General features: G+C 39.3%; 7 protein-coding genes across 20 annotated transcripts in view; 3 read left to right on the plus strand and 4 right to left on the minus strand.

Moving 5' to 3' along the window:
• Positions 1-16,440: 16,440 nt before the first annotated feature.
• LOC129716832 (uncharacterized) lies at positions 16,441-17,876 on the plus strand. Its single transcript, XM_055666670.1, has 3 exons — positions 16,441-16,741; positions 16,826-17,055; positions 17,118-17,876. Exons 1-3 carry the CDS (start codon positions 16,687-16,689, stop codon positions 17,874-17,876), a joined length of 1,044 nt encoding a protein of 347 aa, XP_055522645.1. The 5' UTR covers positions 16,441-16,686.
• A 1,032-nt stretch (positions 17,877-18,908) lies between these two features.
• Positions 18,909-20,345, minus strand: LOC129716833 (uncharacterized protein K02A2.6-like). The gene has a single exon (XM_055666671.1). The coding sequence runs from the start codon at positions 20,343-20,345 to the stop codon at positions 18,909-18,911; it is 1,437 nt and encodes a 478-aa protein (XP_055522646.1).
• Positions 20,346-20,407: 62 nt separating this feature from the next.
• On the minus strand, positions 20,408-22,329 carry LOC129716834 (uncharacterized protein K02A2.6-like). The gene is made up of 2 exons (XM_055666672.1): positions 21,122-22,329; positions 20,408-21,041 (listed from the first exon to the last, which is right to left on the minus strand). The coding sequence occupies exons 1-2, from the start codon at positions 22,327-22,329 to the stop codon at positions 20,408-20,410; spliced, it is 1,842 nt and encodes a 613-aa protein (XP_055522647.1).
• Positions 22,330-22,396: 67 nt separating this feature from the next.
• On the minus strand, positions 22,397-23,110 carry LOC129716835 (uncharacterized protein K02A2.6-like). The gene has a single exon (XM_055666673.1). It carries the CDS (start codon positions 23,108-23,110, stop codon positions 22,397-22,399), a length of 714 nt encoding a protein of 237 aa, XP_055522648.1.
• A 4,573-nt stretch (positions 23,111-27,683) lies between these two features.
• LOC129717964 (transcription factor kayak) lies at positions 27,684-81,309 on the plus strand. Of its 5 annotated transcripts, none has more exons than XM_055668279.1 (4): positions 78,068-78,384; positions 78,819-79,008; positions 79,108-79,958; positions 80,074-81,309. In XM_055668279.1, the coding sequence occupies exons 2-4, from the start codon at positions 78,955-78,957 to the stop codon at positions 80,468-80,470; spliced, it is 1,302 nt and encodes a 433-aa protein (XP_055524254.1). In that variant the 5' UTR covers positions 78,068-78,384; positions 78,819-78,954; the 3' UTR covers positions 80,471-81,309. The 5 variants fall into 5 exon arrangements, with proteins under 5 accessions (XP_055524251.1, XP_055524252.1, XP_055524254.1 ...); XM_055668280.1 differs by having other exon boundaries at positions 78,079-78,225; XM_055668276.1 differs by lacking the exons at positions 78,068-78,384; positions 78,819-79,008 and adding an exon at positions 27,684-28,401.
• Positions 81,310-107,827: 26,518 nt separating this feature from the next.
• Positions 107,828-125,960, minus strand: LOC129717961 (N-terminal kinase-like protein). Of its 4 annotated transcripts, XR_008726778.1 has the most exons (13): positions 125,411-125,960; positions 117,600-118,150; positions 117,458-117,536; positions 117,112-117,333; positions 116,900-117,055; positions 116,562-116,826; positions 116,333-116,497; positions 116,017-116,162; positions 115,657-115,791; positions 115,265-115,601; positions 114,851-114,935; positions 114,704-114,740; positions 111,559-111,678 (listed from the first exon to the last, which is right to left on the minus strand). XR_008726778.1 is itself a non-coding variant. In XM_055668269.1 (12 exons), the coding sequence occupies exons 1-11, from the start codon at positions 125,789-125,791 to the stop codon at positions 114,877-114,879; spliced, it is 2,496 nt and encodes an 831-aa protein (XP_055524244.1). In that variant the 5' UTR covers positions 125,792-125,960; the 3' UTR covers positions 111,538-111,678; positions 114,851-114,876. The 4 variants fall into 4 exon arrangements, 3 of the variants coding, with proteins under 3 accessions (XP_055524243.1, XP_055524242.1, XP_055524244.1); XM_055668269.1 differs by lacking the exon at positions 114,704-114,740 and having other exon boundaries at positions 111,538-111,678; XM_055668268.1 differs by lacking the exons at positions 114,704-114,740; positions 114,851-114,935 and having other exon boundaries at positions 107,828-111,678; positions 116,363-116,497.
• Positions 125,961-142,864: 16,904 nt separating this feature from the next.
• Positions 142,865-144,179, plus strand: part of LOC129717965 (uncharacterized protein CG5902) — a 7,136-nt gene continuing 5,821 nt past the window's right edge. For 2 of the 7 annotated variants that reach the window (XM_055668287.1, XM_055668288.1), the window contains exons 1-3: positions 142,921-143,384; positions 143,447-143,636; positions 143,753-143,826. The gene's annotated coding sequence lies outside the window, so the exon portion shown is untranslated. Of the gene's footprint in view, positions 143,385-143,446 lie in introns of all 7 variants that reach the window. The other 5 variants (XM_055668284.1, XM_055668285.1, XM_055668283.1 and 2 more) reach the window with 4 other exon arrangements.

The raw sequence follows: 144,179 nt of genomic DNA on the forward strand, positions 1-144,179 counted from the left end.
TTTTAATAACATTCTAACAGCAGAACGTAAAACTGTCTAATAGTGAAGGTGATTACAAACTTTCCGAAAAAGCTTCACCTTCAAGAAATCAATTCAGTCTAAGCTCATGGAAGCGAACATTAGTTGACCTATTGGGACGGGGAGATTCTGTCAATTTTTAGCCACTGCTATACAGGATATTACAGCAGGCAGTTGGTGTCTACTCATGAAGTCTGTGCCAGGCGTACTCGCATGTGATTGGTACATTGTTCGTTAAAATTTGACTATGAAACTTTTATGAAATTTTCACTGTTTAACAATGGAATGATAATGATAACTGAGGAATCACAAAATTGTTCATCATTTTATCAATCCAACGACATATTGATTATTGTAATCCATCATGTGGCTACATCAGTATCACCGTTTGAAATCTTTCATTTCAACGTTACACCTTGGTTTTAGTTTCCGCAGAATGTACCTCGATATAGTGCGGTTAGACGTAGTCCTACGTCAAAAATATCAAAATATAAATATAATCTTTTTTATTTTCAATGACTATAATGCAAGTCAAGCGATTTTTATTTACCTTTCAAGCAGTAAATGTGGAGCTGACGATTTTAAAATGTACTAACTGGGGAAGTAGTTAATTAGAAATTTACGAAAAATGTATTCCTGCAGGGTTGGCGAATGACTGGTCCAAAGGCGCAATATAATTTCCACATGCGAACCTAAGGGGAGACAACTGGGTATAGATTTTCATCCACTTTGGGAACCACTCGCTGATTGGCTGAAATTGAAAACCTCGAGTGCGTTAAAATTTATCATCAGGCTTGCTGGCAGTGTTGCTGAGCAACATTGTTCGTTGTTTTGATTTTTTTTTAATGATGTCATCTGTTACAATCTAAAATAATTTCAAGTGAACATTAAAAAAGTACAAAGCGTACATAACGGGCGTAGTAAGAGATCCGACTTGGATCATCGCTAATATCAATTACCAAAAGATCCGAAAGTGCGCAAGGAGTTATTACGGTTTTGCGTGAGGCATAAGAACAGCATACCGCTGCTCAATGTCGGGAGTAAATAGTGTAGTGTGAGCTTATTTCTACTTTTGAATCCGTTCTGGATTAAGTTCGGAACATACCTGTTAAGGCATATTGCTTGTGCGGAGAGTACAATTCAGATGGGTGATTGAATGAATCATAATCATTGATGGATGACACGTTCGATTTTAAGTATATTAAAGATGCAGATTCTCCGATAATCCTCAGACGGTAAAACTATCGCCTACAGGAGGATAGGGATGGGCGATACTGTCTGAAGTATCGATACCTGAGTACTCGAATACTTTTGCACGAAACGACACCAAGTATCGTGGTATCGGTATAAAAAGTATCGATGCCAAAATACTCGATGCTTTTGGCCGATGTATCGATACCGTTGGTACCGATACTGGTATCGCCTATCCCCAATAGAAGGCATCGGTGGTATCGGTATCGTTTCAAAGTATCGTTGGCAAAGTATCGATACCGCTACTCATCGCTGGCAACGAGTATCGATGCCGAAATACTCGATACTTCGGCTCCATGTATCGATACCAGTATCGCCCATCCCTACAGGAGGAATTGTGCATAATTGTGAAAAAAGCATTAAAATATTCAAGTATTTTCCGAGTGAATGGCATCACTTACGAAAAATACAACAGGGATCATCAAGGTGGATGAGAAAGAATAGTAAGAAGCCAGATGTCGCCCCTTAGAGAACCATTAGCCTTCCAGCTACCGAACCCCTACCTCCTCGTTGGTGCCAACCTGGATACGAGTAACTAGTAAGAAGATCGGGTAACCAACCCCGGTGGGACTACCGGTCGTATGCTGACAGGGGAAGCGGACTTACTTCCTCGGAGGGAAGTTTCTTGGACAGGTAACGCCACCACAAGCGCCCTAAGTGACGCACCCACAAGCGTTATGTCTAAGCCCTGGTTGTGTTTGGGACTCAAAACAGTAGCATTACGTCAGTCCTCTTGCGAGAAAGTGGGGTTGTTCGTGGGACTTGCAAGCCCCCACCGCGAAAAACAAAAGCAACGAACGCTATAACAGAAAATTCGAAAATTCCGAATCGGGATGTAGCACCAAGGCTTTGCTTTGCTTCACTAGAAAGGCGACAAGCTAGATTGTGAAAACTACCAAGCGATCACTATCCTGAATGTCGCCTACAAAGTGATATCCCAAATAATTTTACGGCGGCTGTCACCACTAACCAACATTCGTGGGAAGTTACCAGGCTGGCTTCATGGAGAGTCGGTCCACAACGGACCAGATCTTCACTCTGCGGCAGATCCTCCAAAAATGCTGCGAATACAGAGTATCTACGCATCATCTCTTCATCGACTTCCAAACCGCTTATGACACGATTAATCGTGAAGAGCTATGGAAAATTCTCGACGAAAACGGCTTCCCCGGGAAGCTTACCACACTGAAAATAAATCGCACGCTAATCCCTAATGCTCTTCACATATGAATGTCAATAAACGAACCTAATCATTCTATTGCAGCGGTCTTCAACCGGGGGGAATTTGACCGTTGCAGGGGGGGAATCGCGAGTGGAAAAATTTCACATGTAATGCGATTTTATGATTGACGGTGGTGCGACATTTTTTTTAGTGTCCAATGAATTCGCTCGCGAAAAACCCATGCACCGGTTTTTGCGCATTATTTTGCTCTATAGGCATACGACAAATAGACCTTTCTATCTGCGCTAGTATTAGTGGTCGATTTCACTAATACAAGTTTTATTTTTGGGCGCAAATAATCAACACGCTGGTGATAACAAAAAATTTCCTCATGCACCGAACTTTTATTCAAGTTGTAGGCCGATTTTTAGTTTTATTTCATTTATGTTTCCACTAAAACACAGTTTGTTGAAATATGTAACACGAATGAACTAGGATTCATAAGTGAAATATTTTTCGAAATTGAATATCAGCTAATTTTTTGGTTGAAAACAAATCGATTTTATAAGGATACACGACTAAGCCTGTATTGGTGAGATCTGGCTTAGAAAGCTCTATATGCTTGTTGACGATAAATCGTAACACACACCTTCACAAGTGATGCTGAAAATGCCCGTGTATTGGTGTTTTCCTGCTCCTGCTTGAAACCTGTATAAAATTGAAGTTTCAAAAGCCTTATATTTTTTAATTACTACAGCTTTTCTTTCATGGTTCCGATAGGGGGGAAAAGCTTGTGTAAATTATCAAAAGGGGGTGCATGAACTGAAAAAAGTTGAAAACCACTGTTCTATTATGTCGACCCATATCGATTTTTATTGGAATCCACAGTATTTTAACGTGTTTTGGAATATGACGTGTGTAAGCATTAAAATCCGAGTGTAAAATGATCGATTTTGGTATGCATGACATTGAAAACCGAAGTGTAAGACACTTGGTTTCGTACTGTGAACTGGAACGCAAGTGTATTCCACGTAGATATGAAATGTTTCATCTATTAGCACAGAAGTAAGTGGAATCCACTTGGCAGTAACGTGTCGATTTTTTACAGTGTACGGTGGATCATACCTTCGAATCTCGAAATACTTTGGGCTTGGCTAATCTATTTCATTGGTGATATTTAGTGAAATACTGTACGGTGGATCATGATGAGTAGAACATGGTGTAACGGTTTGATCAAAAAGTAGGCGCGGGGTGAGGTAGCGGGTTTTGCTTAGCGAGGTTGGAGACGAAGTGTCTTGTTAAAAATTGCGTTTCAAGAATAAACCAAAAGATTACAGTAACGAATTCGCACAGGTGGAAAGTTTTCCCATCTTTTTCGTACTCGTATCATTCGTTTTCACTCCTATCACTAAACAGTGAATGGAAAAAAATTTAACCCCTTGTAAACAAACCCGTGGGAAGTGTCAGTGAGGTTATTTTTCGTGTGCAATGATCTATACAACAGTAAGAAATTTTTTCTTTTTTATTTATGTTTCCTTGCTCACTTAAAAAAGAAACCTTCCAGTTTTCAATGTTTAGCTTGTGAGTTGGACATGGGATCTCGTCCTGTCGATGGGCAATGTATAGCCCGAAACCGGTAGACGAAAGGTAATTTTAATATTATCCTTTTATATCTGTAAGAGCAATAAGTGTCTTGTCTAATCACTCGTCGTGTTCCGTCTGTGTTCGCGATTACAGGGTATGTAGCATTGTTATATTTACAATATAAATGCATTAAAATGATATATTCAACGATGCGAACAAAAATTTTCCCAGAGGCTGTTTATAAACAAACTTCACAAACCGGTCGAGACTTCTCAATCTAGTGAAGATACTAGATGTTTTTTGAAAAAAACTTTAGATCCTAAAATCCACATAATCAGGAACTTTAGAAACGGTAAGAATGGCTCGATAATTGCAGAGTGTGCAGTAGGGGATAATTTTGAGGTTGTTAAAAAAGACATTGAAAGCAACCTGGGTGAACGATATGATGCTGTTATTCCCACAATCGCGAAGCCTAAGTTGAAGATTGTGGGAATGAGTGATCGATATTCCTCCGATGAGTTCATAGACTTGTTGAAAAGTCAGAATGATAGCATCGGCTTTAAAGAAGTAAAGGTTATTGCCGAGTGTGAAAATTCACGCTTCAAATATAACAAGTTTAACGTGATAATCGAAGTTGATCAGGACACTTACAACTGCCTAATGAATGCTGGAAAAGTAAGCATTGGGTGGGACAAGTGTTTTGTACGAGAGGCCATAAATGTATTGCGTTGCTTTAAATGTGGCGAATTTGGTCATAAAAACACAAAGTGTGTTAATCCTGAGACATGCTCTAAATGCAGCGAAAAGCACAAAACATCGGAATGTGCTTCTACTGATTATAAATGCGTAAATTGTTTAAAACATAATAATGAGTTAAAAACGAATTTAGACGCGAAACATCCAGCATCAAGTTCGCAGTGTCCAGTTTTTCGGAGACTGTTTGAAAAAAGAAAAAGCAACATGTTGTCAAGTAAATAGTAGCTGAAGAAAATGCAATGTGAGAGGAAATTAGAATTAGTTTATCTTAATATTGCTGGTTTATCCACAAATTATGTTGCTTTACGGCATCTTGTGGAAAAAAACGACCAATGTTAGTATTGCTGGCTGAAACTCACATAGTGGAAGCTGATGCATTTGATCAATATAGTATTCCGGGTTATAAAGTTGCTTTTTGCCTTTCACATTCCAGACATACTGGTGGGGTTGCTATTTACGCCAAGGAATCAGTCAAGTTCAACATTCTATCAAACGAATCTGTTGAAAACAATTGGTTCCTGGGAATATCAGTTCAGAGAGGCATGACGATGGGAAATTTTGGAATAGTCTACCATTCCCCTAGTTCAAGTGACCAGCGTTTTTTAGAAATTTTAGATAACTGGAGGGAAAATTTTGTTGATTTGAATAAATTAAACGTAATTGCTGGTGATTCCAATATTGATTGGCTTGGTGGATCGAACTCGAATCAATTAAAGCAATTAGTCGGTTTTTTCAATCTAAGACAAACAGTTTTTCAATTTACAAGAATTTCCAGACACTCTCGTACCTTGATTGATCATGTGTTCTCCAATTTTGATAATGTTAATTCCTTCACAGAGGCCGACTATAAAATAACAGACCATGAGACAATTTGTATTTCAATTGAAAACGATCAAAACCGAGAGGATAAAGTAAAAATAAAGTGCTGGAATAGTTACTCGAAACAAGCAATGTCTCAGCTTGTTTCAAGAAGTTTGAATTTTCATCCAATAACTGGAGATTTGGACAATAAAGCAGCTGTTCTAACCGATACGTTGGAAGACTGTACCAAGAATCTAATTTCTGAAAAATTTGTTGAGTTACAAAATTCGAACAGCTGGTACTCTTTAGATCTTGTGCGTTTAAAACGTAAAAAAAAATAAATGTTATAAAAATTTTTGTAGAAGTAATGATAACGATGATTGGAACAGGTACACCGCGGCGCGAAACATATATTCACGCACCTTGAAAAAGGTTAGATGTGCATATATACAACGGAAGATCGAACAACATCAAAATAACAGCAAAGAGTTATGGAAAACTTTAAAAAAATTATTGAAAAGTAATAATACATTATCACAGTCCATAACTTCTAATGGTATTGAGGAAAACTCCGCGCGAGTTATTGCAAATAAATTTAACAGTTATTTCGTTGAAAGTGTTCAATCGATCAATCAAAGTATTGATGTGGTCAATGAACCTGACGAGATAATACAGCCGATCCATAACAACTGTAGATTTGATGGTTTTCATCCTATTACTTTTGCAGAGTTGAAAGATATTTGTTTCTCTTTGAAGAGATCGGCTGGTATCGACAATGTCAACGCAAAAGTAATACAAGATTGCTTTCATGTAATTGGACACGACCTGCTGGACCTTGTTAACGAATCTTTACAAACAGGGCACGTGCCTGAAGTTTGGAAGGAATCTCTTGTGGTTCCTATCCCCAAAGTTACTGGGACGGATAAAGCCGAAGAGTTCCGCCCCATTAATATACTGCACACTTTAGAGAAAATTTTGGAGCTAATTGTTAAAGGCCAGCTAATGCATTATTTAAACAGTAATGATTTGCTGATCCCAGAACAATCAGGTTATCGAGAGGGACACTCTTGTGAGTCTGCATTGAATTTGGTGTTAGCAAAATGGAAAGAGAAAATCGAAACTAAAGAAACTATTTTTGCGGTGTTTCTGGATCTAAAACGCGCTTTTGAAACAATTTCTAGGCCCTTATTGTTGCAAACATTAAAGCGCTTTGGTATCGTAGGGACAGCATATAAATGGTTTGAAAGCTATTTGAGTGCTAGAACGAAGAAGACTCGTTTTTATGATTCTGAATCAGTTTCCATTGCTAATACACTGGGTGTACCGCAAGGAAGTGTTTTAGGGCCCATTTTGTTTATAATTTATATTAATGACATGAAGCGAGTTTTACGGTTTTGTGATGTAAATTTATTTGCCGACGACACTGTTCTGTTCATTGCGGCTAAAAATCCAAATGATGTTGAAACACTTTTAAACCAAGATTTACATTATCTGGCGAATTGGTTAAATTTTAAACAACTTAAGCTAAACATTAGCAAAACTAAATATTTGATGATTTCTTCGGCCAACTCCAGACCAGACGTAAATATTGCAATTAATGGTGAGACGATTGATCGCGTGAATGAGTTAAAATATCTTGGAGTAATCATTGATGACAAGTTAACTTTCAAGTCTCACATTGACAACGTCATCAGAAAAATGGCTAAAAAATACGGTATTCTGTGCCGTTTAAAAATGAATTGACTGTTAGTAGTAAAATTTTGTTGTATAAGTCAATCATTTCACCACATATAGACTTTTGCTCATCCATCTTATTCCTTGCAAATAATACACAAATATTGAGATTACAGCGGTTACAAAATAAAGTAATGCGATTAATATTAAGATGTAATAGATACACTTCCTCGAGTTTCATGCTGGACGCGTTGCAATGGCTTTCTGTGAAGCAACGAGTATATTTTTTGACAATGGTGTTCCTTTATAAAATTTTTAATAATATGCTGCCTCGATATTTGTGTGATCGAATTGATAGGGGAAGTGATTTTCATAGGTACAACACTAGAAACGCGGAAGACGCTAGAACACCACACTTTTTATTTAGTAGATCACAGAACTCTCTGTTGTACAAAGGAATTAACTTTTTCAATTCGATGCCCAGACAAGTGAAACGGGCAGCAACAATGGCGAAGTTTAAAAGGCTTTGTATTTCACACATAAAAGCTGTTTTGTAGACAGATTTCAACGAATTTTTTGTAAATTAATAAAGAAGATTGTAATATTTAAGCATTTATTTTTCAAATTTATCTGGTACACTAAGTTATTATGTTCATTGATGATGATGGATTTTTGTTTGAATATAGCTAATAATATTAAATAGTAGAGTTAAAAAAAAATGAGTTGACTACACATGTTTGAGCCACGCGCGCGTAGACTGACATAGACAGTCTGGATACTGAGTACATCAGGGTTTAACTCCTGAAATTGAAACAAAAGGCATATCGGGTTGATAAGTTGCTTTTTTGGTTTGTAATATTATATATATTTTCATTAAGATTTTTAATATTTATCTGTTTTCACGATTTAGAACAAGGGGTTGGGAGAAAAAACTGAAAAGGCTTGGGTTTGCCTGTGAACTGTAAAGCTCGTTATCGAGAACTATAGTATCATAGGATCTCTCTCGTAGTTTTGGATCGTTATCCAGAACCACTTCTGATTAGTTAAAGCTCCTGAATGTTAGGTTCGATTCCTAATCAAATCCAGATAATTTTCGGGTTGGAAACGTTTTGGATGAGCCTTGGATCAATGAAGTTATTGGAAAATCGTTTTTTTTTTAATTTTCAAATTATTGGTATTCTTTTGAAAGGTTACTATGTCTGTATTAATAACCAGTCCGTTATTTGTTTGCCTACTGGTTACATTGTATGTCTTTAAATAATATCTTTCTTACATAAATCGACCAGCTCAAACCGATGTAGGGGTATGAGGTGGGACCATCATCATCATCATCATCATCATCATTCTTCGCAATCGAATCTGTTTCCAATATGGCCGATTCTGCATTTGACATAACGTTAGGCCTTTGTCATGCTGAATGCCGACGCGAGCGATCGGGCGAGAAACTTGCCGTGGGTTAATGGACAGCTCTGCCTACGGCTGTTCATGAACCTACGGCAAGTTTCTCGCCCGATCGCTCGCGTTGGCGTTCAGCATGACAAAGGCCTTACACCATGTCTCAATTAGCAATACTCAGAGGGAGAGATATGCGAAGAAAATGTTGTGAGCCAAACGAACATGTCTACCCGAAAAAAATATCAAAAAAACCTTGAAAGTTGCTGTAATTATACATAGTTTTACCACGATTTAACTATGATTTTCATTGTAAATACATCAATTTTACATTAAATATCATTGTTCAGAATAATAGAAAACATTGTTTTTGTCATTTTCACCATGAAAAAGGGGTTTGTTATGTATATTAACAGCATTTTTTCAGGCACTTTTCCCATACATTTAGAAGTCACTGACAATGTTTTTCATGGTAAAATTATTGTCGGCGGTAGATTCAACAACAAAAAACGTTGTAAAAACATGGTAATAACAAAAAACGTGTGCAAGCTTACAGTAAAAATACCATGTTTTTTCTGGTTACAATAAAAAACATTGTGCATTTACTGTTCTCACCGCAAAATACATCGTAAATTTTTTTTCGGATAATTCCGAGCCAAACGAACAAGAAAGCTAACACATTGAGAGGTAATGCAATCAGGTTCAATAAAGAATATATTTATTTTCACACGTTTTGAATGTTCTATTTTTAAACAATGAATTGAGGATGCTCCTAAATTATTTTATCACAGTGATTTTTAACTGATGGTCCACAAACTATATCGCCAACAAAATAGTGTTCAATTATGGTGAAAATATATAAAATTACACTTTAACATAAAATTTAGACATCTTCACGGTTTTTCTTTTTTTTTTTTTTTATTTGACACGGCACGATACATTTTCTGTTTTACTGAGCCAAGTACAATTCGTATTAATTCTACGTTAGCAGGGAAAAGAGGGAGGCCTTTTATTTATTCTCGCGGCCGACTACGAGCTAGTGGGGATTTAAGGTGAGAGGAGGGAAATACAATTCTTGCTTAAAACTAATTAAGATATACGATCTATTTGTGTTTCGACTGGTGTTCTTTTTTGTTTTTTAAACATAGATTTAGGCTCTTCGTGTTCGTGTCTCCAGCGTCGTATACGGGTATTCTGACAAATAGACAAAAGAATATTAAATTTTAATGTCATTTTTTTTCAAATAACAGTACAGTTGTGTCATGTACTGGAGATCACCGCTTCCCAGAATGTCTCTAACGGGTACGTTCGGTTGTTTTCCTCGGGCCCGGAGGGAATCTATAAGCTCGGACCTAACATCACAGAATTCGGCACACGACCAAACAACATGCTCGATGTCATGGTAGCCATCGCCACAAACGCAGTGATTACTGTCTACAAGCCCTATACGAAAGAGATGCGTGTTTAACGTGTAGTGATTGGACATAAGTCTGGACATCACGCGAATGAAGTCCCGACCTACATCCAACCCCTTGAACCATGCTTTCGTCGATACCTTAGGAAAAATGGAATGTAGCCACCGTCCCAGTTCATCTGAGTTCCATGATGATTGCCAACTGTTGAGTGTTCTCTGACGCAAAATGCTATAAAATTCATCATAAGTAATTGGTCTTTCATAAATATCGCCATCAATAGCACCCACCTTAGCTAAAGAGTCAGCCTTTTCATTACCCGGAATCGAGCAATGAGAAGGGACCCACGCTAAGGTAACCCGGTAATTTTTATCTGTTAAAGCACTTAAAAACCGCCGTATTTTCCCCAGGAAATACGGGGTGTGCTTCACAGGCTTCATCGATCGCAGAGCCTCAATGGCACTGAGACTATCTGTGAAGATGAAGTAGTGGTCTATGGGTAGGGTTTCGATGATTCCAAGAGAGTACTGAATAGCAGCAAGTTCTGCGACGTACACGGAAGCAGGAGCATCGAGTTTGTAGGAGGCGGTAAAATTTTCGTGGAAAACACCGAAGCCAGTGGACTCATCTAGATTAGATCCGTCAGTGTAAAACCTTTTATCATAACTAACATGTTTAAACTTATTGGAAAAAATCTTAGGGATCTCTTGGGCAATTGTTAGGGATCTCTCGCAATTGATCCGGGATACCAGAAATGTCTTGTTTCATGGTGGTGTCGAAGAATATAGCATTATTAGAAGTATCTAAAAGTGCAACATTGGAGGATTCGTATGAAGAAGGATTAATATCTTGAGCCATATAGTCAAAATATAAAGTCATAAATCTGGATTGAGATTGAAGGTCGACCAACCTCTCGAAATTTTCAATTACTAATGGGTTCATAACTGTGCATCGAATTAGCAACCGGTAAGAGAGATTCCAAAAACGATGTTTCAACGGAAGAATACCCGCTAACACTTCAAGACTCATCGTATGGGTCGACTGCATGCAACCCAAGGCAATACGCAAACAACGATATTGTATTCTTTCTAGTTTCAAAATATGCGTGTTCGCAGCGGAGCGAAAGCAGAAACAACCGTACTCAAGAACTGACAGTATTGTTGTTTGGTATAACCTCAGAAGGTCTCCTGGGTGGGCTCCCCACCAGGTTCCGGTAATCGTACGAAGAAAATTAATCCTCTGTTGGCATTTTCGTGTCAGATACCTAATATGACAAGCCCAGGTGCATTTAGAGTCGAACCAGACCCCGAGATATTAAGCGACTAAAACCTGAGAGATCGTTTTACCCGTTAGTACGAGCTGCAGCTGAGCTGGGTTATGCTTCCTAGAAAAAACGACCAACTCAGTTTTCTCCGGAGAGAATTCGATACCCAGCTTAAGAGCCCATTCAGACAAATTGTCTAAGGTATCTTGCAATGGTCCTTGCAGATCGCTAGCCTCGCTACCAGTAATGGATACAACGCTATCGTCTGCAAGTTGCCTTAGCGTGCATGAATTTGCAAGACATTCATCGATGTCATTGACGTAAAAATTATATAAGAGAGGACTTAAACATGAGCCCTGGGGAAGGCCCATGTAACTAATTCGGGAAGTTGTCGAATCGCCATGTGAGAAATACATATGCTTTTCTGACAACAAGTTGAGCAAAAAGTTATTCAAATTGGTGAAAGTCCCTGCGAATGAAGTTTCGCGCTTAAAACTTCTACAGAGACAGAGTCAAAAGCCCCCTTAATATCCAAGAACGCAGAAGCCATTTGCTCTTTCCGAGCAAATGCGACTTGAATTTCAGTAGAAAGCAACGCTAGGCAATCGTTCGTCCCTTTGCCCCGGCGAAAGCCAAATTGAGTATCTGAAAGTAAACCGTTTGTTTCGACCCATTTGTCTAACCGTAAGAGGATCATTTTCTCCATTAATTTCCGGAGGCAAGAGAGCATCGCAATCGGCCTATATGAATTGTGATCAGAGGCAGGTTTCCCGGGTTTCCCAATAGCAATGACTTTTACCTCCCTCCAGTCATGCGGAACAATATTTAGCTCAAGAAACTTGTTGAACAAATTCAACAAGCGTCTTTTTGCAGAGTCGGGTAGATTCTTCAACAGGTTGAGTTCCGTAGTTACTATAAACGCGTCGCGAAAGGTTTTCTGTTCCGGTACAGAGTCCGGACAGACCTTTTTGGCAAAATCGAGTATCCAGCGATCTGAATACTCCTCACTCTCATTCGAAACGTCACGGTTCCGCATGCGCCTGGCGGTATCCCAAAGAGTGCTCATCGCTGTTTCCCTCGACAACGCGTTTACGAACCGCCGCCAGTACCCGCGTTTTCTCGCCTTTACTAAGCTCTTCATCTGCCTGCCCAGTGCCTCGTACTTTCGAAGCAGGTTGACAGTGCCGTACTCCCGGTAGTCCTTATACGCCGCGGACCTTCGCACGTACAGCTCAAAGCACTCTATGTCCCACCATTTGTTGGGAGGGCGCTGTCTAATCGTTACCCCGGGTATCGGTTTCGTCTGAGCTTGAGTCGCGGCGTCGATTATCAAGCCAGACAAGAACGCGTATTCTTCCTCCGGAGGAAGTTCCTCGTGAGTCTCGATAGATTCCGCTATAATAGACTCATAACGCTTCCAATCAATATTACGTGTAAGGCCGTAGGAAATATTGATTGGGTTCGGGGCAGTTGAACCATTAGCAATTGATATAACGATTGGAAGATGATCACTACCGTGGGTATCGTTGATTACTTTCCACTGGCAATCTAACGCTAGTGATGTCGAGCAGAGGGATAGGTCAAGCACGCTTTCACGTGCTGGAGGATTAGGTACACGTGTCGCTTCCCCAGTATTTAAAAGTGTCATATTGAAGTCGTCGATCAAGTTACAAATTAAAGAAGATCGGTTGTCGTCGTACAGCGACCCCCATAGCGAACAGTGAGAGTTAAAATCTCCCAAAATCATAAAAGGTGCGGGAAGCAATTCTGCTATATCAAGGAGTTGCTTCTGTTCAATCCGCGCGGATGGGGGAATATATAACGAAACAAGGCAAAGGTCTTTTCCATTCAAATTCGTTTGAATGGCAACAACTTCAATATTCGAGATCGAGGGGAGGTCGATTCTGAAAAAAGAATAGCACTTTTTGATCCCTAAAAGTACCCCTCCACCGTGTGAGTCTCGATCTCGACGAATAATGTTAAAATCGTGGAAATTGAGTTGATCGTTCGAATTGAGAAAGGTTTCACAGAGCGCGAATGCGTCACAATTGTATGTATTCATCAAATGAGAAAATAAATCGAATTTGGGGATGATACTTCTGCAATTCCACTGTAATACAGTGAAAAAATTCCTAACCTCTTTCGCCGTATTAGTCATCGAAAGATATAATAGCTGAAATGAGGGGCCAAGTTGCTGCTAGTTGCTTCAAAAAGGTTTTCACTGGAGGAAGAAGGGCAAGAAGAATATTTTGTAGGGGATCTGGTATGTTGAATGTTTTAAATATCCAGTCCACAATATCAGAAAATTTTATGAGCCCTGTTTCTTTTTTATCTTCTGATCGAGGAATGGGTGCACGAGGGGTTTTTGGTGCCCCAGGAAGCGGAGGGTACTCCTGGTTTGATTTGAAATTAAAACCGGGGGGTACTTGCTTCGGTTTTTCTTCACCGCTTCCTTTTTGTGTTGTCTTATTGGTCATTCCGCTAGGGGTTATCTTACGACCTTTGCGAGAAAGATTAGGAGAGTTGAGCATTCTCCTCTTCCTAGATCCCTCTGGCAAGGCATAGGAACACCCTTCGACGGGATCGTCAGATGTACCCTCATCAGTTGGCAAGAAGGAAAAGATGTTTCTTGTCAAGGGTGGCTCAGCCCTCTTAAGCATTTCTGCAAAAGAGCGCTTTGATCGTTCCTTAAGGGAACGCTTAATTTTTTCCTCGCGCTGTTTGTACGCGGGACATGCCGGAAGGTCATGCCGAGTTCCCTCGCAATAAAGACACTTTTCAGTATCCCCACTGCAAGCGTTCTCAGCATGATTGCCTCCGCACTTGCTACAGCGTGCCTTGTTGCAGCAGTAGGTGGCTGTGTGACCTAACTGCTTACAGTTTTGGCAATGCATGACCCGCGGTACGAACAGGCGTACAGGTAGACGAACCCTGTCCAAGCGGACGTAGTTCGGCAGCGCGGATCCGGCGAATGTTACTCGGAAGGAATCCGAAGGGAGGAATTTCTTCTTCCCTTCTTCGATGGATACTGAATGCAATTGCTTGCAATCCAGTATCTTTACATTTTGCATCAAGGGGTTTTTAAAACAGCCAACTCCATGACGCAAAATGTCATCGACAGTGAGATTCCCCTCGGTAACCACACCGTCGATTTATACATCCTTGGCAGGGATGTACACGCGATACTCTCTCGTGAAGAGCTCGTAGCCAGCAATTTCGTTTGCTTGCTTCAAGCTACTCACGACAACTCGCAGTTTGTTCGGCCTCACCTTCGTAATCTCGGTTAGGGCCGAAAAATGTTTTGCCAGGTCTTTGCCAATTTGAATAATATTCAATGGCTTCTTTATGGGCCGGAAAAAAACAACGTGGGGACCGCGAGCGGCATCTGGGTAAGCTTTTACCCGTACTTCCGGTACTCTTGGTACAGGACTTGGCAAAGGGGAGGGCACAGGGGAAGGTAGAGGTGAGCTGATGGGAGAAATTTCAATTTCTTCCCCGTTTGTTTCCACCTCCAGGAAAAGTTGCACCTGCATGTCGTCCATTTTGCGGGAGCGTTACGCTCTACCGCACACAAACGATAAATATTCGAATATGGGGGGGGGGGGATCAGGTAGTTGATATTAAATTTTAACAACAATTTTTCAATCTACAATGGATCAAATAAAAAAAAAGACAGTAATACTAATACTAATAACAATAGTAATAATAATAATAATAATAATTGTAGAAATAATAATTATAATAACAATAATAATAATATCAATAATAATATGAATAATAATATTATAACATAGTAATAATATTGATAATTATAGTAAAAATTCTAAATGTAATACTTCACCGAACGTCTAAGTCACGACCTCACGGCTGATAGTTGGATTAATCGAGTGTCTCCACAGAACAAACAATGACGATCCAGCTTCGTGTTGTGACACAGTGGCCGTATCTTACACGCGACCTTGTAGATGCCACTTGTAGTTGACTTCCACTCGCTCGATCGTATGGTGGTCCGTGCTGCTAGCGGGGTAACAGCGGTGCGGGAGAATTATTCTTGCTGATATATCAGCTGCGTATCGAATCACTGGCGGGGTAGCCTGCCCCTACCAGTGTGCAGATGTTTCTGCCGATAAACAACAGGCTATTGTTATCGCGCAACACAAGAACTAATCGACAAAAAAACACCCGTACGATAACTCGTGTATTGTTATTTTGCGAACTCAAACGGAGATAAACAATTTGCGTCTAATCGAGACGAAAGCAAAACAACGAATGTTCACGGTTTTTCTGATGCACTTTATCATTCCCCAGGACTCCCATCGTCACCACCGGTTATACGAGTCGAATGAAAAAGTTAGTTAACTGGCGATTTGAGAAGAGATCTGGCCCCTCTGACATGTGAAACCTAGTTGCCAAATTGGCGATTTTTTTATCTCTCTCTCTCTCTCTTTCTCTCTCTCTCATGAAAAATATTTCGAATATATTACTCGATATCGATAGATATATTTTGATATTTATCATTTATCCGTCAATTGACAACCCTCTAACGATAATATAACTTCAATGAGCTATGATATAAATAGAGGAGTGCCCGAAAATGCAACGATAAATGCTTCGTAATATTAAATATTGGAAGTATTTCGCAGTATATCAATAGTGTCTTGCCCCAAGGATGACATCATTAAAAAACATAAATCAAAACAACGAACAATGTTGCTCAGCAACACTGCCAGCAAGCCTGATGAAAAATTTTAACGCACTCGGGGTTTTCAATTTCAGCCAATCAGCGAGTGGCTCCCAAAGCGGATGCAAATCTATACCCATTTGTATTGCTCATTTCATTGAAGCTTGGACTTTCGATACACTTCAAGGATCACACTTTTTATGAGTAAGAATGGTTGCCAGGATTTGACGGTATAAAAAATGTTACTTGATTATCAATGATTTATTTTTTAATAATTCGATTGTATACTTTCATGCTTACAGATGTTGATCATAAACACAAGTATTGATATAGACTATATTATAACTTAATAAGAAGCCAAAGCTCGCCTTAATTGGCAGTTTGAGGTTAAAATATAACACTTGAAAATTTACATTGTAATGTACCGCTCTTCTGGCACCACTGCCAACTGCAATGGCGAGCCTAGCGCTAGCTCATCCGATCGATAGATAAAAACTTACAAAAACAGAACGAAATGCAAACACTCTCGGTTCAGTGCACGATAGATTCCATTTCTGCTGCATTTCAACCACTCTGTTACGCTTTTGATTATTCAGTGTGCGAAGTAAACGGTGTCCCCTACGTTTCAGCAATCGATTCCAGGTTAATAATGATCTATATTGAGAATTAGTTGTTTTTGTTTCTTTTGAAGATGAACAGCACCATGGGAGACAGTGAAAAAAATGACTCGGCGGACGATTTTAGATGTAAGTTGAAGAGGAAATGGAAAAGACGCGACTCGGTTACAGAGATTGAAACGGAAAACTCACAAGACATCGATTACGACCCAGATCTAGATTCCGACAGTTTTTTCATCGAAGCCCCTGATGAAGAGATCGGAGATGCGGAAGATCTTTTGTGCAAATCTTTGGGCGTGGATGACCGAGCTGATGATTCGTTGAATGAAGCAAAAGGTGTGAATGCAGTAAGGAATGGAATCTCTCGCTGCGTGCCACTTTTTTCAAGCGCAAGTTCGTTGGAGAAACTTCCGGAGGACAGTTTGCGTCAGAAGTGTTGCATGGTAATATCGTGCGAGAAATTTTGCAAGAAATATGGAAAGTTATTAAACCTGTTATCCGTCAGGAGGTCGTTTTTGAAGAAAAGAATGGCCATCTAGTTCTAACTTGGTCAAACACCGAACCGACATTCGAAGACCTGGGGAAATTTGTGTACCTTCAAAATCAAGCGAACCGAAGACGTATCGATATTGACAAAGTGGGCAGCAAGCAGCTGATCAGCTGGTGTTTTAAGGACAAGGACATTCGTGTGCATGTTCATATCTACTCGACAGCAGTTTCGTCTAAACAGCTGTGGGAGTTAGTTGAAAAGCAGTTGATACGACACCAGGACTGTGATAGAGCAGGAGCCCCTAACAATCAATCCTTAACAGCTCTGGCGAATCAGCTGCGGGACATATATGGTACGCACTTAACCGGACATGCAAGTTCCTGGAAAATCTGGGCCAACTACATACATTCTACTCCTGCACATGAACGTGAACGTCGGAAGAATGAATTGCCCCCTCAATCAATCATCAAGTTTTTCCGCTCTGTCCCCATTTCGGAAGCGGTTCAACTCGAAAGCACTCGGATTGGCCTGACGGTTGCCTCAACAATCAATCAAGGATATTCATCGGACTTAGCGATTCTGGAAGATGAGGTGAACGAAATGATCGCCTTGGGAGAACGCATTAAGCACAGGCTTGGAGCGATTCGAGCCAGGTGTTTCATAAACTCCGGCATTGTCACCGCATTGCAGGATTCTGTGCGGCCAGCAGAGGACAACATAAGTCGGTTTCTAGCAGAGAATGTGACGGATATGAATGATGTAGATCATTTGTGAAGCTTTAAGACTGATTCTATTTCCAATAAAAGAACTGCTGCTTTTCTTATTGTAGTCAATATTTATTTATTAAATCAAGGAGAAAATTTAGAATATTAAATTGATGGATAGACGTTAGATAGTTTCATATTTATCTAACAAATTGCCCGACATGCCTTTTGAAGGATGAAATGTTCCGCCAGCTGAATAACCGCAATGATAAAATATCTTCGTGCAATCGTAATTCTCTAGTCCCATGAATGTTTCCAATGCAACATGAGTCATGTTTGCTTTGGTGTTTTCTGGATAAGCTCTTCTGATACGTGATTTAGCTGTTCCGAATACCAACTCCAGCAGATTGTAAAAAGGGCAGTAGGGTGGTAAAAATACAGGGATAATGCCTATAGAGCCCAAATATAAAATAATGTTTGGGTCACAATGAATCTTCGCTCCATCCATGACCCAAATAGAGTTCGGTCCAGGATAGCGATGCACCTTATCGGCAGCTTTCGAAAAATTTAATTCGTGTGAATGTCCCTTCCGTTTCAAAACTGTCCAGTACACCGTTTAATCCCAGTAAGCACAAAAATGAAGCCCTTGCGCGTCGCACAAATTCCCCTCGAAAAACTAACCGCTTCCCTTTTGCACCATATCCGCGAAACCGTAAAACTCCTTTATAATCTACTGATATCTCATCCAGAAACACGAGGTTATAAATGTCCCAATCGAAAGAATTCATTTCAGTGCAAAAACGTAATATTTCATTTTCTTAATCTGGATCGCTCTGCGTTCTAACGCTTTCCAGGTCAACCCTTCGGCGTGGAGGATCCTGCAAACCGTTGCTCCGCTTAAATTCTTGCTGAACTGACGATGAAACAGATCTCGGCATTCATCTAGATAAATGTAGTGTATTCCAAAAATACTCGTAGTGAAAACTTGAGAGTTTATTGAGTTGCTTTATTCTAGTTTGACGGTTACAATTGGAATGAATAATTTTTCTATCAACCACAGTTAGTGATTGCTGCGATTGATTGGAATGGAACATCTCCCCCCTTAAGCCATCCAGTACGGCCGGAACCTTGCTGGCAACTGAATGTTTCGCTTGGGTCTTACAGGCGTTAAAACCGGAATTGAAACTGGATCTGGCTGCGGTGGATCATCTTCTTCATTGCTGTCATCTGAGAAGTAATGTGACCCATCAGTTTCCGTTTCCTCTTCAGGTGCTAAATTTGGTTCCACAGCTTGAACAGCTGGTATGTCTAATCGGTCTAATCCAAATCCATCGACGAATATGGACAATGGATCATAACTTGTAGTTGCATTTGAAACCACCTCCACGGAACGTGGTTTCAATTGATCAATGTGCGAACGTATTAGTCGTTGTCGATCTTGCAGAAGTACGTTGTAATTAACTCTTCCGATTCGTTCAATGACTGTGGCGGCTCCCCAATGCCAAGAGTTGCCTTGATGGACTTGAGCATACACTAAGTCACCGGGAACGAACTGTTTCTTGTTGAATTGTTCATTTTGTTGTGCTGCTTTCGCTTGTGCTGTTGAAATGGTTTGATCAGGTGGTAGCAACATCGATGAAACAGTCCGGATTGGTCGTTCTAACATTATTTCTGCTGGAGACTTGTTACCAAAGTCAACTGTTGGTGTTGTTCGGTAGACTTGTAGAAATGTTTGTAATGCTTCCTCTAAAGTCTCTCCTCCCGATCGAATTTTTCGCAGGGTACGCTTCAAAGTATCCACAAACCTTTCCGCCAATCCGTTTGACTGGGGATGGTATGGTGCAGTGAGAATGTGACGAATACCTTGTTTTTCGCAGAAAACTTGGAACTCGTGGCTAGTGAATTGGGTACCGTTATCCGAGACGATGGTTTCTGGCACACCAAACGTTGCGAACGCTTGCGATAGCATCTTCGTTGTAGCTCTGCTGGTTGTAGATTTATTCGCGTACACTTCTGGCCACTTGGTGTATGGATCAACTACCACCAAAAAGTAAATGCCATCCACAGGTCCAGCATAGTCCACATGAATGCGTGACCACGGCTTGTCAGGAATGGGCCAAGATTCCAGAGTTGTTTTGACAGGTGCTTTCCCAGCAGTGCAGCATGGAGTACAGTTCCGGACGAATTCTTCGATGTCATTATCGATTCCTGGCCAGAAAACAAAACCTCGTGCAATGGACTTCATGCGAACCATGCCAGGATGTCCGCGATGAAACTGCTTAAGGATTTGCCTGCGGAACTTTCTCGGAACGACAACTCTGTCGTGAAACAGGATACAACAATTGACATGAGTAAGGGATTCTCGTCTGCTGAAGTAGGTACGAACGTCTGGAGCCGTGATTGACCGTGTATCTGTTGGCCAGCCTTCACGAATGTACTGCAGCACAATTTGCAGCGCCTTGTCAGTCTTCGTTGCAGCTTGGATAGCTGCGAAAGAAACTGGTATTTGTTCAATCGCATCACGAACAATGCTCACCATGTCATCTTCTAGACAAATCGCTGCTACGACGTAATTTTCCTCGGGCTGTTTGGTACGGTCGATCAGTCTAGACAGCATATCGGCGCAACCGAAGTCGTTGGTGAAACGTGACGGATGTCGAAGTCGTAGTTGAGTAGCATCAACGCCCACCGCTGGAGTCGATTCGCGGTATGTAATGGAATACCCTTCTTTGACCCAAAGATTGATAGCAATGGCTTGTGCTCAGTGAGAAGAGTGAATCGTCGACCCAACAAGTACTTGTGGAACTTTGTTACGCCATAGGTTAGCGCGGGCTGTCCATAAGCTTGCTCTGCCTGGGTGAGGGATCTCGATGCGTGCTGAATTGCCTTCAAGTGTCCATTGGGAAATTCGTGGAAGATCACTGCACCGATGCCCGTGTTGGAAGCGTCCGCCGCTACGATGATTGGTAATTTGGGATCGTAATGCGTCAGCAACAGTTCGGACTGCAGAACTTGTTTGAATTGCTCAAAAGACCTTTGACAATCGGTATTCCACTGCCACTTCGTATCCTTCTTGAGTAGTTTGTCGAGAGGATGGCGAAGCTCATGGATGTTACGAACAAACCGGCCGTAGAAGTTAACGGCTCCCAGGAAGGAACGGAGCACGGAAACGTTGGTTTGTGCCGGGATAGAAGCGATGACTTGGAGCTTTTCTGGATCAGGACGAATGCCTTTGCTGTCGATAATGTGCCCCAAGTACTTGATTTCGGTTTGAAAAAAAAATGGCATTTCTCCAGTTTGACGTGAAACCCATACTCCTCCAAACGTCGAAGAAGCATGTCTAATGAGGCCTTGTGTGCCTCCCAGGTTGGTCCAAAGATGATAGCATCGTCGAGAAACGAACGTACCCCAGGAAAATCAGCAATCATAGTGTCAACAAGCCGTTGGAAAGCCCCAGGCGCTGATTCTACCCCTGGTGCAAGCCAGTTGACTATGAAGAGACCCCGGTGCGTATTTATGGTGAGAAGTTTCTTCGCTTCATCATCTACTTCCAGCTGAAGATACGCATCGGAGAGGTCTATAATGCTGAAGACGGCACTTCCATTGAGCTGCGCGAAAATTTCTTCTGGAGTTGGAAGAGGATAGTGATTGGCTTCCAGTGCATCGTTGAGGCCAGTGGAATAGTCCGCACAAATGCGAACTTTACCGTTCAGCTTGCGCACTGCGACTATCGGAGCAGCCCACTCGGAGAAATCGATCGGTGTGATGATTCCCAGCGACTGAAGACGTGTCAATTCTTCATCGATCAGCGAAATGGTGTTGAACGGAACTGGGCGCTTCGAACAAAAAACGGGTTTGGCGTTAGGCTTGAGAAATAGTTTAACCATTGTCTTTGTGCAGTGTCCCAGTGAATTATCGAAGACCGCCGGATGGTTAGCTTGAAGTTGCGCTATGATTTCCTTAGAACACGACCCAGTAACTGTTGCGACCTTACTGCAAAGTGTATCGAATGGAACTGACCATAGGTTGAACATATCGATCCAATCTATTCCGAGCACGTTGAGATCCGGTGATGACGTCACGAAACAATAGCCACGCTTGACCATGCCGTTGAGGGTCACTTCGCAATGAAATTCGCCGATGAGGGCGAGGAGTCCACCGGATGCGTTGGATGCTTCAATCGATGATGGTGTCAGCTTCGGCCGTCCCAATTGTTGCCACATTGATTCGGAAATTACTGTGATATCGCTTGCAGAGTCCAGTTGTAGCGAGACAGCGACATTGTTGATGGTGATTGTCACATATTTTCGTTTTCTGGAGCTGTTAGCGATATGGTTCAAGAAAATTTCTTTGGTGTCGGGTCTGAAACTGGCTTTCTTTTTGAATTGCTTCTTCTCTCGGGATTGAGTGGAAGGATTGTTTGAAGATTTGTTTGCACAGCCGCAGTAGTTTTCCTTATTACCAGTGCGGTTGCATACTTTGCATAGGTGATCAGAAAATGGACAGTCGCGAACATAGTGCATTTGTCCACACTGCCAACAGGGAGTACGAGGGATGGACTTACTTTCCGTTTTCGGTGGACGTTGTTGATTACTGGGTTTTTTCTCTGAGATGCTTCGAGCTAGAGGGTTGCTCGATCATTGTGGTGTCCGACTTGAGATTGACGAGCCGCTGAAACTCGTCGATCAGAGTTTGAATGGTCACTGGTGCTTCTGCTGTCTCACCTTCGATGCGGGAAAGAAGTCTCGCTCTGATGTCCGCGTAGCGTGTTGCCTTAAGACCGCAAACAAACAGCAAGCACTTGAATTGCTCGATTTTCAAATCTTTGAATTCGAATTCTTCACACGCCCTGTTGACCTTGCCACCGTAGGTGATGATGTCATCCGCCTCCGATTTCACGAGTTGTAGGCATTGATGGCGCTTGTGGAAAACGGAGGTTTGCCTGCCGAAAATTTTGACCAACGTCTTAACGGTTTCGGCGAACGTGACTTCCTTTGGCAGCTTCGGAAGAATGTAATTTACGTACCGACTGTGAGAAGACGTGTCCAACTTCCGGAGCAGGAGTCGAACCTTGGCTGCATCATCCAGACTATGTGCGTTGCTTTCAAAAAGATCCGTATACCGAGCGAACCACTTTTCAAATGTGGTGCCGTTCTCCGGATCAAAGCAGAACTCGCTGATGTTGGTCGACAATGACTCCAACACTTGCTCTGGGTTGATTGTCTGCGGAATGGCCAATCGCTGTAGAAGCTGAGTCATCTGCAAGATTGCTGCTTGGAGTTCTTGATTTGTCGCTGTTGCCATTTTACTTTGGGTTCAATTCTGGAGCTTTTGAATCTTCCAGAACAATCCTCGTCGCCAAATGTAGTGTATTCCAAAAATACTCGTAGTGAAAACTTGAGAGTTTATTGAGTTTTATTCTAGTTTGACGGTTACAATTGGAATGAATAATTTTTCTATCAACCACAGTTGGTGCGATTGATTGGAGTGGAACAATAAAGAACCGGATTCCTGTGATAGAGTTCCACAATCCAGCGTCTCTGTGATGCCGAAAACTTCCAGTTTATCTGTTGTCGCTGCTTGGTGGCAATAATTCCATTTTCTTCATACGAACAAATCCAATTGCAGATGGTAGATTTGCTTTTCTGATAAATGATTGAAAGTCTCACTCTTGTCAGTCCAAGAAAGTAATAGCCGTAAAGCAAATATATTAAATACCAATATAGTTCACTTACGTGAAATTATGAAGACAAATTGTAAATGACAGAAGCGTTAGTCACCTTTTCGACCGCTAGGTGCGCCACTTCTGTTTTTGTTCTACACGACATGCGAAATAGAGTAACTTTTGACAATAATATTACCCTAATGGGTACACTGAAAAAAATTCACATTTTATTGTGAAGTGAACTCGGCCGAATATTTTATAATAATAAAGTTCACCTATGCATAAGGCAATCCATGGGTGGTGTTCCACGGTTTGTACGTTTGTCGACCTCCGACAATATTTTGAGTTGTGAAATGGCGACTTCCGGTGACTGGGAAACTGCCGAAAATGACCAAATACCACCTAATATGGGTGTTTCTTTAACCAGAATGATGCTCAGAGGCCAGAAATTGTCTCCAAATGCCATTTTGAAATCAAAGATGGCGACTTCCGGTTTCAAAGAAACAGCGAGATATGACCAAATACCATCCAATATGGGTATTTCCGAAATCGTGATGATGCACTGAAACCACAAATCGACCTCAGACAACATTTTGAGTAGTAAAATGGCGACTTTTGGTGACTGGAAAACTGCCGAAAATGACCCAAATACAACCAAATATGGGTGTTTCTTTAACCAGAATGATGCTCAGAGGCCAGAAATTGTCTCCAAATGCCATTTTGAAATCCAATATGGCGACTTCCGGTTCCTAAAAAGTGGCAAAAGACCAAATAACACTCATTATGGGTATTTCCGGGATTGTTATGATGCACTGAAGCTACAAATCGACCTCAGATAACATTATGAATTGTAAAATGACGACTTCCGGTGAAGGGGAAACTGCCGAAAATAACCAAATAACACCCAAAATGGGTATTTCTTCAACCGGCCGATTTCCATCCAATATGAGATGTTTCGATACCAGAATGATACACAGGAGCTAGAATCGACCACAGACAACATTTTGAATTCTAAGATGGTGACTTCCGGTTTCTGTAGAACAGCCGAAAATGACTAAATAACACCTATTATTGGTGTTTCTTTAACCAGAATGACGCTCAGGGGCCAGAAATTGTCTCCAAAAAAAATAGCCTAAAGGGACCAAATACTACCCAATATGAGAGTTACTTCAACCAGAATGATGCATGGAGCTAAAAATTTACCTCAGACACCATTTTGAATTGTAAGATGGCAACTTCTGGGAAACAGCCGAATACTACTGCATATGAATATTTCCGTAATCGAAATAATGTAAAGAAGCCAAGCATTGACCCTGGACACCATATTGAATTCGAAGATGACCACTTTCAGTTTCTGGAAAACAACGAAAATAACTGAATACCACCCAATATGAGTGTTTTCGGAATAGAGGTGATGTACTAAAGGCAAAAGTCGAGGATGTTGTCATTCCGATAAAACCAATAATTTCAAACGATATAAACAAATCTCAAGAAATCAATGAATTTGGAATGTTGAAAATTATTGAATTAAACACAAAAATAGGCGGGACGAAGTTTGCCGGGTCAGCTAGTAAATACATAAATATGCTGGTTAAAGCAAAGCTGCAAGTGATGAATACGAAGATTAAAACTCGAGAGCAAAAAATTCGGAGGGATAAAAAAAACAAAACTACTTTCAAAACGAAGAAAACTAAACATTAAATAATAGTTTTTGCATAACAGTTGTTATCACTAATTATGTTTGTTTTGTTGAATATCTTTTATATATAATATAATAAAGCTTTTAAACCAATTACACCATGATATGTATCCATACTTAAATTGTTAAATTGATAGAACATTCAAGTGTTATCTAAGCTAAAAGTTGCACAACAACCATATACGACTATTGACAACCATTGTGCGGTTTCTCCTTTTATCTTTTTCACGAGGTAATTGAAATATTCATTTAATTGTACACTTCGTGGCCTGATTATTGAGCTTGAGCTTGACGGCCGCACATTTCGTAGTTGCTTCCCGTGATGGATCTGAGCTAGTGAAGTTACACAGGGAACCACGTATATAGCAACTTGGGATTAGTTTACCATTTACACGTCGTGGCCTGATTATTTGAATATTTCTTCTTCGTGCCTCGATAAGCTACATCTATTATATTATCAATATTTAACTCCCGGAATGGCATTAGTTTTACATACAAACAATATACGCACGAAATCTGCAACATATTTTTTTCTGTGAAAGTATGAAATTGTGTCAACTAAATCTAAAATTGAGTAAATTCAGTTTCGTGTGTGAGAATGTCACACGCTCACAGAAATTCAACAACAATGCACAGTGGTACAGTAAGGCAATGTAGGCGGACACGAGTTTTTCGATGCGATTTTGTGGTTTTAGAGTAAAATTTTTTTCTAAGAACTTGTTTCTTATATTTAGTCTATTTTTTATGTGCAAATGAAAATTAGGGTGGTCCTGAAATCGACTAAATGAAAAAACTAACTTTTTATTTGCATAAATAAATGTATACATTCATCGGAACAGTTGTAGATCAACTAATTTTAAGCAACTTTCGGTATTTCTTCACAATATTTATACAATATTTGTTCTATCAAATGATACCAAAAATATTATTTATGTTTGCCTTAAACGGAGACATCAATCTATCAAAAGGGCCTATTTTTAAAATAGAAATAGTGGAAACTCTTCATCTGTATAATATATCGACTATGTTTTTTCGTCAAAATTGGCGTATTTTTGATAAAGTTACCGAAGAAAACTTTGTTTTTAATTTGAATTGAAAAAATAGAGCGAAAAGACTGTTTTTGGAAACCAAATTTCATGTCTACAAAAAAGTTTTTTACAAAGTTACTTAGAATTAGTTGGTCTACAAGTTTGCCAAAGAATGTTTTATTTCGTTGATTTTAGGACCACCCTAATTTTCATTCGCACATGAATCGAGGACTATGTATAAGAAACAACTTTTTACAAAAACTATGGCTTTAAACCGCAAACCAAAATCGCAACGAAAAGCCTATGTCCGCCTAAATTGCCTTACTGTACCACTGTGCAATGAGTTTAGTTACCTTTTTCACCACAAGAGGGGGTGTTCCCTGTCTGTCTTCACCGGAATATATGGGAAATCCGAGAGTGAACTATATTGTTATTTTAAGATATTTGCGTAAAGGCAATGATACTTGGTGTTGCTCGAGGCTCTTTTTCGCTGCACATTCCGTAAAATATCGTTGTTGTTGGCCATTACGAGGATTCAAAAAAAAAAAAAAACAAACTGAGATAAAACAAAAACGATCAGTTTAGGGTGATGGCTGTTGGATTTGCCAAAAAAGTGTCAAATATTGACAGATCACACTTCTTCGTCACAGTTTTTCAAGTTGCACTTTGTAACTGTGTAGTCCAATTGGGTGCGAAGAGCGCAATATCTCTTTAGCAGTGCTGATAAAAGTCATTTTCCCCAGCAAAATTCTTCGAAAATTACAGCCAATCTTTTTCAATTTTCACTTCCAATGATCGCAGCACTCTTTCAGATACACTAGATTTTCGTCCTAGTAACGTGCTGTTATACTCAGATGAAATAGATCGCGCGCATCGTTCACGGTTACCGTATAAAATTTGACGACAAATCCAACCAAATGATCTTCACTTCAAAGCGAAAAAGAAAAACAAACAGTCCACTCAATCAAAATGAACTCACCGAAAGACTTTTTCACTGACACTGACCGATGCCTTGACAATCTTCCTTAACTGATAAACTGCTTTTGTTGTCTTGCTTCCATCGCATGAAATACAATGAGGTGTTTTGACAGTTCACTTCCATGCAAAAAGCGGGAAGGGAGAACTCTGAAAGGATTGTAAAAAATAACGTTTATGGATGCTTTTTTCACTTTCACTCAAGAGTGTCAACAAACATCAACCCTGCTCTTTAGGTCTCTATATGCGGTGGATCATATCATACCTTCTAATTTCAAAATACTTTGCACGAAAGCTCGTAGAGAAACGTCAAACTTGATTGAAAAAAAAAAAAGCAGTACTAGCATGTATTTGTTTAGTTCTTATTGGATTGGATTTTGTTGAATCAAAAAATGCCTGTATATGTCAATACATACTCTGCTAAAAAATGAGCATTTGTGTGCGTTTCAATTGCTCAGGCTTAGCAATATTTATTTTTCATGTGGAAATCCGATGACTCATAGCATTCATATAGCAGCCATAGCAGCATATCTTTTACTAGTGTTCGGTAATCGTTTGAGGTTCGATAATTTCCTATTATTTTTCAACGGATTAGTGAAGTAGCATTGCTATTTTATGCTTTTCTGAAAAATTTCATTTGTGTATTTCTTGTTCTCAAAATATTAATTTTATTTAAAGTTTGAACGGAGTATCATCTGCCATTAATAAAAATAGTGAAAGCAAAGTTGAAAACATACACAACAAGAAGGATTGCGTGACAGTTCCAACATGGACGTGTAACATCAATGTGAATTTACGTTTGAATGCCCTTCTACCTAGATGATACACTAATTTTCAAAATATAAAAAAATAGCATCGTTCTGTAGTTACTATATTTTAGATCACATTTTACTACAGTAAAAAGTAAATATACCTCTGTGTTTCTTGAGATATAAAAGTATTGGAAAAAATCGCCATCATGAAGACGAACTCAAATAACATTTTAGTACCTAGAACAACAACAGACGATAACTCGGTATCGTCTGCTTCTAGCAATGGCTCAAATGGAAGCAATTATTGTGTGACTGAAGATGATTCTAGTCTTAGTAACGTTGTAAGCAGCGGTAGTGGAAACAGCCTACAACGGATGTCTACCGGCGGGGGTTTACCACCATACGACAGTACCGGTGTTGTTCTTGGCCTCCCAAAACCAGCACATCAAGCTAGTAATATTGTTATAACGCGGGCGGTAAGTACGAGCATACATATTGAAACTATATTCTCTTGCATGTGATTTAAATTTAGGTCTGCAATTATGCCTAGATTCCTCAAGACATTTCACAAATCCGGAGATAACGGAGTTGGAATTTTTCTGCGTCATGCTATTTAGTTTTTTTACATTGGGTTACAAAGCATTTCTAGAGGAAACATTGATCACATGAGGCATTCATTTTTCATCATTTCTTGGAGCACTTTATAGTTTTCATCAACAGTTAACAGTTACACGGCATATTCTGATTAATCAACAAACACTAAATGACCAAGATCGGTTATACATGAACAATGTTTGCATTTTTTCACCAGTAATCCCATTATCTTTTGCAACAGTTTTTGTATAATTTGTACTACGCGTAATGCAAACTTTAAATCTAGGATTGTTACAAAACAGGTTCATGAAATATAGGCAATATTTCCAATGAGGTTCAATCAAAGTCAAATATTGCGACTAAAGGTTTCCATTGCCAAAACATGCTATGGCTAACAGCGTGATGAGTGTCCCATAATGAAAAGTTATCCCCGATCTTTTCAAAACAAATAGAAGAACTTGAAATAAATACCACGTTCTCAGATGTGGATAGTTTTTACTTACAAACAGCCAGAACATCCTAATAAAAATCATTTGGTGTCTGTAAAAAAGTATCACTCGGGACCGGAACAACGGATTATAATAATTTTCTTGTGTTCGTTTTTGACGTGGGACTACGTCTTTGTTTTCTATACTGAGATGCATTCTGTAAAATAGCAAGCGAAACTGGCAAATGTTACGTCAGATTTCAAACGATAATAACAGCATAACCACATGATGGATAACAATAACCAATGCATTGTTGGATAGATAAAACGTGTAACAATTTTATAATACGCTAGTCATCATTATTATTTCACTGCTCAACGGTGAAAATTGATAAAAAATTACAAGGAAGTTTACGCGAACAATGAACCAATCCCACGCGAGCATTCCTAGCACAGACGATGTGAATGGACACCAACCATTCCCTGTGATATTCTCTGTTTCAATATAAAAAAAATGGACAGAGTCTCCCCGTCCCAACAGGTCGATTTTTTTTTTTTATTCTCGCTTATTTTCCGTCGGTCTAGTTCCGCCACTGTTGTGGCCAATCACCGACGCCCAGGGAGGCGACTCCACACCCAGGACCCTAACTCACGACCCGTTTATTAACGGACCGGCGCCAACGGCTTTACATCCTCATGCGATGGAAGGCGTGATCCCAGAGATTTTTCGCCTCAGAGAGTCTCCCGGTGTCGGCTAGGATTGAATCTAGTCCAGTTGGGTTGGTTGTGAGTGGATCACGCCACCTCACAACCATCGACACCTATGTCGGCGGTGGGATTCGAACCCAGGCGTCGAGCGTGGTTGGCGGAGACGTTACCAACCACACTAGGCCCCCGCTCAACAGGTCGATTTACGTTTGCTTTCATGAACTTAGACTAATCTGAAGTCTCGAAGGTAAAAATCTTTCGAAAAGTTTTGAAACAAGCCTTTTACTTGAACAATTTCTAAACCTACTGTCAGAGCATAGTTAAAACTGATATCTTGAAAGAAAACATGCTGGTGAAAGCAACAATACCGTACAGTATAATATACATATTATGTGGAGCAGAGCGCCGTTGGTCTCTCGTCGTCTGCAGTGGTACTCGACTTCTATTTCCGTGAAATCAAGGAAAAACTGCAATGCTGCTGCATTGATAGTTATTAAAAGTTTATCTCTTGAATATGGTTACCTTAAAAAAACATAAACTACTCAACAAGAATTGAGCATTTTTGCAATGGTCATAAGATTTTTTTTGCATTTTATCTTCGATATTCACTAAATGATCGTGATCGAAAGAGTAGATTTATGAAAATACAAATTTATAGAAGCTTAAGAGCCAGCGAATGCTTCTGAATATTTTGTCGATTCACTAGGATCTATTCAGAATCGTTGTTACACATTTCAACATTGTTAGATGATATATTTTTGTTCTCAACTTAACAAATAATATTCTTACGTATATTAGCTGTCTTCGTAATACAGTGAATGTAATTGTTGGCAAATGAAAAAAACTTGTCAAACAAAAAACAGAAATTAATCATTTAGAACTTGTAATTGTTGATTGTTATGATTTTTCGCTGGAACTTGTTGATAATTTTGTTCAACATATTTTTATGTTTTCCTATGAGTGAACCTATGTAACGGCTTCGAAATTATTTTCATAATAAGATTTATGTAATAAATTTAATTTGATCAGAGTTAAATAAAACAAAATCATATATTATGAAAACGTAGGTACTGTTGAATTTGGTTTGTGAGGAAATAGAGTTAATTCTGATTCAGACGCATTGCGAGAAATTCTTGGTGCTTCTACAATAACTACGACACGCTTGTGCATTGTTAAATAGATGTTGTTCGCACAAAAAAAAAAACACTACACAATATCGTTAAGTGTAATCGAAGTTCTTTCGAGTGTTGTTCAATATATTTCTGAAAAGAAAATTTTTTATGCGTATAAAAAAATACTTAAACCACAGAACAAACGAATTGTTGCTGTCCGCAGATTCTGTAACCTTTGTAACTAAAAATCCTTCTAATAACAGTGTTTAGTCCCGCGTCACCGTTTCATACAACCCTAGGGCTGTATACCTTGTAGTATTTCGGTTTTGCGCCAGGTCACTACACTGTTAAAAAAACGAAAATCAAATAAAAAAGTTAAAAAAATATTTGAAATAAATTTTCATCTTTTTACATCCTTCACTGTAAGAACCTATGGCTACTGATATTTTAGGTTTTCTTTTTCTCATGAAAAATCACTATTCAACAAATTAAACCGCATTGAAAAATTCAGATATCAAAAAACGGCTATGAAAAAGTTGAAGAGGTTGTTTATATGATACAACCGCAGAGTTAACGTAGAACTACGACAGCCTGTCTTATATCGATATTTTTTTGCAATATCCGTTGGAAACTGACTGATTTTAAAACATTTGAAAGTGGGCAATATTCGTGACGCTCTCGATGTTTTCGGTTTTACTCGATGTTTTCGGTTTTACATTTGTATATGTTGCCGTAAGACGTAATTCCACGTCGAAAGCGCACGAATTGATGTACTCAAGTTGATTCTGTTGAAAGAAAAATGAAAAATGAAAAGAAATCGTATTAACTATTTCATAAATGTTTCAAATCAGTTGTATTTACCAGGCAATTGAAGTGTGCAGTAACAGTTAACGATTTCAGCCTTGTTGAATGTTTAAGACAAAGCAGAAAGAATTTTCATTTTGCGAACGTATCGTCGGAATCCTCGGTCAAATACATGAATACGAAGATTGTTTGTATTTCACCGGAGGAAGGCCGCAACCCTCAACCGGCAAAGATGCCGCTTCTGCAGATTGTTATGAACCATGCGTATGATCGAGATTCTGTAAGAAGTGACTGGTTTGTAATGGTGAAAACTTAGTAAATTGACTTTCACTTACAATTTTTACAACTTAAGCACAGGAAAACAGGATGGTATAGTGTAGAATCGTACGAGCATTGAACATGTTATTACTTTCACCAAACTATATTACTTTCACCAAACAGATCCTGAACACTATCGAAAATTCTATTTCGTATGTCGTAATACTAATGTGCGAAAGTTACATCTCATTCATTCTGGCTTAAAGCAATCTTTTGATAAGCCCCTATATGCCATATATATCTGCGCAAAAATATGTCTGCAACGCAACTACAGACATGCGAAACTCGGTATATTCTCGGACAGTCAAGCAGCACTACTAGCACTTAAGTCCGTCAAATGCGCTTCCAAACTTGTTTGGGAATGCATTGAAATTCTACGGGAACTTTCCCGACAGAAGTCAGTTTTTCTGTTTTGGGTACCCGGACACTGCGGAGTCGAGGGTAATGAACACGCTGACTACCTAGCAAGACAGGGACCAGCTCAGCTGCAAATCTGAACCAGAGAGCTCAGAGCATTTGCTTTGCTCTTGCTTCCTCTAGGTACAACTTCTTAGGAAGCTACCTTTTAACTCCATACCAAGTGTGGAGCTCTAATCCCAAACAGGTAATTAGTTTCATCAACTATGTTGTACCTAATTGGGGTACAGGTTTACAACAAAACAGTTCACTCCATCAATGAGTACGAGCAATCCGTAACCTGTGCACAGCAATCGAGGCCCGCCACAAAAGACAATCAGCAAGAATGTCGCAGTGGCATTTCAGTACCCAGTGCCCCTCAGGCATACAGAGAAAAAAAAGCCCCGCCTTTATTTTCAGTTCCTACAGTTTGTCTTAGTTTCGTAACACGGATGTATAAAAATGATTTCTTGTGGACATTCTGTCGAGCCGGACCGATAGAGCTCTCATAAAGGCAACAAAATAACATGTATTGTGCCGTGTCGTGAAGGTCGAAATTTGCTGCATTTTTGTTATCTGCTGCCATCCAGCACGAGAACAAATATAAATTACAACCGGCCCTTCTCAGGGTCACCAACACGTTCTTGAGGCATGTTGAATTTTTCTTGGCTTGCAAATGCTGAAATTTGCGGTTTGCCGTCTGTTACACATGATGAAAAATCTTAACTACTTCAATCACATAATTGTAGAGTACCAAAAGGTGTTCAATTATCATTTCGAATAACTATTCGCCAATGATTCTAGTTCTCCCGTTTTCTCTAGTAGAATTGCCTGCCATTTCCAATAATTCTGCAGCTACCGAAAACTCCATAACCGCCGCCAGATAGACAGGTGTTAAGTATCAACGCGCTCAGCGCGATCAGCCAGAAATTGAAACCCGGCTTTCTTTCTTCGTCACGATCAGCAACCAACGTCCGTGTGGTTTCAGTACAGTCATGGAATGAATTATACATAAAACGCAAAGCGCGCATTCCTAGTCAACTAAGTATATTTTGGGACCTTGTTAGGGAAAGAAGCATTGAGCGACCAATCAGAGGTCGACATTTGCGTTCTGACAAGGCCTGACAATTTCCAATAGTACAATAGTTCGAACAATCAGATTACACTTTTCTGCATTTGGACGGGTGCTTAGATGATTTTACAATCGATTGCTGCAAAAATGACGGAAATCGGTTGGAAACTGACTGAGTTTAAAAGGTTCGAAATTGTACAATTTTCGTGGCGCTCTCGATGTTTTTGGTTTTAGAAATTAGATCTCTGTATTGAAATTGGTCCCCTGTATGTATATATATATATATATATATATATATATATATATATATATATATATATATATATATATATATATATATATATATATATATATATATATATATATATATATATATATATATATATATATATATATATATATATATATATATATATATATATATATATATATATATATATATATATATATATATATATATATATATATATATTTTTTTTTTTTTTTTTTTTTTTTTTTTTTTTTTTCAGGTGAAGGGGAAATTTGCATCCAAACCCCTGAGGTGACCAACCTCAGGGAGTGTGGGGTTGGTTTGAATCAGTGACCGGACCCACTAAAACCCCTTCAGTCTCCAGCCCATAATACTCCCCGGGACCACCGCTAGGTATTGCTTCGGGGAGCGGCTTTTGTGCTCTGTGCACCCTCTTGGTTCTTTAGGTCTTTTTGCTAACTTAGCTAACTAACCTGGAGACTGGCCGTTAGCTAACACTGGCGTGTCGGTGGTCAACCTGTCGCCTGTTTTGCAATTCTAAAACTATTTGAGAGGCGGCTGTACAAACCGCCCTCCAAATGTTTGGGTCTTTACACATCCTCCGAACTAGGTTGTCCGGAGTGGTGTCTGGCCCGCTCACTACCATCATGTCGCTCCGCGCATGCACAAAACGAGGGCACACGAAGAAGACATGCTCAGCAGTCTCTTCCGCATCCGCGCACTCGGGACACATGGGGGACCCCGCATGCCCGAATCTGTGTAGATACTGCCTAAAGCAACCATGGCCTGACAGAATCTGTGTCAGATGGAAGTTCACTTCTCCATGGCGCCTCCCGACCCATCCGGATACATCCGGAATAAGTCGATGCGTCCATCTACCCTTCGCGGAATTGGACCACTCCTGCTGCCATCTGATCATCGAGAATGATCTTCTGGTACCTCGTATGCCCCTTGTGTCACGTTGATCGAAGCATTCTACGTCCTCCTTAATGGCTATGCTGATAGGCAACATGCCGGACAGGACGCAGATTGCGTCGTATGACACAGTTCGATACGCGCTCGCAACCCTCAGGCACATGAGCCTGTAGGTACTTTCCAACTTACTCCGATGTTTACTAGTACCTAGTGCTTTGGATATATATATATATATATATATATATATATATATATATATATATATATATATATATATATATATATATATATATATATATATATATATATATATATGTAGGGCAACTTTATTTTTATTTTCGTTACGTTATATCGAAGCAAAAAATTTTTCTTTTAATTTATGCAAGAATGTTAATGGTTACTCAAAAATGCGCGAAAACCTATTTTCCATAACCATAATTTTTTTAAGCAATTTATAGCCCAAAAACAGTTGCTGTATCATTTATTTTCAATTTCAATACATTTTCAAAAGTTACGTTATATCGAGGTAAAAGTTACGTTATATCGAGGTTGCCTTATATCGAGATGGATCACCCGCATTTTCAAATCAATGAACCTTCTGTAAAAGGTTCTACAGGACATGTTAGATTCTGACAACACGTCCAAATACAAATTTTTTTATGATGCGATGAAAAGATTCAATAGCCAATTATATAACCAATCCGAACATTGTTGTCCGATGCCTACCGCACTGAAGCGAAAATTCAATTCAACCTTTGGATGGTTGCTGGTGGCAACACGTCCAAAGTTTTTATGTTTGCAAAATTGAACCGTGCCAAAAACGAAACGTGCCACAATCGAACAAGGTCTGTATTTGCGACAACACAATAGCTGCTCACTCTCGACCTTGAAAAATTCGGCAGTGATGTTGTCCTTTCCAGCTGTTTTGTGGCTTTCAAATTCTTTACAAGCTTTCCTGACCCCATACAATCCTGACGGTCCACAGCTTTTCTTACTTACTTTACTTCAATGGTGACAGATCGTTGAGATCCTACGCCTAATCCAGAATACGCCTCCACAAAACTCGGTCTTGGGCTGCTTCTCTTTAGTTTCCCCTTACCCGCGCTGCTTGGGCATCCTTGTCGACAGCACACATCCAGCGCGTGCGAGGTCTGTCTCGAAGTCGTCGGCCTCTATCCGGTTCTCTGCTATATCGTTGCCGGTCGCTCATCCGCCACCCGTGCTACGTGGCAAACCCACTGTAACCTGCCGTGTTTCATCTGCTTGACAATATCAGCGTGTTTGTATACTTCGTATTGCTCATGATTCATGCGCCTGCGCCACACCCCATTTTCTAATTTGCCTCCGAGTATTGATCGCAGGATTCTACGCTCGAAGAGCCCAAGCGCTCGTCGATCGTCCTCCTTTCACGTTCACGATTCATGTCCGTATTGCGCCACCGAGAGGATCAGAGTCCTATAGAGCGCAAATGTCGTACGGATCTGTAGGCTACGGGACCTAAGCTGGCTACGCAATCCGTAATAAGTCCTATTCGCTGCCGCAATCCGTCTCTTCACCACGCGGCTCACATCTTTGTCACATGTCACGAGAGTACCAAGATAAACTAATTCGTCGACCACTTCAATCCCGGGGAGATCCCGACAACTATACACAAGAAATATTTTGAACAGTTTACAATGTATCGATAAATTAAAAACATGCAAAAAAGTGTCCATTGCTCTTTACAGGCCATGTTCGATTTTGGCAGCTCGTCCAAATTTAATTTTTTAAGATGCCCACCGGACTAGAGGAAATTCAATAGCCAATCCGAATAGTGTTGTCCGATGCCTACCGGGCTGAAGCGAAAATTCAATTCAACACTTCGATGGTTGCTGGTGGCAACACGTCCAAAGTTTTTATGTTGCCAACATCGTGTGTGTGTTGTGTGTGTTTTGTGTGTATTGTGTGTGTTTTGTGTGTATTGTGTGTGTTTTGTGTGTATTGTGTGTGTTTTGTGTGTATTGTGTGTGTTTTGTGTGTATTGTGTGTGTTTTGTGTGTATTGTGTGTGTTTTGTGTGTATTGTGTGTGTTTTGTGTGTGTTGTGTGTGTGTTGTGTGTGTTTTGTGTGATTTGTGTGTTGTGTGTGTTGTGTGTGTGTTTGGTGTGTGTTGTGTGTGTGTGTTTTGTGTGTGTGTGTTTTGTGTGTGCTGTGTGTGTGTTTTGTGTGTGTGTGTGTGTGTGTGTGTGTGTGTGTGTGTCTGTGTGTGTGTTGTGTGTGTGTTGTGTGTGTGTGTTGTATGTGTGTTGTGTGCAGACTTCCTGAAATCTCGCTCGTACAAAAAAGAGACAATGCGCTTTGAGCTACAAGTCTCGTTTCTCATTCAGTCGTTTTGTGCTGTGCGCCACATGCGAGCGAGAGAACTTGCAATACGTACGAGCCATGTCTCGTCGCATGGAATTTCTTTTGCGACGTACACGAAGATATCTCGTCTCTCAACGTAACGAGCGCGGTGCATGGGCGTTGCGCACACGAGACAGCTTGCGCGCAAATTCTCGTGAGCTCGTCTCGCGAGCTAGTTTCACATATTGTTTTGAGCTGATGGCGCAAGGAAGAAATTGATTTTGCCCAGAGGGATGAAGACAGGAGATTTTATGTGATTTATTATTTACGGTGTTATAGGAGCTTCCGTCAGAGCACTGTTTGAATAATGAATGGTGTGTAAACTAATTCATTTGTTTATCAAATCATATGTTGATTAAACCGACTTTTGTTAACAATAATGAAGAACGTTTTGTTACCATATTTATATATTATTATTTTCTCTGCGAACGGTATAAAAATGCATGATATTTTTAACTGAAACAAATATATTAGATGCAGAGTGTTATGTTGGTTAACGTGGAGATGCTGTCAGTTTCTGTCGTCGTTTAAGATGTCATTGACTATTATATAATAGAAACCATTTCACAGAAAATCATATTCAGTTTTGTACTTATAAGATTAGATGTGATTTTTAATTCGAATACAAGCCTTTCGGGAGTTAAAAGTAACAGAACCACTAAACCAATAAAATCAATTTTATATTTTTCAATACATGTTGGGGGTAAAGGTGTTGGATAGAATTTTCAAATGAGGTATAGATATTGCAAATCAGATATATGATTCTAGAGTCACATTAACTCTAGTGCAACTATATATACTCGTATTAATAGTAATCTGATCTTTTTTTTGCTGTTAGGGGGATATTACCTTGTGCAACGATGTAAACTTTTGTAATAATCTTAGTTATATTGTTTTATGAAATTTCCCAACTAATGCACCTCCAGAAGGGTCTGAGGGCTCATACTATATCGAAGACACAAATCTTTGAGTAACTCTGGGAGACGCGTTGCTCGAATCATGTCGCTGATACATGATGCTTTCGATACCGGAGACGAAAATGCAATTCAATGCTACGGTGTTATATTATCTAGTAAATATATATTTTATAATGTGCAACATGGAATTTATGAATGAATTTCAACCATTTCAACGTTCGATTCGTCAAATGCGGAGTGTTAATCCTAGAAAGATAGTCTGCGTCAATTTGAGTCCTGAGTGTTATCATGCCAAAATGGCTGAATCTCAGCACACGTACCTGACTTAACAAACTGAATATTTTTCGCGGGCGGACAATTTTTTCAGACTCACGAGAATTTTTTTAAAAGAATATAAGTATTTTGGTATATGTTTGATTCAAAGCATTGTAGCTCAGAATCCTTCAGTTGTACAAAATAAACTGTCTGAGAATGAATTGCAGGGAACTAATAATGCTTATAAAAAAAATACACCCCAATAAAACCTTTTTTGGTCAAAATAAATTATAAACAAACACCTTATCTTAATTGACAAACAAAAATTAAGAGTTATTTTTTTTCTCATTTTCTTTTCGAAGAAATCCGAAGTTATAACAAAATTTCTGGTTTAAATTTCAGGATGGTGGAATGAAATGTAAATATTTTTATTGAAGGTAAACTTTTATAAAAAAAATCAAATTAAACATTTTGCAAAACATTCATGCTCTCATGATTTTGGGTAGAGGCGGGCATCGCACTTTTTGGACTAAAATGTCTATCTAAATAACTAATTTTGAGAAAAAAAGAACTGAGAAATCCGATTTTGTAACCCTTTCCCGTTCACATGATTTAAAAATACTTTCGGGTTAATTTAAGCAAAATACTTTGTAGACCAATTAAAGTGAGTGTAAAATATTGCATTTTGAAGAAAAAAGTTAAATTTGAAATGGTGCTTCAAAGCATCTTTAAGCACAGCAGGGACTTTTTTATTCATGACTCAAAATATTATCCCTAATATTTAACTATTTGAAGTATTTATTAAAAATGATTTAAAAGCGGAAGAAAACCAGATGTAATTTTCCAAGAAAAAAATAAAGTTTATGATTTTAAGAGGTTTTAGTAAACATTTTCAATCAAAAAGTTCGACTAGCTTTTGTTGTCAAAGCATTTGTTTATAAGGTTTAAAAACGTACAACTGAGTAAAACGCAGTAGACGCAGGTAAACCATAGCATTTTTTCCTTCCTATGGATTCAATCAAAGAAACAAAAATTTAAAATAAGCATTCATCCGAGGTAAATATATTTGTGCAGAATATTTTTATATGCAATGAGGTCATTGTTGTTCCGATCAGTACACTTTATTTAGTCTTTTAATGAAAGTTACCATGATTTTCTGCTAATTGGTTTTAGCTCTGAGCCGGTTATGCGTTTATTCGTAACGTGGGCCTGACCAGAATCAATATTTTTTTCATTATTTTAGCAACAAACCTAACTTTTGTTGTAAATTTTCGAGAGCACACGTAATGTAAAGAAGTTTCTAAGGTTTATCTCAAAAGTGATGAAAACTCACATGGGACTGTTATGCATTTATGGGCAGTTTAGCAGAATGAACAAAATCTTAGAACATCTTAGAATCGTCGAAACATTACAGAAAAAGTTATGGACAAAAAACTAATTTTGAGGGGTGTTTTCCTTTCATTCAGTACTCGGTTGGATACAACTAGAAACAGTTGAACTCTTATGAGTAATACATTTCTTTTGACAAACTTTCAAATGCATACAGTCTGGTTTGCTATTATTCGCAACCTTCGCAGAAATATGGACTCAGAATATGGTTATTTTCAGCAAAAAAACTAGAAATATCTTTACAACAGATGAAAATAGCAAACAAATATATTTTACAAAAATGCAAGGTTTAGCAGAATGAACAAAATCTTAGAACATTTTGAATTGTTTCGACGATTACAGAAAAAGTTATGGCCGAAAAATTAATTTTGAGGAGTGTTCCTCGTAAAACTCTGCTTCGTCATATCAGACGTACAGTTAGAAGATTACAGTGTTCAGCAATTCTTTTTCTTATATATTTTCCTACAACTTTGCTGAAGAAAGCAATCTGGTATTTTGAAAATTAGAAAAAATAGTTTTCATATCTAACTACTAGGAGGATTGATAAAAAAACCGAAAATGCCAAAAGAAAGGCCTTGTTATATGGAATAAACTTGCTGAAGACACTGGGTACATACAATCAATATTTCACAGTCGAATCTAAAACGATCACGGTTTTTCGAGTTTAGACCACTGTGGGTTGCTTTGAAAAAAATTTACTATTTTACTTTATTTTTTGCTAACCAAGATCAAGTGTTCATTAACAATTCACTCTGGCCCAAAAAGTTTAAAAAAATACATAGTTTGCCAAGTCAAACACGAGTGCAAAGTTCCATTTAAATCGAATAAAATTGACTTTACCTAACAGAACTGCACAAAATAAGTATTACTTTGAGCCTGGTACACGAGAAAGTCTCACGAGCTCTGGCGCACGAGCTGTATCATGTATGTACAGTACAGGCGTCTCGCTCAATTCGTAGTGCGACGGAACATCGCTTGCGCATCGCAATCCGAACCAAAAGAGAAGCGAAAGAGCAACCTGCAAAACGCATGTGACGTTGTCTCGTCTCGTCGCACGTACATGGAAATTCTACGAGCGAGAGAAAGATTTCTCTCGTCGCTTGAGAAAAAAGTACGTGCACAGGAAGTCTGGTTGTGTGTGTGTGTGTGCGTGTGTGTTGTGTGCGTGTGTTGTGTGTGTATGTGTGTCTGTGTACGTATGTGCAACTTTTCAATCTCACTCGATTTTCTCAGAGAGGGCTGGACCGATTTTCACAAAATTATTCTAAATTTTTTTTTCTTCACATATGATTATTCTCAAATGAAAGATCTAGTTGCCCCATAGACCCTATTAAATTTCATTGCAATCGGATTTTTAGTTTGCATGTTAATAAATAACATGGGAAAATCACGAAAGTTCATTATCTCAGATATTTCTCAACCGATTTGAACAAGATTGGTATAAATGAATGGGCTGCCTAAAAAACCCTTAACTTTCGGATTTTATAAAGATTGGGCATGTGGTTCAAAAGTTATGAAAAGAAACGTGTGCTGGAGACTATTTAATCTCACTCATGCTTCTCAGAGATGGCTGGACCGATATTCATAAAATCAGTGGCATATGGTGCAGTTACCCCATAAGACTCTATTGACTTGTTTTGCAATCGGACTATTACTGTGCCTGTTATGTTTAAAAATGTGAAGAAAGTTGTGAAGTTGTGAAAGTCATTTTTGAAATAGATAAAAAAATCCTGCTATAAATAATCGAATCTAAAATATTGGTGCTTATTACGGGAGTCACTTCATGGTGAAATATATTTCACTCTCACGCTCACTTCACTTTTGTAGACCTATTCCCGATTCCACCTCAAGTGAGGTGACAAAAATCATCTCCGTGGAGTGAGATTGACAGTGAAGTGAAATTGAGAATAGGACAAGTGAAATGAGATTGTTTCCCAGCTCAAAAATTTCTAAGTCCCAGAGAGTGTTTTTTTATAGATAACACCAGATCTTGACGTGTTCTGCATTTCTAAGACATTGGGCATAAAAAAAATGTTTTTTTCGGTATCGAAAATTTCCTGAACTAGTTTGCATTTTTTTAATCGGACAAAACATGAAAATTTTACCGCTTTAAGGCACGGATCAAATTCTGATTCGTTTCGTTACTGAAGAATATATCCAATATTTACCATTAGATCACAAATCAATCAACTTTAAGACTTATGGCATCTTCGTGGAAACATTTCAACGTTCAAAATGGTCGTCAAATAATTCCACGCGAAACGTCGCTTTTTCCGTTCTCACTTCACTGATATGACACCCATAATAACCCAGATTCCGCGGCAGATGTCACTTTGCGACGTTTTTCTCACTTACGTGAGTCCCGTTATAGGATTTTGTTCACTTCACTCTGATTTCACCGTGAAGTGACTCCCGTAATAAGCACCATTATTCAATCGAATATGTGGTCCCCGTGGTTCTGTGGTTAGCGATGTCGGTCGGCTAGCTCTCCCACACGGTTGTGACATCGGGTTCGATTCCCGATCAGGTCGAGGATCTTTTCGAGCTGGAAATTTTCTCGACTCAGCACTGGGGCACGGTGTATCGTTGTACTTATCCTACACATGCAAAATGTGCCGAAAAAACAATATCGATAACGAATTCTCTCAACTAATCTAGTTGATCGAGACCGCATAAGCCCCCCAGGCTTGCGTGCGATATTGTTATTGTTGTTATTTAATCGAATAATATATAGTCGAGTCCAACCTAAATATGAGTACAGTGACGTTTCGATTATATCACGATCAAAAATAAAATTCGCGTCATATATTTGAAACATATTTATTTCATGTTATTTGCATATGTTGATGTATGTTAATGTATGCTCATATGTGTTTGAATGTTATGTTTTAAATGTTCGATATAGTTTCACTGTTGGCTACAAAAAAAATTTATTGAGAGTGAAAAATAAATCCATTAAATATTATCAAAGTGTATTTATTCTGAAAATTGAAGTGTTCGTGTAAATCTAATCTAAAAATAATAAGGTTGAATGAGAAAGGCTGGGTCTGACCGCTAGGTGGATTAATTTGGGTTTTTTATATTTTTCGGTGTGGTACATCGGCTGTAGGTAGTAGGTCACAATGAAATTGAGCAGTAAATTTGATTTATATGTCTTTGAGAGTATTTCCAGAACCGACTGTCTTTTAATAATAACTAGACAGTGGTGATTCGCGGCAAAAAAGTTGCGAATTCGCGGGTGAGAAAATAGAAATTATTTGAAATTCGCGGTAATTTCGTGGCAACTGTTTTCTTCAAGAAATACTAAAAAGTGATTTTGCTTTTGATAAAAACGAGAAACAACTGTTTTATTTAATTTAATATACGGTAATTTAACGGTACGATTCATTTTTCTTTGCATTACTGACAAAAATTCATACTGTGTTAAATTGTTTCAAGTCAAATTTTGGTGATAAGCACCTATTGTTCAAGTCATACTGTTCAGTATCCAAGTTATGAAGTTCTGAAAAACGTCTGCGATCCGAGTACCTACCAAAACTACAATACCATACCAACTACACTGTTGAGTATTTTTTTTTAAATACTTGCATTATTTAGATCATCCTGCAACTCCGATTTTATGGCTGCACACTTTGGGATTCTATCATGCAGGTCACCAATTGCCAAAATCTTTGCTTATAGAGGATCTAGCAACCAAACCGCCAATTCAATCCAGGCTACCAAAATATTTTATTTTATTGGTTACATAGGAAAAGGCCTCCCGTTTCCATCGAGGTGCCTATTAATCTTTAGGTTTGTCCGTGTTGCTACGGTTTTTCATCACTTTCGCGTTTCGCGGGTTTTTGTAAATTTCGCGGCCAATGCAGGATTTCGCGGAATTCGCGGCTTCCGCGAAATCACGATTTACCACTGTCCCTAATAACAACCATATTTTAAGAGTTAGAACGGTTTGTTGGATCGGTTTATTAGATTGGTTTGATCGGTCTTCGGCAAAGTTGTAGATAGTAATCTCGCCCATGGAAATAAAAACTGTAGAAAAAAACTATAGAAAAATTGTCTTTTATTTATTTTAGTTTTTTGTGTTTTTGTTTTTTTTTAATAGGGGGGGGAATGTTTGTAATGATTTATTGATGTATTAATATCTATTCAGAACTAATATTGTGTGTTCTGCCACTAATGGTGACATATCAACACTAATATATATATATATATATATATATATATATATATATATATATATATATATATATATATATATATATATATATATATATATATATATATATATATATATATATATATATATATATATATATATATATATATATATATATATATATATATATATATATATATATATATATATATATATATATATATATATATATATATATATATATATATATATATATATATATATATATATATATATATATATATATATATATATATATATATATATATATATATATATATATATATATATATATATATATATATATTAATATATATGTATATATATATATATATATATATATATATATATATATATATATATATATATATATATTTTTTTTTTTTTTTTTTTTTTTTTGTTTCAGGCAGGTGGAGGGGAAATTTGCATCCAAACCCCTGAGGTGACCAACCTCAGGGAGTGTGGGGTTGGTTTGAATCAGTGACCGGACCCACTAAAACCCCTCCAGTCTCCAGCCCATAATACTCCCCGGGACCACCGCTAGGTATTGCTTCGGGGAGCGGCTTTTGTGCTCTGTGCACCCTCTTGGTTCTATAGATCTCTTTGCTAACTTAGCTAACTAACCTGGAGACTGGCCGTTAGCTAACACTGGCGTGTCGGTGGTCAACCTGTCGCCTGTTTTGCAATTCTAAAACTATTTGAGAGGCGGCTGTACAAACCGCCCTCCAAATGTTTGGGTCTTTGCACATCCTCCGAACTAGGTTGTCCGGAGTGGTGTCTGGCCCGCTCACTACCATCATGTCGCTCCGCGCATGCACAAAACGAGGGCACACGAAGAAGACGTGCTCAGCAGTTTCTTCCGCATCCGCACACTCGGGACACATGGGGGACCCCGCATGCCCGAATCTGTGTAGATACTGCCTGAAGCAACCATGACCTGACAGAATCTGTGTCAAGTGGAAGTTAACTTCTCCATGGTGCCTCCCGACCCATCCGGATACGTCCGGAATAAGTCGATGCGTCCATCTACCCTTTGCGGAATTGGACCATTCCTGCTGCCATCTGATCATCGAGAATGACCTTCTGGTGCCTCGTATACCCCTTGTGTCACGTTGATCGAAGCATTCTACGTCCTCCTTAATGGCTATGCTGATAGGCATCATGCCGGACAGGACGCAGATTGCGTCGTATGACACTGTACGGTACGCGCTCACAACCCTCAGGCACATGAGCCTGTAGGTACTTTCCAGTTTTCGACGATGACTGTTGGTACCTAACGCTTTGGACCACGCTGGCCCACCATACCTAAGTATGGACGAAACCACGCTGGCAAGAAGTTTACGCTTGCTGCCATATACCGCTGAGCTATTGGACATCATTCGAGATAGTCCTGCAGCGGCCGTTGAAGCCCTCTTACAGGCATAGTCGACGTGACTCTTAAATGTGAGCTTATCGTCAACCATAACCCCCAAGAGCTTCAAGGAACGCCTTGAGGTAATGGTGCAGTCACCGACTCTGACCACCGCCTGTTGCTCTAAATTGCGGTTGTTCACAACCGTAACCTCCGTTTTATGGTGCGCTAACTCCAGTTTCCTAGAGTGCATCCAGTCTTCGACCTTGAGTATGCAGTGCGCGGCCGTCAACTCGACCTCTTCGATCGACTCGCCGTAGACCTCTAGCGTGATGTCGTCTGCGAAACCGACGATCACAACCCCTACAGGGAACTTTAGTTTCAACACCCCGTCATACATGACATTCCACAACACCGGGCCCAGGATGGAACCTTGCGGTACCCCTGCGGTGATTGGGACGCACTTCTGACCCTCCTCCGTGTTGTAAACTAGTACCCGATTCTGGAAATAATTTTCCAAAATCTTGTACAGCGACACCGGTACGTGGATGCTCCTAAGCGCGAGCGCTATGGAGTCCCAACTGGCGCTATTGAATGCATTCTTCACGTCAAGCGTGACGATTGCGCAATAGCGAATGCCCCAACTCTTACGCTGGAGTGCTACCTCTGCCGTCTTGGTGACAGAGAGAATAGCATCCAGCGTGGATCTACCTTTCCGGAAGCCGAACTGGTTACTTGCCAGACCGTTTACACCCTCTGTGTACTTCACCAGTCTGTTGAGGATAATCCTCTCAAGCACCTTGCCCGTAGTGTCCAGCAGACAGATAGGTCTGTATGCCGATGGGTCCCCTGGCGGTTTCCCAGCCTTCGGCAACAGCACCAATCTCTGTCGCTTCCACCTGTCCGGAAAGAGGCAGTCATCCAGGCACTTCTGCATGACTGCTCGAAATAGATCAGGGGCCACTTTCATGGCCGTCCTGATGGCCAAGTTCGGGATTCCATCCGGTCCCGGTGCCTTGCTCACCTTTAGGGAGTTGGCGATCACGATGAGTTCCTCATTCGTAACCCTTACCTCCTCCACAACCTCTGCACGGCTGCCGTCTCTCACGGATTGGATGCCCGGCAGGTTGGCCGACCATCCCTGGTCTGTGTCTGAGATACTGGAACGTCGGACGTGAGACTCAGCAACCGGAGGCCAAGGATTTGGCTCGTGTCGTGGAAAGAGTCCCTCGATGATGCGCTCCAGCATCGCTGGTGATCGCTCTGCAGGCGCCAACACGCCTTTGGTCTTCGCCATTACGACTCTGTAGGCGTTGCCCCACGGATTCGTATTGGCACTCGCGCATAGCCTATCGAAGCAGGCCCTTTTGCTCGCCTTTATCGCACTTTTAAGCGCCGATCTTGCAGATCCGAATACTACACGGCGCTCTACCCTCTGTGCATCGGTACGTGCACGTTGCAACATCCGTCTTGCACGGAGGCACGCGCTACGGAGGTCCGCTATCGCGTCGGTCCACCAGTATACCGGTGACTTACCATTCCTAGGTTGGCGGGTCCTAGGCATGGTGGCGTCGCACGCCCGCGATAATGTGGCAACTAATTGGTCAGCACTCGGGCGGAGCCAACTGCCCCCCTCGCGCTCTCTTCTCATTGCTTCTGCAAATACCTCGGCATCGAAATGCGATGTCTTCCACCCGCGGACGGTCGGAGTATTGGCTCTACCCGTCGCCTGCCGCCTCACGTTCTGGACTACGCTATAGCAGACCGACTGGTGGTCACTATAGGTGTAGCCATCGTCTACCCTCCAGTTCACGATCAGTCCTGGGCTGGAGAACGTCACGTCGATGATCGACTCCGCACCATTTCTACTGAATGTACACTTGGTTCCAACGTTGGCCAGATCTAGGTTGAGCTTTGCCAAAGCTTCCAACAAGATCTGACCCCTCCGGTTCGTGCGGCGGCTTCCCCACTCAACAGCCCAAGCGTTGAAGTCGCCCGCCACTACTAAGGGTGTTAGTCCCGTCAGCTCCATAGATAACAGATCGACCATCTGGGTGAACCTTTCGATAGACCAACGCGGCGGAGCATAACAACTGCAGTAGAACACTCCGTCCACCTTGGCAACCGCGTATCCTTCATTTGAGGTTGACACAACCTCCTGAACCGGGAACTTGCTGGTCGTGCATATGGCCGCCGTACTGGACTTATCTGCAACCCAATTACCGTTTCCGGGAGGAATGCAGTAGGGGTCCGATACGATTGCGATGTCCGACCGCGACTCAGACGCTGCTTGGTATAGCAGCTGCTGTGCCGCATAGCAATGGTTCAGGTTCAATTGTGTCACCCTCACGCCCGTGGTTTCGTGGCCGCCTTACCGGCTGGGCACCGTGGGCCTCCCATAAAGTGCTTGGCGTCCCGTTTTCCAGTACATACCAAGCACTTGGGAGGCTCCCCGCATTCTTTAGCTTTATGGCCAGCACCACCACAACGCCTACATAACTGGCTCCTATCGGGCCCCTTGCAGGTCCAGGACTTGTGTCCTCCCTCGAAACACCTGAAGCAAACGTCCGGCTGCTGGAGTATGCTCAGGGGACATACTGACCAGCCAACCTTAAGTTTGGCTGTCTTCAGGGCCAGAGTTGCATCGGCCGATGCAAGCCGGAAAGTGGCCACCTGGGTCCCCGCTGGAACCTTTCTGAGGCGAATTACCTCAGTGGCTACTTCCACTCCGCACTTCTCCTTGAGGGCCAGTGCAATATCGCACCTCTCGGTGATTTCATCCAGGTTTTTGAGCTGGAGAGTCACCTCTGAGGTGAGTGCCCGAATTTGCACATCTTTCCCGAGGACCTGCTCGGCTACCGTCTTGTAGGCAGCGCCCTTGTTTTTAGCATCCTTACGGAGCTCAAGGATCATCTCGCCGGTGCGAGAACGACGGATGGTCCGCACATCCGCTCCCAGATCCTTGAGCTGGGTTTCGCCTCTCATTTTCTTCAAGACTTCGGAGTACTTGGACCCCTCCGTCTTGAGTATGAGGGCGTCGCCCCTGCTTCGCGCCTTCTTTCCCGTTTTTGGACGATTTGTCGCCTTCTCGTCGTTGCGCTTGCTGTCTTTTTGGCGCTTCCTTCCTCCCACGGTAACCCAAGGGTTTCCCGTAGCTGCCACTTCGGCAGACTTTTCGGCGGACTTGGAGGCCGTTGGTGTGCTATCTCGCGGGCTTAGCACAACCAACCGTTTCTTGCTGTTCTCGGGGGCTTCCCCCGGAGACTGCCTTGCTCTTTTTGCGGCTGACCCGGAGGCGCAAACCGCTGCAGACGTGCAGGTGTCCGTTTGGACCGACTTCGTCGCCCTTCCGGTCACCTCCGTTGCATTTTTCTCTGCAGCCACCGCTCTTGCCTTGAGCTCGGCGTGCTCCTTCTTCGCAGCATCGACGGAGGACCGAAGCATGTAGAGAGCCTGCTTCAGGTACTTCGTCGTGTTGGTGCGACTTTTCGCAAACTCGATTATGGCATCGAGCTGCTCCGACAGCGCTACTACCTTCGGTAGCGTGTCTCGCTGTCTTCCGACCGCCTTTATCAACAGTGGACCAGCCACTGCGATGTCCTGCATCGATCCGGTAGGCGTACTGCCTTTGCCGTCTTCGCAGGCGTCCTTTACTGCATCCATCTCCGCCTTTCTCGGCGGAGACCTCTGGATGCCTCCTCGTGCAAACGGGTTTTTCAACCCATCTGCGCCCAATTGTTGATCTTCATTTTTTTCAAAATTCATTCTTGTTAATTGGGTCCCCCTTCCAGCCGCTATCCTTATCCATACTGGAGTGGTCGCCTATCTGGTCCCATGGTAGTCTATGCCGAAGCAGTGAGGCCATGGCTAGGGGCGGCTGCCATAGCGCCTTATGAGCAACTATGACACCCCCGACCGGCGCAAGTCAGGAAAGGACATCTGATCCCACTCCTGCCCGGTTCCCACCGGGCAATGAATTTGGAACGTACTGGAAGGCCTGCCAGGTTTTACGGGACGGAGACCCCTGCACCGGTTGTTGTCTCGCCGTTTCAAGCCGTTGTCACACGACCTTACTAAGGGAGCTCGGCGCAGGTGCCAGCCCAGAATCGTGGTACGAAAACGAAATCCGACTCTTATCATATGGCGTTGCGACCAGTTACCGTAATTGGGAACTTACTGGCATCAATCCCAATGGGCGAATTAGTGCATTTGGGTGGTGGGAGCGGCACTATTCGCTCCGTCAGAGCTGCTTCCGGATAATGTGGCTTTTGTGAGAATTCGGCGGCCCAATGCCTGAGTCTCACCGCAACCTAGGCTAGCTCTCGCTGATGGTCCGGGACTGCGTTCTTGCAGTTAGCACTTCCGTGGCCTACGGTAATCGCCAAATACCGACCCGTGGTGGCATACAGCTCTGCCATATATATATATATATATATATATATATATATATATATATATATATATATATATATATATATATATATATATATATATATATATATATATATATATATATATATATATATATATATATATATATATATATATATATATATATATATATATATATATATATATATATATATTTTTTTTTTTTTTTTTATGCCTGAAGGGCATTGGGTAGAAAGCGCCACTGCGACAGGAATGTTTGTCTTTTGTGGCTGGTCCCGATTACTTTACACAGATTACAAGATGCTCGAACTCATTGATGGAGTTGAGCTATTTGGTTGTAAGCCTGTGCCCCAAATGCGCTGAGCTCTCAGGTTCAGCGTTGCAAAAGCGACAATTGTCGGTTAGGACTTTGCCGATTTTCTTTAAATGATAAAGAGCAGGACAGTGTCCAGTGAGAAGTCCCGTGATGATGCGTAGCTCACTACGAGTTAAACTAAGTAGCCGTTTGGTAACCGTAGGGTTAGGGTAGATAAACTGTTTAGCTTGCCTGCAACCCTGCGCATGTTGCCATTGAGATGCTATCTTTAGCTTTTCCCATGTACTTAGTTCGCCTTTAATGGCGGATGTGGAAGTACCCAAAAACGGTTCCGGTCCAATGAATTGCTGAGCAGATCCTTGTCTTGCGAGGCTGTCGGCATGTTCATTTCCCTCGATTTCGCAGTGACCGGGTACCCAGAGTAGCATAACTTTGTTGAGGCGGGAGAGTTCCCTGAGTGTCGCGATGCACTCCCACACTCCCAGACTAGTCTGGAGACACATGTAGCAGACTTTAATGCCTTTAGTGCCGCCTGACTGTCCGAAAAGATTCCGATTTTCGCATGTCTATATTTGCGATGTAGACATGTTATAGCACAGATATATATATATATATATATATATATATATATATATATATATATATATATATATATATATATATATATATATATATATATATATATATATATATATATATATATTGCGTATACCTCCGCCTGAAAGACGGTTGGCCACTTACCCATTGAGATAGTGGCCTTTATACCTGGTCCGTAGATCCCTGAACCAGTCTGGGGTCCGATTTTTGAGCCATCCGTGTAGAAGCGGATTAAGCCCGATGGAAGACTCGGCCCTCCATTGTTCCACATGGAGCGATCTGTGTCGATCACTATATATGGAACGTCCATGTTTGGCTTCGCTTCCATCCAGTCCGAGACTGTTGTTACTAAAGGTGTCAGCTTAAACTCCTTTAGTAAGTTTCGCCTGAGCTGTCTTTTCATTTACTTTAGGCCACCATGCGGGGGCTGCGTAGGTTATACGTGGCCGAGCAATGGTGATGTAAGACCAGAGCGCTAATTGTGGTTTTAGCCCCCAGGTCTTGCCAAACAGTGTACTGCAAGCCCAGATAGCTGAAGTTGCCTTCTTGATAGCGTAGTCTAGATGAGCAGTCCAGTTCAGCTTCTTATCCAGAATGATTCCAAGATATTTGGTCTCATTACTGAAACATAGTCTTACCCCATTCAGTAGCGGAGGAATGATTGTGTGCATTCTTCGCTTGGTAAATGGTATAATGACCGTTTTAGCGGGGTTAATGTTCAGCCCTTCTTCTGAGCACCACTGAGAGGTGGTGTTAAGTGCCGTTTGCATACGACTAGATAGAGTTGCATCACATTTTCCCCGAACAATAAGGACTATATCATCAGCATATCCAATGACTTCGAAGCCCAGCTGTGATAGCTTGGTTAGGAGAACGTCTACCACCAGTGACCATAGCAGTGGAGAGAGAACTCCTCCTTGAGGACACCCTTTCACTGCCCCTACTGTGACAGACGTATCCCCCAATGCAGCTGTGATCTTCCTGCTCGAAAGCATTGCTTGGATCCAGCTCATTGTAGTATCGTCGACTCTTTTATTTTGTAGAGCCGTGTAAATTGATGCAAAGGACGTGTTATCGGAAGCTCTCTCAATATCAAGAAAAGCGCAGACCGCTGTCTCTTTATATTTCAAGGACTTCTCGATCTTCGTCACTAGGCAATGCAAAGCGGTTTCAGTAGATTTACCCTGTTGATAAGCATATTGATGCTTGTGTAAGGGTAACTCCTTCAGAAACTCACTGCGGATGTAGTTGTCCGTAATTTTCTCCATCAACTTGAGAAGAGTTGACGTCAGACTTATAGGTCTGAAAGCTTTGGGCAATGTTTTGTCTTTTTTGCCCGGCTTTGGTATAAACACCACCTTAACGTTCCGCCAGTTGACCGGGATATGTCCCATAGTAAAGCTGGCTCGAAAGAGGCTGATGAGTTCGGACATAACGACTCCGTCCGATTTTTGTAGAAAGATTGGTAGAATGCCATCCGGTCCTGGTGACTTCATAGGCTCAAAAGAGCTTAGTGCCCAGTTGATAGAAGTCTCCGTGAAAATTCTACGAGCGAGCGCTGCGGAGTCACGTGACGTTATGCGTCTGGATTCGAGGCTCTGTAACTCTTCGACGTTCGAACCGGAGATTGCTGTCGATCCAGGAAAGTGAATGTTCATAAGAACATCCAGCGTTTCCTTGGTGGTGACAGTCAGACTACCATCTTCCTTTTTCAACTGCCCAAGACCGTTCGTGTGATCTTTGGACATCGCTTTTTGCAGTCGCGTTGCCTCAGGTAGAGTCTGAATGTCTTCACAGAATCGAATTCTAGACCTCCTTTTGGCTTTGCGTAGCTCAGCGTTGTATTTTGTAAGGGATGCTCTATAGGCTTCCCAGTTGGACGTGATTTTAGCCCTGTTGAACAAGCGTCTAGCTTCCCGACGAAGGTTGCTGAGAGTTTCATTCCACCAGGGCACATCACGGCAGACTGTTCGATTTGTTAACGGACAGTTTGACATAAAAGCTTCCGTGATCCTGTGCTGTAGGTCACTTGCTGCGATGTCCAGTTCACCTGGAGTTCGAATATTTTGGTGGCAGGATGTTCTCGAATTGACCAAATGTTCCTTAAAAGAGTTCCAGTTGGTTTTCTTAGGATTCCTGAAATGTTCTCTTCTCAGAGGAGTAGCCTCGACGTCAAATCTGATGTGTCTATGGTCTGATAAACTGGGTTCATCAGAGTCATGCCAGTTCTTGACTTTCTCCGTTATCGAGGCGCTACATAGAGTGAGATCTAGGACCTCTTGTCTAATAGCATTACTGAAAGTTGGCTCGTTTCCCACATTGCATACATTAACATTGTTAGAAGTAAGGTATTCAAGTAGGTACTCACCTCGAGTGTTGACATCCGAGCTGCCCCAGACTGTGTGATGCGCGTTGGCATCGCAGCCGACGATGAGTGGCTTGTTGATGCTTCGGCAGTATCGCACAAGTGCTGCGACTTCGGATGGCGGTATATCGTCCTCGTCCCCCGGGAAGTAAGCGGAGGCAACAACTACTTCTTGAGTGCCGTTGGTTGTCGGGACTTCCACCGCAATGGCAACCAAATCCCGTTGGATGAACTCTGTAATGGGAACAAATTTAATGTTTCTGTTCAGCAGAATTGCAGTCCTGGGATTTGACTGTTGATTACAATAGACCAACTTACTGTTTGTGTTGGCTAAGCCAAGGATCCTGGTGTCGTGGACCCATGGTTCCTGGATCAGCGCCACGGATAGCTGATCCTTGGTGAACCTCCGGCAAAGAACACCAGAGGCGCCCTTTGCGTGATGGAGGTTCACCTGAACGCAGCGTATGCTGCTCATTTTGTTGGCAGCGCGTCCTTCGTCGGATCTAGTTGAGATCCGATTGGCGGACGGTTGCCATCAGCGGTGACGCTGGGATGGGTAGTCTGCATACCCTCAGCAACGTTGCAGCAGACGGTGGGCGACAGAAGTGCTACTCACACGTTTAGGCGGCGGAATTTGGCTCTGAGGGTCGCGACTGTTCAGATGCTCACGCTTACTCCTCTTTCGATTTTTCGGCGGAACCTTCTTCGCTATCGCGGGAGTGCGTCGAGCAGGTGGTAGCGGTACACTCCCTGAGGGAGTCTCCGAACGTACCGTTCCTGCCTTCGCACCAGAACCTTTCGCGCCTGTGTTTGAGGACTTTCTGCCAACCTGCCGCATGCGTGCTTTGCCGTACTTGTAGTTCAGCAGGAAGCTCTGTGCCGCTATGAGGTTAGCAGACTGTTGGTCCAGCTCCACCATCAATTCGACAGTCTTTCCAGTAACGTTGCGATGACATACTCGCCATGCACGTGTGGAGAAACCGTCATTCTGATTTTGGAGAAGACGGAGAATTTTCTCATTTGTGGTGTCCACACTGTCCTGGAAGTACCCTACAAATTTTGGGGCCTTCGGCAGGTCCTTCGTGCGAAAGACACTAAGGTGTGCTCCCTCCCACGGTATGAGAGAAGACGCCGTGGTCTCCAGCCATCTAACTGTGTCGTTGTCGGCACAGTCAAGTTGTAGGGTACCGTTTTTTAGGCGGCAGCTCCTAAACTTGGGCCTGATGGCCGGTGACTCCTGGTCCGCAATGCAGTCCAGAATGGCATCTCGAACAGTTTTTAACTGTTCAGGGGTAAGTAGGGAGGCTGGATAGTCTATCGTTGTGATAGACAGGCTCGTGGCCTCCAGCATCTCCCTATATGTTACCCCTGACGTTTGTCGCGGTGCAGGGGGCTCCGCGCAAGCCAAGTCCCGGGGCTTTTTGCTGCTCGGGCCCTTAGCGCTTGTGTTTGGCGACGCTGTCTCAGTCGACCGCTGTCGCTTGGTTGCGACCTGACCTGAGCGGTCGGCTTGGTCGACTGGTTGACGAACTATGCCTATGGCCTCCTCGCGTGAGTGACCCAAGCTTAGCAGTCTTTTAAGACGCCGCCGTTGCGATTGGGAGAGCCGTTTGGCATCAGCACGAGGTGACTTAGGTTTCCCCTTGTCAATCGGCTGTGTCTCCGGATCGGGAAGACTGTCCGTCGGGCTCTCTTCTTTCCCGCTTGGCGAGCCGAGGATTAGTGATGAAACTGAAGGTCCTTCGTCCAGCGATTCGCTGTCGAGGTTGAAATCCATCTCCAGTTCCATCTCCTCGGTTCTGCCTGTAGCGTGCAGCCTTGTGGGGCTGCACGCCATGGAGTGTGTTGGCTCCATTTGTTCCGACAGGTTGAAGTTGCCGGGGCCCTTTTTTGAAAATTTGTTAAACTCCAGTTTTTAGTCCCACGAGTTTGCCACGAAAGAAGGGGTCATCTGCGTGTCACGATAGCCTAACGCAGAAGGCTAGGTTACTGTGGAAGGGCGCCAGGTATTCCACAGGCTCCGTTAGCGGCTGGGAATTTATTAAACCCCCCCCCACCATTCATCTCTCGGCACGGGTCGCGTCACACCTTAGCTTAGGGGTTTAACCATTATTTTACGTAACAGCCATGGTTAAGAGCTGTTACAACCATCCTCCTTTCCAGGGGCTTTGAACCCTCTGCGCCAGTTCTCAATAATTTAAGTCTATTCGTACAGGCTACAGTAAACTAAAGAGAACCGTCACAGGCGGAGTTAAAGAGAACCGTCACAGGCGGAGTTAATATATATATATATATATATATATATATATATATATATATATATATATATATATATATATATATATATATATATATATATATATATATATATATATATATATATATATATATATATATATATATATATATATATATATATATATATATATATATATATATATATATATATATATTGATAATTTGGCTTGACATATTTTCTAATGTTTCTACATTAGTGAGCCTATGTAGCTCGTTCGTGCTAAACCAGGGAGAACGCTTCAAAATCATTTTCAAAAGTTTATTCTGAATCCTTTGAAGTGTCTTCTTCCTGGTTGCACAACAAGTTGTCCAGATAGGAACTGCATATAACATTGCTGGCCTAAAAAATTGTTTTTAAATTAACAGTTTATTCTTGAGACAAAGTCTAGAATTCCTGTTGATAAGAGGATATAAACATTTGTTATACTTATTGCACTTTGTCTGAATATTTTCAATGTGCTCCTTGAAAGTAAGATTCTCATCATAAATAAGCCCTAAGTATTTAACTTGATCAGACCAATTTAAGACCACACCGTTCATCTTAATAACATGGTTATGGGTGGGTTTAAGAAATGAAACTCTTGGCTTATGAGGAAAAATAATTAACTGTGTTTTAGAAGCATTAGGGGAAATCTTCCATTTCTGCAAGTATGAAGAAAATATATCTAAACTTTTTTGTAGCCGACTGCATATAACACGAAAGCTTTTTCCTTTTGCGGAAATGCTTGTATCGTCACAAAACAGAGATTTCTCACAACCTGGTGGTAAATCAGGAAGATCAGAAGTAAAAATGTTATATAAGATTGGGCCCAAGATACTCCCCTGAGGCACACCAGCTCTAACAGCAATCTATTAGATTTGCCATTTAGATAGTAAACCTGAAGAGTGCGGTCAGTTGAAGAACTTTGTATCATTTTTGTGAGGTAAAGCGGAAAACTGAAATTTGACATTTTAGCTATTGAACCTTTATGCCAAACACTGTCGAATGCCTTTCTATATCTAGAAGAGCAGCTCCAGTGGAATAGCCTTCAGATTCATTAGTTCGAATCATATTTGTTACTCTAAGTAACTGATGAGTAGTGCCCATGGCGAAAATCAAACTGCTCATTTGCAAAATTGAGTTCTCAATAATATGTGTTATCATTCTATTGAGAATTATTCTTTCAAAAAGTTTGCTAATAGAGGAAAGTTAACTAATTGGTCGATAACTTGATGCCTCAGCTGGATTCTTTTCGGGTTTTAAAATGGGAGTGACTTTGGCATTTTTCCATTTCGTAGGAAAATGTGCTAGTGCAAAGCATCTGTTAAAAAATTTTACCAAGAAATTTAATGAGTTTTCGGGAAGTCTTTTGATGAGGATATAGAAAATCCCATCATCTTCTGGTGCTTTCATGTTTTTTGAATTTTTTGAGAACAGTTCGCACCTCATTCAAGTTTGTTTCCAATACCTCTTCAGAAAGAAATTCTTGGGTGGTGATCTGATAATACTTTTGGTTCACTTCATTTTCAATAGGACTTACTACGTTCAAATTGGAGTTATGAACACTCTTAAACTGCTGAGCAAGTTTTTTTTGAGTTTTTTTTTCATTCGTTAGAAAAATGCAATCACTATCTTTAAGGACTGGAATGGGCTTCGAAGGTTTCTTAAGAACCTTCGAAAGCTTCCAGAAAGGTTTTGAATAAGGTTTTAGTTGTTCAACTTCTCTCATGAAATTCTCATTTCGCAAAAGAGTGAATCTATGTTTAATTTCCTTTTGTAATTCTTGAAAAATAATTTTCAAAGCAGGATCACGAGATCTTTGGTATTGACGTCTCCGTATGTTCTTCAAACGTATAAGAAGTTGAAGTTCACTGTCAATAATTGGTGTATTAAATTTCACTCGAGCCTTAGGAACTGATAAATTCCGGGCATTGAGAACGATATCTATCCCAGTTAGTCTTGTGATAGATCTAGTGGGATTTAAAATAGTTTCATGGGAAATAGAAAATGTTATGGGAAGATGATCAGAATCAAAGTCAGCATGAGTAAATAAATCACTGCATGAATGCCTTTGATTTGTTAGTACCAAATCAATTGTAGATGGATTCCTAATAGAAGAATAACATGTAGGACCATTTGGAAATAAAACTGAATAAAATCCAGCCGAGCAATCATCAAACAATATTTTTTCCATTGGAATTGCTTTGAGCATTATTCCAAGATCGATGTTTCGCATTAAAATCACCGATGGTTAGAAATTAAGATCTATTTCTTGTGAGTTTTTGCAAATCTCCCTGGTAACTTTTTCGCTCACCATTGCATTGAAAAGGTAAATACACTGCGGCTATAAATAAAATGCCAATACTTGTTTCAATTTAAATTCCCAAACTCCCGATAACTTTGGTTTCAAGATGGGGTGAAACACGATGTTTTATTCGACGGTGCACGCAAAAGTTCAAGCTTTAATCATCCAATGTGTCCTTTCAATTCGCACAGAATTTGCTCTGACTTCGCACAACCAATGCGTGATACGCATAACGCAAAAGTTGTACAAGGAATACATTGACAGAGATCAAAATCAGAATATGTATCATATACACAAAAATCGTAATGTCTCGGTAAACTTCGGCTTCGAGCGAACGATCAGTTTCGAGGCGCTCAAAAAACCGTTCTTTACTTTCGCGAGCCGGTGCGTATCAACGGCTCGTGCATCCCTAAAAATCGTCAGCAACCGAAACAGTCAATGGCGAGCCTTGTTGACGCGGAAGTTATTGACGCTGGTGCCAGTAACGCATGTGAATGAAACCAGAGTCATAATTAAATGCAAAATGTTTTGGACTAATCTCATGTTTTTGTTTATTGTTAATGCTTGAATGATGTTTTCAAATGACCTGATTCATGAAAGTAAATCGATCAGACAATAATTTCTTCAATGGAGTACCCAGCTTATCAGTATTGATTGCTGGTTGCACTGTTTTAACGATGCCAACCTTCTGAACATCGGCTGATGCTTTATAAGTGTAGTGGTTTGCGTTGTACTGGTTCCAATTTTAATCAGTAAATGCGCTAATTTCGCTCATAAATGATCTGGTTACGCACACTCCAACTTTTGCGTGTGGATAACTATTGCAACTTCACCACCGGCAACATAAATTCTATCAAACCTATGAACCACATAATTTGGGTTCTTTTTTAGTTTAATATTTGGCTTTAAAAGCGTTTCAGTCACAACTGCAACATGCACATCGTGGACTGTTAAAAAATTGAAAAATTCATTCTCTTTCGCTTTTAAAGAGCGAGCATTCCACTTTAGAAAATTTACAGCATTATTTAAAATCATTGCTGAATTTCAATTTCATAACAATATTAGTTGTAAATTTTATACCTTCTTGAACAGCCTCGTACATCGAGTTACAGTTCAACAAAACGGACATTAGCTGCAGCATGGATTGTTGTAGGTATTCAATCTTCTCGAGAGATGGACTAGCTAACTCAATACTGGCTGACTTTTCAGCACCAAACACGAATAGTTTGTTACTGTTTAAATTTGAAATATTACCTAAAGGACACTGGCATATGAACAGCCTGGTGTTGCCTGAACAGGATTATTTGTCTGAAATTCGTTATCTGAATTTAAATTATTACCTACAGACACACCTGCTAATGAAAGTTCTGGTGATGCCTGAACAGTATGGAGAGTCTTTTGTATACCCACATTGACAACAGGTTGTTTAGAATTCCTACGTTGTCTAGAAGCAATAATTTTTGACCTTACAGGACAATTAAAGAAATTAGATTTGTGATTTCCCCCACAATTTACACATTTGAAACTATTAGTGGTCTCTTTCACGGGGCAGATATCTTTCGTGTGACTAGTGTCACCACAAATCATACATTTTGCAGCCATATGGCAGTTTCGAGTTCCATGACCATAGGCTTGACGATTCCGACATTGCGTAAGATTATGGATTCCTCCATGTCTCTTGAAATTTTCCCACTTTATTCGCAAGTTAAATAAAACACGTGCTTTTTCCAAACATTTCAAATTATGTACTTTGGTACGATCAAAATGTACCAAGTAATTTTCCTGGTGTATTCCAGTTTGATTGATTTTGGCGTTTGCCTTTCGTTTCATCAAAATTACTTGGTTGGGGGCAGAACCAAGTGATTCTGACAAACAATCTTTAACTTCATCAATAGTTTGATCATCTGAGAGACCTTTCAAAACAGCCTCAAACGGTCTCTCGTTTTTGGCATCAAAAGAATAAAATTTATACATCTTTTCAGTCAAAATAGGTGTTTATGGCCATCAAAAGATTCAGTCAAAATACGAATTTCGCCTTGGCGGCAAATTTGAAAATTAACTTTCACATCCGACAGAAATGATGAAAGTTCTGATCGAAATGCTTTGAAATTTGCTTCAAATACCACAATAGGTGGAACTTTAACCTTCTTCATAACGGTTTTATGCTCAGTATGAGAAGTTTGAAATTCTTGAACCCCAACGGAAGAAAGAATATCATACCTGTTAGTTGACATTTCAGTGTCAATTGGAGGAGATGCCTCACGTTTCCTTGAAGCCGCATCAAAGCGAGCTTTTTTACTTTTTCCAGGCATAACTGGAAAACTTCACTACACTTTCACTTCACTATAGAATTTAAGTAGAAATATCTCAAATCAAATTTACTCACTAAACACTCGTTAACGTTAAAAACAAATTTATTACTTTGCGTTTCAACAGGTAGTCTTTTAAAAAGATTGCCTGTTGAAAGCGAAAAACAAAATTTTAATATCTCTCGGTAGTCTAAGACTTAGCCTCTAGCTGTTGGTGAAATGCGACCGTACTGTAGGACAGTTCAAGTCGATGTGTTTGTGTTTTTGTTTTTAATTTATTTTGTTCTGCGATGTATATTTTTTTCTGAAAGGACAAAATTACTGTATACAACTCTGCCGAAAACATCATACCAGTCAAAGAAAAATTAAACTATTTTTTCCTCTTTTCTTCATGATCAGACGACCATCAATGTTCAGCTAATCTTTTGCAACCTTTATAAAAATAATTTTTTTATGAAATACGCGTTTCACTACAACTATATTTATTTCGAAAAGATAACATTATTACCTACAACTTGGCCGAAGACGTCACATCGATGAAAAAACCGATCTGGCTCTGAAAATATTAGTAATCATCAGTAGCGTTTTTACATAAACTCAAATTGATTCGAAAATAGAAACAAAAATGGCAATTAAAAAAAAAAATTGGGACATTTTCGATGTAATCGCCCCATACAGTTTTGAGTCTGACCTTATTTTGATTTTTGCCTTTCTCTTAGAAAGGTATAGCAATCACTTGCAAAACCGAAAGTATAAAAGTACTCCAAACTGCCGAATGGCATATATCACTCGACTCAGCTCGACGAGCTGAGCATTTTCTGTATGTGTGTGTGTGTACGTGCAGATTTTTATTCTCACTCACTTTTCTCAGAGATGGCTGGACCGATTTTCATGGAATTAATTGCAAATGAAAGGTCTTGTTGCCCCATAAGACCCTATTGAATTTTATTGTAATCAGATTTTTAGTTTAGAGGTTATGTTTAAAAATGTGAAAATCATGAAACATCAATATCTCAGAAACTACACAACCGATTTGAACAAAATTGGTCTCAAAAGAACGGGCTACCTAGAAAACCCTTAAGTTTTGAATTTCATAAAGATTTAACTTGTGGCTCAAAAGTTATGAAAAGAAACGTGTTCTGAAGGCTGTTTAATCTCACTCATGTTTCTCAGAGATGGTTGTACCGATTTTCATAAAATCAGTGTCAAATGGAAGGTCTAATTGCCCCATAAGACCCTATTGAATTTTATTGTAATCGGATTTTTAGTTTAGAGGTTATGTTTAAAAATGTGAAAATCATGAAACATCAATATCTCAGAAACTACACAACCGATTTGAACAAAATTGGTCTCAAAAGAACGGGCTACCTAGAAAACCCTTAAGTTTTGAATTTCATAAAGATTTAACTTGTGGCTCAAAAGTTATGAAAAGAAACGTGTTCTGAAGGCTGTTTAATCTCACTCATGTTTCTCAGAGATGGTTGTACCGATTTTCATAAAATCAGTGTCAAATGGAAGGTCTAATTGCCCCATAAGACCCTATTGATTTGTTTTGCAATCGGACTATTACTGTGCCTGTTATGTTTAAAAACTTGAAATCCAGCTATGCAAAGGAACATATTTCGAAGACTACTTGGACTCATTCACTTTTCTCAGAGATGGCCGACCCGATTTCCACAAAATTAGTGTCAAATGAATGGTCTAGCTGCCTCAGAAGACCCTATTGAATTTCACTGTAATCGAACTGTAACTTCATTTGTAATGTGCCGACTTGTGAAAATCACGAAACTTCATTATCTCAGAAACTACACAACCGATTTGATTATTAATATCAGATGAGCGGGCTTGTTAAGGGTTAACTGATGAATTATGATTGAACACGTGGTTTCAAAGTTTGGCTGCCTTACACGTTCCCATTTCATTTGATTATAATCGAACTTAAGCAACCGTTGTGTATTAAATTGTTAATAGAACAACGAAAGTCTATTATCTCAAAGATTACATGACTTATTTGAACATAACTGTCATACGAACGAGTCATCTCTCAAACTTACAAATAACAAACTTCATAACAATTTGATATGTGGCTCAAAAGTTATGGAAAGAAGAGAAATTCAAAGACTATTTGAAACTATACCTGCTTTGATCGATTTATGTGGCCTCAACATAATTTAAATGTGGTGTCGTACTATTTGAACGTTCCAAGTTCATCGATTCCTTGCGGTTTGTTTGAAGTCTGCAAATGCACGACGAATCGGCCATAGGATATGATCAAAGTCAAATAACAAATCGTTTGAAATGATTGGTTTTATCGAAATGACAACAACCTCGTCTTTTGGCTTCTGTACATCGCCTTAATTCTGAATATATTCATATTGGGTGGTATTCTGTCATTATCAGCAGACATTCTGGCATCAATCTGACACCGGAAATACCCATATTGGGAGGTATTTTTGGTTGTTTTCCAGAAACTAAAAGTGGTCGTCTTCAAATTCAAAATAGTGTCCAGGGTCAATGTTTGGTTTCTATGCATCATCACGTTTACGGAAATATTCATATTGAGTATTATTCGGTCATTTCCGACTGTTGCCTATAAGTTGCCATTTAGCAATTCAAAATGGTGCCTGAGGTCAATTGTTAGCTCCTTGCATCATTCTGGTTCCAGAGATACTCATATTGGATAGTATTTGTTTATTTTAGGCTGTTTTTCACAAACCGGTAGTCGCCATCTTGGATTTCAAAATGGTATTTAGGATACTGGTTGAAGAAAAACTCATATTGGGTGATATTTGGTCACTTTGGACTGTTTTTCAGAAGCCGAAAGTCGTCATTCTGGACTTTAAAATTGCCTGTGAAATCAATTTCTGTCATCTGGGCGTAATTCCGAAGGGTATTTGGTCATTTCCGGCTGTTTGCCAGACACCGGAAGTCACCATCTTAAAATTCAAGATTGTGTCTGTGATCAATTTTTAGCTTCTGTGCATCTTTCTGGTTCCAGAAATACTAATATTTAATGGGAATCGTCCATTTCAGGCTGTTTTCCAGAAACCGGAAGTTGCCATCTTACAATTCAAAATGTTGTCTGAAGTCGATTTGTGGCTCCAGTGCATCATTACGGTTCCGGAAATACCCATATTAGGTGGTATTTGGTCATTTGCCGCTGTTTTTCCGACACCGGAAGTCGCCATTTTGGATTTCATAATGGCATTTGGAGACAATTTCTGGATTTTAAACGGCATACTGGTAAAAGAAAAACTCATATTGGGTGGTATTTGGTCATTTTCTGCTGTTTTCAGAAACCGGTAACTGTGTATTATTCTAGATCCGGATATTATTATATTGGGTGGAAATCGGCCATTTTCGGCTGTTTTCCAGAAACCGGAAGTTGCCATCTTACAATCCAAAATGTTGTCTGAGGTCGATTATGGAACATATTTGTTACCACTAAAAACATTCACCTGCCAATATGGTTTCATTTAGTTGATTAGTTCGTGAGATGTGCAGAAATTTGTGAAGAAACATGTACTTCCAGAAGAGGGAGGGGCGTCAAACCATTAAGGACATATTTGTTACCTCTAAAAACATTCACATACTAAATTTGGTTGTATTTTCTTGATTGGTTCTTGAGCTGTGCGAAATTTGTGTTTCATTTTCATGGGATCCCTCCCTTATAGAAGAGGGAGTCGGGTTTCAAACCATTATGTACATATTTGTTACCACTAAAAACATTTACCTGCCAAATTTTGTTCCATTTGGTTGATTAGTTCTCGAGATGTGCACAAGTTTGTGTTTCATCCAACTATTATAGACATATTAGTTACCCCTTAAAACATCCACATGCCAAATTCGGTTTCATTTGCTTGGTTTGTTCTTGAGTTGTGCAGAAATTTATGTTTCATTTGTATGGGACCCCTCCCTTCCAGAAGAGGGAGAGGTCTCAAACTATCATAGGAACCTCTACCGGCACCAAAAACCCCTACATACAAATTTTCACGTCGATCGGTTCGGTAGTTTTCGGGCCTATATGGATCAGACAGACAGACAGACTTGACTGCATTTTTATATGTAAAGATTACAACATCAATATTTTAGAACCTAAAGTGTGAATATACATTTATTGGATTGAAGCGTTCATGTAAATCTATTTTTACAAATAAAAAATTGAATGAGAAATGCTGGGTCTGACCGCTAGGTGGATTAATTTAGGTTTTTTTATTGATTTAGTGTTACGAATTTTTCAAACAATAAATTAATTCCTTCTGGAAAATGCCCTTGTGAAATGGAAGCCTGATATAAGAAATATGCAACTCTTTGTTGCAGGAAATATATCAACAGAGATCAATCCTCATCAAAGACAGTCGCGTCAAATAATGTTTTATTTTCAATAAACTGAGAAATGTTTTTTTATCCCTTTGATTTGTCGCGTGATAAATACGATTGAAAATGAAATCTTTATAAGGTCGCTGTTCCAAGCTACCGCTGTGGTGAGAAAATATGGAATTAATTATTTTTCCAATGACAAGACGTGCGATCACAATCAATTACTGCTGCAAGGGATTACTCCCATTGGTTGAAGAATAATGTGCATTCTTTAGAATTGAATGCATTTTTTCCTGTTACTCACATGTTCATGATCAAGAAAAAAAATTAAGAATTCTCCTCGTCCCCGATTACATACTTGTATTGTTTAATAAAAATGCGTTGCAATAGTGTTAGACATCAATGCGTCGCAACGCAATTGTGCAGGGTCGTCCATGGAATAAAAATATCTTCTTTATTAAAAAATCGTTCAGTTTCTCGTTGCGCGTTAGTAGCTTTCGAATCATAATTGTCCGATAAACAGCATGCCAGTTTAGGACTCGATATTAGGTTCTATGATGCCGACTGTCATACCCCTGTATATGCCCTAACGTTAATCTACTCAGAGTTATTTAATTTTTATGATTCTTGAATACTTTTCTTTCAAGGGACTTTAACACTAGATGTATACTATTTAGATATATCAACAAAATCAACAAAAAGAGAATTAATCCACCTAGTGGTGAAACGTTTTAAGCTACTGCGAACTTCTAAACTCGGTATCAATTGAGGTTAAGTTGAATTATATACTCTTATTCAATTTAATACATTATGCAACTGTAATTTCTTGGACACGTTGGCTTCTGTTGCTCAATCTAACTTTTTAAATAGGTACTCAATATTCACGAAAATTGCCAGAAAATTTGGAATAAGCACGATTATTTTTTTTTCTTTTGAGTTCGTTGAAATTTTCTATAATGCTCAGAAATGCTGTTAGTGTCAGTAGGATCGTAGCGCTAGCCCCGCAATTGGGTCCTTAAGCTATACCAGTTTTCATGTATCATTTGGAAAAGATGCGTTTTCTAACAAAACGTAATTTTTGAAAAATGTTTATCGTTTTCCTTCGGTTTTTAAATAATTTTAAATATCTTAAATAACAATTCGCCCATGTACGGTATATGGGCGAACTGTCATTGAAGAACTTTCGAACAATTTTTTATTATCATTTATTTAAAAATCGAAGGACAACGTTAAAAACATTTTTTAAAAAGCACGTTTTACTTAGAAAATTACACTCTTTCAGCTGATAGGTAAAAATCAGAAAACCAAGAAAAACTTTAGGACCCAGTTGTCCTGTACACTAAACAGTTGGCTGCGAAGTTTGTGTATAATAAACAGAACGTCGAAGTCCGAATCGAAATGTAGCACCAAGGCTTTGCTTTGCTTTGCATGAAATTTTATCTTGGGTTCAATTCTCATTGATGACATTATTCTGCAAACACTGAAAATAGAATTATGTAAAATTTCATTTTCATATTCAATATGAATATGTTGTTGCCCTTTAATGCGTGTAGTTAAATTTTTGCATTCCTCAACTCATCAATTGCTCAGAGTTTCGAATATTATACGAACTAACAAATGTGAAGGTTATTTCACTGAAGCTGCTCTATTAGGCATAGAAAAAGCATTCGACAAGGTTTGGCCTAAAGGTTTGATTGCAAAATTGCTGATTTCTATTTCCTAATTGTTATAATGAAGTTTTAAAAAAAAATCAACTAATCGAACCAGAATTCCTAATCTTGTTGATATCTTGTCAGAACAGGTGTGTCTCAAAATATCGATATGATAACACTGATCAATAGAAGGGAAAAAAATTGCCCTAGAGCTCAAACTGAAAAAAAAACGCCCCTATACGATTCGAAAGTGCCTAAAGTCTCAGAGACTTCAAGGAAGTTTTCCCGTTAGTAAACTAACCCAGCGAGCATTCATTCTGCGACCTTTTGACGCACTTCTGCATTTCCTAAGGGCACCAAAATTCACAGGATTGTTTAAGAAGCTACTTGATACTTTAGGGCAACTTATTTGAACTGTAGGGTAACTTTTCTCACTTTCGTAGACCATTCTATTTTCAAATTCATAAAACTGGATGTGTTTTTTTGTTCAAGTTTCAAGTTACCAAGAGGGGAGCTATTTCAATTACTGGTGGGAATTTTAGCAGGAACCAGCTTAGAATTCTTATTCTTTTTAGATTTGTGATTTAAGTATGAGAACCTATGATAGTCGTAAACTAAATCAGTTTAAAATGAACTTGAATAGTCAGGAAAAAATTTTTTGAAACATCAGAGAAAATCAGTCGCCATTTTTATAATATTCAATATAAAACAATTTTATGACCAACCTAAAACAATAAAACTGTAAAGCTGGAATTAAATCACGGGAGCCATATGGTAACTGTAAAAAATATTTGCAGAACAAATTTCTTGACTATCAAATAAAACCAAAATCTAATCAGACTTCAATCTAAGCTAAGATAAAATAAAAATATAACAAGAATAAATTGCTGTAAGGAATGATTCTTCAATTCATACTTTCTTTTAGAAGAAACTGTCGACCACAATAAAATTTAACAGTAAACTGTTAGCTTATACAGGTCGAACTCGATTATCCGGAGACTCGATTATTCGGAATTCGTTTATCCGGAATTTTAGACTCGATTATCCGGAATTTTTTTTTCGGTGTTCATTGTTAATTTTTATTCCGAAATTTTACCTTTAACATCCCTTCTGGTATATTTGTCTGGTTATTTATGTCACTTCCGGCATGTTTGGAATATGTTCAATTAGGTGAAAATAATCAAAGTCCAATTTATTTATTTTTTGCTTTTCAAGATTTCAGCCCTTTTTACCTCAGAAATAATTTCTCTGATGTTCAGGATAATCGAGTCCGACCTGTTATACCTTTTGATTGAATTCCGTGGGATTGCAACAGCTTTCATTTGTGCATGCAGTAGACTGGAGTGGCTGTCAGACTGCATACGTTTTGCAGGTTGAATTAACTCAGCTTTGAGTCTTTTTCGAAAGTATTCAGCAGACACGTTGAAACATTTTTACGCGGATTTCGGTCGTTACGCTGATACCAGGATTACGGAATTTTACGTGGGTTACTAAAGTGTATGAAACGCTTCTTTGCAAACGAAACAGTTTGCTATTTTTAACGTAAATCTTACAACAGAGTAAAACAGAGTTTATGTTCAATTTGTGTAACTTTGAAAAAGTAAAAATATAAATTGATCTTAAGATAAATTAATTTAATCCATTTCCAAGGTTCATCATATAACAAGTATCGCATGAGGAATTCACAAAATAAAGTAATTTTATCTGTGTTGCCCAATGCATTTGGCGGCTTATTTTGAATCAGATGGACGATCATGAAGCTACGAGAAATTTATAATATATTTGTAAGATTCCAAAAATTACAAAAATTAATTTACCGTAGTGAGCTTGTAAGGACCAATTATAGCATTTGAATTCATATTTGATTCCAGTTTGATAGAACTAGGAGTCAATACAAAATCTACAACACGACTCCCATTTTTAAGTTTGAATTGATGTCTGAAAATGTGAGTAGCAAAATGCCTTCGGAAAAATTTTAAAAAATATGGGTAAAATCTTATGGTAAAATTACACTATTATTGAATGTTTTTCAGAATAAAACCAATGAGGAATTGGAATATTCCTTCTTCAACCATTTCTAGACTTCATATTCTTTTAAGTGGGTAATTTTTCATATCAAATTTATTTTAAATTATTGAGTTTCATTAGGATTCAAATAAAATACCATGTGCACACATTTAATTTTGCATGGGCAAGACATGTGCAGGTACTTACAATGTCGAGCATGATCTACCCAAAACTGACATGACAAAACACGTAGCCCCCAACCATCAACCAGAGATGTTTTTACTGCCACGCGAAAAAATTCAAAGAAGAACGCAAATAATGTGGGGCGCAGAGTTGCCAATAATTTTTTTCATTAAACTAGAAGAATGCTGAAGAAAAAACTGGAAAAAACTGGATTCCAAATAAATTTACAAAATACCGACAAAATTGTGAGAGAGCTTCTTTGTGATGGTTATTGAATCCATTACATTCAAATACAGCGGGCATACATTTTGTATGCTTATATTTTGTTAAACATATAGACTGAAAAATCTCATTTACAGGAGCAAAATTTGAAATTGCGCACCCAGTTGATAGCAAAAACAGAAAATAAAGCTTTTTTTATTTACTTTAACTTTTAACAAAAGAACTGATGCAACGTTTTCCTACGTTACAAGTGTGAAGTGTAAATTTCAGTTATCTCTGAGTTTGCTATCTCTTGATATCTGATTATTCGAACAATTTTCAAATTGCAAAAGTAATTTGAAGAATGCCGTCTGAATATAACGTTTTTGAAATAGATTTTTATATAACATTAACCTATCATTGCAATTAATTTCTTTTTCTGCATGATCTGATGAAGCCTTTTTGTTAGATTCTAGAATAAAACTGAACTTTATATCTCAACCATGCAATACAACACCTAGTTTGGCTTTGTTTCGTACGAGAAGATACGATACTGAAAATGCTGTTAAGAGTTAAGAGTGACTTATCAATCCACAAAATTTACGTTCGAAAAATATTTCAAAAAACCAATCGGAGGTTGAGTGTCCAAAAAATCTGGATAAAACTGGCAGATATACAGAAAAACTGGAAGATTTTGAGATTAAACTGTTTGACTGGATCACTTGAAAAAAACTGGAAGAATCCAGTTTAAACTGGAACATTGGCAACTCTGGTGGGACGAACGAAAACTAAAGAGTTGAGAGAAAACGTAGACAAACACGGTGCTCAAAAACTCAAAGTCACGTCATGAGCGAAATCGCTCGATGTATGACATCATCTCCGATAAATATTTCAGTCGTTTCCGGTTTTAGCTTTGCAAATCAGCCGCTAAAATGAAAACGTTTGAGCCGGACCGAAGAGAGAAAAAGCAACTCTGAGGACCGGTTTCTGTTTACAGTAACACAATTATGTACGTGTAACGATAGCAATTCTAAGAAAAAGTATTAGTCGACCGCGGCGCAGTTTTGTGAATGGTGCAATGCAACCCTTAAGCGTAAAACCCAAGCTTCGATGTTTGTGCTGCCTGTGGTTTGGTGCGCACGAGTTTTGCGTACATTTTCATTAGCTTGTGTATTGCCTAGTGTTGCTGAACCATTCACAGCTCCGATCCGATGTCTATAGTTTGATATAGCTTTCGATGGCAATGACGCTGCGCTGTAATTTCTGTGTCGTCAGGATGTAGCTGGCGATAGGTTCGACGTGCGTGTTTCGGAACAATGCAGGTTTCCCGGTAATTCATATACTCGTTGACCTACACTAACGATATTGCTAGTATTAGTTCAAACCTTTAAAAGTAGTTGGTCAGCTGTACGCATTTAGCTAAATTGGCTAATGCTATGGAAGGTAGTTCATACAAAGCTGTTTTGGTTTAGTTTAGCCTTGTCTTGGTGGTTACTACCTGGTGTATAAACATTAAACAGTGAGTATGTTTATAAATCATGTGGTCAAAATACCAAACTGTGGTCTAATGTGGTCGAGTACAAAAAATTATTTCTTCTGGAGTTTACTTAAAAAAAGAAATGCTCCTGAAGCATGTTGGTGCGGTTTCAGTGACAATTTTATTGAAAGCATATTACAATGAAACATCAAACCAGAAATGTATTCCCAGTAGTAGCTTACAAAAGTTTTCCAAATTAAATTGTAAATTATCTATAAACAAGTTAAGTACATTGTATGGGTATGACCGCAAGAGGGAAATAGTATGCTGTGTATAGCTTTTATTGATTTTTTCTTATTCCCAGGCGTCAACTGGTGCCAAAAGTCTGACTACGTTATGTAGTTGATATGTAGTGTGACACTATGTGTAATCTACTGCACTAATGCCAGATCGATAACATTGAGAACATAGCGGGCCTTAACTGGTGCTATAATGAGTTATTATTAATTAATGGTCAGTGGAATAGAAACCTACATCTTTTTCCTTGAAATATGTTATCGTGTGTAAAGCATAGCACATTGACAAAATAAATTCACAATAAACTCACATTACGTTTTGTCCTTATCAGTAAAGTGGAGCTGCGAATAATAAACACAAAGCTTGCATCATAAAATCAGTACACACACATATTAGCAAAACTTCCAGGAATACAGCGATCTATTGAAAAGATAGATAAATGACACTGGTCAACACAGGTGTGACCCTTAAGCTCAAACTAGAATAAGTTTCTCGTAACATAACGTTTAAGCGACGAACCTGGTGAGCAATTACTATGCGAACTCTCACATAAGTTGACGCACTTTGGGAAATGGCTAAGGGCACCAAAATTCACATGGAATGGTTAAAAGCTAGGACAGCTATTTCGAGCTTTTTAGCGCCGCACTTTTTTTTGTTTTTGTCAACCAGTGTAATTCAACACATTCGATGGAGTATACTGATATTATACTGATGTGATGATTTGCTTTCAGTATCTTATCACTGGAAAAATTCCTTTTTTCGAACCATCATGAAACCGTTGGATGTATTTTCACGCCTTATTAAATTCAATGAAAATTTTGCAGTTAAACAACGTTGATGGTATGGTGATGGTAAAATACTTTGATATTATATAGTTAATTTCAAACAAGCAAATTTAACCCTTCTGAAACATTTTTTTTTCATGAACAATATAATTTTACGAGATTCCCAGTGGTGAATGTGTCGCTCTGCAGAGAAATTTGTGTTGTGTTTATTGATAAATAGATAAAATTACATTAAAACCGTCCAGTTAAGGTAATATTAATACTACATATTGTATTTACTCCTATCGGGCGGCATTCACCTTCTAGACTCTGACTAGACGCCCGAGGTGAACTGGGGTGGTAACAAACAAAAACAGACTGCTCAAGTATATCACCAATATAGCTGATCATCTCATAGCCGATTCGTGGAAATCAAGCGTGAACGAAAAGAGGCTGATTTTTCTCTTGCTTTGGGTTGGAAAAGGAAAGGGTAATGGGTGGGGTAGGAAACGGAACAGAGCTGAAATAGTCTGGGAATCCCCAGCTGCGGTACGAGTTGCCACTGTCCCCAACGTTATTGCGATAGTTTGAAAATGGGTCTTCTCCGTTGGGAGAATAGCGTAAACGCGAGAGCTGTTGCTCACTATCACCAATGCGCTCTATATCCACTGCATATACGAGAACATGAGAGAGCGTAATATGCTAGAGACAAAAACAGGCAAGCACAACCATGGACCGATATAAAACCAAAGCAATGATGACGCATACCTTCAGTTAAACTTGAAATCGCATTCGAGCTAGTACGAGAAGGTTAAAACGTATCAACACAACCGCAGATCATTTAACTTGAGGTTTAACTGGATAAGTGTTCATATTGTATATCGTGTTTTTACGAATCGACGTTCACTTAATGTGCGTTTCTAAGACGTTTGTTCTGACGGCCTTCTAGACGAATCGGTTTAGCTGTGTCATTGTTGTGTTTCAGTAAAAGAATCGTTGTGACCTTATTAGGAACTTGTTTTCGGTGATTTGTTAATTACACTGTTTTCTACTACCTACCACCAGAAGGAACGATCATTCGTGTTTCATACAGTTCACAGAAACAAAATAGTGCGAACAGGAAAAATTGATTACCTACGGGAAAAGAAAGAGGAGGAGGAAGCCGCTCAAATGACGAGGGACGATAATGTGTTGTTGAATGATGTCTACTTTGGGTCATATAATATGAGCCAACAACCGCTGACGCCTTTGACCCCGATTAGTAAAATTGTAAGTGTACTTAATAGTGCCGATGTGTTTTAATATCCAGTTGATAATGTTCTTGAGCACGTACAATTGGCCTACTCGGGTAAATTTCACAGCCGGTTTGTGTTGCACTACCGGACTTTGTACGAGCGCACGGATATGCGACTCTTTGTCGAAGACTGACGTCGACTGGCTGTGAATGTATATTTGCATGTGTGCAATGGAATATAAAACATGACATCAGCGCTATTGTTGAAAATTATTGAACTTAACAAGTCACAAGAGCGCGATAATATGCACGACTGAGTACTAGTCGACAGCGCCCGACCACACCATTTTTGTGTTCCATGTCTGCCACTACTAAAACGCCCCCGATCCAAGTGCGCATCGCCGATTTGCGATTGCAGTATTTTTTTTAATCTATGACTTGGGTTGGTATTGTTTGCGCCGGAACAGGCACTGATAAGATAAAAAAGCAACTGCGCAACCAGCACGTTGCTTTGCGTGCCTTTGTTCGTCATGACATAGGATAATACATGGATACTGTTTTCGGAAATTTCCAGAAGGCTGTTTCATAAATCTACATTTAGGATTTTTAAACAGCTGAATATTCGAACTAATTTATGATGCAACACGCTCACCTACTGGCCAATATATTTCTCTGAATAAGGCAGAAGCCTAGATTCCGGTTCTCGATTAATCGAGAGTATGTTCAGTAAATTGCTTTTCGCTAGTGTGCGTTGAATGAAGTGTGCAATTCCAGATATAGTCACCACTGTGGAATGACACCCAGAGCATAACTGTTACGTTCTAAAAATTAACATAATATCCTATTCATAATTCAGTTATTTTTTTCAGAATTCTTGTTACAGTCAAAAAAATAATAAAATAAATTTGTTCAGCAAAAAACTATTGTTAAGCAAAAATGCTCCAAGTAGCTGACTTTGTCCTGATATGGTGAAGCTTTCTCTGTAATAGGGTATGACTTGTACGTATCATTGTTGTGGTTTGTACATAGGAATTTCGATGAATAAAGGAAAACGTTAATTTACAAGCTTCTTTGTCTGGCGCCTTTGGTGTAGACTGCTGGTAGGATATCACAAGGTCGACAAAGTTGTCGAGATCGTTTATATTGTGGATGTCGGTTGCTTTCCTCTCGCGATGAAGCAGGTGATAAAATTGCGTGATTGTCAAAAACATTACTTACAGTGTAATTACTTTATACATTTATGGCCGTTTTTGAAGATTTTACAACAAATTCTTCACATTGTTGGAAGAAAGACAAAAGAATTGTACTGAGTCGATGCTTTCTTGTGTTTTTTCAAGTAACAAGCTTGGAAAAATATGCGCTCTACAGCTCGAACTCAAACTCGAATATTTTTCGCAAATATCAGTTCAACACTTAAAACCGAGCATTTTGTCGGTAAAAGATTGTGCTTGGTTCCCTTTCGCTCAAACATCCAACTTGTGTTTCATGATATTCTCAAGAAAGTCACATTCAGTGTTACTACACATTGGAAACGGAGGATTTTTCCAATAACTTCATCAATTTTTCCCATTTTTGGAAAAAAAAAATTAAAAGTCTGCCATTTCCTGGAAATCTTGTAAGGCCCCTACTTAGAAGTATAACAGTTGAAAAAATTTCCAGAACAAGATAAACTAACTTCAGGTTGAATCTAGACGCTAAACGTTTTTTTCTGTGACATAATAAATATATACTATATATACTTATAAATTTCAAAAGTCGGTTTCGTTTTTACTTTAACTATGAAAAAAAAACCCTAGAAAATCTCTTGCTTTAACCATTCAGGAAGTATTCCTTTTTAAATCGATTCTATGTACACGAAACTCACGAACATTTTATCGATATCTAAACTTATAGATATTGTTTTTAATTTATTATAGAAATTAAAATAGATTTTTGAAATATCGTGTAATTATGTGCTCACAAAGGCAATATATTTTTGAGAGTTTGTCAATTTCCATCATTTGAAATTCATTCAAAAATTCGGTTGTTTCTTTTAATTTCATATTATATGAAATGCTTTTTACTTTTATCACGGTCACAAAAAATCACCGTGACTTTGTCGAAACCGTTTGATGTTGATTCTTTGTGTTCGATTCAATTGAAATTTATGACATATTGAGTAAAACAAATACAAACGAATAAACAAAAAAAATAGTTCATAATATTTATCTCCATAACCTTTTTGTGAACTTTTTCATGGCAATTATACATGCAATATCAATATGATTTGTACTGCCCATTCTTCAACATAGTTAGAAGAGTCTAATGCTTGTTTATGTGAAATTGCGGAACCGCGAGATTTGATAATTTTGAAGTCGACGTCCCATGAGCACCTTACTGTCGAGCTATTTGAGCTATTAATCGATCTTCTTTCTAACGTATTTAACGATTCATTTCTGACACAAATAAATTGTAACAGATATGACACTTGATTGCCCTACCCAAAAAATTGATCAAATAAATTGAGTTCATAAATCTATGTATACACATGGAGGGACACAAGGCACAAGTGAAAATTATATTCGAGCGATGGTTTTATCGAAAATTTGCTCAAAGTCTATGATATTAACACTATTCAGTATTGTGGGTACATTCTTATGATACAATACGCCGTAGCGTGTCTTTGTTTGAGCTCGGTTCAGTCGAATGCCTAATTGCTGGAACCTTCAGAAATACCGTGATACCGGCTGTTTTTGTATAATAACATTACTCGTTTCGGTAGATATCTGAGTTCAACCCAATCCGTTGAATAGTTCCGCTAATAGTAGCATTGGCATTTCAGTGTGACACTCATATTAATTGCAACGGTATAGGCTTTTATCTATCATTCGCTTCAAACCACTTAAAGTAAACCATTGTTTCATGTGGGCGCTGGTAAAAAAATTAGCGAGTTACTGCTAAAAGGAACACGTGTTCAACTTTCGATCTGTTACCAGTACAAACGCGTAATAGGTATGCCAAACAAACAACACAGGAACAGAACAGCGCCATAATTTTATGCCGTCAAATCCTAGTTGGATAATATGTCCAAATGGATGAGATGGCTTTCGATTTACGCAATGGATTTAATTTAATGAGTTTTTGACTCTGTCTCTTATATCGGTTGTATGAACCAAAATATTTGATTTCTTTGATATACAAGCTTTACAAAAATATATGATTCTAAAAATGTGTCAAGAACTACATTAGCAGTAGAAGTGGAATTTGGCGAACTACAGCCTTATCACTCGTTGAGGAAGTAATAATATTCACGGTGAGGTCAAGATCGTTATGACCTATAGAAAATGACATATAATGTACAGTGTTTCGCACGATAAAAAGGTATCACGAGTAAGACAATCAATTTGTTTGTTTCATCAAATAGAGCACAGACGTGATTTACTATGTTATACAAGATTTTTTTTTTTGCATTTTCTACTGATGCCTAACCGAAACGCAAAACAGTTTTCTTTAGTTCAAATCGGTTAAATCTACACTTGAATTTACACTACAGTTACGTTGCCTTCACTTTCGTAATTTTACTGCGTAACTCATATCACTGTTAAACTCATTTTGTGCGCTAATTTACATTACCTTATTTCATCAGAAATAGGCCTGGACATAATCGTGAGAGTAAAATGCATTTTTAGTGACCGGGAATTTCACAATAAGCGCCAGCACTACCGATTTCTTTCTAAGCCTGAAGAGCTAGTTATTCTCGTTTTGACTATCTTACAAGAAACCAACCAATGTTTATTTGGTTGATGAGAGCTTATCTTCCACTTTGTCGTCAATTTGATATTCATTATATTCCTATATATAGAGAAAAAATGTGTAGATACTTGTGTTAATATAAGTACAACATGGCAGGAAACAGATTCTAATTTATTGTCGCATTTCTTCACTGTGTGAATTTTCATTACCGTTTAATGCCAGCAACGTTCTCAACTGGTGAGCCAGTGAAGGCATATTTTCTCATTAATTGATTGTTCGAACAATTGATCAGATGAGTTTCAGAGAAAGTCAATAGAATATAATAACGAAATACTTAGTTTACACAATTTCTGGTAATTCCAGGTAGAGGTTTACCTTTTTTTCTTGGAAATTATACGATGAAAAATCAGCTTCTACAGCTAGCTAAAAATAAAGACGTATGCGCTGTTGATGGATTTGTTTACTTGATATCCGCATGCTCAGTCAAGCTAGAAGCCTAGGTCGAATAGACCATTCGTCTCTGCTCAACGGTGTGAAGCGTATTCAGTTCTACTCGTTTCCGCTATCTAACTATCAAGGTTATAATAAATCAAGGCCGATGACTAGTTGAGTGACCCCTCTACTATGTAGAGGATAAATCTGGAACTTGTGTGCAATTGAGTGGCAACGGATATTCAGTTTTTTTCAATCCTGTAAAAAACTCATGTTTCCGCTTTCATTCTTAGTTAAATTGAAAGTTAACCCAAAACAAATGGTGTAAACGTGAATAACTTAGATCGAATTTTGTGTGGAACAGTTGTTTGTACAAACTAATTTAAAAACATTTCGAAAATTTCTATGTAAATTTTCTATTTAACTTTTCAGAAGGAGGATATGAATCCTTTGAACCATTATGTTCTTGATTACATAACAGTTTAACTAGGAGAAAAACTGCAACAGAGAAGTCTAGAACTTCTGTTGACATTAAGATACAAAGTCTGATATCCTTGGGTGCTACATTTTACAGACATCTACACAGACTTCGTGGCCAACTGTTAAGCGTACCTGATCAGTTAAAAATATCAGGATTATAACAAATCTTGATATTTTGTTACGAACTTTTTGTTCCAACTTGTGTTCTGAAATTTGTCTCGTTAATAGTTAAAATATCAAAATTCCCATCAAAATTACTTAGTGATTATTACAAACCATAACAAGTTTCGTAAGGTTTTCGGCAGAAAAATATCAGGATTAGTTAGAATGTACAATATTTTGTTAATTGAATAACAAATTTTGTCATAAATATGCTTTAAAAAACACTCAAGTGTATGATAACAGTTATCATTCTGGCAGATCAAGAATATTACAGGCTTTGTTATTTCTATCAAGTTCTGTTATATTTGTGTTAACCGTTTGTTATGATCGTTTGATCGGGTACCTGTACAAGTGTACAGGACAAGTACGGGGTTAGCGCTACGTCCAGAGAATCATTTTATATACTTATTGTATTTTGATTGTATACTCCCAATGTGCCCCTTGAATATTAGATTCCTGTAAACCAATAGGATCTGGAAATACTGTCAACAAATTTAAGAGCACACCCGGTTAGACGTTAATAAACTTAACTCTACTCTAAGATGTTTCCATATGGCGTAACAAACTGTATAATTAGAAACTTCGTTAATTCGGAATTTGCATTCTAGCCAAAATTGTGATTGAAGAACTAAAATAAATATATGCCCTTCAACTTATTACATATCGCATCGCGAACGTTTATGGTAATTATCAAGGAATAAAACCGTCAGAGGAATAGCGTCACTGTCGACGCTCTTATCTGGGTGCTGTGTAATTAACGTCAGAAACGTCCGGTTCGAGGCGAACGTAGTAGTTATCAACGTTCAGTGGCATTTATCGCGTTGAAACCTTGCTTATCAAAACGAATTTCTTTGAAAGTAAATGAATCACACCGACCAAATCTAACGTTTAGAGAAAGTTACTGAAATAACTGAGCTTATAAAACGCCGTAAAATACAATTCGACACTTTGTTTGACTAGTTAGGAGATTGGGCATTTTTCGATTGATTGGGGGTATCGGACTACTTCGGTAGCAGTTTTTTTCGAAGATTTTGAATTAAGCTGTTGACTTTATGCTATGTTAACTTATCAAGAGTGAAGAATTTGTTATCAAAAAAATATATTTAAACTCTTGTCTTGTTAACCTCATGCACAATTGGTTCGAACTGTATTGCAAATCCAAGATCGATCTATTCTCTTATTGTTCCTAATTACTATTAGGTTCGACATTTGTACAACTTTTTAAATGTAATCAAAGTTAATTTTTGTTTTCAGTGATCCAGCGCCTGTGAGAATTAAAATATTTTTATGAAATATTTTGAAAAAAATTTTTATCAAATATTTAAAAAAACATTCCACAAATAATTTTAACAGCAACGCCAGCATGAGTTTAATGAACGCAATAAAAGTTTTCCCTGTGAAGAAAAATCAAATTTACACTACTTATCAATTCAACTGAACACTGTTGCATCTATTTTTAGCCACAGTATGTGTAATTGTGTTTGTAACTTGAAGCTCACTAAGGGAGAAAGAAAAATGAACCTGCCCGAGCGAAAATTTCGCCTTTTCTGCAAATTTTCCGGAGATCGCAGTTACGAAAACGACAGCCAACGTGCCGCGCGCCGTGCTTGAACGAAGTTCTTTCTCTGCAATCATTTCAGGGAAAGATTTCTTTACTTTGAGTTCCTAATTTCAAATACCGAACGAACGAATTACTGGATAGCAGATTTATTGTGAGACACATCATAGAAAGCTGAATTCATTTTCGCGCCGTCATTCGACAATGCAGCAAATGCAAAATATATGAAAATCTCTCCACCACGTCTAGTATTTAACAAACGAAACAAGTCGATTCAGCTTTACTTTTGCATGTACCCGAAGATAGAAAAAACGTACGAAATAACTTCGAGTGACGTAATCTTGAAAATATTGAATATCGTCAGTAAAAAATGAGCAAGAACCCCCACGATCTGTTAGAATAGACCGAGTGATCATTTACATTTACTACCACATTTTAAAAGTGTGAGCGCAAATAACCAGCGGATACCGGAAGGTTCAACCAAAAGTGATTTTGTTCATAAAAATCTGCAAAGCTCCAAGTGAAATTTTGTTTATCAGACATTTTGTAACAAATCATATCACTTGGATCGCGCTTAAAAGAAAAAAGATAAAGCTTTCATGTGAATATGGATATGTAGCAATCTAATGCTTCGAACTAAAATTTGAATTTAGTGTGGAGCAACAAATGTCAATGAGTTTATTTTTCATTGAGTCGAATACTATTTAAAAATAATTTTGATACACAATTTCATTTGTGCATATACAGCTGGTTGTTTTCGATTTCAATGTTCTAGACTTTTACATAAGAATCGATAGTGCAACATAGAATTATCTGTGCAAGCTACGACAAAATCTTTGTTTAATATTTAGAAAAATAAAACGACCACGAAAAGTTTTTCGCAATGGACGCCTGTGAAATAGCCAGCTTCCTAGCGAAGGAACTGTTTATGAACCAGGTACAATTGTGGAATTATAATTAAGCCTTCATTCAATTCAAATTTCAATTTTCATTCCATTCTCACTATAAATTCATTTTTTTCCTGTTTTTTTTTCAGTTTGCTTCCTTCGACGGCATACACAGTGGAGTTCCTACAAAAACGACACCAACGCTTACACCGACCACGCTCAAAACTATTGAGCAAACATTTATGGAACTAACCAACGATACATCCAACAACATTCCCTGTCAAGCCGGATTCGTTCCGCCGCCGTTTCAGTTTGAGGACCATAGTCAGGACCAGGAGAACAGCCGCGAATCTATGAGTTCGGGCAGCAACAGCTCATGGCAAGTTACTCCCCCACCCATAATCTCAGAAGATATGGACTCCAAAGATTCTAGTACTTCACGGGAACCAGCATCCGAGTCGAGGTTGGTGCTATCGCGCGGAGGTGGGATGCAGGTTGTTAACGTCACGGCCCAACAAAACAATGCAACAGCGAAGCTGCTCAACACGTCTAATGCGAACGCTAATGCTTCACTCACGAGCGCCCCCACTCGTAACAATTCCCGTCGCATGGGTGGAAGACGTCCGACCAAAGCTTCAAATCTCACCCCGGAAGAAGAAGAGAAACGCCGTATCCGTCGTGAGAGGAATAAAATGGCGGCTGCTCGTTGCCGTCGTCGACGGGAAGATCACACCAACGAACTGGTTGACGAAACAGACCAACTAGAGAAAAGGAAACAAGCTCTGCAAGACGAAATTAAGCAGCTTCAGCAAGAAAAAGAAGATTTAGAATTTTTGCTCGAATCACATAGAGAGCATTGTCGCTTCCAGGGTCGTCGCAGTTCGCTGGAAAAGAAACCCATCGAACTACCGTCACAGCATGTTGCTGCCGATCATAAGGTTGTACTTCCAATGAAGATAAAGATAGAACCGGAAGAATTTGAGCAACCACCTGCCAAGAAGTGAGTATCAAATTCGTTGACTTAAAATTTTCGCTTGAGTAAATCTTTTTATTCTCACAAAACAATTCTTTGAAAACGGATTCGGAACTCAACTGACCCTTTAAAACATTTCCAGGTTGATCCTTTCTAACGTTATAACTGATAGTTTGGATACACCGACGCCGACCAATATCGCACCAGTGCTGACCAGTGTGAACCTTCCAAAGACGATGCAACATCCCTTCAGTGGTCTCAATACGCCTGTTTTCAGCAGCGGCCGTCCGACTAGACCGGCCAGCTTGGACGTGAAAGCGACTACTCCCTTCCCGTTGCTGAACGTTCGAAGTATCGCAATGGAAACTGGTGTTGGTGTCTCTACACCTTCCAATGGGCTCTTTAACTTCGACAGTTTAATGGACGGCGGTACCGGTTTGACGCCCATCGCAGCACCAATCTCCCTCCAATCGAATCGCGGTCCGCTGGATTTAATTACGCCTAGTACTAGTGAACCATCGAAATTGTGCAGCCTATGAATGAACTTTCATCAAACGAAAAGAAATCTAATTGGTCAAGAATGAATGAACGTGTTATCAGTAATGGCGTTGTGATTTTAATCTTAAAAGATAAAATTATTGTGCGAAATATGAGTTATAGAAACGAATGCTTGAAATGATGAAACAGTCGCCACTTAGTGATCGAACTATACGTGTTAGTTCTGTTATTTTTTTATTGCGAATCATAGTTTGATAACTAAGATTATATTTATAAAATTAAACCCAGCGCAAAAAGATGTTAAATAATCATTAGTAAAAGCTTAAATTTTACAACAGTTGCTTTTCCCTATGATCACTTGCCTTGGATTTAAAACAATCTCTTCGCTGTTGGCTATTGATGAATGCTACAAAAGCTCAATTCGATGGACACAGTAGTCAATTCCCCCCTACAAAAATAAAAAATGTTGAAGACCAAATATAATGAATCAAATGAAGGCTCAAACAGAAACTTGGATAAGTATTTTTTAATTAGTTTGCAAAAAGCCATGTGAAGGCTTCGCATCCCTCCATCTTTAGGAAACTTAGATTAGGTCCTGTATCAGAATAAGAACTGTTGTGATAAATTGAACGTTCGAAAAAGGAAAAGAAACGCAAATAATCTAAATGACAAGAACATTGATATTTACAATTTATTCACGTAATTTTGGTTTTATCCCTATGAGTACCAGAATAGTTTCTGCAATAGTATCGAGAATAAACAATATTATGCAAGAATTAATGGACTTAACCGATAAATTAATTATTTAATTAAGATTACATAGAGAAGCCATAATTTTTTAAAATACCAATGGAAACCAAAAAAAAATGTTGATAACAAATCTGGTTTTTCACTTTACCGGACTGAAAAGAAAAAAAGTAGGAGGGTGGTATTCAAGACACGACTGCATGACGTTGGACTACGGTATTCTCATATTCCATTAAAACAAATAATAGAGAGAATTGCAACTCTAGTATTTGCTGCAATTTTATCTAACAGTGCATTTCTGGATGCTGAGACGTTAAAACGTTATAAATAATAATATATACTAAAAGAATGGATATTTTTTATTTAATCGCTGTCATTTCATACATATTCGAATCAACCCTTTGTTTGCTGCACTACCAAGACAATCATTTCATTGAGCGAATTGGTAAAATTTTCCTATCTAAGCAAAAAGCAAACTTTACGAAACTATCTGAAATTGGAGCCCAGAACGATTCAACCGAAAATTTTAAATTTGAAAATTGTTTGACATTTAATCGATAAAACTCATGCTAGGTTAGTTCCAGCCCAGCATATAACTTCATGTATTTGAAAAAAAAAACGTTTGGCTCAATAACTCAATATAGCAAGAGCTCAATCACACGTTTTTCGGTAGTTGTTATCAAGGTTTGGCGAGTGACAGGAAAATATCTTAACTTCTTCAGTTGTGATTTAGAGCATTTCTAATTGTTTTGTTATTTTTCACGATAGCGACAAGTTTGTTTCTTTCTCTGTGTGCGAGAAACAAAATCAAAACCGCGCACCGAGAAACAAAAACGAAAATTTAATGAATGCTCATTGAGAAAACTTGCAACTCTTTTTACCAATAACTTATGATACTCAAAAGAACCCGTTTTGATCTAAATCAAATTTCTAGTAAATAAGTGTTGATCATTCATAGGTAGTAATTTTTCCTCGATGAATAAAGACTGGCTGAAGAAGTTAAAATCGCTGCTGTAAAATCAAATTCACAACTGTGTTCGTTAAGACGTTTTAATATTTTCAATGACAATAATAATCTTCGATAAACTCCCGCTATAGTTATTCACACACATGCTATAACTATCTAAACACGCGTTAAAACTATTCATACACACGCTGTAGCTATAGCTATCCATACACACGCTATTCCTTTCCATACATCCGATACAACTATCTATACACACGCATAAGCTATCCAACCATGTGCTATTACTATCCATACATACGCTATAACTAATCATTACACACGCAGCAGCTATCCACACACAAGCTATAACTATCCGTACACACGCTGAAGATATACACGCAATAGCCATAATATGCTACACATGCTAGTGTCTTACACACGCTATAGCTAGCCATACACACGCAACAGCGCCATCCCTATCATCGCAAATGTCATAGCAATACAGATGCACATACGCTATATGTGCACACTGCACACACACCCAACGTTTTCACCCAACGATATCTGAATTGGATTACCGCTGGTGGGGTCCAACCAGCGTTGCCAGGTCATTTTTTCAAAAATCTGGAAAAGGCAAAATAAAAATCTGGAAAAAATCTGGCAGTCATTTCGTGGGGTGAAAGGTTAATTTTTCGAATAAAAGGCTTGGGGTACGCAAAATTTGAGGTGACAAAATTGCAAAATTTCGCGCCAAAATTGAAGTGATGACCTTTTTGCGGAACAGAGAAAATAAAATCTGGATAAAATCTGGATCATCCATGAAAAATCTGGATAATTGGACATCAAAGCTGTCTACCTGGATACATGTTCTAAAATCTGGATAATCCAGCTAAATCTGGATACCTGGCAACGCTGGGTCCAACTCAGATCGAAGGAGCACCGAACTGAATGAAGAAATGCAGCTTCCCACTACCTCCGCCGCTGCTGCCTGATACCACCGCTCTGGTTCTGCTGCAGCTCAGTTTGGCCGCTGGAATCAGCCACCGCTGCTGATTATACAAGACCGGCCTGGTGGCCTTTCACTTGTTAACTGATGACTGCTATGAGACGACACAGGCTATTATATAGCCCAAAGCAAAAATCCATCCGCGAGCAAACAAGAAGCGAGCTTGTGATTGGTTGAATGTGCACGACTATTAACACAACTTTTAACTAGTTTAGTATCGAAAAAATATTTAAATTATTATATGACAATCTTGCGCAATATTTCCCCTATCAATCAAGCCATTGGTGTTTAGAATCTGTTCAGTGGTAATGATAAAAGAAGCATTTTAAAACGGTGTTGAAACACCTGTTGCAGCTACCGAAAGCGAGCTCGTTATTGGTTGAAAGCTGTGAGACTGTTTACAAAGTCAGATCAGTTGTATCCGTTAGTGTCGACTGTGCTTGTGAAGAGAGGTGGTGATTGGTTGCTCGGTATGATTTAGACAATCGATGTGATTTATCAATTTTTCAATAGTGTATCTCGAACAATAGGTTATTTTTGTTACATAAATTCAACCGTAAAAGAATTTCTGATCGGTTGTTGCCAAAACCTCGAAATTCTGAAAAGAAATGACTGATATATAAGCGCTCAAAACCTGACCACTTTTCCCTGGTTTTCCCCGGTTGAATTACTAGATTTTCAAATTCAGGTGCCTAACTTCGATATAGACGTTAGTCCAACGTCAAAAATTCCTGTATAGCAAGTTACACCCTTCCAGAGACTTTTGCCTATTAAATAATTTAGTCAAGGCAAAAGGATTTCAAGTGTACAATCATCCTACAAAGCGTTCATCAGTTGTTTGCTACTTTTGCGGGTTATTTGTCGCGGCTCTCGGAGGATGCATACATCATTGCGTAATATTCTGGTTTGAAAGATCCATTTGACGTTTGTTCAACGGTAGAAAAAATCTCCTGATCATTGGCGATATCTAGTCAACAATCAATAATTTTTAACAAGGACTATACAATCACCCTTCACCTTGTCAGAGCTCAGTAGCCTCGTTTCTCCGCTAAACTATGCGGATATTCTGTGAGACAAATGCATGTTTTTACGCATAACCGCCTTAGTAGTTTTTGTGGCTTAATCAACCACCACAGCCCGTACCGTACAATTCATGCAACCTTCATTTAATCATGAATCTTTGACTAATCTTAGGTTACTTTGTTGAAATTATCACTTAATATGATAATTCGGTTTGAATGAAATAATAAAAACGTTTTTCCCGCAGTTACGTTATTGGTTGTTACGTCAACTGTGTAACCATTCGGATGCTGGTTGTTAGTTCCACCGTAACAACCATGTTCTGAAGGTCTACGTCGCGAATCGGAACCTATCACACGTAGTAGGCTGTCGGGCGCGTGATGCAGTGGCGTTCAACCCCATCTCCCCCAAAGAGCCTTTGATCATTTTTTTTTTAAATTAAATATCCGAAAGCAAATTTTTTTTGAAACCAAATCTCTAAGAAATGCATAAAACTGTTGCCCAAAAAAAAAAATTTTTTTTTTTTAAAGTAACTCTGGGAGAGTTTTACAGCTCGAAAATTTTCTGATTCGCTGTAAAGGTTTTTTTTAGAACATTTTTTAGAAAGTTTTGAGTGGTTGTCCGACTTTTCCTAGAAAACCATTCCCCAGAAAATAAAGTGTCTGTGATACTTTCGTTAGATATCAAAGGTCTATAAGATTGAAAGGATATGAAATAGCTTCGTTTTTATTCGACACGTTTATCACAACTCTTCATCCTTAATACGACACCCAGTTCAGGTCCGTACTTAGGCACTCAAACTAACTTAAAAGAATGACAGGTTCACACTCAGGTACCACATCTCCCCTTTTCTTAATACTCGCATCTCATGGCACATAGTCTGCGAATCTGGATGGCTTCTTCGTAATGCGACGCATTCGAGTTGACGAATGTAAAGAAAGGATCTCATTGGGATATTCATTGTGATCTGTCCCAAGGTCAAAGCCGTTGAACTCATGCTCTGAATCGGTGGACTCGGATAACTGATTTTTCCCGGTGATTTCCTCAGCAGATGATGTTTGCTCAAGATCCGAAACAGGAATCTTTTTGAGGTGAGCGACATTCCTGTCATACGATTTACCGGTCTCTTTATCCTCAATATCGCGAGTTTCATTATGTGTCGGGGTTGTTTCGATGTCATCCAGAGCTGGAATTTTGGATCTGATCGTTTTACCATAAAGCAGTTCAGTCGGAGTTTTACCTGTGATTGAGTGCGGTGTAGTGTAGTACATCAGCAAGTATTCACGAAGGTCCCGCCGCCAGTCTCTATGGAGTGCGTGACTAATTTGCAGGCGCTTTAAAAGAGAGCGATTTTGTCGCTCAACTAACCCGTTTTACTGTGGCCAATAGGGTGTTGAGTGTCTAAGAGTTATCCCTTTTATTTTACTGTATTCTTCTAACTCAGTTCCAACAAACTGTTTCGCATTGTCCAAAGTGATTGTTCGTGGGTAACCGAGTCGACAAAATATTTTTTAAGTCTTTCTACGGTTTCTTTTGCTGTTATTCTGGTCATCATCTCGACCTCCTTGTAGCGGCTATAATAGTCGATTTTTACTATTAAGTAAGTTCGCATGGCAGAGGCCCGAGAAAGTCTATGGCCACCTCAACCCATGGCTTTGAAGGCATCTCACGACGGACCATCGGTTCCGGTTTATTCGGCATAGTCACCAATCTGCACCCTTCACATGACTTAACCTGTTTTTCTGCTTCGCGATCCATTCCAGGCCACCAAACTCGGTCACGCAAACGTCTCTTCATCACAGATTCACCGGGATGGCCTTCGTGGGCCAGATCTAGCATACGTGGTTTTAAACGATCCGGAATAACCAGCTTGTTACCTCTGACTACCAGGTCTGCAACAAACCCCAATTCATTCTTAAATGGCGCGAACGATTTAACTAACTGTGCATCCCAGTTTCCGGTGCGTAGCGACTGTTTTACGGCCTCCAAAGTAGGATCTGTAGAGGATACGTCTTCCAGCTCTTGTATATCAATTGCCGCGGATTCTAGGACCGCTAGTACCATGAACTTACTATCCGCGTCAAATTCTACCGGTTTTTCATCCTCTACCAATCTTGATAGGGGGTCCGCCACATTGCTTGTGCCTTTACGATATTTAACAACATACGAAAACGATTGAAGCCTCAAAACCCATCGTTCGATTCGCGAACATGGCCTGGAAGTGGGTTTGAAAATCGCCTCCAAGGGTTTGTGATCCGTCTCTAGTTCAAACTTGCGTCCAAGAAGATAAATGGAGAAACGTTCCACAGCCCAGAGGAGTGCAAGCCCCTCTTTCTCAGTCTGGCAGTAACGTTTCTCGGTAGCTGTAAAGCTTTTGCTAGCATAGGCAATTGGCTGAGGATCCGAGTCGGTGGGCCCTTTAAACTGTAATAGCACGGCTCCAATAGCCACCGGTGAAGCATCAGCAACGACCCTAGTGCGCAACGTGTTGTCGAAAAATCGTAAATGTTGTATATTTCCTATCATCTCCTTCAACCTTATAAATGCTGACTGTTGTTCGTCACCCCAAGAAAACTTTACTCCCGAATGAGTTAATTTACGTAGCGGGCCGGTGATCGTCGCAAGGTTCGGAAGAAACCGACCAATATAGGTCACTAAACCCAAGAAGCTGCGAACTTCCTCTGTAGTGGCAGGTGCCCGAAATTTTTGGAGAGATTCAACTTTGCTGTTTGAGGGGCAGATTCCGTCAGAAGATATGATGTGCCCTAAAAACTCCACTTTAAAAACCTTGAACACACACTTAATCTGATTTAACAATATTCCATAGTCTTTCAACGTTGACAACACTGCTCCGAGGATTTTATCGTGTTCCTGTTCCGTACTGGCAAATATTAGAACGTCGTCAATGAAATTAACCACATTTTTGCTATAAGAACTTAGAATTTGCTCTAGGATACTCTGAAACATTTCGGGAGCGCAAGCTATACCGTACATCAAACTCTTGTATCGGAATAGTCCCATGTGAGTAATAAATGTGGTTATATAGCGACTTTCTTTATCGAGTTCCACTTGATGGAAAGCTTCCTTTACGTCGAGTCGACTAAACCACTTTGCAGATGTGAATCGCGGCAAAAAGTCTTCAATTGTTGGCATTATATGTCGTTCTCGTACAATTGCCGCATTTGCTCTGCGCATGTCCACGCATAAGCGAAGGTCCCCGTTGTCCTTGACTACTGTAACCAATGGGGAGACCCACGGACAACCACCTTGGACCCGCTCTATAATGTCGCAATCCAGCAAAAAAATTATTTTCTCCTCAATTCTGGTCATGAGCGCGATTGGAGGTCGCCTTGGTGGCTGGCATACTGGCTGAACACATTCATCGATTGGTATCTTAACCTGGATACCCTTAATTTTAGGAAAAGGTTGAACTCCCGTATTGTTAACTACGTTAATTCCATGAGTGCTCGGCAACCCGATGAACAAAACACCCAAGGCTGTGGCCGTGAGTCGACCCAGCAGGCACTGTTGGCTACCCTTAACTACGTAAAAAGTGGCGATCTCTTCGTGAATTCTACCTCCATCCACTATTGACACGGTTGTGTCAAACTTCCCTAACAGTGTCAACGGTTTCGCATTTTCTCCGTACGGTAGAAATACCTCATCGCAGTTTTTTATTTGGTTCCAAATCTTCCCTCGATTCGCCTCAATGTAGTTCCAAGATCGTTCGTCAACAATGTTTTTCTTGCATCCAGAATCCACGAGTACCTGCAACACTACTACGCCAAGCGTGTTGCGAAGTAATTCACCTCCATCGCCAATTCTAAACAGTAAGTTTTTGTCTGCCTTGGCATTTAGAGTTTCAATCTCGTTTACTTTGTGTGATTCAAACCGTTTGTTTGAACTTCTCGATTCTTGGTTCGAAAACTGGTTGCGTTTTTGTCCAGGGCGTGAGCGGCACTGGGGAGCAAAATGACCGATGAACTTACACTTAATGCATTCCTTAGTTCTCGCCGGGCAATCCTCATTGTTCGCCCAGTGATAATTTCGGCCACATCGTGTGCAACATTTGCCCGTAAATTGCCTAATTTTATTAACGTTTGAAAACGGTGTAAAGCCCGGTTCATGAGATGAACTTGTTCCGGGTAGAATAATCGATAGGGCTGTTTTACCTGTTTACCGATTCGTAAGAACTGACAATTTTGGAGACGTCTTCCAATTTCAAAACATCTCTTTGCAACAGCTGTTCCTTGAGATCACTTGGTGCGTACAGAATCACCTTGTCGATAACACTTATGGCTCGACTTATAGAGGAAACCAAAATTGCATTTTGTCGCTTGGTCCTGACACCGGAGCATGAATTTCCCCAGTGTTTTCTCCTCGTCTGGCTTTAGTGTCCAAAAAGTGTTTCGCTCGAACGTTTCATGTTGTTTTGGCGAAAAATAATCGTCTAGCTTCTGTATCGCCACTGCAAATGGGTCGACTGTTTTCTCTTTATCTTCCTGTACATCTGCTCCAGGAATAGAAGCAAATACCTCTTGCAGATCTGGTCCTGCTTTTGCCGAAAAAATATTCTTGATTCGTGTGCGATCAGTCTCTCCTGTTGCTATGATTATATAATCGAGATTTCTCTTAGACTTAATCCATTCGCTCCGGACGCTATTGGGCGGAAACGATTTAAACTTAAACTGGGATATTTCCCACTTTTCCATTGTTGAATCGATATGCCCTCTGGCGCTTCAATGACCTCTGTCCACTATCTATTTCACGTCATGCGTGGCATTCGCCTCTGCGAGTTGTATCCGCCTCTGCGGTTTCTCTTTTCCACCTTTGCGGTTTTGCTGTCCGCCTCTGCGGGATTCCGTCGCTGTTTAGCGATCAGTGAAACAGCTTGTTTTGTCTTGTCTAAATGAAAAAAAAAATGAACCATATACCATAACCTCAACAACACGTATCTTAATTTTTTTTCAAGTGGCTGTAAAGTTCAACAAAATCACAGTGATTAACCTGTTCCTTTACTCCTCGTCGCCACTGTGATACTTTCGTTAGATATCAAAGGTCTATACGATTGAAAGGATATGAAATAGCTTCGTTTTTATTCGACACGTTTATCACAACTCTTCATCCTTAATACGACACCCAGTTCAGGTCCGTACTTAGGCACTCAAACTAACTTAAAAGAATGACAGGTTCACACTCAGGTACCACAGTGTCGAAGGATTTTCCCCAGAATGAACCATTCTCCAGAATACTAAATTCCAGCATATACTAGTTACCAGAATTCTAAACCACCGAAAGTACTAGTTACCAGAATTCTAAACCACCGAAAGTACTAGTTACCAGAAAACCTTTTCCCAGAATGCACCAATGCCCAGAAAAAAAAACAGAAAAACATCACCGTAACCAGAAAAAAACCGTAACCCCGTAACACTGTAACCAGTATTCAGTTATAATCATGGGCGCAACTACGGGGGGGCTAAGGGGGGCTTCAGCCCCCTCTAGAAAGTGTTTAGCCCCCCCCTAGAATTTCCCAGAGAATGATTGTATTCAATATAAATACATTCCATACTACTTATCAGAGCATCATAATCAACACAAATTGAGATGTCGTCATCCATTGGCTAAGAACTAGTTCTGCACCCAGGATCGTTTCTCAAACCTAGCTCTCTTACTCATCTTACCAGTCAGACAAGAGCTGTCTTGTGCTGTATCAAGGAGTTTTCGTCATTTTACTCGGTTTTGGGCTGTGTTTCACCTGTTCCTGCGCCCCTTACTTTCTGGTGCCGGTAGGGTTTGCTGCTTTTGTCTTTCGCCAGGTGCGCAATGGGGTTCTCTCCAAGCATCGCTTGTAGCTAATGGTTCATGCGCTGTCGCCGTTATCCGTCGTCCGTTTGTACTCCACCGTAGATAGTTCAAAGCACCTTCCGTTCGAAAACACCAAGAGGACTTCCGTAGAGTACTACCGGTTATATCAGTAGTTTTTTGTATTGAAGTAGTCATGTCCGATCAGCACTGTGATTGGTGCGTACGTATGTAATGTCTGAGAAGAACGGGCCGTCGATGAGAACGTGGTCAAATGTTTTGCTGTACGTTGGTCGAGGAAAGAAGGAACTTTGGACTGCCAGCCCGTGGGAAGCTGCGAAGTTGGTGCATAGCTGGCCGTTGTCGTTCGTCACGGTGTACAGGCTGTGCGGGCCGATCACCGGCTTATATAAGTCTTTCCTTCCGTTCAAGTCCCCAATGACGATCTTGATGTCTCTACGCGAGCAGCTATCGTAAAGTTTCTTTCTGTCGCTGATTGCCTGCCACTTCATCACACGACTCTGCATCCTGCACGGCACTATAAAACCGCTAATAAGCTCATTGGTTGTGCCACCGCTTTGGTCACAAATCCACCGTACCTTCTCTCCTTTCAGGCAAAGCTCCTGGAGCGCAACGATGTCGAAGTGGCGGGATTCTAGCTGATCCAGCAGAATCCAGTCGACATCCGGGGCGTTGAGCGATCTGTTACATGTACCGAGCTTCTAATCGTCGTCCTTATTTCGTCGGCTGGGTCATTGCCTATTGTTCCGGTTCGTTTTAATTCTTGATTCTTCGTAGTATGTTTATTTTAGTATGCTGCCTTACTAGGGCTGCGATGCCTAGTCTTGCGACGGGGCTGCCGCCATAGGTGTAGCTGGCGAGACACCGCATTTCATAGTTCAGCCGTTCGGTCCGGATCAGTCGCTGTTTGAGCCGCGCCTAGCCTGTGGGGTTCAGACAAGCTGCTCTCTAAGAAGAACAATCACCCCTTTCCTGTCAGCATACGACCAAGTTCCCACCGGTTCACCGGTTTTCCCTTGGTTGCTCGTATCACAGTCGGTAACACGTGGAAGTGGGAATAGGGCATTATGCCTTGAACCACACTGGGGTCTATTTTATTCCAGCTAGTACGGGTGTGCTGTTAAAAAGCACTGCTCAGCCATTTACCAAACCTGGCTCTCCAATATCAAATCAGTTTTGCTGAAAGAGGTTGGCGTTGACGCTGTGTTAAAGATATTCAGTACATCTTCGGAGATTCTATCCCGAAGTGATTTTTCTGCTGTTACGACACTATTTTAAGCGTTATTGAATAAGCATATTAAAACTCCTTTTTCTGTTTTTTTAAAATTACATACATGAAAACTAGCCCCCCCTAGAAGTTTTCCTTAGTTGCGCCCATGGTTATAATATTGTTAACATTCTGAATTATTTGACATTTTTAATTAACACCTGATTCCTCTAAAGCCGAAAATATGAAAATTCTTTAACCTGCCATTCCGCAAGATCTAAACCAAATTTACCTTTGAACCCTTTTCAAAAGATTACAAATTTATCATAGTTTTTGGGACAGTAGGGGACATTTTTTCCGGATTTATCGAGGGGATCGGTGGGGTAAGTACCCTTCCAGAGACACAGGCTAAATTAAAAAACGGTAGCGAAACCTTGCGGTGGAGTCTCTTTTCAGCGGCTCTTGCATCTCGATATCTACCCATGCTCTGACGAGTCACAGCCGTGGCCAACATGTGACCCCTGGCGCGGTTCTTCTCTTCCGTCACTCGCTGGCACTCAGCGTCAAACCACTCTTTGGGCGCAGCTGCCGCAGTTATACCCAACACTTCTCGCGCTGTAGTGCTGATCGAACTGTGGATGTACCTCCACTGTTCATTCAGGTTCCCTTCAGCTCTTTCCTCAATCCGTTCATCAACTTTCTGCGAGTACTCTGCAGCTACTCCATTGGGAGCATTGGGAGCGTATTCTTGCGGAGGCGAAAGGTTGCTTCTCCAGGCACGATGCGAGGAGCTTCTACAAGAAGGTCAACGGAATCAGGAATCGAAACGTGTCAGCCCCTGTCATGTGCGACGATAGGGAGGGGAACCTGATAACCGGTAAAACAAAGGTGGCCAGGCGTTGGAAGGAACACTTCAGTGTGCTGTTGAACGGTGAGGGAAACAGTGGAGTCGAAAGGAGCAGGATGACTATTGAGAATGATGGTCAAGCTGTGGATCCACCATCCATGGACGAGGTGAAGAAAGCAGTGAAAGAGCTGAGAAACTGCCAGGCAGCTGGGAAGGACGGCATTCCCGCCGAACTCTTCAAAGTCGGGAGCGAACAGCTGTATCGTGCCATCCATCGGATCATGCTGAGAGTGTGGTCTGATGAAGAATTGCCCTCGGACTGGTTAGAGGGTCTCATATGCCCGATCTACAAAAAAGGCCATCGCCTGAACTGTAGCAATTATCGGGGCATAACACTTTTCAATACCGTGTACAAAATTCTCTCCCGCAACCTGTTCCACAGACTGAGGCCGTTGCAGGAGACCTTTGTTGGCGAGTACCAATGCGGTTTTCGAGGGGGACGCTCCACGACGGACCAAATGTTTACCTTGCGACAAATCCTCGATAAATTTCGAGAATACAACTTGCAGACGCACCATCTGTTCATAGACTTCAGGGCAGCGTACGATTCAGTCAAGAGGAATGAGTTATGGCAGATTATGATGGAACATGGCTTCCCAACAAAGCTGATTAGGCTGATACGTGCCACCCTTGAAGGTTCTACATCAAGCGTCAGGATAGCCGGTGAGATATCGGACTCGTTCGTGACGTTCGATGGTTTGAAGCAGGGTGACGGGCTGTCGAACTTATTGTTTAACATCGCATTGGAAGGTGCTATACGGAGGGCTGGTGTGCAGAGAAGCGGCACCATCATTACGAAGTCGCACATGCTTCTCGGTTTTGCGGACGATATCGACATCATTGGTATCAACCGTAGAGCTGTGGAAGAGGCCTTCGGACCTCTCAGGAGAGAAGCTGCGAGATTAGGGCTTGTCATAAACTCTGCCAAAACGAAATACATGGTGGCTGGCAGAGTGCGTGGTAGTCCGTTGGAGGTTGGTGCTGCGGTGGAATTTATTTACCTGGGCACATTAGTGACATGTGACAACGAAGTTAGCCGTGAGATAAAGAGGCAGATAGCAGCCGCAAACAGGGCCTTTTACGGATTACGTAACCAGCTAAGGTCCCGCAGTCTGCAAATCCGAACTAAACTTGCACTCTATAAAACACTGGTTCTTCCGGTGGCCCTCTACGGCCATGAATCATGGACGCTGAAAGAGGCTGATCGGCGAGCTCTTGGTGTTTTTGAGCGTAGGATTTTGCGTTCAATCCTTGGCGGCAAACTAGAAAATGGTCTTTGGCGCAGACGCATGAACCATGAAGTGTACTAGGCATACAAATCGGCGGATATAGTCAAGCGGATAAAACACGGCAGGCTTCAGTGGGCTGGGCATGTAGCGAGAATGCCGGATGAGCGTCAAGCGAAGGCTATATTTAGCAGGAAGCCCGATAGAGGTCGTCGACTTCGAGGTAGACCCCGCACTCGTTGGATGTGTGCTGTCGACGAGGATGCACGCGAAATAGGTGTTAGGGGCGATTGGAGGATAGCAGCCCAAGACCGAGGGACATGGCGACGTATTCTGGATTCGGCACTGGATCGATAATCGGTCTGTCGCCTTAAAAGTAAGTAAGTAAGTAAGTAAGCGAAACCTTGCTTCAACATATGAGCCGTTGCGAACCAGAGTGGTCTATGTGCCATCGAGCAAATTGTTCAGGAGAAGCAATTTTCGAAAAATCTCTGAATAGAATTCTGTTCAACGGATTCTTTAAAACAAAATGTTCTAATATAAAGGTTATGAAGTGGTTCAACATTGGGATACATAAAATTAACAGTTTCTTTGCGAAATCGGTGATTTTATCTAACCAATGTACATAGACCACTCTGACTTCATATATAGATTCACTGGAATCCTCGAATCGTTTCGGAACAGAATGGTCTATGTACACAAACCTGGTAAAAGACAAAGAAAATGACGGTAACTCGTATAAAATGGCTAGTGTCACAGGTTATATGGTACATAGCATGTCACATGTAATATGTCACGTGTAACATCACATTTGTTATAGTTTTAAGTAATTACACGTGTTGTTCGGGTTAACAAATCCTTTATTCAAAATAGGTCTTAACTACCTGAACGTATGAACGCGAATGATCGCGTGTCTAGCACTTCCTGTTCGTGTTGGCTATCCTGTACAGAATAATCATATTAAAGGTGCGAAAGCTAAAGCAAAAGAGGGGCAGGTGTATACTGCGTACTACAACATCCTCTCTGTTCTTTTAAAAAAATCAATACATTGTGTAATCTTTAAATTTCACAGGAATATGCATTTCTATTGTGGGACGGTTTAAATGTAACGGTGTAACGGGCCGAACCCTCTTCGATTTCGTTTTCGACGATTCTGGTGACACTGCTGCAGGATTTATTTGCGATTCTGTCATCGCAGTAGGCGCCTGCGACGGGAGCCACGGGAACTGATCTGCTTCTGCTGTAAGCTCTCGTTCGGTATCAATGAGTATAAAAGAGAGGTGAGGAGAAAACCTACTAACACTTGCACGCGCCCCTCTGCTTGCCCCCTTCTGCCCAGAGATGATGCCAAATAGTGACGTGCTCATTGGTTCGGTATCCGAGTGTTTTTTTACAATGGCTGGAGTTGGACGGTTTTCAGCTGAAAGCAGATAAGGATTTTCAGGATTTCTTCCACATGACGACGGATAGCGGTCTGGCAGCGCAATAGGTTCCTTGCGCGGCTTTAAGTGTACTAAAGATCGACGATATTCAGTTCCTCCTACGCAGGGTTGCCACATTTAATTCTGTATTTTTGCTCGAAAATATCTGTATATCTGTTTCACGGGCTAAAAAATCTGTATCGAGCAAACTAAGAATGTTGGATGAAAAACTTCTTCCTTATATTGAAACTAATCACCATTTTTTGCTTTAGCTTAATTTTTTACTAGTTTTAAACTTATAATCAGGCGATAATCAAATGTAACTGAACACGATATTGCTTATTTTTCTTTACGTGATGCTCATGCATGTTTTTGTTAATTTAATTTTAGTAGCTCCTGCTTGGTTAACAACGTAGCTTTTAGCTTTTAAAATTGAGCTCATAAGCTTAGGGGCCATGAGATTTCTGGCTTTAGACTTGCTGCAATTATATATTGAAAATATGCGTTCTACACAAGCCGAAGAATGTGGAATTTTTGAAAAAATTCGCACAAAATGATCTCAGTAACGGAAACATGAATTTACCATTCGCCATTGTGGCGTCCAACTACTTAGACCAAGTTAAGTCATCTGTTTCAACGAATCTTCCGGTCAAAAAGTTTGTTCTTAGCGAGCAAAATTCGTTATTCAAGTCTTGTCAATCAGTTACTGTTACGAATTTGGGAAATCAAATCATTCAAACTTCCCAATTCCACGAATGTTTTAGGATTAAATAAAACTACCGTTTTTACAACAGGAACGATGAAATCGAATCACTTTGCAATTTGTTTCACGATTTTTAAATAGAAATCCGTCAAAAATATCGAAACGTCATTTTTCGCATTCGGCCAAGCCTCAACCCTCTTCTTCTGCAATGATACCAACATAAACAGCATCTGTTTTTTTCACAAAAGTTTTAAAGTCGTTGAATCGAAATTAACATTTCAAGAAATTTATTTCAATTCGAACAGCAAAAAATTCTGTAAAATCTGTATTTTTGACAGTATTCTGTAATTCTGTAATACAGATTCTGTATTGCTTTTTGAGTTCAAAAATCTGTAAAATACAAAAAAATCTGTATATGTGGCATCCCTGCTCCTACGTCCACCAGATAAGAACGATCATTTTCGTCGTTCCGAAATTGTTCCTTTGGTCCAGAGTTTAGTTGTTTCAGGATGTAATTGCACGTAAACGGGTGTTCCGATTTGAAGCTCAGGTAAATATTGTGATTTACGATCGTACTGCATTTTGGATCGTTTGCGGTTCGTTTCAATTTTAAGGGGGTTTTTTTTTTGGGCGTACGGTGAAAGTAAATTTATTTCTGATTATTGTACATTAAAGAGTAGTAATTGAATTATATTCTGTAAAATATTGGTTGAAAAATATTGAAAATTGACCGAATGGTAGCAATTCTTCGCAGGCGCCTCAGAAAAAATACTTTTTGCGGTGCACGTCATACCTCAGCACTGGATCATCTGAAATTAAATAACCAAAGTTTTTCCTTTAATTTTGATGTCTTTTTCCATTTTTTTTTAATTTTTGAACTTTTTACCAGACTTGAAAGTGAAAATACCGATTTTTGGCCTAAATTCAGGACTATTGTTGTTAATAATAAAAAAAATAAAATCAAAAACGAAAAAATCTCAACAGGGTTACTTCATAAATTATGTAAGGAAATACTGTAAAAAATTTGAGAACGACCGGTTGAATAGATTTTGAGATACAGAGTGCACCGACTCAAAAAACATCGATTTGAGAAAAACGCGTTTAAAGTTTTTCGTAGCGAAAAGACCCCGATAAAACTTAGTAAGCTATTTATTTTTTATTTTACTCACATAGAATCATCAATGCCGGGACCATAGAGTATAGAACTTTCGTCAAGAATGTCCAAATGTCCAAATCACTTTTTTTGAACCCTCAAAACCCTAAAAGAGATACATCTTTCTCGATCTTTAGGAGAAGTTTGGCTGCTGCTGTTGGTACACCACAGCGGATGGTACGCGATAGTAAGCGGGCAGCTGGACTAGATCCAATTTTGTTCGGAATGTTCCTCCAATGGAGTTAAGCATACCAAAAATCAATGCCACATTCATCTGATTTTTTCATCAGTTGCTTTGCTATCTTAACTGCTGACTCTGCTTTACCGTTTGCTTGTTGATGGTGTGGTGCAGAAGTGGTTATTTGAAAATCCCAGTCAGAAGCAAATTTTGCCATTTTCTGATTATTAAAATTTGTTCCATTATCCGTTACAACACGTTGTGGCACACCGAAACGAGAGAAATTTTGTTTGCACGCATCGATAACAGATTCTGGACTCAGATCTTTGAGTTGATTGATTTCAAAGAAATCTGAATAATGGTCCACTGTAACCAAAAATTTACGTTTGACACCTTAAAATTCGCAAAAGAAGACATCCATTGAAATTAACTGAAATGGGTAAATCGGTATTTCGTGAGTTTTCATAACAGGATTTCGTTGAGACACTGCATATTTTGCACAGACATTGCACGCTTTAACTAGGTCTTTAATTTGAGACGACATTCCAGGCCAGAAAAGATTCGCACGAGCCAGCTTAAGTGTGGCTTCTATGCCGTTATGACTGGCATGGCAGCTAGAAATTAACTTCGTTCGCAGCGCGTAAGGAACTACAATACAGTCACGTCTAAAGATCAACCCGTCTTGAAAAGATAGTTGGTCTCTGAAACTAAAGTATATTTTCACGCTGTCCGGTACTCGGTCGATGGTTTGCGGCCAGCCGTTTTGAATATAATCAATAACAAGTTGCAATGACTGGTCTTTTGCAGTTTCACGGATAATTTCGTCAATCCTTGCGCTAGATACCTTTAGGAAATTACTAAGAGAGGTGTCTTGAATTTCTTTAAACACTTTTAGGATGCTCTGCTTTTCATATTTGTCGCTATGCTGATTTGGTAAAGGGGCTCGTGAGAGTGCATCTGCGATAACGTTTTCTTTGCCAGTAACATACTCGATTGAAAGATTGTAGCGCTGCAGATTGAGCAACATATGCTGCAATCGGCGTGGCGCTGACAACGGTTTTTTGAACACCCTCAAAAGTGGTTTGTGATCAGTGCGGATTGTTGTTTTGGGATTGCCAACTACCAGCTGATCGAATCTGACACAGGCTAACAGTATAGTGAGGAGCTCTTTTTCGATCTGTGCGTAATTCTTCTCGGTGGCAGTAAGTGTTCTCGACGCATAGCCAATAACTCCGTCCTTCTGAAACACAGCGGCCCCGAGACCAATACTGCTAGCATCACATTCTATTATCAGCGGCTCATGCACATCGTAATAACGTAATGTTTTCATATCGGCAACCAGTGATTTCACTTCATTAAATTCTATTTCTTCCGTTGAAGTCCATTTCCAGGGTTCGGATTCTGGGATTAATCGACGAAGATTTGCTAAATTTTCGCTAAGGTTTCTGATGAAACGTCCAAGGTAAGTAACCTTACCGACAAATCGGTGGACTTCTTTGCGATTCATTGGCCTTGGAAAATTTTTGATCGCTAACACTTTTGACTCGTCTGGATGCAGACCACGATCGGTAAGAATATGACCGTAGAACTTCACAGATGTTTGGCAGAACTTTAACTTGGCCTTATTTAACTTGACGTAATTTTGTTCTAGCCGGTGAAGCAATTTATCCAAATTTTCATTGTGGTTTATAAGAGCTTCTTCAAATGTTTCTCCCACACCGTACACAAGGAGATCATCAGCAATACATCCCACTCCCTTTAGGCCATGAATTACTTCTTGCAACTTAAGTTGGAATATTTATGGTGCCGGTGCAATTCCAAACGGTAAACGGGTCCAGGGTAGGGAAATGTACTGGTACGCTACAGTATTCACACGACAGCAGCAAGAATTTTGTGATTACCTCTGTGCAATGAAACACTACGCGACAGTAGCCGCTACCGAAGTTTCATACGATCTACTTTATCTCTTGCTTTTTGTCACGAATTCAATATGAACAACAATTCTCTCGCTCACTTCTTTTTATATTGTTGTCATTGTATAGATCGTGTGTTATTGACTGTAGCTGTCTGTAGTATTTATTGCATTTATTACGAATTGAAGTGGAATCAATTTTCTTAGCGTCAATTTTTATTTGGGCACGAGGACGTTAATTGAATTTGTAAGATTCATGCTTTTATTGTCCTGTTTTTGATTAAATATGCAAAATTTGGATGAGACTTTCGCTACAGCGAACTATTTTTGAATGAAAAGGTTTAGAAGTTGAGATTCAAATTTTCCGGTGTACACGATTGATGATATTTTTCGGCAGTACATACATAGTAATTATTAATTTTCCATCTTATTACTGTGCTAAACTGTCGCATGATTGCCAATTATTGTCATTCGCACAATGCGACAGTCGAGATTAGAGGTGGGCAATCCGCTCACGAACTGATCTAAAGAGCTGGTTCTTCAAAGTGAGTGAGTGATCTATCGTTCTTTTTTTAAGAGCGGTAACTCACCCCTTACCTCAAGCAAATAGCTGATAGCTGATTTTGTTGATCAGACACCGCAAGCAAGAGCCAAATGAATGCTTCACCCTAAGCGCAAAGCGGCGCGCGACACTGCAATAAGACTTCCAAAAAAGCTGCCATTGGCTGCCTGCTCTCCTATGTATAATCATCCACCAGCCACGGGAATAAAAAATAAAATCTACTTGCCAAAGTTCACACACAGGCACACGGACTGGCTAACGCCGAGAACGCACACGAAAGGATGGCAAAAGTGGAACGAAAAGAGCGAAAGAACTGGTTCACTGATCTTTTGAATCTGTTCAGACAATCCGCTCCCGAGCTGATCAGAAAGTCAGTGCTTTAAAAGATCGAAATCTTCTGATCGCGAGCAGATTGCCTGCGAGTTCTTTTCGTTCCACATCCATTCGTGTGTGTACTCGGCGTTAGTCAACCCGTGTAGGTACCTGTGTATGAACTGTGACAAGTTGGTTTTTTGCAAGCTCTTGCGGCTGGCTGGTGGGTGGGTAATGGGATATGCAGGTTATGCATAGCAGAGCAGACATTTGGTGGCAGCTTGTTTTTGGGAATTCTATTGTAGTTTTGCGCGCGGCCTTGCGTCTGACAAATCGGGTGTAATGCTTTCACATGCCTCTCGCTTGCGGTGTCTGATAATTAGCCACACTGATAGTTAACAAAAATTATGTATGAACGAAAAGAGCGAGTGAGCTGTTATAAAGAACTAGTACACCTTAGTGAGCGGAACCGCTCTGATCCGCTCACTATAGTGAACCATTTTTCCCATCTCTAGTCGAGATATCGAAGCGGCTGGAGATCGGCACAAAAGAGAATCGTTAACCATCCGTGTTGGCTTTAAGTCACACGATTCTCTCAAATAGAGAAGCGTACAGTTGAACGCTGCTGTCGCAGTCTGCAAGAGAGGCAACAGTATTTTTCGATACGGTGTCATGCAAAAATGTCAACTGTTCGACACACTGAACGGATCCATCGATAGCGACCAAATGGAGTCCAGAAGGTAGTCAATTTGCTGCTTGGCTCATCGAGTACTACTTGCCAAAAGCCTTTTTTGGCATCTACCGTCGAGAAAATTTTGGTCTTTCCCAATTCCGGTAATATTTCGTCCAAGGTCACAAACTGTAAATTTGACCTTTTCAACGCTTTATTAAGGACTACCGGATCTAGACAAATTCGAACATCAGAACTTGGGTCCCCGCGCTGGACAATCACTACATTACTCACCCAATCTGCATGTGATGTTTTTTTATTGACGATTATTCCGTCCTTCTCAAGGCTTTCCAGTTCGGCTTTAAGCTTATTTCGCATCGCGATTGGTACACGACGAGGAGGTTGTATCGATGGGATGACGCTGTTGTCTATCTCCAGTGAGACACATCCTGGAAGTTTTCCGTAGCCATTGAACAATTGTTGATAATCTGCTGTGCTTTCACTCGGTGAATGTTGAGTAATTTTTGCTGCTGGTCGTCTGAGTGACAAGCTTGGTTCACCAAAAGCAACTGTATTACAGAACTTGACAAGACCGAGTTCTCTTGATGCATTCACCGAGAGTAAAGGACGGTGCTCGACGTCCACAACTTGCAAAACGAGGATGAATTTCTTTCCCAACCGACGACATGGAACTTTGATCTGGCCCAATACCTTGATTGAGTTGCCTCCAAAGCTCTGTAGACGGAACTTCGAAGGGAGAACGGGAATATTCCGCGTGCCGTACAATTCAACTAGGCAAGAGTGTCCAACCAAACTCGTGTTGGCACCCGTATCAACTTCACAAAGGACCGATCTCCATTTTTTATTGAACTTTAAGCTCAGCTCGGCCAAGACACTTCCACCTGTATTCGAGTTGTCATAGATTTTCCTTATTTCGTATCCATCGTCTGTTTCCTCGCTTGATGACTCGCTATCTGTCATGGTCGATTCTGAATCTGGGTTGCCGTCTTTCACCTCTTTAACGCGTCTGGATTTTCGTACTTTCGGTTTATTACCTGATACCTTGCACATCTGTTCAAAATGGTTTTTCTTTTTGCACCGGTGGCAGCGTTTACCTAACACCGGACAGGTACCTTTTGTAAACTCATGGTAGTCTCCACAAAATTTGCACCTGGCTGCTCTTTTATTCGATTTAAGGACCTCGTTTACCTCTGTTTGCAAAGATGAAGCTCCCAGCTCATAAGACCGCTGCGACGCTATTTCTTCTGCACGACATAAATCAACAGCCTTATCCAGAGTTATATCTGCCATAGGTAACATTTTAGCACGAAGATGTGGCCACTTGTTTGCTGTTACTACCTTGAACGCGATAAATTCCGTTTCCAGTTCTCCTAGCTTAGCAACCTTGGCTAGGGTTTTTAGTCGGGTTGTGAAATCATCAACAGTTTCGTTAGATGAATGAACAGCTGAGAAAAAATCAAGTCGGTCAACAATTATGTTTCTTTTTGTGACGACTTTTGCTTTAATAGCTACTAGTGCAACTTCTGGGTCAATCTGCTGCGCTGGGGTTAGTTCGAAATTGAAAAACCGTTTTCTGGCTTCCTCGCCAATGACCGCAAGCAACACACTCACTTTTCTTGGATTATCTGCTGGAAGCCATTTGTCCATTTCCATAGCACTTACATAATTTCGCCAATTTCTCTCAAAAAAATCGAAGTTTGCTGTCATGTCTCTTTCCAACGATAATGGCGACGGCTGAGGAACCGGAACAGTAGTCGATTTCACTTGCTGTTGTGGTTGCGGTCGCTGTTGCTGATTCAGTGCGGCCATGCTTTGCATCAACTGGGTAAATATATTGGACTGATGCTCCAAGAACATCTTAAATTGGTTAGGATCCATTTTCAATGAGGAAATCCTTTTTACCAATGGACTTGATTCGACACGATTCAGCGCGACGTTATCTCTTCACGCGATAATAATTTTCCGCGATTTCACTCGATGACGCCGGAAATAAACTAGAAGCACACGGTTGCTTCTGACACCATGTTATAGTTTTAAGTAATTACACGTGTTGTTCGGGTTAACAAATCCTTTATTCAAAATAGGTCTTAACTACCTGAACGTATGAACGCGAATGATCGCGTGTCTAGCACTTCCTGTTCGTGTTGGCTATCCTGTACAGAATAATTATATTAAAGGTGCGAAAGCTAAAGCAAAAGAGGGGCAGGTGTATACTGCGTACTACAACAACATGTAACACAAAATGTTACATATTACATAATATTTTACATGTTACATTTTTCGTGTTACATTACGTGTAACATGTTACATATTACGTGTGACATGTACAGAACAAGTGACATGTTACTTATCACATGTAATATGCTACATGTTACGTGTTACATGATAGTATAACACCGATTTATGTACATAGACCACTCTGTTCCGAAACAGAATGGCCATTCTGTTTCGGACGCAATTTCAACATGGTATAAATCACCTTTAAAGTTTGATTTTTTGAAATATTTTTGATCTCCCAAGTACAGTTTTTGTGTAGATGCAGAATATGCAAAAAACTCATTTTCGAAAAAAATGGTCTTTAGACCACTCTGGTTCTCAACAGCTCATATCAAGCTTTAGGTTTTTGCGAAACAACACTATTAACGATCGGTATTTCGCCACTTTATTTTAATTCGATAGTTGGATTCCCTCAGCCGTGCCAGTTCTGAATTGATTGTTTATCGATGACTGCAGCCCAAGCCGGGAAGCGTACGAACTCGGGCGCGATGGGCGAGCGAGCACACCGCACGCCCGCGCAAGCGGATGAACGGGCGGCCCACACTACCACACGGCCGAACGCCCCGGAGTGCGTTGAAGCGCCAGCAGGTCCACGGCGCGAGACCCGCACGAACTGGGAGCCGCGCAGACCCGCGACCAGGTAGCCTCGTAGCCCGAGTCATCCCGGTCTTCAGAGCCAATTCTTATCCCGAAGTTACGGATCTAATAGTAAGTCTAAGTCTTCGATTTTCAAGGTTTAAGAAGAGAATATCGACACAGCAGTTTAATACCATGCTCTACCAGCCTGTCCAACCATATCTCTCTATGAAAGACTTCCATGGCTAGTATGACTGTTAAATAGAAAAGAAAACTCTTCCGGTATCTCTTGTTGGCTTCTCGAAGTAAAGGATTCATGTTGCCATGATTACAAAGAAGCTACAGTTTCCGGTGTGCACGCCAATGCAAACGTATACTCAACAAGTTCCGGAATTGTAACCGCGTTCCCTTTCGCTCGTTAAATATATACTAGTGGATGTTGCATCAACCCAGGAAAACGAACGAACCTCTACAGAGGTAATTTCTGCAGGGGGGCTGCCCCCCATGTGAACTAGATTAACCGAATTAAGATAAGAGGGGGTATTTTAGATTTTTGATCAAGGAGCCTCAGAAATCGATTCGCAACTGTGTTTTTGTGGTGGACTTGTGATGTTCCTTCAGCCAAAAATGATTACTGAAAATTCTCTGATTTTATGACTATGGCCTGGTGTCAAGCGCTTACTTATTTACTCCATGAAAGAACAAATGTATTAGTTAACAATAAGTTGATTCAAATGATAGTATCGTTATACATTTCAGATATACAAAAACTCAGTTTTAATAGATTTTCCACGTTAAAAAAATGAAAATGCATATTTCTTCGTTTTTGGATAACAGTTTTCTGGAAAACGGTATTTTCTGGGAAATAGTTTTGTGGGCATTAGTTTACTTCGGATAATAACTTTCTGGGGATTAGTACTTTCTGGGTAGCAGTTTTCTGGTGATTGGTACATTCTGGGATTTTGTTTTCTGGGGAAACAGCTTCGGCGTTTTATTTTCTGGAGAATAGTTTTCGAGGAATTGTTATACAATCGTTTTAAGTCATTTGGTGTTAAAAAAAAAGGTTCGGAATTAGGAAAATTCATGTTTTTTTATCGGTCAAAAAACTCTACTTCACTCGATCCATGGTTATTAGGGTACTAATCACTTATATTGGAAAAAAGTAACCAGAAAATTTGAAGAAAAAACCCCACACAAACTGTGCATCCACCCGAAAAAACCCCCTATGCAAAATTTTAGCTCGATCGGGCTGAAAACGGGGTGGCGCAAAGGGACGAAGCATCGCCCGAAAGTAAACAAAGTTACCAGTAGCTGTCAAATTCAGATGCGTGACGTCACCATGTGAAGACTCAAGCACAATGGATACGTTTGCGTTGCGTTGACGTTAATTTGACAGAAAATGTATGGACTAACTGTCAAATTGCCGCAACGTATCAATCCAGCTTTTTACGCACCATAATGGCTGTCGCTATAATGCGTGTTCGTAATATGCGAACCTCTCTGCTTACGTCAGATTTGGGATTTCTGAAAAATTGGCAACACAAATGTTGCCAGATATATTTTTCTTTTAATAAAATATATGAAGACTTCAAACTGACGTAACAGGGGGGATCTATCTGTCAAAAATCGTGTAACCAACATATTCGGCAACATGGTGTTTGTTTTGGTTTTTGTTCCTTTTGGTCATGAAATTGATCGATGTGAAAGATTATAGAATTGGAATGTTTTTCATCAAAACTCGAGAAACCGCGGAAAACTTTCATGAATGTTGTTTAGCTATTCACATTTTCCCCCCATTATTGTTCATAGTTACAAACATCATGGACCAACAAACGTCATGGACGAACAAACGTCATGGACCAGAGTTGATCTGCGATAACACACACATATATGAAATTTGAGAGCAGTGAATTCCCTCTGTGACGTAAGCAGAGTTGTCAAAAGGGTTGGTAATTTATTACGAACTTTGCATTATAGCGTCCGCCATTATGGCGCGTAAAAAGCTGGATTGGGTTTATATTTATCAGTTTTTATATTATCTGAAAGATCTGCATTTTCTGAGTAAAAAAAAATCTATCGTTGTCCTTCTGGCCAGTTTTATTGATAAGAGGGACTTATTTTTTGTTAAGAGGACGTTACGCAAAGGTATTGTAATTTTAAGCATAAAGGAAGGGTAACTGGTGGGGATCCTGAGAATAAACCCATGCTTAAGTCCTTTTTGACATCGGATGGCCTGGTTCTACTAAGTTTCGAACCCACGACCATCCATCCGCTTGACAAAGCGGACTCTGTGACCTTGCGGCTACGCAGCTCCCCTGGCATACTTACTTCATTCTACTTCAATATCAAAACCGTTCGCTCGCACTTTACCCTCAACCATTATAATCCTTATAACAACTGGCTGCAGCTTCTTTTGTATGGAAACCCACTTCTTATTCATGTCTTTTTCAGATTTGCTTTCCTTGGGATGCTTCCGTAGTGTCTGTTTCATAATAGCCAAGTATTTTTCGATGGGCTTTAGTTCAGGTGCGTTTGGGGGGTTCATAACCTTATGTACGAAAACAACCCTGTTGACTTCGTACTACTCTAGGACATACTTTGAATAGTAGCACGAAACTAGATACACCCTGAACATCGTAGGGCCCTCGTGTTGCTTCAACAGAGGAAGCAGGCACTTCTGTAGAAACTCGTTGAAGTACACACTTCAAAAAATTCGACGAATCTCGGCATTATTGGTGCCGATATTTTTCACAACGAATGACTATAACTAGGATAATATTTCAAAATGTAATTGATCAGATCACTAATATTCTGTACCCATGTCAAGAACCAGGAGGCCATTCAAGCCCATTGATTACGCCTATGGTTCAATATTTACAAAAAAAAAACATTTCAATACCAAGAAAAGCGTATATGAAATAAGGTATAAATTTAAATTTGCGTTGAAGCGAAATGATAATGGAACCTAATTATAAAGCATCATTGAATATAGCAACGTCCTCAAGATCAACTCTCACACACTGCTAAAACAAAAAAAGCACTTGGATTGTCGCATCACATGAACAATATTTCCTTAGTCACTTCGCACCAGAGTCATTCGAGTGACTAGTCATACCAACAATGTAAATAGCAAATTAACTTTTTTTTAAATTCGATAGGTTTAGCGGAATCCGCCTACAAATCTGAACACGTAACAGGACAATTGATAAAATGAACTCTGATTTTTCACTCTGACCAGGATTAATAATTTGTCAACAATTTTCATATGGGTAACCAAATCAGTTCATAGTACTAAGAATCCTTTTGTGGTTTATCTACACTGCAAAAAAAAAAAAATCACACGCTCATACGAAATGCTCTTTACACATGAATAACAATACACCAACCCAATCATTTCAACATGTCGACCCATATCGATTTTTAGTGAAATCCACGGTATTTTGAGGTTTTTTGGCATTTGACGTGTTTTAGTATTGAAATCTGAGTGTAAGAATCTTTATTTTGGAATGCATGACATGACAAACCGAAGTGTAAGAGACTTGATTATGTGCTGTGAACTGAAACGCAAGTGTAATCCACGTAGTTATGGAATGTTTCATTTATTAGCACAGAAATAAGTGGAATCCCCTTGGCAGTATGGAGTCGACTTTTTATAGTGCACCTCTTTCCTTAGAATGGAACTGAAAGCAATGGAAATTTTGAAGGTTGAATATTGTGAAAGTTGTGAGGCAGTCGAAACGGTTAATCACACTAGAACTTTCAAAGAAATATGATTTAAACGACACTTTGGTACATATGGTATATTTGGGCTTCCAGAAACATTGGCATTTTCTTGGCGTAGTGCGATAATGGCGTGTCCTGCCACAACACGTATCTCCATCCGAGTGATGTTTTCGAATAAATTTTCTGCAAACGCTCTCTGCAGTGTACCAAACTTTCTGGTTGTGGTAAAACCGCTTCGTTTGAACCACGGCTTCGAAATTCCCTTGTCGTATACGTCGATGTACAACATAACCTTCGATTCAAACCAGTGCTTAAACTTGTTAATCACTTTTGGAGGAGTAGTTGGTCTAGAATCGGTCGTTTTCGGGCATTTGAGATGTCGATAGAGGAATGTAGCTTTGATCATCCAGAATAAAAGCCTTTTCGCATTGGCATTGGGATCTCACGGTTTGGATTTATTCTAATTCCAGATTGCTGCCGCGGATACGATACATACCGGTACATCTTCACTCTAAAAATGGTCGACTGTGTACTTTTTTCCTCGATCTTCGTTTGCTTGAAAGAATTGTACGACGCGGACGCGCAGTTCTTCTTTTATCGACGGCATTTTGAACACGACTGAATATGTCGGAGTGAAATAGAGTGTGTGTCAATGAAGGGGGTAAGGATTCATTCACCTAAAGTGATATTTTTCTTCAAGTGTGATTGTTCTCATAGAAAAATGTTCACTATTCTCATTTTTAAGTGGACACCCGTTAGTGTTGATATCACCGTTTTTGGCAAAAACACACAATTTGAATTCTGAATAAATATATGTAAATAATTAAACCATTACGAACATCCCTCCCCCAACTGAAAAATAAAATTAAAAAAAATTGCGTTCGGTCTGATTTTTTTTAAAAAGGTATTAGTAATTAAAAATGAAGGTAGATAAAACTGCATCGTTTGTAATTGTTGTAGTCTTTGCAAAGTGAATTCTTTCAATGCTATTTCACCTAAACTATGTCATAATCCACGGATTTAACCAATTTTATTATACAATAAAAGTCTGCATAGTTTCCTGGTATCTGGTCGTTCGCTCTAGAAAAATACTCGACACAAAAATAATATCCTCACAGTTGCTCAATCGAACAACTTTCCTATGTTACCGGCGGCAAAGTTCCACTTTATCCTGCAGGTATATACTTCATTTCATTTTTACTTTCTGGATCTCGGTTGGTTTTTAATCAACTTTTTTTCGGTTTAATTTTGGAGATACAAAAACGCGGACTCAGTTCTTTTATTCAACAATTATATCATAAATTTCGTGATTTTTGCCTAGAACGATTTATCGATTTCCGGTTTGTTAACTATATCGCATGATATAGTAGCTTTCCAAGTTTGATTTGGTCACTCATTGGTAGAGCTTAAACTTGGGACAAGAGTATTCTACTTTTTGCAAGATCAAATAACTTTTATGGGGAAAGATGATTCACCTGTTTATTTTTTTACATACATTCAATTATTACAAAAAGAGTTATACTGTCAATTCGATTACCTTTTAAAGTGTAGTCTATTTTTTAAGTGTAATGTTGGATGTAAAAAAGGCAATTTTTATCCCTTCATATTACGTTTTTTCGATCGATAGTATTCTCGCACTAAGGTGATAGAAGCAATTGATGACTAGTTCTTGGTTTGGCATGGTTTGGACAAGACAGGTTTTTAACCTTGAAATTTATATCAGAAACTTGTTACAAAGTGGCAACGGATACAGTGAATGTGAATGGGAATTTAAAACAATATACTGTAGTTCTGCAATTGGTCGTCGACCAGCTTCATGATCCGAAGAACAAATTCAGGACTTATATTGATGGGAAAAATTTTATAGTCGAAGAGATTCTGAATTTTATCAAGAACTATCCTGCTGCTAGAAGCATAAGTGTCACATTTGTTATGCGGCTCCATAGTGACACTCATGCCTCCGGCGCCAGTACTCTTCTAAACACTGCCTTTCAGCTAGGAAATAATAGTTTTAATGGCATTTCTACTGTACAGCAAACATTGCACGTATGCATAAACAAAGTATTCCAAGTAACGAAATATTCCAGGCGATATCTATGTAGTCTACGATATGTTAGTAACTAATTAAATCAGGACATTCGATTAAGAACGAACTAGTTTGGAACAGGAAAGCATTTTTTTTTAAATGATCATTAGGGTGACAATATTTGTATGGCAAGGAAGTTGTCCGAGTTCATTGAGTTCAATTTGCGCAATCCAAAATTTGATCGGTTAAACCTGTAAGGGGCCATCCACATTCCACAAATTTTTAACGATTTTGACCCCCCCCCCTCCCCCTCCGTGGACAACTGTCCATATAAATTATAAAAAATTTGTATGGACCGTGGACATTACATAGACCCCCCGTAGCTGTCCACGTGATATGTGGATGGTCCCTAACCCGTTCATATGAGCGCAAAGCGTATCCAGATAAACGACCGAGAAAGTATTTTCTGAAAATTAACAATTTAAAATAACTAATTACCTACCTTATCAAGTAAGGTTTTATATTTTTTTCCGCCATTCTAGCAACAAATGTAGCTTTTTCTTGTGATTTTTTGAGAGTACACGTAATGTGAAGAAGTTTCTTAGGTTTTTCACAAAAGTTACGAAAATTCACATAGCACATGGGCAGCATAGCAGCATATGAGTTTTTTCATAGAATTATAATGAACTTTTTCTTTTGGTGTCTTTTTACCTAGAAGGTTCACTTGGATTTCTAGTTTTTGAAAGATGAGGTTTGTAGTAATAAATTATTCAACTGTTGTTAGCAACTTTCTGAAAACTATTATTGAAGTAAACATCACTAGTAGTGATTCACTACCAATGCAAAATGCAACCCCATGTAGCAAAGTTTCACTCAACTCTACAACGGAACAAAACCAGCGTTTTAACATTTCGTTCATAAGTATAGATAAGGGTTTTTGTATGAGTCAGTTTTATTTGACAAAAAACAGTTAGTGGAACTCATAAAAATTTTGATTTCTTGTCTTTTGAAATTTCATGTATATTGTTAATTTTGTATAATAGAGTATCCCAAATGTCTGGAAAAAGTTGCACGTCATACTCTTTCATGTAGGGGCGTCGTTACTCAAATATTACGATTAGACGGCGACGTTTAGATATGTAAGAGTACGAAAACGTTTAGACAGGGACTGGAATTGAAATGTCAACAATCACGGAATTATCCCATATCGTCACCCTAATATATCACATAAATCTAGATTCAGGTGTAAATCAATGAGATATGCAGATATAAAGATTGGTTTTTAGCATTTCAAAAGGAAGTTATAAGGATAAATTTTTCATTTCAGTGAATTACCCACACACTTCGTACTATTTGCGCTTTGTATCCTTATACTTTTTACAAACTGACATGGGTGTGTAAAGGTGATTTTAAAATCTACTAAGGTGCAGCTGATTTTATTAAGTTTCTCACTAGCTATTGTTAATTAAGATTTTGACCTATCTAGAGGATTTTTCTAAAGTCTATTTTGCAATTTATACTTTAAGACCATTGTCTAAATTCAAAATCGCACATAACTCTGCTGATAGAGTCTGCATTTCTGCAGATTTTCTTTTTATCAATTATACTCATTCTTTTGCTTTTCAGGGAGATATATATAGCATTTGTTCGCTAATTTCTATATAATTACATGGACGTAATTCGATGGAAAACCAACTACACAATATATACATGTAACTTGTTATAACTTATCGTATATGTGCCAACGAATAACAAACACAATGGCGCGTAGTAAAAAAATCAAGCTCCCATGCCAAACGATCTGGAATTTCGCAAAAACTAATCAGACCATTTTTGATTTGAATGTAACTTTGCACACGTATTTGGCAAAATATCCTCAAGCGCTGTTTTCCTCAACTGGATGATTTTCCAGATGGGACTGATACGCGATTATAGGCAGTATAATCAATAAAAAACCGTTTGCATAGGAAATATTGTTTACTTGAAAAACAAAATTAAAAATTTTCCCGTTAATACAATTTTAGTGGGAAATCGACTACTAGATCAAATAAACTTTACTGCGAAATAGATACTCTTGAAATCATTTTCAGAACAAAAAAATCCTTCAATCGTAGGACAATAGCGGGGGATTTTGCATGTAAAATGTTGACTTTTAGGATTCATGTGAACAAAACTGTACATACTTAACAGTTGGCAAAATGCAAATTATTAAGCCTATTTCATTAGCGAGCAGGTGTTATATACATTTTCCCTAATTGCGTCCGTGGTTAATATTGATATTACATCTCCTCACCGTTTGTTACAAATAACTTCCTATTTTTTATTTCACTATTTAAAGCTAATATAAGGTGATGACAATGCTCTCTGGTGGGAGCCAATACAACTTTAGCGACACTCTGCACAAACCCTGTTTAAATTTTTAACGTGCAATGTCCTATGAACGGAATGTCCATTGCAAAAGTTTTTCAAGTTGCTTCCAAAAGGCGGTTTTCAGTTCCAATGGATTGCACAATTAACACAGAATCGTTGGAACCAGCTCATCATTCCTAGACAAATCTTTCACAAGAGTTCATATCATAACAAATGCTATTACAATTTCTTTAGTAAGAAATTTGCAGTTCACGCGCTTATTCTTCATGTACCTGCTCTTCGTCACCACCGGCTTCGTTTACTCAGTCAAGTTGAATCTTTTTTGTGCCCAGCTTCATTGGCCCACCGCTTGAACTACCAGCACCTGCAGCACTCCGTGCTGCGCGTCGGGCTTCCAGCTCACGTTGGCGTTGCATTTTCTTCTCTTCGCGCTTTCGTCGAGCTTCATCAAGTTTAGGATTGCCTGAAATAAGTGCGTATAAAAACAAATAACTTCTGAATATAACTACTTGGTATAATTAAATTTTGCTAGACTGATTTGAAATTAACATATCGAAAAAAGAATAATTTCAACAAAATTCATCGATAATTTTGTCCTACAATGGATATGTAATCAAACTTGCAATAATGTTTTACATTTGCAGGGTGTCTTTTCAATTTTTTTGGAAAGATGTGGATTTTCGGGATTTGAATTATCAAAGGTACAGACTCAAGTCGCTTATAAGTTACCACAAAAAAGTGTTATCATTTAAATTTATCTAAGCTACGCAAGTAATCCAATTTAGCATTGAATTCTATTACAGATCATTTCAAGCGTCAAAATTGGATCCTAAAGCCATACAAGTTTTTATATATCATTTGAAAAAGCCGCGTTTTCTGAGCTTAACGTAATTTTTGAGAAATGTTTATCGTAGTCCTTCGATTTTTGAATGAATAATAAAAAAACTGCTCGAAATGTCTTCAATGACAGTTCGCCTTTGTACGGTATCAATGAGCATAAAAGCAAAAACATCATATCAAGAAGACTGGCATCTCTGGATCGATCCCATACAAATGACAAGCGTCACATCAAACAGCGCACTCCATCTATCAAAGGTGGAAGTTTGCATCGCTGCGAAGACAGAATGGGCGTATGTTGTGGTCAAACATGTGCGTTCGGCTTGCATTCATATAGCCAGTACACACACTAGCATGCATCAGTTCTACTTTTACTCGAAAGACTGCGCTGCCAAAACTGTCGCTCAATCTCAGGCAGAGTTCCCAGTCTTCTTGATATGATGTTTTTGATAAAAGAGAGGTGAGGAGGAGAGTGCACTTTTCTAGTATTAGTAAATGCTTCAAATGTAAACAACTAGAGGAACTCAATGGTTTCCAAATAGCTACGTCACTATTTGGCATCAACTCTGGGCAGAGGGGGGCGAGCAGAGGGGCGCGTGCAAGTGCTAGTAAGTTTCCTCCTCACCTCTCTTTTATACTCATTGGTACGGTATATGGGAGAACAGTTACTGTCATTCAAGGCATTTCGAGTAGTTTTTTATTCTTCATTTAAAAATCGAAGGACAACGATAACCCTCTTTTTTAAAATAACGTTTTGCTCAGAAAATTGCACTCTTTCAGCTGATATATAAAAATCCGAAAACCGTGTAAAACTTTAGGACCCCATTGTTTACGGACAAGATAACCTTTGGTTTTTCGAACTTAAACAATATCGCACGCTTAAGCCTTGGGGCTAATAGCGGTCTTGATCAACTAGATTAGTTGAGAGAATTCGTTATCGATATTTGTTTTTGGCAGATTTTGCATGTGTACAACGATACACCGTGCCCCAGTGCTGAGTAGAGAAAATTTCCAGATCGAAAAGATCCTCAACTCGATCTGGAATCGAACCCGACTGACATCGCTAAATCCACAGAGCCACGGGGACCACGGGGTTTTGCGAACTTAACTGCATACAAAATGATTTTTGTCGCAAAACCCTTTGTAATATTTTAGGTCAATCGGACATACTTTCAAATACATACATTTCCCTGGTTTGAAATGTTTCCATTTTCGACGACTATTAAATCCTAGTAATCATACACGACGGTTTCCGCGCCAATTCGACCCGATGTTGGCAGCATCCTATCAGACTTTAATGAAATTTTGCAAGCATGTAAGCGTTACGAAACTAAGCAGCTTTGCATACCTCATTTCTCAAAATTTATCTAGGCTAATTTTTAAAAAGGCTAAAGTTTTGTATGGGAAAACCTACTTTCTTGCATTTCCCTTTCTAGAGAGCTCAAGAATGCTTTATCAATGCACTACACTGCCGTTCCAAGCATAGTTGTCCCAGCGTGTTTAAACAGTTTTACACTGTTTTCTGATTTCTATATATTAGCTGAAAGAGTGCAGTTTTCCGAGCAAAACGTGATTTTTAAAAAACGTTTATCGTTGTCCTTCGATTTTTAAATGAAGAGTAAAAAAACTGCTCGAAATGCCTTAAATGACAGTTCTCCCATATACCGTACAAAATCGAAGAAAAACGATAAAAAATTTTCAAAAATCACGTTTTGCTCAGTCTGAGTTCTGACAGAAAATGCGGCTTTTTCAAATGATATATAAAAACTGATATGGCTTTAGGACCCAAATTGGGTTGGTTTTTCAGACTTCTATCAGAAATAATCTGTCGTATCGAGTTTATACACTCACTTCGGTCAAGCAAACAAATGTAGGTCAATATTCTAGTCGTATGTAGGATATACAACATATTGCAGAGATTACTCCTGATGGAAACCTGACTGACACCTGTACACTGGTAGCGTTTGTTGAAAAAGGATTTTCAGCATATAATTCTACAAACTCATTTTTGAACAGCTATTGCATTTATTGGGGACATCCTAGCTATTTAGTGTCTTTGGCAAAGTTGTTAAGCATCAAAATCTAGTTATAAAACGTATGCTTTAAGCTATATTGAACTCTCTAGAATGCAAAGTACAAAAAAGTAGGTTGTCCCATACAAATTTGAAATGCAATGCGCCAAGCGGAGATGAAACCAATCGACTTCTTGAAAATTCAGGATTGTTTGGGGCCCAAATGTAACAAAACAAAGTTTGGTGATATCAATTTTCCAAATAACGACAGCCCACTTCACTGTATATATGTCATTAAGTCCGAACGACATAAGAATTAAATTCCATTGAATTGTCCTCATTCCTCATTTCATTTCAATTTGAACTCAGATCTCTAACCTAATCATTTTATTTTACTTTCTCCTTCGGGATATAAAGACGGCAGCTGTGATTTGGTTTATAAAGTAATTTAAAACATGTACTTTTTGCTGGTTAGCACGTATTTTAAAATAAAATAAAAATAAATTAAATAGCATTGATTCCGAAAAAGGCCCACCTGCTTCAACGAAAAACCAACATTAAAAATAAGTCGAAGTAATCTCGATGTACAAACGAATATTAAAATATATATAAATATAAATCTTTCTTGTTAAGTATTACCTTTGGCAATTCCTGAAAGTTTTGTTAATGAAATAAACTGCGTTGGGAAAAAAATTCAATTCAAAACTTTAACTTGCAGCAAACTATAAAACATCATAGATATTTTAAACAATAGAGAAAAAATGCGTTAAAAAGTCACACACTCACTGTCTTTTGTGTCGGCTCTCTGTAGCTCAGTTCATCGTGTTTCTATTCAAGAACTGTCCCCTTCGGTGAAGACTACTTATGAAATCTTTTAACATCAACCGACCGGACGAAGGGAATTTTGTGCAAGCAATGGTTTGGGACGAAAGCAAATTACATAACATATAAGATGAACAGGTGTAAATATTTGATAGCTTCTGATGATTGTGAATTAAACATGATTGCCAATTTGGTTGATATCTTATCCTTTATCCAGTATCCACTTTATATGCTAATGTATCAATAGCCGAAAATACACGAAATTTCATTGTAATATAATATCGACTGTGCTTCTGGTATATTTTCAAGTAGCGGTATTACTTAATCATAGAAAGTGGAACTGATCTATAACAAAAAATATAACGTGTATTCTCAAACCTGTGCTGGGTTCATCAATAGGCTCGAAATCTCCATCAGTCCAACCATCTCCACTCGCGTTATTCCAATTCGAATTGGAATTATTAGTTGTGTTGTTAATTATATTAGTCATATTTTTGAGCGCAAGCATTTTGCTAGGACTGCTAGTATTGTGATGATTGGGTAAATTGTTGTTGGCATTGTTGATACTAGCTGTAGGAATTGAAGTAGAAGTGGAAGCTGTGTTACTCGAATTCGTTGACGATGCGGTCGCCGGTGACGATTGATTGTGTTGTTGCAATTGCTTTTGCTGCGTTCGATGCAATTCGTCTTCATCATTCTCATCTAGATCTTCATTCTACAAAATTGCAATAAAATTATATTGCTAATAACTTAATACAATGCCATATTACCGGTTCTTCTTCTAAGCTACCCCAATCTTCGTTATCCCATCCGTCTCTGGTATCATGCATAGAGCCTATCATATTTAGACTTGCGGTTAGAGGGTTTGATGTACCAGCCATTGGGCTGCTGGGATCTTGGGAAGTCTGCAAGCGAATATTCGAAACAAAAATGAAATGTTTAAATTTTTTCTTAAAAGCTATTTTATTTTTATTTTTTATACAAGTAAATAAAAACATTACTTCCAGTACATGGCTAAGGTTGATGTTCTATTGTTCTGAACAAGTATATCACACCACCCGTTGGAAATGGGTTAAATATAATTTAATTCACACAGCAAAAACATAAAACTAGCAAAAAAAAATACTTACATCCATTTCACCCCAATTTTCTTGCTCCCAATTATCTGGCCCGTAATCGCTGGCCGATGCTGAAGTATCCGCACTTTCATGTTCTAACGAAGTCATTGATGTTACGCTGCTAGTTGTCGTTGAAATACTACTGCTTGATGGTTGTTCTGCAATAATAATTACGAAATAAGTACAAGGCGGCTTTGTTGCGTATTAACTGTTCTGAACCAAAGCAGCGATAGCTAGCTGACAACTTTGAAAATTAATAATAAAACTAGCAATATCTATGTTTAGTTAAATGATGTGAAAAGTGACGTTCTAGCATACGCCTACATACCCAGCGAAGCAGGTTTACTCAAATTTTTACCAGTTAATGGTGGTCGAGGCCGGGCTGTGTCGCTTTGACTTCTATAGAATTTGGCTGTTACTGCGGTTACTGCCCAACCAGCCCAAGTGGCTGCCGCATTACCTAGTGAAGGCGTAGCTGTATGAACATCGGCCTCTAAAAACACATAGAACATTGAATTATATATAGTTCCATTAGTTGAATCGTTTAATTTACGCACCCATGCTCTCTCGCAAACTAGGATCTTCGCTGACTTTTTCTAATTTACCCAGAAAACCACGTATCGTTCTAAATGCTGGATCTCTCACAGTTTTTTCGGGATCCGCTGTCAAAGGACAAAGCGCTGGCAGTATACGATTTGCAACCTCAGCCAGCAAAAAGTACTGCTGAGTGGCAGCTAGTGCAAGAATCCCAGCAACTCTAGCTGGAGGAAATGGATCTCGCATAGCTCGTATAAATGCAGACACTAGAACACGCTGACGCACCTGTAAAGAAAAAGGTTATATTACAAAGCTCGTGTTCGATGTTAAATTAGCCACAAATAAATGTTACTCTTACTTGCGGATGTAGATGTGGGGCAATTTTTCCCAAACAAACCGTAGTATTAGTCCGAATTCCTCCTTGATCATCGCGAGACTGCAATCGTGCAAAATGTCGCAGAACTTCTACATTCAAATTGTTGTAGTTAAGTTTTGGTGCTAAATGTATGATTGACTAGAAAAAAAACACTTAAAATTTGCGAAAGATATTTCATTCGAACACTGATATACTTTAACGGTTTGCTCCCTTATTGTCGGGTTAGTATCCAGAAAACCATGAGCAATTTGTGGAAAGATTTGATCATTGACTACACCCGTCTGAAGGTGACTGATAAACAGCTCCAGTTGTTGAAGTAAACGAGACCGCGTAACCCGATCAGTCGAAGCGAAAAGTTTAACAACGCATGGCACTATTCGCTTCTGATATTCTGTTTCGTCAAGTAGCCTTCCAAGCTTAAACAAAAAAAAAAAGAATATGAGCAACGAGTCCAATATTAGGAAACCCAATTAGCATCTTTTAGAATTGAGCTAAATCGATGAATACGTTGAATACGTCAGGGCAGTGTCACATACGTACCTTGAACATAGGTGCTAGCACCGCTGAACCTGCATCACCATATTCATAGGCCGTAATGAGTTGTGGGAGAATTTTATTTCTGGAAAAATAATTGGCAATTTATTACTTTTTTATGCGCATACCTACGAAAAACACTCATTACTTGCACACATTGTCAGGAAAAATATCCAACTGAGGCGTAAGTCCGCTAAAGAATCGATTCTTTTCAGTTTTATCCTTTATCTGAATTTCTTCTAAGAATAGCAAGGTATCGACCAGATCGTTTTTGAAGAAGCCTCCAGGCTTGCGACATTTGGTTATCACATCTGCAGGATTTGGGCGGTTTGCAGGAGATGCCCCTACTAATTCACAATACAACGGTGCTAGCGATTTTGGAATAGTTGCCAACTCTTTCAGATTGCCTCGTGCTTTCAAAGGACCGTTGAATGATTCCCATACCAGGCATCCCAGACCCCACATATCTGTGGAACATTTAGTTGAAGTTTTCAGTTTGTTAGAGTCATTTTTCTCGGGAGGATCGTAGATTTCTAACGCTGGTGGTATTTTTATGGGTGGTGCCGCTGATAGATCTGTGGAAGAAACGTACTCCAATCCACCAAGCTTCCATTCTCCACTACCATTAACGAATACTGACCAGGCAGACACATTGTTGTGGCGTAAGTTTCCGTCATTGTTGAGAAAAGACAATGCTCGCTAAAACAAAACAAAAAAACAGTTAGTATTGTCCATAAAAAAGAAAACTATGAGTAGTTTGAACTTTTCGAAATATCATAAATGTGTGCAAAAGTTAAAGTCTGTGAATATAGTACTGCAATATTTTATAAAACAACTTCGGTTAACATATTTACTCACATTTACTAATTAGTATTTAACCTGAATCGGTTGTATAACATTTCCCCGAATGTTGTTTCCTCGAATGATATATCTCTGAATGAACCGTTTCCCGAAAATCATTATCCCGAATGTAACATTTACCCGAGTGTAACATTTTAAAAGACACTTTCTCGCAAAAAGCATATCAAACATTTTATTACTTACAAAAACGTTATTGGGATGTGATAGAAAAACCAGATCAAATTTATATCCACCCTTGCGTATGAACAACTGTTAAAGTGTAAAAACCAGTGCAACGAACACGAATCACATTTTCTCAGCAATTTTCACTTGAAAGGCGCTTCTATTTTATTTTCCGGTAATCATCGGCCACTTTTCGGTTTATTTGGCTTATATTTTGAAATGACAAATGATATAGACTATTACTGAAAACGAAACGTCCGGCGTGTTACTCGTCTGATCAGTTTTAGTATTACAGATGGCAAATCGGCTGGATTTTTGACGAGTTGTTCGTCCGTTAAATTGCTCGACTCGTTCGTGACTCAGCTGTCATCAGCAAAGTTTCACTCGCGTTCCGTAATACAAGATTTTGCTCACCTAATCAGTGACGTCAGAGGCGTGGCGAGTTGCTCGCCTCGTCTTCTATAAGGCGGCATCCATAAATTACGTAACACTCGTAGGGGGGTATCCTTGAGCGTTACTAATTGTTACATAGGGGAGGAGGGGGGGTTGGTATGTATGATTAGCGTTACGCAACACAAAAACTCTGGAAAAACTCTTCAAAAACGAGTATTTCTAACGAGCAAATTCTTCTACAGCGTTACGTAATTTTTATGTTGGGGTAGGTGTTGGCTTGTTCCCCGTGGTTCTGTGGTTAGCGATGTCGGTCGGCTAGCTCTCCCACACGGTTGTGATGTTGGGTTCGATTTCCGATTAGGTCGAGGATCTTTTCGAGCTTCGTTGTACTCATCCTACAACATGCAAAATGTGCCAAAAACAATTTCGATAACCCATTCTCTCAACTAATCTAGTTGATCGAGACCGCTTCTAGCGCTCCAGGCTAGCGTGGAATATTGTTTCAGGTGTTGGCGTTACGTTTCGTTACATATGGAGGGTGGGGGTCCAAAAATTGGTTTTTTGTGTGACGTAATTTATGAATGTTGTCTAATAGGGCCCATAGCCTATTTTTCGGCGAGCCAAATTTTAGTAGAATTCAATTTTCGCTAATATGCTGCAGTAGAGCCCAGGGTGGCCACTCAAAACTCGAAATTGAATTCCCGGTTTTTCCCGGTTCGTTCAAATATTTTTTCCGGTTATTTGTACTTCAGAATTCTGCATTTTTTTATACAGTTAAGGATTAAAAAAGCGTGACAGTCGATTTACATCCCATTATCGACTACATTCTAATATAGTCACTTCTTAAGCGTGTTCGGGCTTATTATAATCCAGTGATATTGTTGCAGAAATTCGAAAAATGTGACGGGCGTCATCTTTTCCAAGAGGATAACGTTTGCGGTAAAAAAATGGACAAAAATTGCCAATTCTTCATGGGTTTACCTTTAATCGCACTGACGAAACTACTCATACATCATCAATCATAGTAACCCATGAGTTAGCAAAAAAATTTGACAGCTCTATCAGTCAAACTCAAACCGGATGGCGAAAAAAGTGAAGCTGCTCCGTTCAGAAGTGTGCGCATTTTAAGAACGATACCACGCCGTCAAAAACGGACATCGTGCGGCACTTTGTAGACGCCGGGTTAGCCCGTTCCGGCATCTACAATATCTTGACACAATTGGACAACGATCAAAGCATCGAGAGAAAGCTCAGTTCCGGACGGCCAACGACCCTGAACGACAAGAAGCTTTAAAGGGTGCTTAGGAGGAAGACCGAGGGAAAGTGGCAAAATCGCTGCGTGCACTTGGCCGGGAGGTTGGTGCATGCGGTAAAACAGTGAAAAAGTATCTGGAGAACATGGACATACATGTCAGCAAGCGGCAGTCCCGTCCACTGGTGCTAGTCTCGGAGCTGCAGGCAATGACGCAGCGACAGCAGTTGAATAAGATGGTCAAGTCGATTTCCCCGGCAAATCGCGATGTGGCAGTGGTGATGGACGATGAGACCTATCTCACCCTAGATGACAACGATTAGCAGGGCACTTCGTATTTTACCTCCCCTACGAAGAAAGTGAGCACCGAGATGAAGTATATTTAACAGACCAAGTTCCCCAAGAAGGTGCGGCTGTGGCTGACAATCAGCGAGAAAGGGATGTCAAAGTTGCTCTTCTTTTGCTCCGGGCTGGCTGTGAACGGGGAAATTTATAGTACGAAGTGCCTGTCAGAAGTTGCGTCGTTTATCAAGAAACACCATAAGGGCGAAGACACGGTGTTCTGGCCAGATTTGGCGTCGGCCCACTACTCGAAGCGATCGTTGGAGGAGATGGAGCGGCTAGATATCGATGTGGTACCGAAGTCGGCGAATCCGCCCAACGTCCCCCAGCTGCGTCCCATCGAGAATTTCTGGGCAAACTTGAAGCGCAAGATCTATTCCAACAATTTTGTCGCGAAACGGAGGAGGAATTAATAAAAAAACACAGAAAAAGCTTGAAAACATGCCTGCACGCATGTTTTCGTCCGCCATGGCGAATGTTCCGGTTAACTGCCGGAAGGCCGCTCACAAGGGCGTAGAATTTTTAAAACTTATAAACAACGCATATAATACTCATTACCGGGGACTCCTAGGCCAAATTAAGTTTGTAGGAACCGTTTTTACCTCAACCACCTAAGATTCAATATATAACAGCATTATGTTACAAGTTTTTTGCGAAACAAAATTTATATTAATCAGACCAATCAGACTCTCACACACTTAAAACACATTACTTCACATTACACTTAAACACATTAGCTTCAAGAGCACGGGCCGTGGCATTCTTCTTTCTGGCTTCTTCATCTTGGTCTGAATTCTCCTTCTTCTTTGTCTTCAACAATTCAACATATCGGCTATGTGAAATGCGAGCGTAATGGATTAACGACTTGGTGATATCAATTTCGTCTTCACCAGCGTCATCCTGTACTGCATCGTACACCAACCGCTGGATCAAAATAAACACGGTCAAGTTAGGAAGTTTCTTGCCTAAATCAGCTATCAGATCTCTACAGAAAGTATCAAGGCGTTTCTCGCTACGGCGGTACGAAGTCAGCAATGTCTCCGTCGAATGCATACTCAACAGTTGTGAGTATTCTTGGCGAAATCTGTCAACTACAGTTCCCGCGAGAATATCTTTGTGAACCATTTGCTCTAGGCAAAATTCGAGTCGTTTGACAGCTACTTCCGGGGAGCTTACCGTGGTCAAGTTAGCTTCCAAGAGAAAGATGAATAAAAACAAAACTGATATAAGCACTGTGAGAAATGAGTTGAATATACTGGCAGCCGGGGTGTGATTGAGCCATCCAGCCCGTGACCTGTCAGCCATCTATTCCGGGTCAGAAGACCAGTCTTTCTTGGTCTAGTTTTCGAAAAAACTTATTCAAGAAATTTTAGTGATCGCCATGAGTTAGCTGACAATCTCACCCCGGCTTGTAATATTCAGTGAAATTCCCGGTTTTTCCCGGTTCCAAACAATTCCAGGTTTTTCCCGGTTCTCCCGGTTTTCCCGGTTGGGTGGCCACCCTGAGAGCCTGTGCTTAGTTGGTGGCTGAATGAAAGAAGAACATAACAAAAACTTGAAACAAGCGCTTAAACGTCTGGAAGAATATGAATTTAAAGAGCGAATATGAAAGTGCATGTTCATGGAAGAAGTGGAATACCGTGACTGCGGGTAATTCCGCGCAGCACATTTTTCCGCGCACTCATCTCAAAAAACTATTTTTTGACAATAAATTCCACTAAAACACAACTAATTTGTGTGCTTTACCATGTGCATAGCATAGCCTGCTATGATAGTACAGAAATTGGGTATGTTTCAGTAAAATCTACTGTTGAAAAACAGTTTTTTAAGATAAGTGCGGAAAAATGTACTGCGCGAAATTACCCGCAGTCACGGTACTTGGGGCAAATAGTGGATGGTGATGGAATCAGACCCGACCCGGGCAGAACTACATGCCTTAAGATGTTCCAGGGGCGACTCGTGGCTGTTGAACCTACCTGTTCAACTAGAAACTCTGAAAATCAATACAATTTTATCCGCGAATAAAAGCAAGTAATTCCCTTTGTTACTATTTAAAAATAAAACTAAAAAATAAGAAAATAACAGCATGAATTTGGATTTTAGATTCATTTTTTGCCTGACGTCCCCATGTGCATTGCATAGGTTGCACCTATGGACGAGTCGCCTCTGAGATGTTCCTTCACTCCGTCACACCCCGAAGCCATCAGTACGCAAAGTACATCCCCGAAATGCAGAAGCTATGGTTCCCTGTGAGTCAATTCTTGGAAACGGGAGCAAAATGGATTTGATCGGTAGCATGTCAGCGATCATTCAACCGATTTCGTAGAATTCTGCAGTTACAGATTAAAATCGAAGCATGGGTAGGCTGACCAGACGAACCGTTTTAAATGGGACAGTACTGTTTTTTCGACCATTTTGACCCGTCCCGTTTTTTCACCCTTTTTGCTCTATAAATTTTTTACAAAATGAAGCTTGGCATTAAAATTTTTTGAATAGGAAAACAAGTTTCTAAGTTGCAAGGAATTTGTCATTTTTACTGAATAAATTTTGTGCTCTCCTGGCAGTACCGCGCCACTTGAAAGCACCTCTCTAGCGCGAACGGTATGTGGCATGCAAAATATCGATCTTCCTCGTTACAAATTTCATGATCTTATTGCTACACACAAACACACTCTACTACGTAAAGAGTCATCAAACGCTAAGTATTGTAGAAAATGTTGCTAGCTTATCAAAGCAATGATTAATTTGTATGCTTTGGCTAACAGAAAAAATTAAATATCAATCTTCTCATGTGTACAGTTTTTGAACCCCTTTGTCTCGTTTTCCCCCCGAGAAAATCTGGTCAGCCTAAGCATGGGGATCATAGTGTCAGCTGATGCGTCAAATTACGAAATTGAAGCGGGAATTACCCACAGGCTGCCAGATGGATCAGTGAAGCCGTCATATGCATCAATGAGTCTTACACAAGCCGAGATCAACTACAGTGACATTAAAAAGTGGTTGGCGTTGTGATAGCTCCGAGCGACAGGAACACAGGAAGGGGATGCCCTCGACGGAGCAATCTACACTCTTCTTCTGTGCTATCGCTCCACTCCATATTGTAGCGCACCTGAAGGAATGTCGCCCGCAGGACTGGGCAGAAACTTACGAACAGGAATGGATCTACTGGAACCGCCAACTTCGTTCTACAAGTAAACCGAATCCAAGCAGGAAAATTAGTTCAATCGGAAGTATGGTACAAAAACAAGAAACTGAGATGCCAAAGATCTGTTTCGGACTAAAGTATGTACTCCGAAACAACACCTGGTCACCAGGTAACCAGGTTGAATTCTAAAACGGATTGGTCGAGTTATCTATAAAGTTCGGCGACTGAAGAAGCAGTATGAATCAGAACAACTAAGAACACCAGTAAAACAGTAGACTTCTAGAATTCCGCCTAAGATACTACTGCAGTCCTGCGGTCTAAGTAAGTCTACAACATCTGAGCCAGTAGAATCCAAGTCAACCAATCTAGAGCCACCAAGCACATGCAAACTCACCAAGAGCTGTTACTCAGCAGTAATAATCTCCGGGAGTTAGAAGGTCACCCTTGAGGTATGAGCCGTATCATCGCTTTGAAGAGATGGCCTGATGACTTCATTCTACTAAGTTTCGAGCCCATGACCACCTGCTTTTCAAGGCGGACTATGTAACTCCACCGCTACGAAGCTTCACCATCAGCCAAATTAGTCCAATAAGAATAAGATGACCATTAAAGCAACATTCTTTGGATATATTCATAAGAAATATTCAATTGCTACACTTTTTAACACGTAGTTGCAATATAATGTAAATTATTGTTTTCCCGGTTTTCATCACCTTATTATCCTTTAATGCATAGGTACTTAAATCATACTTAAATCCTCACAGTGTGTTTCGTTTTTTAAACTTCTCACATTTTATCAATAGAGTTTTCACAATTAGATGCTTGAGCATCGTTAAGGTTCCACAATTTTAGTTACACGCAAGATGAGCAATAATGTTTATTGGACCGAGTTTGGATAAGAAAACAACAGTGGGAAAGATATGCGTGGAAAATTATTGATGGGACGAACTGATACAAAATAGGTTTTGGACATTTCCGGAACAAATAATGTTATTTTTGATAGTTTTTCAAAACTATACATGAAAATAAACTGTTTGGTGCGTAGTACGACAGTTCAAGCATTTGCCGATCAAAAACCGGCTACATCAATACTGTATAGTTTATGTAGCAAAAAGGCAAAATTATTTTAAAAGAAACGATACGAATAAACATGTTCAAATCTCCGGAAAAATATTACATTCAAGCATTCGTTCGGATGGGTGTTGAAGAAATGGTTTCCGGGTAAATTATTGCTAACAAAAAAAAAAAAAAAACAGTGAACACAATTGCCACAAAAAATAACTGGAATTGTCGACAACATTTTAAGACATTGGACCGCATGAATAAAAGATTTTCCAGTATTTCTCTTATTCGATTTGCACGAGAAGAAAGAAAAACGCTTTCATTTATGCTTATTGTTATTAATATAATAAATGTTATTGTTGCCTGGTAATCGACATAGCTGTATCAAGAAAAAATGTACGGCTTTGCAAATTTAAAAAAAAAAACAGACAAAACCTTTTTAGGGATGGCGATAAAAAATTTCTAGTTGCTAAAGTTACCGGCAACTATTCGATCATCTTTAAAAAAATAGATGAATAGGGTATAGGCTCTATTATCGTGGGGTTTTTTCCAAAAGTCATAGAAAACTAATCTTTTGCAGAAAGATGCTTTGCATCATGAAGAACCATCATGCAAGAAATTAAAGCTCTAGGACATCATTTACCCTCCGGACGATAATAGGTAAAACCTGACGAGAATAGAGCCGATACCCTAAATAAATAATATAAATACTAAATATAACAGATTTAGAAAGAAAACCTACCGTAATCTGAAAAATACCCCAAGCTAGAGATAATTCTTTCTGAGGACCCTCTCCAGTTAATTTCTCAAAATACGTTCCGAGCGGTTCCACTTGTTCGGTAGCCACGTATAACACTTTGTCAGTTTCTAAACTATCAAGAAACTGTAGAATGCTGGGATGGCGCAGTGTTTTTAATCTTTTGACTGCTGCCTTGGCCAATTCCAACTTAACATCTGTTCCATTTTTGATATCGTATACAAACACAGACACTTCATCGTTACTTGCTCCTTTCCGTTTTCCATGGTGCAGCGACCAGATGCTACGGGAATCAAACTGCTGCACAGGTTCTCCTATTTCGTAAGGAAAATCCTTGGTAGAGTCTCTTGAAAAAAATGACCACATCCTTTGTATCACTTATTTATTCCACGGGCCTTCTAGTTAACTATTCAGTTATTAGCCTAATATATGCAAAGCTTATAATCGATTCAGATAACAAAAGTTTCGTTTCTTTTTCGCTGACGCAAAATCTTAACAATCACAATTTTTCGTTATAAGTTTTTCTTTATACTTTTTTTTTTTTTTTTTTTTTTCCTCTCTTGTTTGGCTCAGACCTATCGGTCCATAAAGCCAGGGATCGTGACAGTTAGGTGCGTTGCAAATTTAATCTTTAATCGTAATACTAACAACTTGGATATTTATGACTTTTCTGGTTTATTAATATAATATTCCGATTTTTCTTTTAATATCGTGTTTTGCGTGTGTGTTATTTTTTATTTAAATCTTACCGGGTCCTCAAACATGTTTTTGAATCTTTCTTAGATATGCTACTATAGATTTATATTCTTTTGGTGATTTTTTTATCAACACGTCTTTAATTGGTATTTTTTCTTTGAGTATCGGTATGGTGTTCCTGATTGAATCATTGTTTTGACAATCGTATAATAGGTGGTTTAGGTCTTCTGTTGTTCCGCAGAATTCGCATAGGTCGTTTTGCACTAAATTCCATTTTGCTAATCTTTCTTTTGTTGCTGTATGTCCTGTCCTGATTCGAGTAAGTGTTATTATGTCGTGTGCCGATAGTGTTTCTTTTAAGTCTTTGAACCAGGGTTTGAACGAAATTGTTCTACAGTGTTCGTAATGGTAACGTCCTTTTTCTTGTGATAAATGTGTGTAAGTGTCTTGCCAAGTTTGTGCTATTTCATTTTTAATTATGTTGTGTAAATCTCCCAACGAGTAGTTAGTGTCTTCTGTAGTGTTTTTTGTTGTCCCTAATTTTGCAGCATAATCGGCTCTATCATTTTCAAGTATATTGATGTGTCCCGGAATCCATTGGATAGCAATGGTGTCAATATCTGATTCAGCTATGTCGTTCAAAAGCTCTGTAATGTTGCTATTGGTGTTACTATGATTTAAGAGTAGTTGGCATGCGCTTTTGGAGTCTGTGAATATGGCTATTTTCTTCTGTTTCTTCAATTTTACGTAATGTACCGCCCTTGATATGCCGATTATTTCTGCGTTCATGATAGAGTGCCCTGATTTAAGTCTACCACTATATGATATTTTTTCTTGTGGGTCATAGTAACCATATCCAACAGCTGAGTTGATGATGGAACCGTCTGTATACATATGGTAATGATTATTGTATTTTGTGTGGATAAGTTCTGATACTAAAGCTTTTTGCTGAGTTTGTGGAAGGTTTCTTTTTTTTAATCCTTCTATTTCAGGTTGTATTTTAAGTTTATTTTTGAGTCTGGGTAAGTATTTTGAGTGTGGAATTTGTTTTGCTAATTGGAAAAAATGGAAGTTGTTGAGAGCTGCAGTTTTTTCTAAGTAAGAAACGTGTCGCGGCATTACGTCTGATTTCATAATTTCATGTAAGGTCGTGGTTATGGAACTGTTGTTGAAGTATAATGTTTTGGCTATTTCTTTTACTGCTAGAAGTTCTGCTCTGAATTTAAGAGGCCATTCACCTGCTTCTACTTGCATGACATGGATAGGTGTGGATTGTAGTGAACGTAATGATATTCTAAGTGAAAGGTTGTGAACTTTTTCTAGCTTGGAGAATGTGGTTTTGGATGTTGCGGCTGTTATAGAAAGACCATACTCTAGATGAGGTTTAACTATTGCTTTACCTATACGTAGCATTTGTTCTGGATGTGCTCCGCTTCGTTTTCTGTTGATCATTTTCAAAATATTAATTTTCTGTTTAGCTTTTGATACCGTGATTGCTATGTGTGTGTTAAAATTTAGTTTTTGATCAATATGAATTCCTAGAAATCTGTGATTAACTTCAATTGGTATTCTGTTGGTACCTATTTTAATATTTGTGGTTGGATGAAATTTGTTTGTGAAGACTATGGATGCTGATTTATTGGGATTTAGTTGCATACCTAGTTGCTCGAACGTGTTTGTTAGGCGATTGAGAAAATTATTCATTTTACTAGCAGCTGAGGTTATATTAACTCCTACTGTGAGTGCCGTGAAGTCGTCCGCGAATTGTATCAATTCCTCTCCGTTTTTGGGAACTGTATGAAGGATTTTTGTGTATATATTGAAGAGGATCGGAGAGAGAGGGCATCCTTGAGGGAGACCTTTGTTAGTTTCGTGTTTTATTTCTGTTCCGTCATTTAAGGTGAGTATGACTTTTCTTTTTTTTAAATATTGGTGTATCCAGTTAATTATTTCCGGCTGGATTTTTTCTTTTTCTAAGGTTTGTAGTAGTGTATCTATGTTCACGTTATCGAAAGCTTTGCTTAAATCAAGGAATGTTGCAATTACTACTAGATTTTCTCTTTTTGATTTATGAATTTTAGAAATCAATGAATTGATGCATGTGACAGCCGAAGTATTCTTTTTAAAACCGTATGAATTCAATGGGATAATGTTTTCCAATGAGAGGTGATTTGTTAGTTTGGTTTTGACTGCACTATTGATTATTTTAAGCAATATGTTCATCATTGCCAACGGTCTATAGGAACTATGTTCTGTTTGGTCTTTTCCTGGTTTCAATAGCGGTACTATTCGTGTTTCTCGCCATTGATCTGGAATTTGACAACTGTTTAGAACAGTGTTCAATAACTCGATTATTCTTATTTGCAAGTTAGTTTTTAATCTTTTGAGAATGTAAAATGAGAATCCATCTACCCCTGGAGTAGAGTGATCAGCTTTTGAATGAATTGTTTTAAGTGTTTCCTGATAATTTATGTTTATTTCATGAGTTGCTGGCTTTGGGTTGTATTCTATTTCTTCGCTAATGGTTGGGAAGTTTTGATTCATAAACTCTATTGCTAATGTGCGATTATTGAGAAGTGTTTGATTGTTTTTTGCAGGTCTACCGCCATTGATCATTCTGACTGTGTTCCAAAGATCTTTCTGTCCCATGTTTGGATTAATCGAGTCTATTAATTCTTTCCAGCATTTACGTTTTTGGGTTCTTATTTCTCTTTTCAACTTTGCTCGGAATTTTTTAAAGCTGTTTAGATTTTCGATAGTTTGATTTCTGTAGAAGTCTTTTAGTTTTTCGTTTTTAATTGTTAGTAGCTGTTGTATTTCAGATGTCCACCATTTTTTTGGTGTTATAGTTTTGTTGTTTCTTTTCAGAAAGTATTTAGATGATGCTATTTGTTCTTCTAGGATTAGGGGAATGTCTTCTGGTGTGTGAAACATTTGCGGTTGGAGTTTGTTGAGTTTTTCTATTACTTGGTTTTTGTTCAAATGTTTAGTTGGTTGGTTGCGCACTGGCGCTGAATTAAGTATTTCTATTTGTATGATTCTATGGTTACTGTTGAAGACCTCATTGATTACCGACCAGTTAGTTTTTGATGCTAATCTTGGAGTGCAGAATGTTAAGTCTATGGCTGAGGGTAGGGTGTTTGGTGGTTTAATCAGGGTGTTGGTTCCATCGTTAAGTAAAATTATATCTCTATTTTCTATTAATTGCTCAATCAGTTCCCCTCTTGGGCAATTTGGATGTAAAGGGTTCCATAGTAGGTTGTGAGCATTGAAGTCACCTGCGAGAATGGTTTCTCCACTGTATTTATCAATTATGTCTAATATCTTTGAAAACGGTGCTCTGATTTCATTGTTATGTACCGGTGCGGGAGGTATATAAATAGATATGATTAGTAGTTGGGGTTGTGTGTTGAGTGTTTCTATTGCTATTGCTTCTATGGGATGAATCTTTGGCAGTTTAAATAATTTGTGGTCTATTGAGTTATTGATGATTAGGCCTACTCCTCCGTACCCTGCAGGCCGTACTTCGGTAATAAATTTGTATCCCGGAAATTTAAATGTTTCTTTAGGTTTTAGCCAAATTTCACTCAGTATGGCAATGTCTACCTTTTCCCTTTTCAAGTATTCTATAATTAATTCCCGAGTATCTGTTGGTCTAATGCTTGTTACATTATTTTGTACGATTTTCAAATTACTGTGTGGTTTTACTGGCATATTGGATGTAAGTAAGATTTAATTTGGTTTTTGTTGTGATCAAGGAAAAAGTGTTAGGATGTGACTATAAGTTATTATCGGCAGTTACTTCTGGACTTCTGGCTCTACAATCTCTTTTAGTTGATTACTTATGTTTATTAATAATATATCCTGATCAATTGAATCAGTTTTATTAAGGTTTTCTAATATTGTATTTTGAATGGATTTGATTTTATTCATTATGTTATTCAAATTGAATTGTCGAATTAGGTCTTCTTTTATTGTGTTTGCTATTTTTTCTATTTCTGTTGTTTTGTAAGGATTTGGTTCGAATCGGTGTGGTGGGTTCGCAATTTGTTCCGGTTGTGGGAAAATGGTTTGTCTGGGAGGTACTGTTTTTTGAATGCGACGTTGAATAGAACTGGTCGTTGGTTCATTGTTATGGTTTTTTGGGAGCGGTGGATATTCGGTGATAGATTTGAGTCTGTTTTGAATATGATTGGTCTTATTTTTCGGGAATTTAATCGAAGCTTCAAAGAATGAGGTTTTATTTGTTGCCATATCTACTCTGATGCACTCTTGCCTATGTTTTTCTGGACAGTCCTTACTAGAGGCTTTGTGTGTCCCCTGACAATTAACACAAGAATCATTGTTCGATTTGCAGTCTTTTTCTAAATGATTGAGACCACACTTACAGCATCGAGGTTCTTTAGCTTTACAGAACTTCTCTCTATGGCCATAACGCCAACAGTTATAACAAATCTTTAGCGGAAATATATATGGCTCACAAAATGAATTAATACCGTATATTTTAACAGATTGAGGCAAGTGTTGCCCTTTAACAAAAATTTTTATGGAGTAGGTTGGTTGGAAGGTGTTTTCAATAGTTTTTCTATGGATTCTTTCTATTTTGTTTATGGTTATGTTTTCACATGTAATGTTGTTTAGTATTTCCTCCTCTGAAAACGATGGCGGCACGTTTCGTACTACACCAATGCTTTCTTTAAAACGAGTAGGAACGTATACTGTAAATCCGAAATTATTTTTTAAAAGTTTTGAATTAATCAATTGCTCCGCATCTCGTGGCTTAACAAATGTGATTTGGAAACGACCTCTGCCCACTGATTTTAATTCCCCGTAATTCTTGACCCCTATGTTGAGTAGCATTTTTGCTACTTCCATTGGGTGTGGATATTTAATCTTTTCATGGTCTGGTGTATTTTGTGTGTCTGTTGGTGGTTTTTGTTTTTCAATAATAAATGTGGTAAAGGTTGTGTTTTTGATCCAGTCATTGTCGGTAGATTGGTTTTCTTTATCTGATTTTTTGTTTATGGATTTTTGTTTGAAATTATTATCGTGCTGGGTCGATTGATCAGGTTTCGAGTCATGGTTCTGTTCCGTCCTTTGTGTTTTTTTCTCTCGTTTAGTTCGTTTTGACATATTGGTGTCGTCGTCCGATTCGCTTTCGTTCATATTTAACTTAATTTTTCTTTTTTCCTTCGAATTGGTCACCGTCCCCCACGGGATGGGGTCGTTGCCTATTTCATCTGCTTCATCAACTATCATTAAATATTAACACCTCTTACCTTATATACGATTGTTTTCCTCTATGACTTATGTACTACAATAGGTTATATAAGAAAGAAACAAATTTATGGAGTTAGACACTACGATTTAATCAATTCATACGATATTATCGGAATTCAGAATATTAGTTTAAACACTTCATAAATATCCAAATTTTCAAATTAAACAAAATGGCTTCTCTATCCCGGTCAAATATCACAATCCCGCTTTATTTCGCGATCCTGTCTGTTCAACGGTTTTGGAGGGAATCTTTTTTATACTTTTTTACGGATTAAGAGACATTAAATCTAATTTTGACGTTTATTTACTGTATACGCTTTCGCCACATATACAAAGACGCGATATTGTCATTTATACATACACGACTCTTATCCTTCACTGAAAATTGGGTAACCTTTTTCGACAATTCCAGTTTCCTGAGGGACAAGACATCTTTACCCTCTATTGTTAAATTTGTAGCGTTTGTAGCACGTTCGAATTTTACTTGTTGGTTTTCGAGTTTTGACTTGCAGCAGAGTTACTTGTTTGCATTATTATACTGAGTTATTCAGTAATTAAAGTTGTGTCACGAGCTTGATGTAACGAGATAGTCAGTAAAATTGACCAAAAGAAAAATGGAATTTTTTTTTCACTTTTATTTTAATGAAAGCTATTGAATGCTTATAGGTTATTCTAAAAGTTTTATTCATGAAAACAGCAACAAAATATCTTTATTCAGACAGCGAAAAAAATTTTATTTCCAATACCTATCAGCTCCAACGAAATAAAGATAAAAAACTGTTTTTCTGCTGGTTTGTATGTAGCGTTGAATATTACCACTTTTTGGCAGCGACCATGAATAGCTCTACAACCAAAATGTCTCTTCATGGTTCAGCAAAATACTTATCAGCATATCAGCAAACTGCTAGTTTGCTAGTTAACTGTATTCTTTCCAAAATGTTGCTGTAATTCAGTTCCAAAATTTACTGAATTTCATTCAGCAATTTTATGTCTACTGTAAACCAGTATTAAATTGTATGATTTACTGAAAACCAGCAGTCGATTGATGATTCACGAAAATATAGCAAAACTATTTGCTGAGCACAAAACAGAAAATGAATGTTTGCTGGAAATCAGCGAGCAAATCGATGTGTCAAAAGTTTTCACGTCAAGCTGTCATGAGCAAAATCCGCCAAACTGCTGCGAAGCTCATACGGGATCACAGCTAAGTTACTGTTAGCCGCTCTAATAAATAGGAACCATAAACGGACGATACGATAACCCAGACAGTTCGGACTATACCCCGAATAGGCTGTTAAGCATGTTTTTATGGTTATTGATTATGCGGGCGGTAACCATAGCTTAATTACTGTTGAACTAGATTAAACGTAACAGTAAATATGATAAATACACATGTATAGTTCAACAGTAATTTGGACATGATGCTGTGGTTGTGGGCAGGGTTGCCCCATATAAATCTGTGTTTTCCCTTGAAAAAATCTGAACATCTGTATCTGGAACAAAAATATCTGTAAAAAAAATCTGTGTTGTTTAAACACAAAGAACTTTGTATTTTTTGAGTTTTTATGGTACATAAACCAAATTTTTAGCATAAAACGTGAGAGGAGTTGAAAATATGTTCAATTTGCTCAATATTTAATGAAATAAAATTTGAATTGTTTTAATAATTAATGTCAATTTCGAAAAATCTGTAACTCTGTACTTTTCGACGAAAATCTGTTTATCTGTATATACAGATTCTGTACCGTTTCATCGGCCAAAAATCTGTAAAATACAGATTAATCTGTACATGTGGCATCCCTGGTTGTGGGTGGGTAAATGGTGGCGGTTGAGGAAAACATGGTTCCTTTACTATAACTGGTTAAACAGCAGAATATACTTTGCTTTGCTGAATGTACAGCAATATTACATTGCTGATTAATCAGCAATTGAATTCAAGTTTGTTGAGGTTACAGTTAAGTGCTGACAGTTGACTGAAATTTCGCTTCAATGGATAAACAGCTGAATTGGTTTTGCTGGATCAATTGCTGGTTTACAGCTCGGCTAAATCCAGCGAAATTTTTCTGATTTCTAGCAAAAATATCAAAAAATCTTAAAAGATGCTGTTGGTTTTTAAATAGTTTATTTGACACGGCACGATACAATTTATGTTTAACTGAGCCAAGTACATTTTTTTTAAATTCTAAATTAGCAGGGAAAAGAGGGAGGCCTTTTCTTTGTTATCGCGGCCGACTACGAGCTAGTGGGGATTTAAGGTGAGAGGAGGGGAGTTACAATTTTGATTTTAACTATATTGAGTTATACGATTTATTTATTTGTACATGGCTAAGCAGTGATGTTCTATTTGAGCAGTTTGGACTGAGGTGTCTGCGTGAACATAAAGATGCCGAGTCTTCGTTTGAGTGTCTCCAGCTTAGTGTATCATCTTCTTTCAGCGTGTAGCGGGAATGGTAATCTAACAAATAGATACAAGAGTTTCATATTTTAATACCAGCGTGTTTTATGAACACGTATAGCTGTGTCATGTACTGGAGATCACCGCTTCCCAGAATGTCTCTAACGGGTACGTTCGGTTGTTTTCCTCGGGCCCGAAGGGAATCTATAAGTTCAGACCTAACACCACAGTATTCAGTACACGACCAAACAACATGCTCGATGTCATGGTAGCCATCGCCACAAACGCAGTGATTACTGTCTACAAGCCCTATACGAAAGAGATGCGTGTTTAACGTATAGTGATTGGACATAAGTCTGGACATCACGCGAATGAAGTCCCGACCTACATCCAACCCCTTGAACCATGCTTTCGTCGATACCTTAGGAAAAATCGAATGTAGCCACCGTCCCAGTTCATCTGAGTTCCATGATGATTGCCAACTGTTGAGTGTTCTCTGACGCAAATGCTATAAAATTCATCATAAGCAATTGGTCTTTCATAAATATCGCCGTCAATAGCACCCACCTTAGCTAAAGAGTCAGCCTTTTCGTTACCCGGAATCGAGCAATGAGAAGGGACCCACGCTAAGGTAACCCGGTAATTTTTATCTGTTAAAGCACTTAAAAACCGCCGTATTTTCCCCAGGAAATACGGGGTGTGCTTCACAGGCTTCATTGATCGCAGAGCCTCAATGGCACTGAGACTATCTGTGAAGATGAAGTAGTGGTCTATGGGTAGGGTTTCGATGATTCCAAGAGAGTACTGAATAGCAGCAAGTTCTGCGACGTACACGGAAGCAGGAGCATCGAGTTTGTAGGAGGCGGTAAAATTTTCGTGGAAAACACCGAAGCCAGTGGACTCATCTAGATTAGATCCGTCAGTGAAAAACCTTTTATCATAACTAACATGTTTAAACTTATTGGAAAAAATCTTAGGGATCTCTTCTGGTCGCAATTGATCCGGGATACCAGAAAAGTCTTGTTTCATGGTGGTGTCGAAGAATATAGCATTATTAGAAGTAGCTAAAAGTGCGACATTGGAGGAATCGTATGAGGAAGGATTAATATCTTGAGCCATATAGTCAAAATATAAAGTCATAAATCTGGATTGAGATTGAAGGTCGACCAACCTCTCGAAATTTTCAATTACTAATGGGTTCATAACTGTGCATCGAATTGGCAACCGGTAAGAGAGATTCCAAAAACGATGTTTCAACGGAAGAATACCCGCTAACACTCCAAGACTCATCGTATGGGTCGACTGCATGCAACCCAAGGCAATACGCAAACAACGATATTGTATTCTCTCTAATTTTATAATGTGCATGTTCGCGGCGGAGCGAAAGCAGAAACAGCCGTACTCAAGAACTGACAATATCGTTGTTTGGTATAACCTTAGAAGGTCTCCTGGGTGAGCACCCCACCAAGTTCCGGTAATCGTACGAAGAAAATTAATCCTCTGTTGGCATTTTTGTGTCAGATACCTAATATGACAAGCCCAGGTGCATTTGGAGTCGAACCAGACCCCGAGATATTTAGCGACTAAAACCTGAGAGATCGTTTTACCCGTTAGTAGGAGCTGCAGCTGAGCTGGGTTATGCTTCCTAGAAAAAACGACCAGCTCAGTTTTCTCCGGAGAGAATTCGATACCCAGCTTAAGAGCCCATTCAGACAAATTGTCTAAGGTATCTTGCAATGGTCCTTGCAGATCGCTAGCCTTGCCACCAGTAATGGATACAACGCTATCGTCTGCAAGTTGCCTTAGCGTGCATGAATTTGCAAGACATTCATCGATGTCATTGACGTAAAAATTATATAAGAGAGGACTTAAACATGAGCCCTGGGGGAGGCCCATGTAACTAATTCGGGAAGTTGTCGAATCGCCATGTGAGAAATACATATGCTTTTCTGACAACAAGTTGAGCAAAAAGTTATTTAAATTTGGTGAAAGTCCCTGCGAATGAAGTTTCGCGCTTAAAACTTCTACAGAAACAGAGTCAAAAGCCCCCTTAATAACCATGAACGCAGAAGCCATTTGCTCTTTTCGAGCAAAGGCTAGTTGAATTTCAGTAGAAAGCAACGCTAGGCAATCGTTCGTCCCTTTGCCCCGGCGAAAGCCAAATTGAGTATCTGAAAGTAACCCGTTTGTTTCGACCCATTTGTCTAACCGTAAGAGGATCATTTTCTCCATTAATTTCCGGAGGCAAGAGAGCATCGCAATCGGCCTATATGAATTGTGATCAGAGGCAGGTTTCCCGGGTTTCCGAATAGCAATGACTTTTACCTCCCTCCAGTCATGCGGAACAATATTTAGCTCAAGAAACTTGTTGAACAAATTCAACAAGCGTCTTTTTGCAGAGTCGGGTAGATTCTTCAACAGGTTGAATTTTATTCTATCTAACCCTGGAGCCTTATTGTTGCACGACAGGAGAGCCATTGAAAATTCCAACATCGAAAATGGAGGCTCTACCGTAGTTACTAATAACGCGTCGCGAAAGGTTTTCTGTTCCGGTACAGAGTCCGGACAGACCTTTTTGGCAAAATCGAGTATCCAGCGATCTGAATACTCCTCGCTTTCATTCGAAACGTCACGGTTCCGCATGCGCCTGGCGGTATCCCAAAGAGTGCTCATCGCTGTTTCCCTGGACAACGCGTTTACGAACCGCCGCCAGTACCCGCGTTTTTTCGCCTTTACTAAGCTCTTCATCTGCCTGCCCAGTGCCTCGTACTTTCGAAGCAGGTTGACAGTGCCGTACTCCCGGTAGTCCTTAAACGCCGCGGACCTTCGCGCGTACAGCTCAGAGCTTTCTTTGTCTCACCATTTGTTGGGAGGGCGCTGTCTAATCGTTACCCCGGGTATCGGTTTCGTCTGAGCTTGAGTCGCGGCGTCGATTATCAAGCCAGCTAAGAACGCGTATTCTTCCTCCGGAGGAAGTTCCTCGTGAGTCTCGATAGATTGCACTATAATAGACTCATAACACTTCCAATCAATATTACGTGTAAGGTCGTAGGAAATATTGATTGGGTTCGGGGGAGTTGAACCATTAGCAATTGATATAACGATTGGAAGATGATCACTACCGTGGGGATCGTTGATTACTTTCCACCGGCAATCTAACGCTAGTGATGTCGAGCAAAGGGATAGGTCAAGCACGCTTTCACGTGCTGGAGGATTAGGTACACGTGTCGCTTCCCCAGTATTCAAAACTGTCATATTGAAGTCGTCGATCAAGTTACAGATTAAAGAAGATCGGTTGTCGTCGTACAGCGACCCCAGCGAACAGTGAGAATTAAAATCTCCCAATATCAAAAAAGGCGCGGGAAGCAACTCTGCCATATCAGTGAGATGCTTCTGTTCAATCCGCGCGGATGGAGGCATATATAACGAAACAAGGCATAGGTCTTTTCCATTCAAATTCGTTTGAATGGCAACGACTTCAATATTCGAGATCGAGGGGAGGTCGATTCGGAAGAAGGAATAGCACTTTTTAATCCCTAAAAGTACCCCTTCACCGTGTGAGTCTCGATCTCGACGAATAATGTTAAAATCGTGGAAATTGAGTTGATCGTTTGAATTGAGAAAGGTTTCACAGAGCGCAAATGCGTCACAATTGTATGTATTTATTAAATGAGAAAATAGATCGAATTTGGGGATGATACTTCTGCAATTCCACTGTAATACAGTGATAAAATTCCTAACCTCTTTCGCCGTATTAGTCATCGTAAGATATGATAGCTGAAATGAGGGGCCAAGTTGCTGCTAGTTGCATCAAAAAGGTTTTCACTGTAGGAAGAAGGGCAAGAAGAATATTTTGTAGGGGATCTGGTATGTTGAATGTTTTAAATATCCAGTCCACAATATCAGAAAATTTTATGAACCCTGTTTCTTTTTTATCTTCTGATCGAGAAATGGGTGCACGAGGGGTTTTTGGTGCCCCAGGAAGCGGTGGGTACTCCTGGTTTGATTTAAAATTAAAACCGGGAGGTACTTGCTTCGGTTTTTCTTCACCGCTTCCTTTTTGTGTTGGCTTATTGGTCATTCCGCTAGGGGTTATCTTGCGACCTTTGCGAGAAAGATTAGGAGAGTTGATCATTCTCCTCTTCCTAGATCCTTCTGGCATGGCATAAGAACACCCTTCGACGGGATCGTCAGATGTACCCTCATCGGTTGGCAAAAAGGAAAAGATGTTTCCTGTCGAGGGTGGCTCAGCACTCTTCAGCATTTCTGCGAAAGAGCGCTTTGATCGTTCCTTGAGGGAACGCTTTATTTTTTCCTCGCGCTGTTTGTACGCGGGACACGCCGAAAGGTCATGCCGATTTCCCTCGCAGTAAAGACACTTTTCAGTATCCTCACCGCAAGCGGTCTCAGCATGATTGCTTCCGCACTTGCTGCAGCGTGCCTTGTTGCAGCAGTAGGTGGCTGTATGACCTAACTGCTTGCAGTTTTGGCAATGCATGACCCGCGGTACGAACAGGCGTACAGGCAGACGAGCCCTGTCCAAAGAGATGTAGTTCGGCAGTGCGGATCCGGCGAATGTTACACGGAAGGAATCCGAAGGGAAGAATTTCTTCTTCCCTTCTTCGATGGATACTGAATGCAATTGCTTGACATCCAGTATCTTTACATCTTGAATCAGGGGGTTCTTGAAGCAGCCAACCCCGTGACGCAAAATGTCATCGACCGTGAGGCTTCCTTCGGTAACCACACCGTCGATCTCCACGTCCTTGGCAGGGATGTACACGCGGTACTCTCTCGTGAAGAGCTCGTAGCTAGCAATTGCGTTTGCTTGCTTCATGCTACTCACAACAACTCGCAGTTTGTTCGGTCTAACCTTTGTAATTTCGGTTACGTCCGAAAACTGTTTTGCCAGGTCCTTGCCGATTTGAATAATATTTAGAGGCTTCTTTATGGGCCTGGAGTAAACTACGAACGGACCTTTCGAAGCATCTGGATAAGCTTTCACCCGTGTTGCCGGTACCCTTGGTACGGGGCTAGGTAGCGGGGAAGGTAGAGGGGAATTGATGGGGGAGATCTCAATCTCTTCCCCAGTTGTTTCCACATCCAGGAATAGTTGCACCTGCATGTCGTCCATTTTGCGGGAGTTTTACGCTCTACCGCACACAAACGATAAATATTCGAATGAGGGGGGGGGGGGGGGTCAAGTAGTTGCTATTAAATTTTAAAAACAATTTTTCAAACTACAATGGATCAAAATAAAAAAAAAGGCAGTAATACTTATACTAATAACAATAATAATAATTATAATAATAATAATAATAATAATAATAATAATAATAATAATAATAATAATAATAATAATAATAATAATAATACTAATAATAATAATAGTAATAATAATTATAATAATAACAACAATAATAATACTATTAATAATAATGATAAAAATTCTTAAGTGAATACTTCACCGAACGTCTAAGTCACGACCTCACGGCTGATAGTAGGATTAATCGAGCGTCTCCGCAGAACAAACAATGACGATCCAGCTTCGTGTTGTGACACAGTGGCCGTATCCTACACGCGACCTTGTAGATGCCACTTGTAGTTGACTTCCACTCGCTCGATCGTATGGTGGTCCGTGCTGCTAGCGGGGTAACAGCGGTGCGGGAGAATTATTCTTGCTGATATATCAGCTGCGTATCGGATCACTGGCGGGGTAGCCTGCCCCTATCAGTATGCAGAAGATGTTTCTGCCGATAAACTACCGGCTATTGTTATCGCGCAGCACAAGAACTAATCGACAAAAAAACACCCGTACGATAACTCGTGTATTGTTATTTTGCAAACTCAAACGGAGATGAACAATTTGCGTCTAATCGAGACGAAAGCAAAACAACGAATGTAAAGATGCTGTTATTGTACATAGTTTTACCAAAAATTGACTATGTTTTTCATTGTGAATAAATCATTTTTACACTAAATATCATTGTCCAGAACAATAAAAAACATTGTTTTTGCCTTTTTACCATGAAAAAGGGGGGTTGTTATGTATCTGAACAGCATTTTTTAAGGCATTTTTCCCATACATTTAAAGTCACTGACAATGTTTTTCATGGTAAAACAACAAAAAAAAAAAACGTTGTGAAACGTGGTAATAACAAAACTTTTAAGTCTCACATTGACAACGTCATCAGAAAAATGGCTTAAAATACGGTATTCTGTGTCGTTTAAAAAATGAATTGATTGTTAGTAGTAAAATTTTGTTGTATAAGTCAATCATTTCACCACATATAGACTTTTGCTCATCCATCTTATTCCTTGCAAATAATACACAAATATTGAGATTACAGCGGTTACAAAATAAAGTAATGCGATTAATATTAAGATGTAATAGATACACTTTCTCAAGTTTCATGCTGGACGCGTTGCAATGGCTTTCTGTGAAGCAACGAGTATATTTTTTGACAATGGTGTTTCTTTATAAAATTTTTAATAATATGCTGCCTCGATATTTGTGTGATCGAATTGATAGAGGAAGTGATTTTCATAGGTACAACACTTGAAACGCTGTGTACGCTAGAACACCACACTATTTATTTAGTAGAACACAGAACTCTCTGTTGTACAAAGGAATTAACTTTTTCAATTCGATGCCCAGACAAGTGAAACGTGCAGCAACAATGGCGGAGTTTAAAAGGCTTTGTATTTCACACATAAAATCTGTTTTGTAGACAGATTTCAACGAACTTTTTGTAAATTATGGAGAAGATTGTAACATTTAAGTTTTTTTAAATTTATCTGGTACACTAAGTTATTATGTTCATTGATGATGATGGATTTTTGTTTGAATATAGCTAATAATATTAAATAGTAGAGTTTAAAAAAAATGAGTTGACTACACATGTTTGAGCCACGCGCGCGTAGACTGACATAGACAATCTGGATACTGAGTACATCAGGGTTAAGCCCCTGAAATTGGAACGAAAGGCATATCAGGTTGATAAGTTGCTTTTTGGTTTGTAATAGTATATATATATCTTTACCAAGATTTTTAATATTTATCTGTTTTCACGATTCAGAACAAAGGGTTGGGAGAAAAAACTGAAAAGGCTTGGGTTTGCCTGTGGACTGTGAAGCTCGTTATCGAGAACTCACACCAAATTTTCATTGCTGGAAACCAGCAAAATTTAGCTGATTTTTGGTGTGCTGTGTTTCCAGCAAACTGTTCAGCAAAATGAAATTTGCTGATTATTCGGTAATGCCCAATTGTATAAAAGTGACAGATCGTTTGCTGTATGTTCAGTAAAACAAAATACAACTTGCTGGTTGTCAGCTATGACAATTTGCTGTACATTCAGCAAAGCATAAATCAATTTACTGGTTAACCAGTTAGTTCAAAGGAACCATGTTTTCCTCAGCCACCAGCTTCCATACGCCCATCGGATCATAGCCAAATTACTGTTGAACTAGAGATATATGATTATCATGTCAACTTTTAAGTTTATCTAGTCCAACAGTGACTTAGCTATGGTTTCATATCCGCTATCAGGAGCTTAGCGATGATCCCGCACCAGCTGCACAGCGATCTGGCGCGTTTTATTAATGACAGCTTGACGTAAAATATTTTGACATATCAATTCTTTCGCTGGATTCCAGCAGACATTCATTTACTGTTTTCTGTTCAGCAAATAGTTTTGCTGTATTTTCGCGAATCACTGAATCGATTACTGGTTTCCAGTAAATTTATCAATAAAATACTGGTTGACAGCAAAAATAAAATTACTGAACGAAATTCACAGCAAACTTTTGAAAAAAAAGCTGTGATTCAGTAAACAAATGGTTTGCTGATACATTTTCAGCAATGTACTTTGCTGAACCATAAAAAGAAATTTTGGTGTATATAGTATCATAGGATCTCTCTCGTAGTTCTGGATCGTTATCCAGAACCAATTCTGATTAGTTAAAGCTCTTAAATGTTAGGTTCGATTCCTAACCAAATCCAGATAATTTTCGGGTTGGAAATGCTTTGGATGAGCCTTGGATCGATGATGTTATTGGAAAATCGCTTTTTTTATCTTCATATTATTGGTATTCTTTGAAGAGTTACTATGTCTGTATTAATAACCAGTCCGTTATTTGTTTGCCTACTGGTTACATTGTTTGTCTCTAAATAATATCTTTCATAGATAAATCGACCAGCTCAAACCGATGTAGGGGTATGAGGTGGGACCATCATCATCATTTAAAAAAAAAACCTTTGCAAGCTTGCAGTAAAAATAGAAATAGTAAAAATAGGAAATTTTGCTTATGATTCGGTAAAACTTTGTAATCACTAAAACGCGTTGTTGATTTTTACCACCCCTATGGCATCGCAACATGTTTCAAGGGCTAACATCTCAATATATGTGTAAACGAGATAGCATATCACCGCCTCTTTCCATACATCTTTATCTTACTGCTGACAGCGGGCACAAATTAATTTGAGCCCAGGACATGAGTTCATTGTCATATCCTGTTACTCGGTATAGGGATGCCAAAGGCTCGATTTTTACCGACTGTTGACTCCTAGGGGCTAGACACCTTTATTTTCATGAAAAATATTTCGATAATATTACACGATATTGGTTGATATATTCTGATATTTATCGTTTATCTGTCAATTGACACCCTCTAACGATAATGTAACGCTTGATGTAACGTCAATGAGCTATGATATTGATAGAGGGGTGCCCAAAAATGAAACGATACATACTTTTTAATTTTGAACATTGGAAATATTTCGCAATATACCAATAGTGTCTAGCCCCTAGGTTGACTCCGTACGATAACGAGATTTTTTTAAGGAATTATCGGCAATTTTGTTTAGCCGCGTTCAGTAAATCACAGAAATTAATACTGAAAGTCAGTAATTGTTGAAAATCCCAAAATCTTGGCAGTTTTCTTGTTTTACAGGTAGAAAACCGTGAAAAAATACCGACCAGTGATAATGTAATTGAGTGTGTAAATGTGTAAACTTTACCCAATTAAATTCGTTGAATTGTTTTGCGCATAAACACACTGGCAACCGTGGTTATGCTCAAGAGATTACGCATTTCTGCCTTCTGTTGGGTTGTTGCTGTCTACACTGTCGTATTCCATTTTGTGTGCGTTGGCTGATGGTAGAAGGGTCTCGTATTGGCAGCTTCTCTTTGTCTCCGTTGAATTTTGGTAATAGTTCATTCAGGTTTTATATTTTTTAACGTTCAACAGTGAAACATATTTCGTTCGGAAGAAGTCTGAGTGAATTTAGAAAAATATGAAACAATGTTCACGCGGACAACATAAAAGCATTCTGTAATTTCGACGATTGAAAGCATTCAGCACCTGCAATCGCTGCCAAAGATGAGCAATAACTCCTTATGCGTTTTTTAGAGACATGTGTGCGATAGATGAATGTTAAGAAAAAAAAATCGTCGGTGTGTGCCCAGAGTTCAGCGAGGTCAACCCCCAATAAAGCAAAATGTCAGCTAAAATGCTAGTGTCAATGTAACATTGTGATAGCAAATTTTGTATGCCTGTGCTTCTATATCCAAACATTACCCGTTTTGGGTGAGTAATATTGAAATGGCTGGTTCAAGGCTTGAGAATATTGAAAAATAAATAATTTTCAGATGCAGTGCGACCAGCTGCTTTGTCATCTCTCAAATTCAAGGATTTTCGTTCATTCTCTATCACCAAACAGCATCAGCTGTATTGAAGGCCTAAGGCAGCACGCATTATCGAGAAGTGGATCAGCGAGAGGTGACTGAAGTGGCTGGCACGGGCAAGCATTACCTCCTGTTATTTGAGCTATTATATTATGTAAGTTTGCGTATTATTACAATTACAAGCTTTACCACAAAGGTGGTGAAACACTTGGTGCGTAGCTGTGTATGAAATCGAAGGAAAACGAAAATTGAAAACAGAAAATTTGACAGCTTCGTTTAGAACTACCCCAGTTGGCGAATATCAACAAAGCAAAAACTACTCACTTGTACTAATACAACTACAGGTATGTATGAACACTGGAAGAAATATTTAAATAATTAATTAATAATTATAATTATTATCAAATTGAACAGCTATAACAAAGTTTTCCACTTTAGTCTGATTTTATGATCTGATTTTATCGATTTTAAATGGGTTGAATTTTCAACCTTTCATTTCTATGGCATTTGTTTTATACTAAGTACTTATCATTGTTATGATATTCTCTCTCAGTACAGTAATAAAAAAAATGTTCTTGATAGCTTGTCTCATCAGAGTACGTATCAGCTAGCAGTTGGATGCATTCTAAACAATGAAACATGATAGTAGACTAAACATGTGGCAGCTTGAGTGTTGAATACCAAAAACTATTTAGTG

This window comes from Wyeomyia smithii, chromosome 1 (assembly GCF_029784165.1).
Source record: "Wyeomyia smithii strain HCP4-BCI-WySm-NY-G18 chromosome 1, ASM2978416v1, whole genome shotgun sequence".
NCBI lineage: Eukaryota > Metazoa > Arthropoda > Insecta > Diptera > Culicidae > Wyeomyia > Wyeomyia smithii.

What these genes read in the sequence shown, in the direction of transcription:
- LOC129717961 (XM_055668267.1), bottom strand. Translation starts at nt 125,791, where the DNA reads ATGTGGTCATTTTTTTCAAGAGACTCTACCAAGGATTTTCCTTACGAA. An exon ending in GGGGTATTTTTCAGATTACG is followed by an intron (nt 118,151 to 125,410) that starts GTAGGTTTTCTT and finishes GTTTTGTTTTAG; the next exon opens with CGAGCATTGTCTTTTCTCAA. An exon ending in CCCCACATCTACATCCGCAA is followed by an intron (nt 116,827 to 116,899) that starts GTAAGAGTAACA and finishes TTTTCTTTACAG; the next exon opens with GTGCGTCAGCGTGTTCTAGT.
- LOC129717964 (XM_055668276.1), top strand. Translation starts at nt 28,132, where the DNA reads ATGAAGACGAACTCAAATAACATTTTAGTACCTAGAACAACAACAGAC. An exon ending in ATATTGTTATAACGCGGGCG is followed by an intron (nt 28,402 to 79,107) that starts GTAAGTACGAGC and finishes TTTTTTTTTCAG; the next exon opens with TTTGCTTCCTTCGACGGCAT. An exon ending in GAGCAACCACCTGCCAAGAA is followed by an intron (nt 79,959 to 80,073) that starts GTGAGTATCAAA and finishes AAACATTTCCAG; the next exon opens with GTTGATCCTTTCTAACGTTA.
- LOC129716834 (XM_055666672.1), bottom strand. Translation starts at nt 22,329, where the DNA reads ATGCACTATGTTCGCGACTGTCCATTTTCTGATCACCTATGCAAAGTA. An exon ending in CTTCTTCGACGTTTGGAGGA is followed by an intron (nt 21,042 to 21,121) that starts GTATGGGTTTCA and finishes CATTATCGACAG; the next exon opens with CAAAGGCATTCGTCCTGATC.
- LOC129716835 (XM_055666673.1), bottom strand. Translation starts at nt 23,110, where the DNA reads ATGGCAACAGCGACAAATCAAGAACTCCAAGCAGCAATCTTGCAGATG.
- LOC129716833 (XM_055666671.1), bottom strand. Translation starts at nt 20,345, where the DNA reads ATGGTGAGCATTGTTCGTGATGCGATTGAACAAATACCAGTTTCTTTC.
- LOC129716832 (XM_055666670.1), top strand. Translation starts at nt 16,687, where the DNA reads ATGAACAGCACCATGGGAGACAGTGAAAAAAATGACTCGGCGGACGAT. An exon ending in CTCGGCGGACGATTTTAGAT is followed by an intron (nt 16,742 to 16,825) that starts GTAAGTTGAAGA and finishes ATTACGACCCAG; the next exon opens with ATCTAGATTCCGACAGTTTT. An exon ending in TGCGTCAGAAGTGTTGCATG is followed by an intron (nt 17,056 to 17,117) that starts GTAATATCGTGC and finishes GTTATCCGTCAG; the next exon opens with GAGGTCGTTTTTGAAGAAAA.